The 134518-nt window shown below is 53.3% G+C and overlaps 11 protein-coding genes across 13 annotated transcripts; 8 read left to right on the top strand and 3 right to left on the bottom strand.

Moving 5' to 3' along the window:
* Window positions 1-15073: 15073 nt before the first annotated feature.
* Window positions 15074-20365, bottom strand: MLF2 (myeloid leukemia factor 2). 2 transcript variants are annotated; one of them, XM_052640050.1, is made up of 9 exons: window positions 20248-20365; window positions 19035-19112; window positions 18656-18782; window positions 18374-18409; window positions 17716-17769; window positions 17265-17393; window positions 16997-17156; window positions 16087-16308; window positions 15074-15582 (listed from the first exon to the last, which is right to left on the bottom strand). In XM_052640050.1, the coding sequence occupies exons 2-8, from the start codon at window positions 19082-19084 to the stop codon at window positions 16121-16123; spliced, it is 744 nt and encodes a 247-aa protein (XP_052496010.1). In that variant the 5' UTR covers window positions 19085-19112; window positions 20248-20365; the 3' UTR covers window positions 15074-15582; window positions 16087-16120. The 2 variants fall into 2 exon arrangements, with proteins under 2 accessions (XP_052496010.1, XP_052496009.1); XM_052640049.1 differs by lacking the exon at window positions 20248-20365 and adding an exon at window positions 19703-19900.
* On the top strand, window positions 19908-37503 carry PTMS (parathymosin). Its single transcript, XM_052640631.1, has 6 exons — window positions 19908-20102; window positions 32555-33127; window positions 36259-36330; window positions 36510-36588; window positions 36714-36775; window positions 36951-37503. Exons 1-6 carry the CDS (start codon window positions 19908-19910, stop codon window positions 36999-37001), a joined length of 1032 nt encoding a protein of 343 aa, XP_052496591.1. The 3' UTR covers window positions 37002-37503.
* A 1753-nt stretch (window positions 37504-39256) lies between these two features.
* On the top strand, window positions 39257-45475 carry LAG3 (lymphocyte activating 3). The gene is made up of 8 exons (XM_052641113.1): window positions 39257-39413; window positions 39716-39863; window positions 40215-40474; window positions 41117-41380; window positions 41791-42066; window positions 44344-44586; window positions 44881-45008; window positions 45293-45475. Exons 1-8 carry the CDS (start codon window positions 39353-39355, stop codon window positions 45473-45475), a joined length of 1563 nt encoding a protein of 520 aa, XP_052497073.1. The 5' UTR covers window positions 39257-39352.
* A 17639-nt stretch (window positions 45476-63114) lies between these two features.
* Window positions 63115-78349, top strand: CD4 (CD4 molecule). Its single transcript, XM_052641107.1, has 9 exons — window positions 63115-63163; window positions 63287-63451; window positions 72899-73057; window positions 73704-73937; window positions 74907-75245; window positions 76441-76641; window positions 77348-77469; window positions 77808-77875; window positions 78166-78349. The coding sequence occupies exons 1-9, from the start codon at window positions 63115-63117 to the stop codon at window positions 78194-78196; spliced, it is 1368 nt and encodes a 455-aa protein (XP_052497067.1). The 3' UTR covers window positions 78197-78349.
* A 4653-nt stretch (window positions 78350-83002) lies between these two features.
* GPR162 (G protein-coupled receptor 162) lies at window positions 83003-86602 on the top strand. Its single transcript, XM_052640295.1, has 4 exons — window positions 83003-83869; window positions 84824-85013; window positions 85597-85754; window positions 86051-86602. The coding sequence occupies exons 1-4, from the start codon at window positions 83003-83005 to the stop codon at window positions 86600-86602; spliced, it is 1767 nt and encodes a 588-aa protein (XP_052496255.1).
* A 1233-nt stretch (window positions 86603-87835) lies between these two features.
* Window positions 87836-101248, top strand: P3H3 (prolyl 3-hydroxylase 3). Its single transcript, XM_052640294.1, has 15 exons — window positions 87836-88309; window positions 89141-89293; window positions 89649-89850; window positions 89947-90078; window positions 90543-90679; window positions 92448-92537; window positions 93736-93788; window positions 93938-94005; window positions 94100-94224; window positions 98389-98490; window positions 98764-98914; window positions 99092-99209; window positions 99288-99363; window positions 100440-100580; window positions 100724-101248. The coding sequence occupies exons 1-15, from the start codon at window positions 87836-87838 to the stop codon at window positions 100874-100876; spliced, it is 2175 nt and encodes a 724-aa protein (XP_052496254.1). The 3' UTR covers window positions 100877-101248.
* A 1409-nt stretch (window positions 101249-102657) lies between these two features.
* Window positions 102658-108225, top strand: GNB3 (G protein subunit beta 3). The gene is made up of 9 exons (XM_052640429.1): window positions 102658-102714; window positions 102976-103014; window positions 104804-104910; window positions 105008-105071; window positions 105185-105347; window positions 105429-105495; window positions 105586-105787; window positions 107125-107341; window positions 108119-108225. Exons 1-9 carry the CDS (start codon window positions 102658-102660, stop codon window positions 108223-108225), a joined length of 1023 nt encoding a protein of 340 aa, XP_052496389.1.
* A 2427-nt stretch (window positions 108226-110652) lies between these two features.
* Window positions 110653-112654, bottom strand: CDCA3 (cell division cycle associated 3). The gene is made up of 5 exons (XM_052640431.1): window positions 112535-112654; window positions 111879-112005; window positions 111386-111679; window positions 110934-111037; window positions 110653-110805 (listed from the first exon to the last, which is right to left on the bottom strand). The coding sequence occupies exons 1-5, from the start codon at window positions 112652-112654 to the stop codon at window positions 110653-110655; spliced, it is 798 nt and encodes a 265-aa protein (XP_052496391.1).
* A 1149-nt stretch (window positions 112655-113803) lies between these two features.
* On the top strand, window positions 113804-126858 carry USP5 (ubiquitin specific peptidase 5). 2 transcript variants are annotated; one of them, XM_052641425.1, is made up of 20 exons: window positions 113804-113988; window positions 116709-116834; window positions 117091-117157; window positions 117388-117521; window positions 117669-117814; window positions 118085-118269; window positions 118735-118829; window positions 119604-119797; window positions 120514-120585; window positions 120851-120938; window positions 121071-121196; window positions 122053-122206; window positions 122518-122692; window positions 123315-123403; window positions 124180-124302; window positions 124878-125021; window positions 125112-125257; window positions 125471-125624; window positions 125878-125962; window positions 126585-126858. In XM_052641425.1, the coding sequence occupies exons 1-20, from the start codon at window positions 113878-113880 to the stop codon at window positions 126676-126678; spliced, it is 2508 nt and encodes an 835-aa protein (XP_052497385.1). In that variant the 5' UTR covers window positions 113804-113877; the 3' UTR covers window positions 126679-126858. The 2 variants fall into 2 exon arrangements, with proteins under 2 accessions (XP_052497385.1, XP_052497384.1); XM_052641424.1 differs by having other exon boundaries at window positions 113805-113988; window positions 124180-124371; window positions 126585-126856.
* Window positions 126859-128195: 1337 nt separating this feature from the next.
* On the top strand, window positions 128196-131635 carry TPI1 (triosephosphate isomerase 1). Its single transcript, XM_052639824.1, has 7 exons — window positions 128196-128421; window positions 129550-129673; window positions 129789-129873; window positions 129953-130085; window positions 130358-130443; window positions 130828-130915; window positions 131047-131635. The coding sequence occupies exons 1-7, from the start codon at window positions 128196-128198 to the stop codon at window positions 131163-131165; spliced, it is 861 nt and encodes a 286-aa protein (XP_052495784.1). The 3' UTR covers window positions 131166-131635.
* Window positions 131636-131819: 184 nt separating this feature from the next.
* Window positions 131820-134078, bottom strand: SPSB2 (splA/ryanodine receptor domain and SOCS box containing 2). The gene is made up of 3 exons (XM_052640700.1): window positions 133996-134078; window positions 133083-133830; window positions 131820-132134 (listed from the first exon to the last, which is right to left on the bottom strand). Exons 2-3 carry the CDS (start codon window positions 133744-133746, stop codon window positions 132007-132009), a joined length of 792 nt encoding a protein of 263 aa, XP_052496660.1. The 5' UTR covers window positions 133747-133830; window positions 133996-134078; the 3' UTR covers window positions 131820-132006.
* Between the last annotated feature and the right edge of the window lie 440 nt (window positions 134079-134518).

Here is a 134518-nt window from a genome sequence, read left to right as displayed (position 1 = left end):
GCCCTGTCGTCGCAGTTGACACTCTTGGCCTCTCATTTTAGCTTTGTCTAGACTAGCTTCTTGTTCAGTTGCTAAATTGACTCTGTGACCCCATACCCTGTAGCACACCAAGGTCCCCTGTCCTTCACTATCTCCCAGAGTTTACTCAAACTCATATCCACTGAGTCAATGATGCCATCCAACCATTTCATCCTCTGTATTCCCCCCTTCTCCTGTCCTCAATCTTTCCCGACATTAGGGTAAACTTTTCCAGTGAGTTGGCTCTTCGCATCAGGTAGCCAAAGTATTGGAGCCTATTGAGACTTTCGCATCTTGATTCAAGTCTTTACCTTTGAAATAAATCCCTTTGTCCTCCCACACAGTCCATTTCTGTAGAAGTCGCTAACTCCTGGTGTTTCGAGCTTGTGTCCCCTCCCTCTGCCCATACCCCACTTTTTCCGTGAACTTTAATATCTCGTTTTCCTGTAAGCTGCCTCCAGCTCTGACTCCATAACTGCCCTGATCCCTGCAGTTCCAACCTTCAGTGAGTGGCTCCAGGGTCTGATGTGGGTGGTCTTGGCCTGCCAGGTCCTATACCCAGAGGGAGAAGGGGCCATTCACAGCCTCAGGGACATGCAAATGCAGTTTGTCTTTGACTTACAAAGACGGAGCACTTGCCTCCCAAGGCTTGGATATGGGGAGTGAATTATTGTGGACTGTTTTGACCATGGAATTGGTTCAGAACTTATGGATTCCCACGTGGCGGTAGTGGTAAAGAGCCTGCCTGCCAATGCAGGAGATGCAAGAGATGCAGGTTCAATCCCTGGGTTAGGAAGATCCCCTGGAGGTGGAAATGGCAACCCACTCCAGTATTCTTACCTGGAAAATCCTACGGACAGAGGAACCTGGTGGGATACAATCCATAGGATCACAGAGTCGAACAGGACTGAAGTGACTTAGCACATTAGAGATTCCATGTATAACAAAGCCTAGGGTTCCAGGAAAATTCTCCCAGCTGAAGATTCTCATCACTTGTACATTCTCACATGATACTCCCAACTCGATGGCAACTCTAGCTAGAGGAGCTTAGGGCTGGGCCACTGTGATAGGAGGAGAAAGAGAACTTCATGCGAATTCCGAGTTCACACACATGAAACAGGTAACTTTTAGAAGGTTAAGCCAAGGTCTCTGGACATAAAAAGTGCGTTTGGACGGGGGTGCACCTTTCTACACAGAAAGCAAAGACAGTGTCTCCAGTCATTATTTGATATGCGTGCGTGCATGCGTGCTCAGTCGTGTCCAACTCTTTCTGACCCCGTGGACTGTAGCCCACCAGCCTCCTCTGTCCATGGAATTCTCCAGGCAAAAATACTGGAGTGGGTTGCCATTTCCTTCTCCAAGGGATCTTCCTGACCCAGGTCTTGAAGATTCCTCTTCTCAAACCCATATCTCTTGCATCTCCTGCATTGGCAAGCAGATGCTTTACCACTGGCACCACCTGGGAAGCCCGTATTTGATGAGATCCTACTAAAGAGAAGTGAGAAATTCTCTGCTTAGGTGTATCTTCCAACATGAGTGGAGAGACAGTAGTTTAGAGGGGCATGTCTAGGCAGTGAGTGAGTTCTCTGTTGCTGTGTAACAAATTACCCTGAAACCTAGTGGCTTAAAACAACACATAGTTATTATCTCGGTTTCTTCCGCCCGGAAATCTGCACAATTCAGCACTACAGTTTTCTGCTGAGTTTTCAGGGTCGCTTCCAAGGCTACCGCAGGGTGTGAGTGAGGGTGTCTCAGCTCAGGGTTCCAGTGGGTGGGACTTACTTCCAGGCATAGCCAGTGATTGTCAGCAGGATTCCCTACCTCTGGGTTGTCAGGCTGAGGTCCTCACTCCTTGGCTGACTATAGGTCAGAGGCTGCCCCCTTTGTCAGAGGGAGAGCCAGAGACCACCCAGCAAGGTGAAAGCCCAGTCTTCTGTAACCTAATTGGGGAGGAAACATCCCGTCATTTGCCAGTCACCAGGTCCAGCCTAGTGATCGTTAGAAGGCAAGGATCTTTAGAAGGTGTGTCAGAGGTGTCCTACCACAAGCAGTTTTTTTTGGTCCATCAGCATCAGAATCATCAGGGCAGCTTTTGAAAATGCATATTGCTGGACCCCACTCGCACCCCGGTTCCTACTGAATTCGGATCTCTGTGGTTGGACTGGAAAATGGGACTTCACTGCCCCTTGACTCAGCTCGGAGCTGTGATGGCCCATTTATGTAAGCAGACTTGCCCAGATTAGTGCCACCTTGGATCAGCCGAACAGGCTTTGACCATTGGGCCTTGGAGGACGGATGGGGAGGCCAGGGGCACCATCTGGGAGAGAAAAATGAGCAAATGTGAAACTCTTGAGTACAGAACCTGTCTGCTCTCTGAGATTCTTAACTATATGCTTACATAATTAAGTTCGTGGTAAGTACTAAGAAGTATAGGGTGACACGAAAGCCCTTACCAGAGAATCTACTTCTCATCTCGGGTCAGGGAAGCCTCCTGCGAGGATGTGACCTTTAAATTGAAACTAGATACCCAAGTAGCAGCTAACCTGATAAAGAAAGGGGAGGATGAGCATTCTGAGTGGGAGGAATCGTGGGAAGAAGGCCTAGAGCTGGAAAGTTTTCTTCCTGTGACCTGCTTTGGCTCCCTAAAGTGAAATGTATTGTTTGGGGGACAGGACAGGGAATACAGTTCTATGCTTCTACTAATTGTTCATGTATCCAATCAATTAATAAATATATCTTGACTGAAAAATCTGAAATAATACAAATCATAATGCATATATTATACTTCTGGGCATTGGGATTTTGGGTGACTTTCATCTTTTTGCCCATCTCTATTTTCCAATCTTTCTATGATAATTGCTAATGAAAAATATTATTTATTATTAAGTACTGTTAGTAATATTTATTAAGCAGTTACTGTGATCAAGCACTCTTAGTGCTTTATGGACATAAACTCATCTAATACAACAACCTTCTGAGGTTAATATCACTACCATCCGCTTCTAAAGATGACGAACGTGGTACAGAGAAGTCGTCTTAACCTGCCTAGGGTCACACAGATTGTAAGCGGAGTAGACTCACCCCACCCTCTCTGACAGTCCTGGACAGAATGCACAGAGCAGTTATTTGAGATCTGTGGTGAAGAGTAGACAAAGCAGGGAAGTCCCTGGTGGTCCAGTGGTTGGGACCCATGCGCTTTCCCTGCTAAGGACCTGGGGTTCGATCCCTGGGAACTGGGATCCTGCAAGCCACACAGTACAACCAGAAAAACCCAAAATGCAAACAAGCAAACAAGAAGTAAATGGTAGTTGGGAGAAAGACACCAGAATTCAAAGTTCCACTAAAGCAGTGGTGAGTTTTCCTTTCCCCCCACTCCTCCAGTATCACCCGGAATGAACTCAAAGGCAGCCCAAACCTAGAAGTGCACATCTGGTGTGAGCTGAAAGGCTCCCCTTGGAGCCCTCTGCTGCAGGTCTTAAGAAAGGGGCTCTGACAGTGGGGGGAAGTCCCCTCTTTCTTTTGCCTCTCCCCTCCAGCCCCACTGGACACCAGGGTGGCGGTAGCCGGTGACGGCAACGGTAGTTGGGCAGACACTGCAAACTCTGGGAAGGAGAGCCCTTCTCTCTGACCACTGGAGCTGTGGGCACAAAACTGTGGAGCAAATCTGCGCTTCTTTTTCCTTTCTCTCTTCTATTGCTTGACCCAGACACATAGTAAGAAATGTCCCACAGAGGGACTTCCCTGGTGGTCCAGCAGCTAAGACCCCCCAATACAGAAGGGTACAAGTTTGATCCTTGGACAGGGAACTAGATCCTATATGCTGCAACTAAACATCCAAGCACCACGACTAAGACATGGCTCAGCTAAATGTTAAAAAAAAAAAAAAAAGGGGGAGGAGGGGGTAAAAAAAGAAAAAATGTCCAGCAGAGCAGAGAAACTAAAACTCTGACTTTTGGGCCAGAGGATTGGAAAGAGAAGCTCCAGAGAACCAGAAAGTACTAGGAGATCACAGAAAGAGAAGTCCAGAGAGCAGCCCAGATAGCTCTGTGCAAACTCCTGGGCTCACCTCTGAGTTGGGCAAGGATAAATCTGAGCCTCAACAGCTTACCTGAAGCCTTGTGAGCTGAGCTATAGGATGGGCCACTGTCCAGGTCTGACTGGCCACTGGGTGGCACACATGTAGGACTGATCCAAATAGCACTGCAAACAAAATTAAATTGACATTGGAACCACAGTGCAAAAAAAGGCAGGTTGCTGCCTGACTCTAACCTGGTTGATCACTTGCTGAAATAGAGGATATTCTCTTTAGTATTTTCATAAGACTCAGAGTCTTGAAACTGTATTCAAACTTTCAGGGTATGATCTGAAATTACTCAGCATACAAAGAGCTCTCTAGGAAAAGCCAGAGATGACAGAGTTTTTGGAAGGCAGACTCCAAAACAGTATAACTGTACTGGAAGAAGAAAGGGAGAATGCTCTTGAAACAAATGAAAATATATTAATTAGAAGTTTCAGCAAAGAAGTAAAAAGTACAAAGAAGAAGTAAATGGAGATTTTAGAACCAAAAAATAGGAATAACCAAAATAAAATCTTTGCTGGATAGGTTTTAAATAGCAGAATGAAGATGACAGACAAAAGCATGAGTTTGAAGGTAGATCAGTATAAATTATGCAGTTTGGGAGAATTCATTAGTGGTCCAGTGGTTAAGACTTGAGCTTTCACTGCCAGGGCCTGGGTTCAGTCCCTGATCAGGGAACAAAGATCCCACAAGCCGAGCGGCACAGCCAAAAAAAAAAAATTATGAAATCTAAACAACAGATACAAAAAGATAAAAACAACAAAAAAATGACCAGAGCCTCAGGGCCTGTCGAACAATATTAAAAGGCCTAACATTTGTGTCAACAGATTCTCAGAAGGTGAGGCAAAAAATACAGAACAGAAAAATTATTAGAATGGAAAATAATTAAAAAAATAAAATGTGTATATGTATAACTGAATCACCTTGCTGTGCACCTGAAACATTGTAAGTCAACTATAGTTCAATAAAATATATATATTAAGGAAAAAAAGAAATCGTAGCTAAAAATGTCCCAAATTTGGCAAAAGATAAACATCAGTTCAGTTCAGTTCAGTTGCTCAGTCGTGTCTGACTTCTTTGTGACCCCATGGACTACAGCCAGGCCTCACTGTCCACAACCAATCTGCGGAGTTTACTCAAACTCATGTCCATCGAGTCGGTGATGCCATCCAATCATCTCATCCTCTGTTGTCCCCTTCCCTTCCCGCCTTCCTCTTTCCCGGTGTCAGGGTCTTTGCAGAGGAGTCAGATTTTTGCATCAGGTGGCTAAAGATTGGAGTTTCAGCTTCAGCATCAGTCCTTCCAATGAATATTCAGGACTGATTTCCTTTAGGATTCATTGGTTGGACGTTCTTGCTGTCCAAGGGACTCTCAAGAGTCTTCTCCAACACCACAGTTCATAAGTATCAATTCTTCGGTGCTCAGCTTTCTTTATAGTCCAACTCTCACATCGATACATGACTACTGGAAAAACCATAGTTTTGACTAGACGGACCTTTGTTGGCAAAGTAATGTCTCTGCTTTTTAATATGCTGTCTACGTTGGTCATAACTTTTCTTTAAAGGAGTAAGCGTCTTTTAATTTCTTGGCTGCAGTCACCATCTGCAGTGATTTTGGAGCCCCCCAAAATAAAGTCTGTCACTGTTTCCATTGTTTCCCCAACTATTTGCCATGAAGTGATGGGACCAGATGCCATGATCTTAGGTTTTTGAATGTTGAGCTTTAAGCCAACTTTTTCACTCTCCTCTTTCATTTTCATCAAGAAGCTCTTTTTTTCTTCTTTGCTTTCTGCCATAAGGGTGGTGTCATCTGCATATCTGAGGTTATTGTTATTTCTCCCAGTAATCTTGATTCCAGCTTGTGCTTCCTCCAGCCCAGCATTTCTCATGATGTACTCTGCATATAAGTTAAATAAGCAGGGTGACAATATACAGCCTCGACATACTCCTTTCCCTATTTGGAACCAGTCTGTTGTTCCATGTCCAGTTCTAACTGTTGCTCCCTGACCTGCATACAGATTTCTCAAGAGCCAGGTCAGGTGATCTGGTATTCCCATCTCTTTCAGAATTTTCCACAGTTTACTGTGATCCACACAGTCAAAAAAGGCTTTGATGTAGTCAATAAAGCAGAAGTAGATGTTTTTCTGGAACTCTCTTGCTTTTTTGATGATCCAGTGGATGTTGGCAGTTTGATCTCTGGTTCCTCTGCCTTTTCTAAAACCAGCTTGAACACCAGGAAGTTCACAGTTCACATACTGTCGAAGCCTGGCTTGGAGAATTTTGAGCATTACTTTACTAGCATGTGAGATAAGTGCAATTGTGCGGTAATTTGAGCATTCTTTGGCATTGCCTTTCTTTGGGATTGGAATGAAAACTGACCCTTCCCAGTCCTGTGGCCACTGCCAAGTTTTCCAAATTTGCTGGCATATTGAGTTCAGCACTTTCACAGCATCATATTATAAGATTTGAAATAGCTCTACTGGAACTCTATCACCTCCACTAGCTTTGTTCGTAGTGATGCTTCCTAAGGCCCACTTGATTTCGCATTCCAGGATGTCTGGCTCTAGGTGAGTGATCACACCATCGTGATTATCTGGGTCGTGAAAATCTTTTTTGTCCAGTTCTTCTGTGTATTCTTGCCACCTCTTCTTAATATCTTCTACTTTTGTTAGGTTCATACCATTTCCGTCCTTTATTGTGCTCATCTTTGCATGAAATGTTCCCTTGGTATCTCTAATTTTCTTGAAGAGATCTCTAGTCTTTCCCATTCTGCTGTTTTCCTCTATTTCTTTGCACTGATCACTGAGGAAGGCTTTCTTATCTTTCCTTGCTATTCTTTGGAACTCTGCATTCAAATGTGTATATCTTTCCTTTTCTCCTTTGCCTTTAGCTTCTCTTCTTTTCACAGCTATTTGTATGGCCTCTTCAGACAACCACTTTGCCTTTTTGCATTTCTTTTTCTTGGGGATGGTCTTGATCCCTGTCTTCTGTACAATGTCATGAAACTCTGTCCATAGTTCTTCAGGCACTCTGTCTATGAGATTAATCCTTTGAATCTATTTGTCACTTCCATTGTATAATCATAAGGGATTTCATTTAGGTCATACCTGAATGGTCTAGTGGTTTTCCTTACTTTCTTCAAAGATAAACATACAGACTCAAGAAACTTGGTGAGAGCGAACAGCATACACTCAAAGAAATCCATAACCAGACTCATCATAATCAAATTGCTGAAAATTAAAAACAGAAAAACACTCTGAGGCCATTCAGAGAAAGACAATGCATTTCATATACAAAAACATATATCAAAAACAATGACTCAGATTACAGAAGATTTCTCATGAGCAGCTACAGAAGCCAGAATAAAGTGGAACAATGCTTAAAATGCTGAAAGGACACTGTCAACTCAGAATTCTGTACCCAGTGAAAATATCACTCAGGAATGAATGTGGAATAAAGACATTCTTGGTTGGAGGAAAAGTATGAGAGCTTGTTACCATCAGATCTACTGTAAAAGAAATGCTAAAGGGTGGTCTTGCGACAGAGGAGAAATAACAGAAGAGACTTAAGATGTCAAGCATAAAGGAAGAGGTGCTTCCCTAGTGATCCGGTGGTTAAGAATTTATGCTTCCACTGCCTGGGGTCAATCCCTGTTCAGGGAACTAGGTCCCATATGCCGCAACTAAGGCCCAGTGCAGCTAACTAAATGAACAAATATTAAAAGAAAAAAAAAAGTAAAAGGATGGGAATAGAAGTACCATGCAAATACTAATCAAAAGAAAGATGAAGTGGCTGTAGTAATATCAGACAAATTAACTTTAGAGCAAAGAAAATTACCAGGGATGAAGAACAATGATAAAAAGTTGTTTTCCAAGAAGACAATTCAAAATGTCTCTGTGTCTAACTACAGAGCTTCAAAATACATGAAGCAGAAACTGATATATATCAAGAAGAAAATGGACAAGTCTACAGTTACAGCAAAAAAAAAAAGTCAAAACTGCTCTCCCAGTAATCAATGGAACAAGTAAATAAAATCAGTGAATAATATAGCTGTATATGGCAACCCACTCCAGTACTCTTGCCTGGGAAATCCCATGGAAGGAGCCTGGTAGGCTACAGTCCATGGGGTCGCGAAGACTCAGACACGACTGAGCAACTTCACTTCATAGAACTGAATGATGCCATCAAACACCAGGAACTAATTAAAATTTCTAGAACACTCCCACAAGATAGTATAATACACTTTTTTTTCTCCAAGTGCACACAGAACATTTACCAAGATAGATTATATCCTGAGTCATAAAATTAACAAATTTAAAAGGTCATACAAAGTGTATGTTCTGAGCATAATATAATTAAAACTAGAAATCAGTAACAGAAAGATAAAAAGGAAGTTGCCAAACACTTGGAAATTAAACAACACACTTCTAAACCCAGAGTCCAAAGGTAGTCTCAAAAGAAATTAGGAAATATTGTGAACTTAACAAAAAGGAAAATATAAAATATTAAAAATATATATAATCACTAAAGTAGTGATTATAGGAAAAATTAGAGTATCAAATGCTTGCGTTAGAAAGGTCTAAAGTCAACAATCTGTACTTCTCTACCTTGAGAAGGTACATAAAGATGAGCGAAGGCAAGTAGGAGGAAAACCCAAGAGCAGAAAATAATGAATATGAAAACCAAAAAAAAAAAAAAAAAATCAATGAAACAAACATTGATTCTTTGAAATGATCAATAAAATTGGTAAACCTCTAGCCATACTGAACAAAAAGAAAAGAAAGTACAGATAACCAATATCAGAATAAAAGGAGATATCACTGCACACCCCACAAAGATTAAAGGTTAGTAAGGGAACTCTACAAATAATTCTACACACAAATCCAACAGCTTTGATGAATCAGACCAACTCTGAAAGTCACAAGTTACCAAAACACAACCAAGAAGAGAGATGTAAATACAAATGTACAACCGGAAGACTTTCAGAAAATAGCAGAAGAAAATCTTAGTCAGATACCAAGAGTTTGGCAAAGTGTTCCTGGATATGACACCAAAATCATGATTCATAAAAGAAAAAAAAAAAAAGTGAGAAGCTGGACTTCATCAAAATTTAGAATTTTGCTTTGAAAAAGACAACACCAAAAAGAGGAAAAAACAAATTACAGAATGGGAGCAAGTACTTGTAAATCCCTATGTAACAAAAGACTTCTAACTAGAATACATAAGGAAAGCTTGAAACTCAATAGTAAGAAAATAACCCAATTTTGGAAAAAGATCTGAAAGCCTTAGACCCTTCATCAAAGAGGTTATAATGATGACAAACAAGCACATGAAAGGATGTTCAACACCATTAATCACCAGGGAAATACAAATTAAAACCATGGTGAGATGTTTATAAATGTTTCACTGTGCATAAAAGAATACCCACACACCTAATAGAATGGGTAAAACAAAATAGAAACTGACAATACCAACTACTGGCAAGGATACAAAGCAACTGGAACTCTTCTTACATGGCTGGTGGGATTGCAAAATGGTCCAGCCACTCTGGGAAACAGTTTGGCATTTTCTCACAAAGTTAAATATGCACTTGCCTGTGACCTAGAAATCCCATGCCATTTCACTCCTAAAGAAACTAAAACATGTTCACACACGTGTACATGGTTTTTTATGGCAGTTCTATTCATAATTGCCAAAAACTGGAAACAACTGGAATGTTCTTTGACAGATGAATGAATGAACAAACTATAAACACACAGTGAAACAGTACTTGGCAGTAGGAACGAGTGAACTATTAATACACAGAACAACATGAGTGCATCTAAAAGGCTTTATGCTGAGGATAAGAGTCACTCTCTAAAGGTTACATGGCATAGCAACACCTTTATTGCTGGTTTGGTTCCGGAGTGAGTCAGATGATTTTTTTGGTTTCCCAGTGCACATAAAAATTATGTTTTCACCATACTATAGTCTATTATATGTGCACTGGCATTATGTCTAAAAATTAATTAATTTAAAAATGCTTTATTTTAAAATGCTTCATACCTTTATTTAGAAATGCTTCATCCTGAATTTAAAATGCTTCATCGCTAAAAAATCATCAGGGCCTTCAGCAAGTCATAACATCAAAGGTCACTGATCAAGGCCTTCCCAGGCGGTCCAGTGGTTAAAACTTCACCTCCCAATGCAGGGGATGGTGAGTTTGACCCCTGGTCGGGAGCTAAGATCCCACATGACTCTTGGCCAAAAAACCAAAACATAAAGAAAAAACAGTATTGTAACAAGTTCAATAAAGACTTAAAAAAGCTCACTGGCCACAGTTCACCTTTGCAAATATAATGATAATGAAAAAGTTTGAATGTCACCAGAATTACCTTCTCCAGTGGCTCAGCAGTAAAGAATCCATTTGCAGTGCAGGAGCCAGAGGGGACATGTGCTCCATCCCTGGGTCGGGAAGATCCCTTGGAGGAGGGCATGCTCCACTCCAGTATTCTTGCCTAGAGAATCCCATGGACAGAGACACCTGGCAGGCTACAGTCCATAGTATCGCAAAGAGCTGGGCCCACTGAAGCGACTTAGCATGGCATAGAGACATGAAGTGAGCAAAATCTGTTGGAAAAAATGGTACCAATGGCCTTGCTCAGTGATGGGCTTCCACAAATGTTCAATTTGTTAAAAAAAAAAAAAAAAACACAAAGAAAACAGAATCTACGAAGTAAATAAAGCAAAGCACAATAAAACAACGTATGCCTGTGTATCATTTCATTATATGACATTCTGGAAATGGTACATTTGTACCAATGATAAAACACATCAGTGGTTGCCAAGGGTTAGGACTGGGGGAAGGGGGTGGCCACAAAGGAGTAGCAAAAGAGGGTTTGGGGTGACAGAACTTTCTTTAGAAATATCTATGTATGTATTTATTTGACTGGGCCGCGTCTTAGTTGCAGCCTTCAGGATCTTTGAACTCTTACTTGCGGCCTGTGGGATCTAGTTCTCTGACCAGGGATTGAACCCAGGCCCCCTGCAAATGGAAGCTTGGAGTCTTAACCACTGGACCACCAGGGAATAATTCCCTGTGAGGGAATTATTTTGATCCTGATAGTGGTGGTGCTTCCATAAGTCTGCACGTGTTCAAACTCATAGAACCCATGCACAGAAATTTTATTGTATGTTAAAAAACATTGAAAAAAAAGCACAAATAAACCAGACATACTGGGCCACTGGCATCCATCATTTTAAACACTATGCTTTGACTTGGGTAAATGTTATAAATTTGAAATTAAAAAAAAAAATCAAGAAATGTTCTATTTAAAGGACCACCGTGGGGAATCATGCCACACAGCACGTTAGTATGGTTTATGTCTGTCTGGACTTTGAGTCCTGGCTCTTGAGTTCTGCTAGGTAGCTGTATGGGGTTCAACAAGTCACCTGTTACTTAAGCAGTGAAACAGGAGCAGGGGTTTTGAGGGCATCTGTAATTGTTGCTAGGCTGCACTGGAATCCTCTTCAACCTTGAGATTCTGCTTTAGTGAGTCTGGGGTGGTGGTTCTGATCAGCTGCCACTTTGGGGAACATCCAGAGAAGGTGATCTCTAAGGTCTTCAACTCCACAGCTGTTACTTATATCATATACTGGCTTTGCTTGGAATTAAGGTCTATCTGTGCCACCTTCCCTGTGGATTGGGAATTGCCCCCACTCCAAATCTAGGCTAAGTTCAGCAGCGGTTTTCTTAGACTCTAGATTTGTTTTCTTTGTTCTTTCTTTTTTAAAGATAAGAATTTTAAAATAATTTTATAGGGCTTCCCAGATGGCGTTAGTGTAAAGAAACTGCCTGCCAATGCAGGAGATGAAAGAGAAGGAGGTTCGATTCCTGGGTTGGGAAGATGCCCTGAAGGAGGGCATGGCAACCCACCCCAGTATTCTTGCCTTGAGAATCCAATGGGCGGAGGAGCCTGGTAGGCTACAGTCCATGGGGTTGCAAAGAGTCAGACACAACTGAAATGACTTAGCACACATTTATTTATTTTTGGCTGTGTTGGGTCTTAGTCGTTGTGAGGGCCTTTTTTCTCTAGATGGGGTGGTCAGGGGCTACTCTCCAGTGGCAATGTGGAGGCTTCTCATCCCAGTGGCTTCTCTTGTTGTGGAATAAGTGCTCTAGGACGCTTGGGCTTCAGTAGTTGCAGTTTCCAGGCTCTAGAGTGCAGGCTCAGAAGTTGTGGTGCACGGGCTTATTTGATCCACAGCATGTGGGATCTTCCAGAACTAGGGATCGAACGTGTGTCCTGCATTGTCAGGTGGGTTCTCTACCACTGAGCCACCAGGGAAGCCCTAGCTCTGTTTTCTTTCATCAAACCATTTCCCACATCAGTGTCACCTTGACCTTTCCCCCGGTATTTCTGCTCCTTCTTTCAGAGACTCAACCCCACTCCATGTCCCTTTCTCACACCTGTTTCTCTCCCATCCCCAGATGTCCTAGCCTCAGACCTTCAGACACTCGGTTGGTCTCCATCTGGAGAAAACTGACATCTTGGGGATAATTGTTCAGACCCTGCACACGATCTAGGTGGCAGGTAACAGAGCAGATGAGGAGAATGGGCTGGATGCTGGGAGAAACCGGTGATTTAGTGGTGTCTAACTCTTTGCGACCCCCTGGACTGTAGCCCACCAGGCTCCTCTGTCCATGGGATTCTCCAGGCAAGAATACTGGAGTGAGTTGCCATTTCCTTCTCCAAGGGAACTTCCTGACCCAGAGATTGAACCCAGGTCTCCTGTACTGCAGACAGATTCTGTACTGTCTGAGCCACCAGATGGTGGACCAAAGGTTCAGGACAGGAGCAGGGTCACAGGGACAAAATCAGGCGTCTGTCTCACGCACTGAGTCAAACGCATCCTCTGTACTCATGCACCCCACTCTCATAATTCTGAGCTATGAATCTGTGTCCCCACTGCCAACAGGGCCTGGAAAAAGGCCCATTTTACAAAGCAGGACACCAACTCTGAGAGGTAAATACTCTTCCCCTGGGCTTGCTCCTGCTGGTCTGTACTCCTAATTTCACCCCTTTCTCTAATTCATAGTCTCCCACCAAGTCTCAGACTCTCCCACCCTGTCATTTTCTCGGGTGGGGGAAATCGTCCAAGTGAGTCTGGCCACGTCCTCTGGACACCTGGCAGGTCGAGGCTGGGTCATGGAGATTGAGCCATTTCAAAGAGCTGACCCAGAAATGGAGCATCAGCATTCCTCCTGCGTGCTTTCCTGCTGCCTGACCCTCACCTGCCATGGCAGACAGGTAAGTGCCAGGAGGCTGGTTTTAGGGCATTTCATTCAACTTTGCTAGTGCCTAGTTGCCCACCATGTATCTTAGCTGAAGAATACCATCACGGGCCTTGCAAATATGAGCTGGGTTTGCAAGGTGGTCATCACCCAGGAGCTGGGAGCAGGGGTGAAAATTGATTTATTCATGTGCCTGAAGCCAGGACCCAAACGGCAATGCTTGTGAAACCCTGGATGACTCACCTGGATGGAAACCAGGGCAACCCTTGGCCTGCTCCAGCCCCCACTCAGAGCTGCGCCCAAGAGCGTGGGCACTGGAGCTGGAATCCAGGTTGAGAGGTTGGGCTTGAGCTGCAGCCTGAGATGTTGGAGTGAGAAGGGACACCCACAGCTGCAGTCCAGGGAAGGGAGGTCTTGCCCAAGGCAACATGACTGGGCTGGTGGCAGAGCTGAGCCGGGGAGCCTGGGGGCTCCTTCTACACTCCCATGCTTTTTCACCTGCTGCCTCCTCAGGAGATTGACGACAATTCCTCCACTCCCAGAGGAAGAAACTAGGGGCAATCTGGACAGGGCACAGGTTACACTGCAAGTTGAGGACTGGGGATGCTGTGAGCTCCAATTCAGCATCCCAGGTGGAGATGAATTCGCCCCTGTTTGACTTCTGGGATTTCTGGATTCTTTCCATCACTGGTTGGTTCCTTTGACCCTGGAAGTGCATGTCAGTGGCTGGGTGACTAAGACTTAGTACCTGATCTGAACAGGACGTCAGTGCTTTGTTGCTGACGAGCTCACCTTCGTCTGCCCGTTGTGTGTCTGGATAAATCCGTTTGAATCTGTTTGCCTGTCAAGGGCATGGGAAAATCTCCTTCCCAGAAAGGACCCGGTGCTGTTTTTACCTTTGACTTATCAACTGACAAGGGCAGCAATGTTTATAAAGCAGAAACCACCCTCAGACTCTCACAGGCACTCTCCATCACTGGTGAGTTCCCGGGAGGGACAGGGTGACCCATTTGCTGAGCCAGGTCAAGCAGGAGCGAATGTCTTAAGAAATTAGAGCTCCTCAAGCTGGTCCAGAGCTGCTCAGGTTCCAGGCTAATTTTGTTCCCTGGGCTCAAATTCTCAACAATTGGGGCTGGAGGTTTTGAAGAATGTTGCTGCCTCGAGTTCTTCCCGTTTGAAGACTGGAGCAGGGTCCTTCCTGCTCTGTACCCCAAGTGTTCCTGCCCATAGTCCAGGCAAGAAATGCCCAAGGGACAAGGGGTGGAAAACTTGTTAGACACCTACAGGTATGCTCTGCCACACCCTCAAAAGCGAGGAAGCCTGCAGGACAGTCGCCGTCAGTCTCACCCCTAACCCAGCCACATGCACTGCTGCTTCTCATGAAGCACTGACAACTCCACTGCAGGACCACTGCGGTGCTGGGCTTGAACGAGTTAAGAAGGCCACACACGGAGATAGAGGGAAGGTAAGGGGATTAGAGAAGGAAATGGCAACCCACTCCAGTCTTCTTGCCTGGAAAACAGTTCATGGGGTCGCAAAGAGTTGAACACGACTCAGCAACTAAACACAAGGTAACTAGGAGACAGGAGGGTTGAAACTGAACATGGAAGAGATCAACAAAGCCAGACACAGCACCATAAATCAACTATACTTCAATAAAATACATTAAAAGAAAAAAAATAATAAAGCCAGATGCCTACTTGGTCTTTTTTCCATTCTCCTTTATTTCATAAACACCTAGTTACAAGTTGCACAAATCAAAAAATAAAGGCAGAGAGGGTGTGGGGAAGACCTTTGTGATGTGAAGCGGGTTGGAAGGGAGAAAGGGCTGGGACAGGTCCTCTCCCTCCACACACAGCCCTGAACAAGAGCTGTGGCCCCTACAGTAGGGGATCCAAGGAGGAGGTGGGCAGAGAGCCAGGGTCGCTGGGGCCCCTAAACCCAGAGCTCACCCTCAAAGCCCCATCAATGCATGGCAGGAGTAGAACAAGGAAGGGAAGGAGATTCAGAGATGGAGTAGCAAAGTGAAAAATCAAGTCATCCTGGTAAAGAGATTAAAGAAGGAAAGGAAAAGGGGCAGTGAAAGGTTCTCCCTGAGACCCCCAGGGAGGGGCTGGGGCCAGCTTGCCTGTTAATTTAATATTAAATTGGGAGTGGGAGTTGAAGAGGAAAAGTTATCTCAGGGGATGACATCTCAGCCTCTCAGCTTGTACCTGGGATGGGAAACAGAAACACACAAATTAAAAGGAAGACAAGATACAGAAGCCAGGAGTTCTGTCTTTCTCTACCAATTAGAACTTCTACTTGGGGGCTTCCCTGGTGGTCCAGTGGCTAGGACTCTGTGTTCCCAGTGCAGGGGGGCCTGGGTGTCATCCCTGGTTGAGGAACTAGATCCCACAGGCCACAACCTAAGACCTGCTGCAGCCAAAATAAATAAACATTAAGGGACTTCCCTGGTGGTCCAGTGGGTAAGACTCTGCGCTCCCAATGCAGGGGACCTGGGTTTGATCTCTGGTCAGGGAATTAGATCCCACATGCTACAACTAAAACTTGGTAACAGCCAAAATTTAAAAATTAAAAAAAAACAACAACAACCTCTTCTACCATCCAAGGTGGTGGTTGCTGGGTACCTAGGCTGCTTCTGCCTCAAGGCTGAGTGACGCTCACATAGTACACGCCTCACCCTCTCCTGTCCCTGTCCGCCCCATGGTACTTACAAGAGATACAAGAGAGGCCGAGGGCCCAGGGCCCTCACCAGTCGTAGCGGCGCGACTGTCGGGATGGGGAGTCCTCGGGTCCCTGTATAGCCAGGCGGGGAGGCCCCTCAGCCCTTCGTCCTCCACCCCCGGAAGCCTCGTGCCTCCGAAATTCCAGAGGGCGCTGCTGCCGGAATCGGGAAGTCTCCCTCCGCCACTCGTCATCAAACGCCGCGGCCTCACCTGAAGAGGACACGGAGACCACACAGGGCACCTAAGTACCACCCCACTTGCCAGGCAGACCCGTGCCCGATGCAGGCTTGAGCCACAGGCTCTGAGACCAAAACCCAAGGCTGAAAGGCCTTGGGGAAGGGAGGCGGGGGGAAGGGAGAGGGGAAGTTGGATTCATCATGGTTCAGGAATGGATACTTAGTTAAGGAGCATAATCCCATACACACCGTTTTTAATAAATGTTGGCTGATTTGAAAGAAATAAAAATGAGAAAGGAAGACACTGAAGGAATAGGGTAGATTACTATCAATATCTGACTTAGGTGACAAGAGTTTGCCCTCCCCTGTGAGGCCATCTCCTGCACTGACTCAGCCCTAAGCTGACAAAGAGGCCCCGAGTAAGTGAAGAACATGGAGCTCATCCACAATGTTGCCCAAGACACACGTACAGAGCCAGGGAGCATGCGTGAGGGCTCAGTCCTGACTCTTTGCGACCCCGTGGACTACAGCCCACCAGGCTCCTCTGTCCATGGGATTTTCCAGGCAAGAATACTGGAGTGGGTTGCCATTTCCTTCTCCAGGGGATCTTCCTGACCTAGGAATCGAAGAAGGGAGAAAAAGCTGCCATTTCTCAGCTCACAAGATGGGGGCTAGGAGCTGGTGGCAGGAAGCCGGCAGGCTGGAGCCGGAAGGGCGCTTACTCTCGTCCAGGTTGATATAGTCCTGCCGCTCCTCCTGGTCCCCCGTGCGGTGGTTTCGGGAGCGCTGGAGGATGTGAGCCCGGTCCCGGATGTGATGCCCAATGGACATCTGCTCCAGCCCGCTGTCGGAGTCACGCACGGTCCGCCGGGTCTCCCGGATCTGGGGGAGGCGGAGCGCCACATGCTCAGTGGATCCTTCCAAACCTGACTATGCCAGCCAGGCCACCCGACCGTGCCTCCCTGGGATAGAAGGAGCCCTCCAACTCACCCCGCCTGGGGCCGAGCGCATCTCGGACGTCTCTTGGTAGACCTTGGGGGCCCCGTCGCCGGTGTTGGAGTAGGAGATGACAGTGGAGGAGGAGAAGGTCTGGCAATTGCCTCCGGCTGTCATGTGCTCCTGGGGAGGGAAGGGAACTGCACGGCTGAGTGGGCAGGGCCTGGCTTCTGGAGCAGGGATCCCTCCCTGCAGCCCCGGAGCAAACGTGAGGACTCACCATCACCCCCTCAATCCCTCTGAGTCCAACAATAAGCCAGGCAGATCTGGAGAGGCCGAGCCTTAACTGCCCATTTCATGAGATGCCTGCCGCTGCTTCCCACTCAGGACCCCTGCGCTCTCCGGGTCTGGCCCTCTTATCTAGCCTGCAGGCCTCTGTGAGCACAGCCTTCCCCACTCCCACCTCCAGGGACTCGCCAGGGGAGGCGGGACACAAGACCCTCACCATGTTGCCGATCATGTCATTCATCATCCCGAACATGTCCATGAAGCCGCCTGACTGGAGCAGAAAGGAAACCGAGTCAGGTGGTCGAATTCAGGCTCCCACAGGCCACCTGGCTACATGGTCCCTCTCTCCCCTTCTTTCACATCTGGCAGCGGCTCTTCCTCATTCCTCTTGAGCAGGAGCAGAACAAGTGTGCCTCTCTGCGCTTCTCTTCCCACCCACCCCGCCCTCCTCCTCAGGCTCTGCGGCTACTAGGATCCCATCTTTTTCTTGCCTGCCTGACCTATTTCCTCCTACTTTTAGGAAGCAAGTCTGTGTTACTGGAGTCTAACCTATAAAGCGGTTGTTTCTGAAGCTGTAGAAAAATCTCCTACACATCTCTAGTTGGCCCTCCAACAGCACCTCCCTCCTCAAAAGAAGACATCTTGCTAGGCAATTATATCTCCCTAATGGGGATGACTCCTAGAAGCACAGGAGTCAGTAAGTTAGCGTCATCAGCTCACAGGACTCAGCACACAGCAGGCCCGGAGATCTGTGAGCACATGACGACTCTAGAGTTACCCATTAGCCTATATTTCAGAGAGGCAAATTTGGAACTAATATCTAAGGGTTACAGAGCAAGTTTGAAATGGAAGGATGCAGGGAGATGAAGACTTACCATTCCCAGCATTCCAAAAGGGGAGACAGCCCCAGCCTACGGGAACATGTCAGGAATAGAAATTAGAGGCCACATGCGACCTCACCCTCCCAAACCAAGCCCATGGCCTCCCTTGCTTTTTTCCATCCTTCTCTCAAAGGAGCATCACAAAGCCTGTCTTCCACACCCTTTTCCCCACTCCTAGAAGGTACGCCACTTGCTAAGTCAGCCAGCATGCAAGAAAAATGAAGCACTGCATTAACCACCCTCCCACCAGTCTCAGGTCTGTGGCAGCACCATTACCTGCATCCTGCGGCTGGCAGGCCGGGTCCCTGGCAGATTGCCATCTGTGATGCTGAGGAAGGGGCTATATCCAAACCCCCCTGACAACATCCGGTTCATGTGCTGACGGTGAATGGCAAAGGGGTCCCTGTGCAGGGAGAGTACAGAGCAGGTGGCAGAAGGGGCAGCGGTCAGCACCTCCCTGCTCCCCCAAGCCCCAAAGAAAAGAGCCATAGGGAACCAGTGGCACAGACATCCCCTCCAAGTCTAAGCTGGAGCTTAGAGTGGCCACCCAGGTGTGATCTGAGCCTGCAACAGGAGCCCAGGTGTCTGTCTCAACTACTCAGAGACTAAGTGGACCGATGTGTGCTCTGGAGCAAGAGGGGGAGGGGATACTCACATCAGGAACATGGGGTCCTCGGGCTCCACGTCCCTCATGAAGCGGAACATCCTGATTTCAGCTCCAGGGAGCTCCACACTGTGAAGATGTGGAGGCTCAAAGGTTGGAAGCGGCCAGGCTTTTTGCACACCCGCTCAGGGCAGGGACTCTCAGAGCGTGGTCCCTTCCAAACACTGTAACTGGCCCCCAAACTCCAGGGAGACCCTTCTCCAGGTGTTCAACATCAGCCTCTAGGGAGAGCCGAGCTCTTCAACCCTCTCTCCGAAGGGGGACCGTGGAAAATTTTCCCGAGCCTGTTTTCTGCCTCCCCCACTCAGAGCCATCCTCTTCCCAAAGCCACCGCCAAAGGCACACTCCCCCAACCCTCGACGCCACCTTTCCGGATGCGAATCTCAAGTGCCACCCCCCACCCCCGCCCCATAAATGACCCCAACCACTCCGCTCCCTCCTCACATCCCGGCCGCCGCCAGACCTCCCCCGGGTGGGCCTCACCGTCCCCGCCGCGCCTGGAGCCTTGCCCCCTCACCCCGAACCCTGCTTTCCTGCCGGGTGAGCAGGAGAGGCAGGCTTGACCCGCTCCCCTCCCTGCATCCCAGGCTCCCGAGGACCCTGCAGCCCGGCGGGCCGCTCCCGCCCCGAACCGGCTGCCCGCTCCGCTCGAGCCTCACCGGTCCCCGGTCCGGGCTCAGCGGCCCATCCGGCCGGTCTCGCCTCTCGTGCGCGGCAGGATCGGGGCTAGCGGCCCGGGACGCGGGACTGGTCCGGGCGTGAGCTCCTCGGCCTCCCGCACCGCCTCCTCTCACAGCTGCCACCTCCGTGCACCCCCCGCCCGTCGGCCCACGGAGCCCGAACCCCAGCCAGGCCCGGACGGAAATGACGTCACGATGGGACAGCCCACCCCAGGCCGGGCCTGCGGAGCTCCGCCCACCGGCGGGCGTGGGGCGCCCGCGGGGCCAGCTCTCAGGCCTAGCTGCTGGGGGCCTCGCGGTCCTCTGGGACTTGGGGAGTGGAGGCCTCGTTAGTAACCTGGACTTGGGTTCTGTGGCGCCGAGGAGGCTCCCTGTCAGGGTGCGGGGGAAGGAGCAGCGGAGTCCATCGCCGGGAGGGGAAGAGGGGGGAAGAGGACGGGGGCAGATTCCCCCGGACAGGGCAGGCTCTCAGTGGGTGACGAGGTGGGGCGGATCCCTGGGGAGAGCTTTCAGCAGATATCTACCGGGGAAGCGTTCATCCCGAGATGGAAGACGGACGGCAATTCTGCGGGGGAGGCGCTGGGGCCAGTCCCCTCGGGAGGAGGCGCGTTCCAGGCCGGGGCGGCGTCCTCGGAGTGACGTAGCGGGAGGAGGTGACAGTGCTGCCCAGGTCTTCCTCTGGCTTTGAGAACTCGGGCTGGGGCACGGAGGATCCAGGCTGGGGGTCTGGTCGCCAGATGGCGCCCTTCGGCCGGGCTGGAACTGCAGCCCCTGGGGAACTGGCGTTGGCGGGGCTCTAGAGACCCGCCCCCCGACCACCTCGCCGCCCCCAGTTACCCTGCTGTGAGGAGTCAGACTAGGGAGAGAGTTCTGAAATCTTTTCATTGAATGCCAACCTCCCCTTTCCTTTCTCTGAGTATCCTCAGGAGCTCCCAGTCCGCACTGTTTTTCTTGCCTCTAGTCAGGCAGGTTGGTAGGTAGGTCGAGGGAGAAGAGCGCTCCCCGTTCACCAAACTCACCGAGGGGCAGAGTTGCGAACAGGCCCGGGAGACCTGACTCGAAGGCCAAAGGCTGACACTTTGACATACTAAATGTGTTGCATAAAATCCTGCCCAACTGGAGAGACGGGCCCTCCCCCTGGGTGTTCAGGGATTTGGGCTGTCCGGGCTGGACTTTAGACCGGACTCAACCAGACGCCAGCTCGCCTGGTTCTTTACACTGGCCGCTAGCCACGTTCGTGCTCGGTGGGCCTGACAGCCAGAGAGACTTGTTCCCATCTCCAGCACTTCCCTGGAGAGGAAGAGGGGTTGCTCCCTGGTGACTCAGGAAGAAGTGGAACGAGTGGGGCTTCTCAGGTTTCTTTGGACTTGATTATTATTAAAGAGAGAAGAAAAAACGAAGACAATAGTGGCAACAGAGGGGAAGAGAGACAGAGAAATTAGAAGCTGGCAGACTGGCAAATCCAAAGATAGAATAAAAGAAAATGTGTTTTCCATTGATATTTCTGGGGAATAGACTTAGTAAAAGCTTTCGTCTTCCCAATGCTCTGTCTCTGAACAGCCCACCATGCCAGTGCCCCTTTCTTCTTGCCTACAAACAGAAGCAGTGTGACAAGTGGTTAAGAGTTGTCCTGGTGAGAGTTCTGCAGCCCAAACTTAGTAAAGTGTGGGCCTCACCTTCAGCATCTCTGTCCCGGTTCCATCATGTCCAGCCTGCCCAGAGCTGGATAGGAGATGCAGCTAGTCTTCTAGCCTTCTCCTTTGGTCTTCTTCGGTTACTTGGTGTTCTGTGTTGTTTAGTCGCCAAGTCGTGTCCAACTCTTTGCAGTCCCATAGATTGTAGCCCACCAGGCTCCTCCGTCCATGGGATTTTTCAGGCAAGAATACTGGAGTGGGTTGCCAGTTCCTCCTCCAGGGGATCTTCCTGACCCAGGGATTGAGTCTGTGCCTCCAATGTCTCAAGTACTGCAGACAGATTCTTTTCCACCGAGCCATTGGGGAAGGTGCCTAGTAGAGCTCTTTTTCTTCTTCCTTCCAAGACTTAAGAATCTGATATTGGGGACTTCACTAGCCATCCAATGGTTAAGACTCTGCTTTCACTGCAGTGGCCATGGGTTCCATCCCTGGTCAGGGAACTAAGGATCCAGAATGCCACAGGGCACAGCAAAAAAAAAAACACAAAAACACCCTAATATCAGTCATTTTTACTTTTGCATGATTTTTAATCAATCACCTCCCCTACGAATGACAGCTTAGCATCCATCTATGACACAAAGCTCTAAACCTAGGCTTTCTCTCAGGTTAAAAAGAGAGCTTTGAAGAGGTGGGGATGAAGGAGGAGACGCAAGAGTTCATTCTCAGCATGCCCAGCAATGGACTGTATAGGCAGCCATCCACTCCAGGAATTGAAGGAATGTAATTTTACAAGCAACCTTTCTGTCCAGACAGAGTTTGCATCTGTTTTCCTTCTCTGTCACCTTCCTATTCCTTCCCTTCCCTCCCCCACTCACTGCCTTCTCTTCCTTTCTTCCTTCTTTCCCTCCTTCCCTTCATCCCTCCTTCCTTCCTTTCTTAAATATGTCTCTGTCCTGTAAACTCTGATGAACAGAAATTCCTCAGTCATCAGAGTTTCCTGTAGATGATAAAATGTAGGAGGGAGGGTGGGCCCAGTCCTGGGTGAGGCTGAACTCAAAGGGGATAAGCATTGTTGGGAGGAAGAGAAACAGTTTCTCCTCACTGCTTTATGTGATGAAGCCAAAGTCCGGATGTCCTTGAGAGGGGAAAGAAAGTGTTAGTTGCTCAGTCATGTCAGACTCGTTGTGACCCCAGGGGCTGCAGCCCACCAGGCTCCTCTCTCTGTGGGACTCTCCAGGCACTAATACTGGAATGGGTTGCCATCTCCTTCTCCAGGGGATCTTCCCAACCCGAACCCAGGTCTCCTGCAGATGGAATCTTTACCATTTGAGTCGCTAGGGAAACTCAGAGGGGAGATCTAGGTCAGAAAAGTGCCCTTGTCAGATGTGAGGTCTGGCATCTGGAACAATCCCAGGGCAGCTGGCTTCTGGAGCAGAGTGAGGATGGGGTGATGGTGGACTTACGGGACACTGGATTCCAACTTGAGCTAACATGAGTGTATGTGTGTATGTGTGTTGGAAAAGTGAAAGTGAAGTCTCTCAGTCATGTCCGACTCTTTGCGACCCCATGGACTGTAGCCTATCAGGCTCCTCCGTCCATGAAATTTTCCAGGCAAGAGTGCTGGAGTGGATTGCCATTTTGGGGGAGGGAGATAAATCCTGACATTGAGCATTAAGTTGCCCCAGGAAGAGAGAGTGAGTTGTATAGTGGACACCAGATCAGAATGAGATTGAAAAATGGCTCAGGAACAGTTTTTTAAGTCCATCTTTTCAGTTTGTTTTATATCCATGTCCACTTAACAAATATTTATTGAATACCTACTGTGTAAGGCTTCCCAGGTGGCGATAGTGGTAAAGAACCCGCGTCCCAGTGCAGGCAACATAAGAGATGTGGGTTCGATCCCTGGGTTGGCAAGATTCCTTGGAGGAGAGCATAGCAACTCACTTCAGTATTCTTGCCTGGAGAATCCCAAGGACAGAGGAGCCTGGCGGGATACAGTCCATGGGGTCACAAAAAGTCAGACACAACTGAACAACTAACACTTTCATTTTTTACTTTCCAGTGGTTAGAATTCAGTGCTTTCGCTACTGTGGTCCCAGGTTCAATCCCTGGTCAGAGAACTAAGGTTCCCTACAAACCATGAGGCATAGCCAAAAATAAATAAAAATAAACAAAATTTTTAAGTGACTCCAGGTTTTTGTTTTTGTTTTGATCTGGGCAATCTGAATGAGAAATAAATGACCATTCTGTATCAGGACAGGCTTGAGAACATATGGAAATTACATCTGGCTGAAATTGTGATCCTGACCAAGTGGTTACATAGGGTAACTGAGTGACAGTCTTCTCTTAACTATTGTTTTTTTAATCTATGTATTTTATTTTACGGCCACGGCATGTGGCATCTTAGCTCCCTGACGAGGAATCAAACCTACGACCCCTTGCTTTGGAATTGCAGAGTCTTAACCACTGGACCACTAGGGAAGTCCCACAGTCTTCTCTTTAGAATTGAGCCACCTGAAGTGGAGGAGGGTGACAGGAATACGGGAATCCTGAGGCTAGTTCGGCTATCAGATATGAGATGTTGGATCACCTTGGGTAGATATGCTAATATTAACGGTCGGCATGAGCACTGGAGATTTAAGTCTTAAGAACTTCCTGTTGTCCCTTGATCATTTCAAGGAGCCATCCCTAAGGAGGCCATATATCTCATGATTAACATGGGCTTTAAGGATTGAAGCTTGTGCTCTCTGTGTGGTGAAAAGTGAAAGTGAAAGTCACTCAGTTGTGTCCGACTCTTTAAGACCCATGGATAGTCCATGGGATTCTCCAGGCCAGAATACTGGAGTTGGTAGCCTTTCCCTTCTCCAGGGGATCTTCCCTACCCAGGGATCAAAACCCAGGGTGTCCCACATTGCAGGCGGATTCTTTACCCACTGAGCCACAAGGGAAGCCTGTGTGGTAGTTCATGTCAATAAACATTTATGGAGCTCCTACTATGTGCCAGGCACAGTGCAAGGTGCTAGGGATGAAGGACAAATAAGACATAGTCTCTGCTCAGCAGGGTTCACAGCCCCAGTGAGGTGGCCAACATGGAGTCAATGATAATCCAGGGATGAAAGCTGCCATAGAAAGATAAAGATGTATATTCAAAGGGGAAAGGTGGTTCAGAAAAGGGAGAGGATGGCTTGGGAACTGGGGCAGGGCAGCCAGGAGAGCATTCTAATTTTTTGGGGGGGGGCCGCCCCATGTTCATGTGGGACCTTAGTTCCAAGACCACGGATCAAAACTGCACCCACTACATTGGAAGCATGGGGCCTTAACCACTGGTCTGCCAGGAAGTCCCCAGGAGACCATTTTAGGCTGAAGTTAAGATCAAAGCAAAGACGCTGGGACTCCTCTGGCTGTCCAGTGGTTAAGACTTCACGGTTCAATGCAGGGGGCGTGGGTTCCACCCCTGGTTGGGGAACTAAGACCCCATATGCTGTGCAGTATGGCCAAAACATTTTAAAAAATTTTAAAAAAGCAAAGGCACAGAGGTAGGCTCCACTGGGGAGGAGCTATGAAGAGTTTTTTTTTTTTTTTTTTAAATGTCAAAGCAAAACTTTTGAGGGAACCTTGGTGAGAGCCAAGGCTACAGAGGTTAAAAGGGACCAGATCTTGAAGAGCCATACTTACTTTTGGACTTTATCATTGGCCTGGGGAAGCTATCAGGAGGTTTTATGGAGGGAGATGGAAACAGTCTATTTGTATTTTGGGTAGAAAGGCAGTTTATACATTTCAGCAAACATTTCTCAGCTACATTATGCCATATACCGAGGTAGGTGTGAAGATCCAAAAATTCTTAAATCATGGTTGAAAACCCAAATGAATTAAGCTTAAAGTCAAGTGAGTGCTGTTGACCTCTGGAGGAGGGGCAAGACTGGGCTTGGAGAGAAGAGAAGCTCAAGGAATCTTTAGAAAGTGAAAATTGAGGGATCTAGGGAGGGAAAGAAGAGGCCATATCTCAGATGACTCCTTGGCATGAATGAATGGGTGGAGAACAGGACCTTTAACTGAAATAGAAAAACAGAGGAACTGCAGTTGGAAGGTGTGGGGTTGAGGCACTGTGGAGGATCCAGCGAGAGAAGACAGAAGAGAATTGGAGTCATGATTTGTGCTCAGGAGTGAAGCAGGCACTGGAGGTGTGAGTTTGAGAGTCATCAGGGTTTTTGTTGTTTTCAATGGATTTTTATTTAATTTTTGGCTGTACGCTTCGGCATGTGGGATCTTAGTGTCCCGAACAGGAATGACCAGGGATCAAACCTGCACCCTCTAGATTGGAAGGGGGAATCTTAACTGCTGGACTGCCAGGGAAGTCCTTGAGAGTCATCAGGGCTGGAGGTCTGTGTTGGCAGTGGGACTTAAGCCATTGGAGATGCATGATGGAGTCGCTTAGGGAGACTGAGAACAGGACTCCCAAGACCCAAGCTCTGGGGTTTCCCAGGTGCACACTAGTGGTAAAAAACTGCCTGCCAATGCAGAGACCTGAGACATGGTTTCAATACCAGGGTTGGGAAGATCCCCTGGAAGAGGGCATGGCAGCCTCCTCCAGTGTTCTTGCCTGAAGAATCCTATAGACAGAGGAGCCTGGTGGGCTACAGTCCATAGTAGCATCACACAGAGTCGGACACAAATGAAACCACTCAGCATGTGTGCATGACCAGATCATCTCCTAATTTCTCAGTTACTTAGGCTCTTTGAGGAAAAGTATGTTTATTCCCCTGAGACCTGAGCCATCTGGAAGGGATCAGTTGACCCAGCAATCGCCTCCTCCAGGTTGTGAAGTCCTCTCTTGGCCTTTTACCTGCTGGGCAAAATAAGCCTCTAGCTGTCACTCCTGGTCCCTGTCCCCTAGCCTTTTCTTTTTTTTTCATGATAATTTAGTTTACTTCTGAATATTTTAAATATAATGGAAACAAATATAACAGTTTTGTTTCAAAACTTGAGGTATCAACCATTAAAAGATGGGGATTTTGTAAAAAAAAAAAAAGTGGTTTATTGAATACTTACATTGTTTACACCTTTAATATTAATTCCACTTAGTTTTAGAGGATGGAAGTGCACAAAACAAGGAGCTGTTGGAAACATCTTCAAAGTGGGAACCACAGCAGATGGAACTGTGGTGCTAGACATCCACCCCCAGTGGTGGTGGTGGTAGTTTAGTCGCTCAGTTGTGTCTGACTCCTGCGACCCCATGGGCTGTAGCCCCCCAGGCTCCTCTGTCCGTGGCATTGCCCAGGCAAGAATATTGAAGTGGGGGTTGTCATTCCCTTCTCCATCCCCTAGCCTTTTCAATTTCACTTTCCTCTCCTCTGGGTCAGCTACATAGTCTATTTCATCTGTGAAAATGTGGAAATTCTGAGCAAACATGCATCTATGGTAAAGTACATGACAAGAGTGGCCCACGTGACCCTCTGACACGGCAGCCAGAGTTGCTCTTGACTTTTCTACCTACTGAACACTGGGATGGAGATGGAAAAAGAGGCAGAAAATGAAAAGGAGGTTTAGGACCAAGGCCCGAAGTGGTGCTGCACCATATGGTAGCCACGAGGCACAGGTAGTATTTAAATTTAATTAAAATTGGGAATTCCCTGGCAGTCCAGTGGTTAAGACTCAGCAATGTCACTGCTGTGGCCTGGGTTCAACCCCTAGTCAGGGAACTAAAATCCCACAAGTCAATTAGCAAAGCTGGAAAAAAAAAAAAAAAAAAAGAATGAGGCAGACTTATTTTAAATACATAATACATTTAATTAAAGTAAAAAAAATGCAGTTCTTCAGTTGCACTAGCCACATTTCAAGTCTTCAGTAACCACACATGGCTCATGGCCACTGTATTGGAAACTATAGATATAGAACAGTCCCATCACCATAGAAAATTTTACTGGACAGAGTCAGAAAGCATTTATAAATACTACCTTCTTCTGGACTTTTTTGAAGGCCTGTGAAGGCTTTTGGAAAAGAAAAGGGGAAAATTGGATGAAGGCAGTCAAAAGGTATAAGCTTCCAGTTATAAGGTAAATATGAGGATGTAACATACAACATGATAAATATAATTAGCAGTGTTGTATGTTATACATGTAAGAGTTCTCATCACAATGAAAAAAAACTTTTTAAATTCATTTTGTATCTGGATTTGATGATGGATATTCACTATTCACTAAACTTGGCCCTTCCCAGGTGGTAAAGAACCTGCTTGCCAAAGCAGGAGACATGTGAGACACGAGTTCAATCCCTGGGTCGGGAAGATCCTCTGGAGGAGGGCATGGCAACCACTCCAGTATTCCTGCCTGGAGAATCCCATGGACAGAGGAATCTGGCGGGCCACAGTCCATAGGATTGCAAAAGAGTCGGACAGAACTGAATCAACTTAGCACACACGTATGCATGTTCACTAAAATTATCGTGGGTATCATTTCACGATACATGTAAAGTCAAATCATTATGCTGTACACTGTAAACAAACAGTGCCAGATGTCAATTATATCTCAGTAAAACTGAAAGAAGAAAAAGAAAGAGAAGCACACATAAAGGGGAGAAACTGAAAGGAGGGCAGCGGAGAATTGGGCAACAGTGAACTCTAATTGTAAAAGTGAAGGAGGTCATGAAGGATGCACAGAGAATAAGAAAAGCCAATCAAAGAATCTAGAGGAGAGCTATGATGATAAAGCCCATGATTTTTTAAAAGTTTTTAAAAGACTTTATTCATTTTTGGCTGTGCTGGGTCTCTGTTGCTGCACAAGGGCTTTCTCCAGTTGCAGTGCTCAGGCTTCTCTTGTTGCAGAGAATGGGCTCTTAGGCGCGTGAGTTCAGTATTTGTGGCACATGGGCTTAGCGGCCCCAAGGCATGTGGAATCTCCCCGACCAGGGATCAAACCCGTACCCTGCATGGACAGGCAGATTCTTAACCACTGGACCACCAGGAAGTCCAAAACCAATGATTTTTGCTAGAAAGAAAGCTCATGAGGAAGTAGGAAAGCCATAGAAATTTTTATTGTGATGCTGATATCGTAAAAGACAGACTGACCACCAGGACACCGGTAGTTGCTGAGAAGACCCCAAGTCAGAGAGAGGCCAGCCCATACCCTGATGCATGCCCTGTGCTTCCACAGCTGCTCAAGGAAGGAAAGCTGAGAGTGCTCTGAGGCAGAACTGAAGATGTGGTGTCAGGGTTGTACAACTCAAGGATGTATTGAACATCCTTGTGCCAGGCACCCTTCTCAGGAGAAGGAGACATCAGTAAGGGTTGGGGAGTGCGGAAGGCAGTTTGGAGTTGGGAACAAGAGGTCTAGAATCCAGAGAGATCAGGGAGGTATCCCAGAAAAGGAGCACCCCTGGACATGGGATGAGGTGCTGTCCGGTGTAAGACAGTGCTGGATACCTGTCCCTTTTCAGGTTTGTACTTTGAATGACCTCTCCCATCTCTTCCTGGAGGGCACGGAGGGACCAGATCTTTTCCATTCAGCTTTGTCTCCACCACATAGCACAGGGGCTCATCACCAAGAGGAAGCAAGCAAGAGCAAAAGTAAACGTCACTCAGTCGTGTCCGACTCTTTGCGACCCCATGGACCATACAGTCCAAGGAATTCTCCACACCAGAATACTGGAGTGGGTAGCCATTTCCTTCCCCAGGGGATCTTTCCAACCCAGGGATCGAACCCAGGTCTCCCACACTGACAACTTGACGGGGCATGTTCCTGACAAACGTGGCTTCGTGTTGTCATGAAGAGGATTTCTTGGGACTTCCCTACCGGTCCAGCAGTTAAGAATTTGCCTTCCAATGCAGATTTGATCCCTAGTGGGGGAACTAAGATCTGACATGCTGCAACTACTGAGCCCAGAGAGCTCAACAAAGATCCAGCATAGCACAGAAAAAAAAGGAAGAATAAGGAAAGATGATTTCTTTAGGAACACTCCTGTGGGTAACATCCTCAAAGCAAACTTGACCAAAGTTAGGCTGGTTGAAATCTCTTTAGCAGTCTGTCTCCTCTTGACTCTGACTCTCCACTGTCTTGAGTTTTGAAATTAAAAAGTTTTTTTTTTTTTAAGCAAAGGAAAAATGAAGACTAGCAAATGAGTTCATCGGGAGTGAGTGAGATGAAGAGCATAGTGAGGAGTGGAGGGGTCCAGCTTTCAGGTTTTTGTCCTCCCACCCTTGAATAATAGCTAACCGGCACCCCACTCCAGTACTCTTGCCTGGAAAATCCCATGGATAGAGGAGCCTGGTAGGCTGTAGTCCATGGAGTTGCTACGAGTTGGACACGACTGAGCAACGATTTCCCTTTCACTTTTCACTTTCATGCATTGGAGAAGGAAATGGCAACCCACTCCAGTGTTCTTGCCTGGAGAATCCCAGGGACGGGGGAGCCTGGTGGGCTTCTGTCTATGGGGTCACACAGAGTCGGACACGACTGAAGTGACTTAGCAGGCCTTTCTTAGCACTTGAACTAACAGATAAATAGGCAAGCTAGGAAAAAAACAAAACACCAGGAAGTTGGAGAGGGGGAAGAATTCGCTTAAGAATGAGATGGAAATAGTTGGAGTTGAACATCTTCCACACAGTGGTGAGGGAACTGCTAGGATGTCGGAAGGCAGAGTTTCCAGGGGCCTCAGGCCTCCCCTTTTCTCACCTGGCCTCCCTTTTCCCACCTTCAGAAAATGTGTAAGAAGCAGAATTTCCCCCCATTCAACTAATGGAAAATTCTCTGTTGAGCTGTGGAGTAAAAACTCTAGAACAGGCAAGGCCTCAGAGATGGTGCTCTAGAAAGGAGCAAACAGACAGGTTGGCATCATTTAACTCTCAGCCCCAGAGGCCCAGAGACCAACCCCAAGGAATAGAAGGTGCGCTTTCAGCACCCTACTCATTCCAAATTCATCCTAAGTGTCCTGTCTAGCTTTTTCTTTCGTGAAGCCAAAGCTTCGGGAGACTGATCTGCTGTCCAACCAGAGAGCGAGGGCTAAGGGGTGTTTCTCCCAAGCAGGAAAGGACTTAGATCCAGGCCTTCTGCTTTCTAGATCTTTTTCCTTTGGTCCCTGCGGACCCTAGTGTCCAAACTCTTAAATTCTCAAGGCTCTCCCTTGGGCCTTGGGGCAGGATTCCCATTCTCTGCCTCTCCATCTCCCTGGAATTTTCCACTGCAGCTGCCTCCGCTCCCAGACACCCCTCCCTGGGCAAAATTCCCGGCTCCCTCCGCCTCCCCTTCCTAATCACACCTCGATCCCACCCCCCGGGCCTTAGGCCCAGCCCACAGTCCAACCCACAGCCCACACTAACCCCGGTGGTCCCAGTTAGAGAAATGGGAGGCCAGACCCTTATAGAAGGGTGAGAGGGAGGGACCCAGGCTCCTTCCGGGGCAGGGAGAAAGGGCAGTGGAGGGGCTGGCCCCCTGTGGGGCTGGAGTGGGGGGAGTGGCCCTCCTCAAATCCCCATATAAGGCAGGGCAAGCAGTGAGGCTCCTGGATTGGCTGATTCAAATGAGCATTCCACCTGGCAACAGGGTTTCTATTGGCTCTCAGGAAAAATAGGAGGAAGGTGGATGGAGGTTGTTGGTGGCGGTGATTGGAGGGGGGGAGGGGATTGGAGGTGACCGGAGTGGGGGGCGGTTACCAGGGCAACAGGGTAAGAGCCCAGCAGGGTGTCCGAGACAGCAGGCGGGGCTGCGAGGTGGAGAAGGGGGGAAGAGGAAAGGAGGGTGGGAGGGAGAGGAAAGAGACTGACGGGGAGGGAGCCAGACAGGGAGACTGGGGCGGGGCGGGGGGGGGAGGAGGAAAGGAGGGGGGAGAGGGAGGTAAATGAAGCCAGAGAGAACAGAGATGGAGAGGGTCAGAGATCGCTAAAGACATCAGCGAGTGTGTCAGAGAAATAGAGAGCGAGAGATGGAAAGGTCTGAGCAAGATGGACAGAGTTCGGCAAGGAAAAACCTGGGTGGGGCTCCAAGATTTTTGAGGAGTCAGAGACTGAGAAACTGACAGAAGAGTCAGAAAGAGAAATTGGGAGGTGTGGACACCAAAGGACCAAAAGAGGGAGTATTAATGGACTCAAAGACTAAATGGTGCCGATGAGTCGGTTATGTCTTTTTTTATTAAGAAAATGAAAATGATGACTGAGGGACAAATACAGGAGTGCACATACACCAAAGATATCTTGGTTCAAACCCCAGCCTTCCATTCCATCCATCTTCCTCACGACCTTTGCTACACATCCCAGCTGCTGTCCCCTCCTGAAACTCCAAGCTTCTCAAAATGACCCAGGGACTGAGACTGAGGGCAAGGAGCTGAGGGTGCGTGGAACAGTTGTGGCCTGGAAACCCCTGCAGAGGAGGCAGTTATGAATATAATCCAGAAGGGCTGGGGAAGATGGCAGCAGAAGAAAGAGACACCAAGAGAGGGAAACTGTGGGAAATAAGGACGTGAAGAGGAGGAAGATGAGCTAAAGATGCAAGGCCGGTGACAGACTCAGATAAGACAAGAACAGTGTTGTCTGGAGAGGGAAGGCAAACAGAGATGGGAGGTAGAAGAGGGCAACTGAGGAGTGAAGAGGCGACAGAAGATGAGAGATGTGAGACAGAAATGGATGAGAAGGGATGAGGAGAGATGGAAGGACCAGGCAGAGAAAAGTGAGGTGGGATGGGCAAATAAGAAAGGTCGAAGATGAAAAAAGGGAGAGGAGATTGGAAGGCCTCTGACTTCCCTCAGATCCTAGACAAGAGCAGGAATGGAGGAACCCAGCCGGGGTCACAAATGTCAGCCTCAGGCAGGACGGAGGGTGGGCTGCCTTTTCTGCTCTCCCACCCCCTCTCAAGGCCACCCAGAGAACGAAGATGCCGGAGGAGAGGGGAAATCCAGCGAGAAGTGGAAGTAGCTCCCGCCCTCTTCCTCCTCTTTCAGCTTTTGGTTTCTCAAATACCTGCCCGGCCTTTCCATCTGCTTTCCCCCCACCCCATCCTTTAGCAAAATCTCAGGGGCTTTTTTTTTTGGAGGGGGTGTCGGCAGGATCCAGGCCATCCCTCTAGTCCGCCCCCAAAAGCCAGACTCGACGTTCGCAAGCAGTGGGTAGGGATTCGGGGAGGTCCCTCCCCGCAGGAACCCCACCCCTTCCCACCTCCGCGCCCCACTCCATTCTCCGCGACCACAGTCTCTCCATTTCCCCCTCCTAGTCTAGTGCTCTCTCCCGCCTCGCGCGCGCTCCCTCCCCTCGCTTTCATCCTCCTATCCCCACCTCTCCAACCTCCGCTTTCATCCCCCTCCCCTCTCCTCTCCTCCCAGCTCCCGCCTGCCCCACCCCTGGGAAGCCCCTCCCGTCGGGCAGCGCCGCTTTATAAGCGGGTTCCCTGCCCGGGGGCGGCCGCGGCTGGTCGGCGGCAGCTCTGCGGGTGCGGGGGCGGCGAGCCGAGGACCGAGCTACCACGGCCTGAGCGCGCCGGCCACCGCCCGCACCACCCTTCCGCCCGCCCTCCGGACGGCCGCAGCCCTGCGGGTCTCCGCTCCAGACCCACCCCCGCCCCACCCCGCGCGCCTCTGCCGCCTCTTCCTGAGCCCCAGCTTGCCGAGCGGCCGCCGCTGCCGCTGTCGCCGCCGCCGCCGCCACCGCGCCAGGTTCCGGCCGCGGCCAGCCTCTGCCGTCCAGGGCCCTTCTGTCCAGGCCCCGGGACCCCGACTCCCCGCCAGCCCCGGCCCCGGCCCCGGCACCATGTCGGAGAAGAGCGTGGAGGCAGCGGCCGAGTTAAGCGCCAAGGTACGGGCGGGGTCGGCTGCGGCCCGGCACCCGCGCGCCCCCGGGGCTCCGCGCAGTCGTGCGCCCCTGGCCGCCCCCGACGGCCTCACACTGCTGCCCGGACGCGGGGTCCCCGCGGACCCCACTCCACCCTCCCCCCGCGCCCCAGCCTGGCGCTGCCTGCCCCGCTCCGCGCGGCTCGCGCCAGCGCCCTCTAGCTTGCCGAGCGCCGCGCTCCCGGCTCCCGGCCCGGCCGCTCCGGCCCCGCTCGGTCCCCACCCCTCTCCGGCCCCGGCTCGCGGGCTTCCACTCCGGCCCATGCCCGTCGGAGCTCTGCGCGTCTCTTCTACCCTGTCCCCTTCCCCGCGTCCCTCTCCGGTTCCCCGTCCCCCGTCTCCCCTTCCAGTCTGACCTCACCTTCTCTGCTAAGCGGTTTGAGAGCCTCTGGTGTAAACAGGGCTCTCCCGGGAGGCTGCTCCTCGAGGCCCCTCCCCTCGAGGCCCGACCGTCTCTCGCTCTTCTGCTCAGACAGCTACTGCCTCTATTTTCTCCTTCCATCTGTACCCATTCCTTCCTCCACTGGCCTTCAGCTTTCCTAGTCCCCATAACCGTCCTCCAGCATCTCCCCCCACACTTAAAGAATCTTGAATTCCTAAATATCTGAAGAGGGCCGGCACTAGCCTTCGAAAAAGCTGGGGCTGCTTAGCACTGCATGGCATGGCATCGCGCCGCCCCTGCTCTCATCAGCTCCCTTCCCCGGCCTCATCCCTTCGCCCTTTCCTCTCTTCCAGCCTTCCTCTAATTTCCCTAGGGAACCCGCTCAGTGTCGCTTGGGGAAATTAATTCGGCCAGGGTTTGGGGGCTGGGAGCCCGACCTTGGGCGGGGGTGGCTGCTGAGGAGGTCACAGGTCTCCCGGAGGCCAGGGAAGTGAAAGGGGGAACCAATGGGATTAGAGGCAGTGGGAGAGAGGGGATCCGTGTGAGAGCTGACAAGGTGTGCCTAGCGGCCCTCCGGTGGCATGTGACTTCACTGAGTAGGTGTCTTTGTGTGTCTGAAATCCAGCGAGTGTGTGGGACTGCCCGTGTCAGTTACATGTGTGCATGCAGAGACGTAGCTGTTCCGGGGCCCTGTTGCCGCTTTGTGAGTGGCGAGTGGCTCCACTGTGCCCTTGTGCTGCCTCGAGAGTGTGTGCCAGAATGCCCAAACACCGGGCCATGTGTCTCCGGATCGCGTGGGCGCCCCTCTGTGCCGTGAGTGTGAATCAGTGTCAGCCTGTGTCAGTGTGTGTGCCTGTGCTGAGTAAATGAGGCCAGAGAGTTGCTTAGCACAAGACCTAGGTCACATACCCCCCTGGAAAAGGGATCATAAAAGGACAGTGACCAGAAGGACAGGACGGGGCCAGACAGGGCAGGAGAGGGCCCGGCCCCTTGGACTTTGGCCTCTGGTAGACTCCCTCCCTCCCTCCCTGGCACTCACTTACTCTCCCCCACTGCATCAGCCCCATGAGAAACTTGGGCCAGGGCCATGCAGATCTGGTGCTGGGACCCCCAAAGAGAAGCCAAGGCTCCCCAGGCCAAGGCTGTAGGGGGAAGCCCACCAGGTAGGAGAAATGCCATAGTGACCATCTGGCAGAGAAATGAGGACAGCAAAGTGGCACGGGGAAACGAAGTTGGAGTGAGAGGAGCTAGTGTTTTGTGTGCCCCATTAAGGGAGAAGGGAATTGAGCGTCCTGCCGGGCCAACCACCCCCACACCAAACCTCCCTTACCCCCAACCCTGCTCCAGAAAGGACACACCCTCCTAGGGTGATCCACTCACCCAGAAAACTTCCATCCCCATGGAATCGGATATAGAGTTGCACACCAACACCAGATCCCATCTGATCATCCAGAGCACCACAGTGCCTGCCAAGGGGTGGGGTGGAGAGAGGACTGGAATGTCAATGGGAAGAACCGATGTGGTGTCCCCAGAGACTAGGACTCTCGTGAGCACCTCTCTCAGCCACATCACATCAAGACAAGACGTCAAAGGTGTGCCTGCTGGGGTCTTGAGGAGGAGAGAGGGACCAGTGTGTAGAGGGAGGGGACTCCAGGCAGGTACCTTATTCTCACCAGCTTTCCCATCCCACCCACACAGACCTTATGTCTCTTCCTGTACCATATCCTGTCCCATAGACTTCCCCTTCCATGGTTCCCTTACTCTGCTCCCCCTACATCCCCCAGAAATGGTCACTCCTGCCCTTCTACACACCAGCGCATATACCACACCAGGGTACACACTGTGCCCATGCACACGCTCCAGGTGGTCGGGAGGAGGAAGCCCCCTTGGCCAGGAGTGGGCAGAGGTGAGAGAGGGCACTGGGAGTTGTCCCCTGGGGGCTCTCCCTATTCCTGTAGTGTTGGGCCAGGTAGGAGCCTGAAGATGAGGGAGGCACACAGATGGAGAGAAACAAAGCCTTTCGAAGCTGAGGGGGAAGCAAGAAGGGATGCCCAGGAGAGAGTCCTCCGGAAAAGGCCCCAGAGGTAGACAAAAGGCAGAGCCGGGCCTGCAGTGGGAGGGGGCAGGCGAAGGAGGGACCTCAAGAGGGGGTGGGGCGTCAGGGCTGCGAGCAGATGGAGGGGGATTTGCTTTGCTGAGCTGAACTCTTCAGCCGGTGAGGCTGGGCAGAGCTTGGTGGGGGTGGAAAGCGATTACCTTGACTGCCTTTCCCCTGGCTTCATCACTCTTCCTCCTCCCTTGGGGAAGCGGTCTGGTCTCAGCCCCTTCGCGGCAGCGGCGAGCCTGGGACCTCTGCTGGGCCTCTGAGCCGCCCTGGCCACCCTTTCCATTTTCCACCCCTCTAAGCTTACTGGGGCTTCCCTGGTGGCTCGATGGTAAATAATCTGCCTGCAATGTGGGAGACCTGGGTTCAATCCCTGGGTCGGGAAGCTCCCTGGGAGAAGGGAATAGCAACCCAACTCCAGTATTCTTGCCTGGAGTATCCCATGGACAGAGGAGCCTGGCGGGCAACAGTCCATGGGGTCGCAAAGAGTCCGATTGGACTGAGCAACTTGACACACAAGCTCACTGCAGAGGGAGAAGCGCAGCTGGAGGGAATTAAGGGCAGCAGATCATGTGTGGTCAGAGGAAGGTGACCTCTTTCTCTCTTGTAGGACCTGAAGGAGAAGAAAGAGAAGGTGGAGGAGAAGGCAGGCCGGAAAGAGCGAAAGAAAGAGGTGGTGGAGGTGCGCAAGGGTCACCTGCCCACTGGGCCCCCAGCCACGTTCCCCCGGGGCCCGCCTTTCCGTGACCCCGCCCACCAAGTCGCCCCGCCCCGGGGGCCCGCCCAGGCCCCTTGCCATTGGCGGGGACGATGGGTGGAGGCACTGGCTAACCTGCCGCCTCCCTCTCCCGGTCCCCGCAGGAGGAGGAGAACGGCGCCGAGGAGGAGGAAGAAGAAACTGCCGAGGACGGCGAGGAGGAGGATGAAGGGGACGAGGAAGGTGGGGAGGGGCGGGGAACCGTCAGGGCGGGTTTGAAGAACTAAAAGCAGGGCTGAGGGCCACCACAGGGGGTCTCTGCTGGAGCTTCCAGCCCTTCCCCCAATGACCCATTTCTGGCTCCTCAGATGAGGAAGAAGAAGAAGATGAGGACGAAGGGCCCGCGCTGAAGAGAGCTGCTGAAGAGGAGGTTTGGGCTGGGTTGCGGGCTTGAGGGGCTGTCAGGGATGCAGCAGGGCCGGGAGCCCTTGGATTTGGACCGAGATGACGGTGGTGCAGGGGTGCAGGGCGGGGTGGGCTGGAGCAGGACAGGGGGCGGTCCCTCTCCTGGTTGACAGCTACCCCAGCTCTTTCCCTCTCCACAGGATGAAGCGGATCCCAAGCGGCAGAAGACAGAAAATGGGGCGTCGGCATGAGCCCCCTGCCAGTGGGCTGGGGGTGGTGGGAGGCCCCTCGGGGCCTGGAGGTGGGGGTGGGGAGCGCCGCGTGCAACCACTCTTCACCTGGCTCCCTGCTCTGGGCCCCGCGCCAGAGTTGCCGCCCTCTCTTCCCCCCAGCCTTCTCATGCCGCACCTACTTCCTCACTGCCATCTTCCACCTCCTTACCTGCTCCATCTGAGCTCCCCAGCTGGTCCCCAGTCACCGCCTCCCTCTCGTTCCTCTCTTCCCGCCCTTCCCACAGCCAGCCTCTCCCTCCTTCAATAGCCTCTCCTTCCTAACCTCTGCATCCCAGCCTCACGTCATCCTGCCCTGCCCATCCCTACCCTGCCTGATCCCTGGGTCTCCTCCCTCAGATCCCTTTCAGACAGCGCCAGGACGGGGTGGGGCCAGGGTTGGGGCCGCGCCCCGCAGCTGCCCCCCTCCCCTCCCCCTTTTTTGTATAATTTAATAAAGAAACGGTCGCGCTTCTGTTTTTAACCTGTCTCCTGCTTTCCCGGGACAGAGCGAGGAGGGTGGCCCAGGGCACATTCTGTCTGGACCCTTCCCCTCTGAAAAAGCAGCAGTACCTTCCTACCACCCCACCCTCCACCCCCTTGAGAAGATAACTGCTACACTCCGGGGTGGACAGGGGGCGCTGTGGCTCTGAGAGCCGACTGGTGTCCTGGTTTTGAGTTCCTGGTGATGCTCCTCCCAGCCATACACACCCCCTGTGCTGCGAGCCCACACCAGGCTAGACACTGCTGAGCCCAGTGGAAAGCTACCAAGCCCTACTGTGCTGAGCCAGGCACAGAAGTACCCTCAGAAACAGGAAGTCCCGCCCCTGAAGTGGGAGAGGGCAGGCGGCCTAAATCTTGGCCTCCTTGGACACAGTGAGAGTTGGCTGGCACTGAGGAAGTCAGCTACCTCCTGGTCAAGCTGGGAAAACTCCAGGGCTCTTGTGGTCCCAGGCCTGCTTGAGTTTTGGCTCCTTAGCCTGGGCGGGGTAGGGAGCATGAGTTCCCCTCTGGCCTTCTCAGGCTTCCTTTCCTAGTTCTGCTTCAGTTTTTCCTGAGTTTGAGCTGCAGGATTTCTGCATTTTTTCCGTATCACCCTCTCAGTTCAGAAGCTCTGGACTGGGAGAGCCTGCTGATTACACAGAGGTCTAATCACAGGAGTGTGTGATTCATTGATGCCATTCACCCAAAAGAGGAGAAAACTGGGAACTTCATTGGCAGTCCAGTGGTTAAGACTATAGGCTTCCACTGCTGGGGGTGAGGGTTTGATCCCTTGTCAGGGAACTAAGATCCTGCATGCAGCATGGCCAAAAAATAAAGATGAGAAGACACATATAAGTCATCTGGCATCAGGCCTACACACACACAACTTTTGTCTTCACATTCCCTGACCTTGGCAAATTGTTTAATCTCTGATCCTGCCTCAGTTTATGCATCTGTACAATGGGGGGTAAGATTAGATTTCATGAGTTACTGTACAAAGTGCCCTGCATTGCAATGCCCAGTATATAATGAAAACAATACAGTGTAGCTATTCTATCCCCTGTGCTTAGGTGTGCCCTTCAGACCTAACATCTTTTAGAGTTCAATAAAGCTTCTAGGGGTCATTTGATGGGTGGGGAGGCAGGTGGACAGGGTAATGAAGTTCTGGGACATTAAGGGATGAGCACCAAGGGAAGGGCTTGCCAAGAAAGTATGAACCTGGGGCCTGGGGAGGCAATTCAGAAATGAGCAAATGGGTACTTCGAGGCAGAGGCAGAAGTTCCCCCGGGAAAGAGAACAGTCAAGGGTGGGGGAGGGGGAGGGGGCGGTGGGGACACCCAGGACTGAGGAAATAAACAAGGGGAGCGCCACCACAAGGGTGGAGGGTAACGCTGCTGGGAATCAGCCCCCTCAGACTTTCCACTGCGAAGCGAAACTGTGAGCCCTGGGGTGTTGGGGGGGGCAATGGGGAGGGGAAGTGGGGAAGGTGGAGGGAAGGCAGGACAGGGGCCAGGGCCCTGGGAGCAGTAGAACAGCCTCAGCTCAAGACAGCCACTGGGCCTCCCCCTGCCCGCACCCTGCTCTTCCCTGGGGGCCCCAACCCCTCCCCTGACCCCGGCCTCAGGCTGCCTGATCTGGCTAGCTCTCCTCTAGACTCCAGCTTCTGGTCACTGGTTCCTCCCTCTCTCTCCAAGCCTCCATCCCTCTTTTTTCTAGATTCTCTTCCTCTGGCTCCTTCCTTGCAGAACCTCTCTTTCAAACTTGAGTCTTTCCCCACTTTCAATTTTTGTCTTTCCCCACTTTCTGACCTCTTCCCTTTGGAGGGCTGTGTGGTCCAGGCCTCGGGGGAGATGCTGTGGGAGGCTCGGTTCCAGGTCTGGCTGTTTCTGCAACTCCTATGGGCAGCTGCAGGTAAGATGGGGACGACTCTCTGGGAGGGTTGACCTCCAGATCCATAGCAGAGATTCAGCAGGGAGCTCCCGGTGACCACACAGATGCCAAGGTCCTTAGATTGGGTGGATTCTCCTATGCCTTCCTCGGGGTCATTTTCAGCCCCTAAAGCCTCTCTTCATCTCTCCCTTGGCAGGGAAGGGGCAGAAACCCAAGGTCTCCCTTCTCCCCAGTTTCTCCCTCGGGAAACACTGAGGCTCCTTCTCTGCTTTGAAGTCTCTCGGCTCATGGCCCCTCCCCTTGGCCTCTCTTTTCCTCCCCAGTGGAGGCTCCAGAGCCGGGGGCAGAGGTCCCAGTGGTGTGGGCCCAGGAGGGGGCTCCTGCCCAGCTCCCCTGCAGCCCCACAATCCCCCTCCAGGATCTCAGCCTTCCGCGGACAAGACAAGTCACTTGGCAGCATGTACCAGAGAGGTATGCACCCCAAACTGCGATGACAGGGACCCCCAGATTCAGCGGTAATGGCATCTAGATTTAGGCTCTAAAGCCCAAGCCAGCCCTCTGTAAATACAGAGGTGCCCCCCCATTCCTGCCCCTCCCCCCATCCTCTGCAGACTGCTACTCTCACACCTGCATCCCCAGGCACGGCTACCTCTCCGGTAGTGGATGGTGCTGGCCCAATCGGAACGAGGGGACAGGACGGTTAGCAGTTCAGAAATCTTCCCTTTGGGTGGGCTCCTTCATCCTCAAGGTGTGGTTGGACTGCCTCTTCCCCGGGGCTTCTTCCCCTCGGATTTCTCAGTCCCATGTTTCTGTCCCGTCCAGTGGCTCCGCGGCGCCCACCCCCCGGGGTCCCGGGCCCCGCCGCTACACAGTGCTGAGGCTGGCCCCCGGAGGCCTGCGCATTGGCAAGCTGCCCCTGCAGCCCCGCGTGCAGCTGGAAGAAATGGGCCTCCAGCGCGGGGACTTCTCGCTGTGGCTGCGCCCGGCCCGACGCGCCGACGCCGGCGAGTACCACGCCGCCGTGCGCTTCGGGAACCGCGCCCTTGCCTGCCGCCTCCGTCTGCGCGTGGGCCAGGCGGCGGGTAGGTGGGGGCGGGACGCGGGGAGCGAGGCTGGGAGGAGGGCGCCCGGTATCCCGCCACCCAGGAGGCAGGAAGGGCAGGGCAGAGGCTGCTTGTGCTTCTAAGGATGCGCCCCAGGCCCTGCCGGAGAGCTTCCAGCCCAGGGGCGGAAGGGGGTGGTGAGCCTGCCTGCAGGATGGGAGGTGCCCCCAGACAAGCACGTGTGTTGAGGGGAGGGCTCGGTGGAGAGATCGTATCACCCCTTGAGCTCTCCTTCCCCCACCCACAGCTGGAGTGCCAGGGTGGAGGAGGGGAGGCACCCCTTGGAGGGGAGACTGAGCGGCTGGAGTGACTCAATTTAGATACCTGTAACTCCGAGAATGGGCTTAGGGAGATCCTCAAGCAAGACCTGGAGAAGCGGAGGGTAGCCCAAGCCAAGTGAACTGGAGGCAGGGGGCGGGAGAAATAGGCACCGGACTCCTGGGCTTGTATTTGAAGCACCTCCAGGGGCCAGGCTCTGGGCTGGATAGGTGGTCTGGAGGAGGGTTGGGAGGGAGAAGACAAGGAGGTCTACAACCAGGTACCTGTTTCCGGGAGCTTCCAGCATAGCTGACCTGACGTGTTGGGCAAGCAAGCTGATCAACCTTCTCTGTCTTTGTCCAGTGACCGCCAGCCCCCCAGGGCCTCTGTGGACCTCCAGCTGGGTCGTCTTGAACTGCTCCTTCAGCCGCCCTGACCTCCCAGCCTCTGTGCACTGGTTCCGGGGCCCAGGCAGAGTCCCTGTTCAGGAGTCCCCACATCACCACTTAGTTGGAAACTTCCTCTTCCTGCCCCAAGTCAGCTCCTTGGACTCTGGGACCTGGGGCTGCAGTCTCACCTACAGAGATGGCTTCAATGTCTCCACCACGTACAACCTGAATGTTCTGGGTAACTCCTCCAGTCTGCCTTCACACTTGACCACAACCCCTTCCTGCCCCCTGACACCTTCTGCTGACTTCTGAGCCCCCAGATCAAGTCTCCGGCAGCAGATGACACCTGTGATTACTCTGGGCCTCGCTGTCCCACCCGTTTCTTTTTCCTTTATGGCCTTTCCTCAGCTTCTCCCCTTCGAGCTTTTCCCTCGGCCGTCCAGCCTCCCTTGCCAGCCTTTGGTCTTCTGCTTGCCGGCCCGCATTTGGGCATTCTTGGCATCCTTTGTTCATCCACCTTGTTCTGCTCCTTAACACCCTTCAAACTGGACCACTTCCTTCGTGTTTCTGCCTGCCTCCCCTGCAGACCTAGTGCTCCAGCCCCTCTGTACTCCTCAGCTTTAACTCGGGGTTCCCTTTTCTCCACAGGCCTGGAGCCCCAAGCCCCTCTGACAGTGTACGCTGGAGCTGGTTCCAAGGTGGAGCTGCCCTGCCGCCTGCCTCCCGGTGTGGGGATCCAGTCTTCTCTCACTGCCATGTGGACCCCGCCCGGGGGAGGCCCTGATCTCCTGGTGGCTGGAGACCGGGGCAACTTTACCCTTCGGCTGGAGGCTGTGGGTCAGGCCCAGGCCGGGACCTACACCTGCCGCGTCCACCTGCACGGGCGGCAGCTCAGTGCTGCTGTCACTTTGGCAGTCATCACAGGTTAGCAGGTGGGACAAGACAGGAAGGGCAGGTTGGTTGGGCAAAGACTGGGCCAATCCACCTCATGATGCCAGCCCCCTGGGCACAATTGTGCAGGCTGCCCCCTTGGCCTCTTCTTTTCTCACCCCCGTATAATGAACAGAAACTGAAAATCTCCCCTGAGTCACTGGATGAATGTTCCACCCTTCTGTAAGGGACTCCCCAGCTCTGAATTGGGGGGAGGGTCAGAGAAGTTAGAAGGAGAGGTCACAAAAGTTCGAATGTTTCCAAAGAAGTGGAATATTTATTTTCAGAATTCTTGCCCATTTTGGAGCCAGGGATTGAATTAAAGTTGCAGGAGGCAGTCTGGACTGGGGGGAGTTGATAAATCAGTCCCTTAGTCAGCAAATAGGGCTTCCCTGATAACTCAGTTGGTAAAGAATCCACCTGCAATGCAGGAGACCCAGTTCGATTCCTGGGTCCGGAATATCCACCGGAGAAAGGATAGGCTACCAATTCCAGTATTCTTGGGCTTCCCTGTGGCTCAGGTGGTAAAGAATCTGCCTGTAATGCAAGAGACCTGGGTTTGATCCCTGGGTTGGAAAGATCCCCTGGAGAAGGGAAAAGCTACCCATTTCAGTATTCCAGCCTGGAGAATTCCATGGACTGTATAGTCCATGGGGTTGCAAAAAGTCAGACATGGCTATGACTTTCACAGTCAGCAAATATTTACTGAACGAGGGCGTTTCAAGACAGTGTAAAAGAAACATAGGAGAAAACACCAGACTCAGAAAGTATGTGTTGATTGATCGGTAACTATCACAGCTTGTCCGAGTCTGCAGTGCTCATCTATAGCCACTAAATAGTAGTGCCACATAGGTAGTAAAGAAGCCACCTGCCACTGCAGGAGACATAAGAGACGCTGGTTTGATCCCTGGGTGGGGAAGATCCCTTGGAGGAGGACATAGCAGCCCATTCCAGTATTCTTGCCTGGAGAATCCCATGGACAGAGGAGCTTGGTGGACTATGGTCCATAGGGTTGCAAAGAGTCAGACATGACTGAAGCAACTTAGCATGTATGTGTGCACATAGTAGGTGCTTAATAATGTATATTGGTTGAATGAATAAATGAATCTACTAATAAATAACCCATATCTCGAAGACCAGGGCTGAATTTCCACTTGTTTCCCATGTGTCTCTACCTAGATATGGTACCCACACTCAGCCTCACTCTGAACCCCATCTTTTCCTCATACCCAGTCCTCTTGCTAAGTCACTTCTGCACCAGTAACTCCAATCATGTTTTACTCATCCTGAAACCTGGCCTCCTTCCTCCTAATCAGTTGCCACAGTCTGCCAGTTCTTTCTGTCCAAGGTCATCTTTTTTACTATTATGAATTTTAAAAATATCTACTCACGTCATTGTGGGGTGTGGGGTCTTCATTGTAGCATGCCAGCTTCTCTCTAGTTGTAGCATCAGAGCTTAGTAGTTGTGATGCAAAGGCTTAGTTGCCATGTGGAATCTTAGTTCCCTGACCAGGGATTGAAACTGTGTCCCCTGCATTGGAAGGATGATTCTTAACCACCGGACCACCAGGGAGAAATATTGTTGTCTGTGTTTTACAGAGAAGGAACTTTCTCAAAGTCACATAGCTGGGAAGAGCCAGGTTGGGGCTAAACTCGGGTATCTATGCCATCAAGTCTTCAGGGGCCTGTACACCACGGTCAGCTCAAGGTCCTCCATCAGTTGTCTCCTCCCACCCCCTTCCCTCACCTCATGGCTTCCAGGTGCTCTGTCTCTAGACCTAGGGATCGAACCCGGGTCTCCTGCATTGCAGGTGGATTCTTTCCCATCTGAGCCATCAGTTGGTCTGCTTTCTAGACATTCAGAAATGGAAATAGGGTTCATTTAGGGGACACAGATGTAAGCCATAGCATGGAGGCAGAAAAAGTGCAAAGTCTTCTGGGGACCAACTCACGTGACTGATATTGGGGGTTCTGAGTCTTTGAATAAAAGTCATGAAAAAGAATCTGAAAAGATATCTGTTTATGTGATCCCTCCGGGCCAGTTTGAGTTTGAACATTCCCCCTGAGGCAGTAGGGAGCCTGGAAAGTTTGGGGGTAGCAGAGTGACCTGACCAGAGCTTTGTCTTGAGGAGATTAATTTGGCCTTGACCCCGATCTCCTCCCCTCAAGTTCACCCAGTCAGAGCCCAGGTGAATCAAGACTTGGGTGGAGTCTATGCTTTCAAGGAATGGGGTCAGGTCCCCCAAAGATCTCTTCCCTCTATTTTTTCAGTCACTCCCAAGCCCTACGGATCATCCGGCAGCCTGAGAAAACCCTTCTGTGAGGTGACTCCGGCATCCGGACAAGAGCGCTTTGTGTGGAGCCCCCTGGACAAGCAGTCTCAGAGGAGTTCCCCAGGACCCTGGCTGCTGACACCGGATGCTAGACCCCTCTCTCAGCCCTGGCAGTGCCGTCTGTACCAGGGGCAGAGACTTCTCGGGACTGCGGTGTACCTCACCGAGCTGTCTCATCCAGGTCTGAGACCCACAGCGCCACAACCCCAGCTCCAGACCAGCCCCCTCCATCCCACTTCCAGACCGAACCCCACCCCGACTCTTCCCTTTCCAACCAGGGAGCTGACTACGAGCTCTTCTCAAGGCCTGACCCACTTCCACCACGAATTAGCTGAGTGACCCTGGGCGAGTCCCTTAAACTCTCTGGGTTTCATTGTCTGTAAAATATGGAAGTGTGGCTAGACGTCCCTCCAGCCGAGACCCCGTGTGTGGTGTGTGTGTGTGTCTCTGTTCAAATCCTGTTCTCTCTCCGTAGGTGCCCAGCGCTCCGGGAGAGCCCTGGGGGCAGCGAGAACAGCTCACCTCCCTCTCCTCATCCTTGGTCTCCTCTTCCTGTTTCTGTTGGTGACTGGAGCCTTTAGCTTTCACCTTTGGAGAAGACGGGTGAGCTGGGAACCTCCCTCCCCAGTCCTCAGCATGCTGTCTGGCACCGCTTTCTGAGGAAGACGAGCAAAGCGGACCCTGAACTTGCTTCAGAGTCCCTCTTCATGAGCCTCTGCTCTCCAGGGATGCCTTGGGCCCGAGGGACCCAAGGAAGGCTCACGGGGCGGGGTGGGGTAGGGGGTGCTGAGAGGCCTGGGACCAGATGGGCAGGGTGGGGGCTGGGAAGAATAGGTCCTTCCCTTTCCCCTCTTCCTCCTCCTACCCTCCATGTCTTCTTCCCGCAGTGGCGACCCAGAAGATTCTCTGCCTTAGAGAATGGGACTCACCCCTCTCAGGCTTCGAGCAAGACAGGGGAGCTGGAGCCAGAGCTGGAGCCAGAGCTGGAGCCAGAACCAGATCCGGAGGTAGAACCGGAACCGGAACCTGAGCCGGAGTCTCAGCCACAGCTGCAGCCGGAGCAACCCTGACCTGCAGCAGGCAGCCACCCTTGTCTCCGCAGCTCAATCCAAATAAATTCCCCGTCAGCAGCAAGCCTGAGTCTGGCCCCTTCTTGCTTAGGGGATGTTCTGTCTTTGCCCAACCTCTGGGGCTCCCTTCTCACACCGGCCTTCTGACCTACTTTCCCCATCCAGGCTCACCTCTTCCCCTTTTCTGTTCCTGGTTTCTTGGAGAGTCTCTCTTCCTGGTCTCTCTCTGTCTTGCTCTTTCTCTCTCCTGAGTAGTCCTTTTCCTGAACGTCCGAGAAGCCCTCACTCCTCTAGCCCGTTCCTCCGTCCTTCTGCTCACATTGTGCTGGCTGCCCTGGTTTCCTTTATTTTTGCTGTTTTGGACCCCCTATGTGCGCCTGACCCCGAGCACTGTCCTTGGCCCTCTGGCTGCAACACACACACACACACTCTTGGAGCAGCCCTGCCAGTCGAGTCCTCTCCGAGAAGGGGTCTCTCAACCTTTCTGAGTGACAGCCTCCACCCCACCCCCATGTTCCGCAGCTAGGGGCGACCTGTCTGTTCCCAGGCATGAGAACACACTGCCACCCAGCGGTCACTGTGTGTCACACACCACCGGAGGTCACAGAGCCGGGGCAGATTAGCGGTGCAGGGACCCGGGACCATGGGGCTCAGCAGCTGGTGGGCTGGCTCTGTCTCTGTGGCTGCACTGTCCATGGTCTGCACATGAGCATGACCCGGTAGTGGTCTCCTGCCTTGGACACCCTCAGGACACATCACTGGGGCCCCAGGGGAGTCCTGGGAACAAGTCCCCAAGTGGGGAAGAAAAGCAGACACTGGCTGCCGCTAAAGCTTCAGAGGTCAGGAGACCCGGTTTCTGATCCCGGATGAGCTGATGTGACCAGAGCTAGTCTCTGAGTCTCAGTTTCTTCACCTGTTATATGGGATAATGACGCACCCAAAGGGGTTGTTGCAAACATCAGATGATAAAAGGGCCAAGCATCCATTTGTGAAGGAGGAGACCAGCAAGCCTGCCTGTCCCCCTCCCTCTGTCTTTCTGTTTGTCTAAGAGAGGAATGTTCCTCTGTGTCTTGAGGGACAGTGCTTTAGCAGAGCACACGCACACACACACGCACACACACACAGCGGGACTCAGCCGAACCGTACCCAGAGGGACCCAACCCTCCGCCTACAGTGTGTGGGCACCCAGCCTGGACTCAGGCTGAAGGGTCTGTCACTCTGGCTGAAGGGGAAACACAGGTCAAGTGGGCAGGAGTGGTTGTGCAGCAGCGCACGGACGTGGGTTGCTGCAAAGGGACAGCCTGCTGCTGTCCCCTACCCCCACCTCCTGCCACTTCCCGACCTGGTGTGCCCTGCTCAGCGACACAGACGCAAACCACGCAGCTGAAGACCTGCCCTGTGGAGGCACAATGGTCAGAGACTTTGGGACAGAACCGGGAGAGGGGCCCCTTCATGGCTGCAGAGCCCTGGTGGGGAGGGGCATCGGTTTGAGGGCACCTGAGGTCCCCAACCTTAGGATGGTGGTGACCCTTGTCTTGTCACAGGCAGAAGTGCACAAAAGAGGCTCTGGGCTGGCCAGGGATGGTGTCACTGTAAGGAGAGGCCTGAAGTCTCTTTGAGCATCCTGTCAAACACCATCCCCACCCCTTGCTGGGGGGCTGCCAGGAGACCCAAGACCCGCTCTCTGGGCAGGTTTTAAAGGAGCAGGGGTTTCCTGGAAAGTTCTGTGGGTGGCATTTTCCTCTCTGTGGGGTGACACCCTCTTGCCCTTTGGGCTTCTGAGAGGAGTCACTGAGGATTCATGAGCTCCGTGCAGGGACTTCCCCGATTTCCTGCACAAAGGGGACAGGGAGGGGACAGAGGCCACCTGCTCCTCCACCCACTGAGGAAGAGAAGAGCAGAGGGAGGAAGGAAGAGCAGGCAGGGGGTGGGGCCAGGGAACAGCAGCTCTCCTTTGATTAATTCTCCCCTCCCACTGTCTCTGTGGGGTCTCTCCTAGGGGGTCTCACATTCCTCTTCCTGCCCCTCTGGCCTCCAGCCCCACTCCCCAACCAGCAAGATAAGCTTGGACCCTTTTTGTGTCCTGTTAGGGCCTTCCAGGGAGCCAGGTAAATCCACCCTGTATTGGCAAGTTTATCTTCAAACCGATGTTGCAGGCTGGAGGGAGGGGAAGGGGCCACCAGGAGGCAGGGAGCCCATGGGGGCTGTGAGGGGAATCAGCTTAGGTCCTTGTTTAAAAGGAAGGGAGAGGAATTCCCTGGTGACCTAGTGGTTAGGATTCCAGGGTTTCACTGACGGGGCCGGGGTTCAAGCCCTGGTCTGGGAACTGAGATCCCACAAGCTGCGTGACACAGCCAAAAAAAAAGAAGGAAGGGAGTATATTGGTTGTCTACTGCAGTGTCACAAGGGTTTCAGAGGTAACGAATCCGCCTGCAATGCAGGAGCTGCAGGAGATGCAGTTTCCATTCCTAGGTCGGGAAGATCCCCTGGAGGAGGGCATGGCAACCCACTCCAGTACTCTTGCCTGGAGAATCCCATGGACAGAGGAGCCCAGCGGGATACAGTCCATAGCATTGCAAAGAGTCGGACACGACTGAAGCAACTTAGCATGCACACCCTAGAGTCCGTGCTCTGCGAAAAGAGAAGCTACCGCTGTGAGAAGCCTGTGCACTGTGGCTAGAGAGTAGCCCTGGCTCTCCGAAACTAGAGAAAAGCCACGCAGCAATGAAGACCCAGCACAGCCATAAATAAATTAAAAAAGAATTTTTTTTAATGGTCTACATAAAAAAAAAAATCTTAAAAACAAAAAGGAGGCAGGAATTGTAGGGGCTTTCTTGCACCCTGCCATCCTGGTGAGGAACAGTGCCTGAAGGAGAAATAGGCCAAGACGGGGAAGAGGCCTCTATGACTTCCCCATCCCCAGTCCTGCAGGGACCTGCCGGGCCCCCTCCAGGTCTGCCATCCAGAGTTCTGGAGGCCAAACGAGATCCAGGGCTTGGCCAAGTCAAGTGTGTCAGCCGAGAGGCCACCCGGTGCTCCTTCAGGTCTGCCAGAGTGTCCCCCACCCTGACCTGGTCTGCTCATCTCCTTCGGACAGGACAGTTCCAGAAAGTTCTCTGCCCCATCTATCTTACCAACCAGAGGTATTGGGGTTCAGACGCACACAAAGGAGGTGATTTAGGTTTCCCTGGGAGGCCCCACCCCATGACAGGGCTCAGCCTTTGAAGGGAGGGAGGTTGGGGTGGGGGCTGGGCTTTGCCTGCTCCACTCTGCGGCTGACAGTTTCTTCAGGGCCTGCAGCTGCCAGCTGGCTGGGCCCGGGCTGGGCTCAGAAATGTGCCTGCTCACACTGCCTGTGGGGCGGGAGGCCTGGGAGCCACCCTCCCAGAGTTGCATAAAGTCAGGAGGAATGTGGCCAGGGCGGAGGTGGCTCAGCCTCGCCAGACTCTGCCTCCCTACGAACAGCTTCCGTGGTGACCCCTCCCCACCTCCCTCCAGCTTCCAGCCCCCAGCCCTGCCCCACCGCCTTGCAGAGGCTGTGAGTGCAGCTGCAGAGTAACTGGTGGGGAGGTCACCGCAGGACCGCACCTGGGACTTCCGACCTCTGGGCTCTGAGAGCCGCCCTATCCCAGCACTATGTCAGCAGCCTGGCCTCCATGTCTTGTTCCCCCACCCTGACTTGGCCTTCCCTACCACCTGGAGGGAGACAAAACACACGCAGTAAAAATAGCTTCGTATCAGGAACTCTATCAGGAGATTTCTGGAAATCCCCAAGCTCCATTCCTACAGTCATGTGAGGGGGCAGAGAGCTTAACTGTGGCTGCTGCTTCTGTAGAGTGAGGATAGTCACATTTGCTGAAAAGGTCCGGCGTGTGCTAACAAAGGTGAAAGAGCTGTGAAAGCGGAAGATCTCTCTCCAGGTGTGAGGGATCCTGGTGAGGCTGCCTCAGAAGCCCCAGATGACCTGATGGCCTCACACCCCCTCCACTCCCTTGGCCTTGTCCTGGTCTTTTTTCTTTCTTTCTTTTTTAATATTTATTTGTTTATTTATTTGGCTGCACTGGGTCTTTTGTTGTGACACTTGGGATCTTCAATCATCATTGTGGCATCCAGAATCTTTAGTTTAGCATACGGGGTCTAGTTCCCTGACCAGGGATCGAACCTGAGCGCCCTGCACTGGGAGCAAGGAGTCTTAGCCACTGGACCACCTTTTTTTTTTCATTTGAAGTATTGTTGATTTATAATATTATATTCATCTCAACAACATTGTGATGCAATATTTTTATAGATTATACTTCATTTAAAGTTATTACAACCTATTGTATAGCTCAGGGCACCCCACTCAGTACCCTGTGATGACCTAAATAGGACGGAAATTCAAAAAAGAGGGAATATATGTATATGTATGGGTTTGATCCCTAATCAGGAAGATCCTCCAGAGAAGAGCATGGCAATCCACTCCAGCATTCTTTCCTGGAGAATCCCATGGCCAGAGGAGCCTGGTGGGCTACAATCCATGGGGTCGCATAGAGTCACACAGAGTCGGACACAACTAAAGTGACTTAGCATGCGTGCACGCATGTATTGGTATAGCTGATTCACTTTGCTGTACAGTAGAAACAACAACATTGTAAAGCAACTATATTCCAATAAAAAATAATTTAAAAAATAGTTATTACAAAATGTTGGCTATATTTCCCTGTGCTATATGATATGTTCTTGTTCCTTATTTATTTTATACATAGTAGTTTGTGTCTTTTAACCCCACATCCGTATCTTGGAGGCCTCCCTCATTCTGCACTTTCTTACTGCAGAGGAGAGCTAGTAGGGTGAGGCGGGACCATCCAGGGAGGCAAGTTCAAATCCATCAGCTGTGATTACTAGCTTTGTGACTGCTAGTTCCCTGGTGGCTCAGCAGTAAAGAATCTACCTGCAGTGCAGGAGACACTGGAGACCTGGGTTTGATACTTGAATCAGGAAGATCCCTTGGAGGAGGAACTGGCAACCCATTCCAATATTCTTGCCAGGAAAATCCTAAGGACAGAGGAGCCTGGCAGGCTACAGTCCATGGGGTCGCAAAGAGTTGGACATGACTGAGTGACTGGGCATGAGCAAGTCTCTTAAAATTTCCAAGCCTCAGTTTCCTTATCTGTGTTGTCTGGAAAATGACACTTATGCCCTATCACTGATAGAACAGTTGAATAAAATACACAACTATGGAAATGTTCTAAATGTATTGAACATTTAGAACAAACTTGCTGTCTCTTCCCCTTTTCCTGTTTGAAAACCCCAAGGACCAGTGCCTCAAGAGCCAGGTTCTTTGGGCATCGCTTCCTGGGAATGCATCTTCATAGGCAGTCCCGGGCCACAGACCAAGAGCTGGGTGGCATCACACAATCTGTCCAGTCCATCGGTTGCAACCTGGTGGGCCTTGAGCTCCATCCAGCCCTTAGAAGGCTTTGGGTGATTTATTCAGTGTTAGAACAAAACATAAAATTAGTTGCCAACATCAAAATGAGGAGATATTACATAAATGTCTGGTTTTCCACCTTCCCTTGAAATTTTGGCAGAGGCTGGAGACTCTGGGATCACATTTCGGCACAACCTCCACCGTCAGCTCAGCTGGAGCTGTGCGGTTAGTGGCTGCCCTCATTAGCTGAGGCAGGGCCTCCGTTTACCTCGGTCCTCACCCCTCTCTGCTGTTACTACCAGCCTGCTTTTCTCAGCTATAATACCAGCAGGCTCCTACAGACCTTTAAGTCTGTGACCCTTATTTCAGCCCCTCCGCATTCCTTTAGAAAGTATTTAACAGCCCGTGGCTTGGGGAAGGGGAAGCCGAGAGTTAGATTTAAGGGGGACAGAGTTTCAGGAGGGGGAGATAAAAAAATTTTGGAGATGGATGCCACTGATGGTTGTATAACAGCATGAAGGTACTTAATGCCCACAGAAGTGAACACGTAAAAATGTTTAAAATGGTAAACTTAATGGGATGTGTATTTACCCTCATAAATTTAATATTGATCAATATCAATAAAATTTAATACCTAAGAAAGTATTCAAGGGGTGGTCCAGTGGTTAGGACTCCATGCAGGGGATATGGATTTTATTCCTGGTCGGGGAACTAAGATTCCACATAATGTGTGGAGTGGCAAAAAAAATTTTATATATTTATATATATATATATATATATTTGACAAGAATTAACAGTCTACCAGGCCCAAGACACTCTGCTGGGTGCTAAGACAGACAAGGTCCTTCTGCACCCCCTGAACTGAACTGAAATGAGGTGAAGTGGAAGTCGCTCAGTCGTTTGTCTGACTCTTTGCAGCCCCATGGACTGTAGCCCACCAGGCTCCTCTGTCCATGGAATTCTACAGGCAAGAATCCTGGAGTGGGTTGCCATATCCTTCTCCAGGGGATCTTCCCCACCCAGGGATCAAACCTGGGTCTCCTGCATGGCAGGCGTCTTGACTGTCTGAGCCATCAGGGAGGAAGCCAGTGCAACAGATACTAAACAAGAATTTCATAATTATTTCACTTGGACAGTTGCTTCCATGGGAGAAGCTATATATACAGTGTTCTAGGAGATCTTACCATAAGGGAACCTTCATCCAACTGGGGCGCCTTGGCATCCTTCTCAGACTATGAGGACGGGTCACGTGGAGGATAAGGGTGTGGAGCAAGATACAAACAGCTTATTCTGCTGCTGGGGTCTATTTGCTGCTTGCTCCCCACCCCTACCCCTCACCTCTGGATCACCCACCTCCAGGCTTCTTTCAGAGGAGAAATTAATTTCAGTCTCATTTCGGCCTCGGTTGTATTGAATTTTCTTTCACTTTTACCAGGGCCCAGATGGTTACTGGGATATGCTTTCTGGAAGCCTTTCTCAACCCCCCAGTTGAAATAAAGCTTCCTGGGACTTCTCTGGCGGTCCAGTGGTTAGGAATCTGCCTTCCAATGCAGAAGTTCTGGGGAACTAGGACCCCACATACTGTAGGGCAACTCCTGAGCCTGCAGGCTCTGGAGCCCCCGTGCCGAAAGAGCTCGCACACTGCATCTAAGACTCGACACAGTCGAATAAATATTTTTTAAAAAAAGAAAGAAAGGTTCCCTATGATAAGCTGCCCTAGCACGCTGTGTGTCTCCCTTTGTAGCCCTTCTCCAGTTGTGATGGAATTATTAACTACGTAGGGTCCATGCCACAGGCTTGAGAGTAATCGTGTTTGGTTTATGTAGCATCACATTCCTGGGTTCCTTGGGCTTCCCCTGTGGCTCAGTGGTGAAGAATCTGCCTGCAATGCAGGAGAGGGAGGAGACGTAGAAGACCGAGTTTGATCCCTGGGTGGAAAAGATCCCCTGGAGGAGGGCATGGCAACCCACTCCAGTATTCTTGCCTGGAGAATCCCATGGACAGAGGACTTGGTGGGCTGCAGTCCAAGGGGTCACAAAGAGTTTGACAGGACTGAAGCGACTAAGCACAACAGCATGCCCTGGGTTCCAGCAGATGCCTTGGGCTGGTAAACATGGCATGCTTGTTGAATACACAAATGAATGGAGAGAATTGGGCCGGGTCAGGGGTCACAATCTTGAATGCTTACTGGAGCCTGCGAAGCCACATAAATGAGAAAAGCAGGCAGGTGGTGTGCAAGATGGATGTTTGCATTCTTGCCCAAAGGAGGACACCCGCACTCCCTTGAGGGACGCACCCTAGAGCTTGCACCTAACCCCTGCACTTACAAACTTATATCCATTAACCAAAACGGAGTCATTCAGGGACTTCCCTGGTGGTCCAGTGGCTAAGACTCCTTGCTCTCAATGTAGGGGACCCAGATTCAATGCTTGGTCAGGGAACTAGATCCCACATGAAGCAACTAAGAGTTCGCAGGCCTCAACTGAAGACCCTGAGTGTTGCAACAAAGACCAGCCAAGGCAAAAAAAAAAAAAAAAAGCCTTGAGTCATTTAGCCATATCCAGCTGCAAAGGAGGCTGGGAAATATAACTTAAATGTAACATAAATCTGGGCAACTGTGAGCTCAGCTAAAAATTGAGGCTTCTATTATCAGGAAGAAGGAGAAAATAGGTTTAGGGGACAACTAAAGGTCTGTGCAGAGAGATAACTAAGACCTAAAGAGTGGAAACAAAATTTCCAGATTAGTGGGGTTCTCACTGTGTGATCCATGAGGGACCCTGAGACCCTTTCAGGGAGTCTGCCAGATCAAGCCATTTTCATAAAAATAATAGGACATTATTTGTCCTTGTCACTACGTTAACATTGCAGAGATGTTGCAAAAACAATCTAGGTTAGACTGCTGCCTTAGCACAAACCAAGGTGGTGATGCCAAACCATGCTAAGGTCATTGTACTTTCCACTGTCAGGCACTTGTAGCAAAAAAAAAAGAAAAACAACTAATGCCAGTTTCGATTTAGAGTGTTCTTGATGAAGCAGTATATATACTAATGTTATTAACTCTCAATTTTTGGGTATACTGTGTTATGAAAAGAGAGGTAGCAGAAAGCGCTTTAGCTGCAACAAACCACAATGGTTGTCTCAACAGAAACACTTGTATTCGTTGTTGGAGTTGAAAACTGAGCTAGCCACTTTTGTTGTCAGTAGGCGAATGCCAGGATGACAGGCGCATACTGGAATGATCGCTCAGGCTGTTGAGCAGATGACGGTCTGCAGGAAGGCAGGAGAGAGACACCAGGAGACCAGGGGGAGGCAGGAGCTATTGATCAAGTGAAGGATGAAGATGGCACCTTGGACTCGAATGGTGGCGGTGGGGCAGAGTGACTCTGACAGGCTTCAGAGCTGCTTAGAAGGTGATATCCCAGGGAATTGGGAAACAAATACTCGGGAGGTGCTGGCTGAGGAACGAGTCAGAGATTACACACAGCGACTTCCCTGGGGGCCCAGGGGTGAAGAATCTGCCTTGCAATGCAGGGGACATGGGTTCAATCCCTAGTTCGGGAATTTAGATTCCACATGTTGCCTGGAGAAGACCCTTGAGAGTCCCTTGGACAGCAAGGAGATCAAACCAGTCAATCTAAAGGAAATCCACCTGAATAGTCATTGGAAGGACTGATGTTGAAGCTGAAGATCCAATCCTTTGGCCACCTGATGCAAAGAACTGACTCACTGAAAGAGACCCTGAGGCTGGGAAAGATCGAACACAAAAGGAGAAGAGGGCAGCAGAGGATAAGATGGTTGGATGGATCACTAACTCAATGGACACGAGTCTGAGCAAACTCCGGAGATAGTTAAGGACCAGGGAGCCTAGTGTACTTAATCCATGGGGTCACAGAGTTGGACATGACTTAGCGACTGAACACCAATGTCATGTGTATGGTAAAAAAGAAAAACAAGAACAACAACACAAAAACTCAACCAAACAAATGAAAAAATAAAATTAAAAAAAAAAAGAGAGTGGGGGTGGGGGGGCTTTCCTGCTGGTCCAGTGGTTAAGAATCCGCCTTGCCTTGCAGGGGCAGCGGGTTTAATCCCTGGTTGGGGAACTAGGATCCCACAGGCCATGAGGAAACTAGGCCCTCATGCTACAACTACTGAGCCCAAGGACCATAATGAAAGATCCTGCATACCCCAACTAAGACCTGACACAGTCAAATAAATAAATATTTAAAAAGAGATTACACCCAATTCCTTGGGTTTGAGCAGCTGAGTGGATGGTGGGCCCCTCACTGAGTGGCGAAGTTGAACAAGGAGTAGGTTTGGCGGGTAGTAACATGGAGGTGATGGGTTTGGTTTGGGAAGCTATTTGTTGGGTTTGAGTTTGCTATGTCTGCTGAACATCCAAACGGAGAGACCCCCATCTGGTGCTCATGAGAGATCTAAAGCAGAGAGAAACATTTGCGGACTGGCCGGAAATGAAGACTCACAGAAAGAAGCCCAGTCTATGGTCACTCTGACTGTCTCAGTGGCCCCTTCTTAGCCCCGGCCCTTTCTGCCATGCGGGCCCAACTATGATGCCTTTGGTGAGGGGGCCCTGGAAGCACCTGCTGAACAGATATCCTCTGGCCCTGGAGTTCGATGCTGTGTGTGGCTGACCACAGCAGTTATTTCAGATCCTCTATCTGCCTCCCACTTAAATTGTTTCCCCGAAGCCCTGGCCAGACTGTAATATCACTGGCCCATCAGTGTTTTTCTTGCTAGCCACCCAAAGCACATTGACGCTTTTTCTTGCCATCCACCGAGAAGTGGGACCACATTCTGGGCTCTGGCTGGGTTCTGCTGAATTTTTTCCCTTGACTTTGCCATTTTCCTTCTGACGTCTTCCCCAAAAGGCAGGGGGTGGGGACCCCAGCCCTAGGTGGTGACGTTGGGGGCTGGCCCAGGCCTGGGGAGTGGAGGAGACTCGCTACCAGGCTTCCTGTCTCTCCCTCTAAGCGTATCTCTGTCTGCAGAAGTAACAGGCGCCCTCCCCAGTGGGCTTCTGCTCCCAACCCTCACAGAGACACACCTGCGCTAGAAGCAGAAAGGAAGAGAGACCCAGGCTGGGAGGTAAGAGGCACAGACCAGGCTTCGTTCCTTTCTGAGGGTCAGGGAGGCGAGGGGAGTGAGGCAGGAGATGTGTTGGCGTCACAGGTCTTGCCCAGAGCTCTGGCCACCTTCTCTGGCATTTCCCGAGCCACACTCTCCCCCTGGAAATGTGAGCTTGCAGAAGCCGAGAGACTCTGCCATGCTTCTCTTCACAGCCCCGCTGCACACAGTTCAGTTCCCGGGGCGGAAGGGTGTTGACTCGGATTTGGAGGTCAGAGAAGAAATGGGCGTTTGAGGGCCCTGGGCTGAAAAAGGCCACTGGTCATGGGGAGTAGAGGAGATAAAGACAAGGAGAGGGGAAAAGAGGGGAAAAAAAGAGGAAAGAAGAAATGGGAGGGACATAGAAAGAACCCACAAATATTACAGAGGGAGGAGGCCCAGGAAAAAGAAAGGAAAAGAGAAAACAATATAAAAGCAAGAGAAAAAGGAGTAGAACCTGGTCTAGAGACATTTCTCTCCTCAAATTAATTTTCCCAATGACTCACTCACCAAAAACTCACACCAGAAATCATATTTGCAGCATTTCATAAGCCATATGACTGGTGTAGCCTCCTTCGACTCTCAGTTGATGTTTCTACACTTTTATTTGCCTTTCGTGCCTTTTTAGTATTTTTGAACAGTATATCTAAAGACACTTCTACTTTAGCTTTAAAATGATTAATGAGATGATTGAAAGCTAAAATTCTGAGAAAGGGGTGAAACCGAGCTCCTGGGTATGACATGTGGTAAAAGGGAGAGAGACGTATTTTTAGGCCACTATGTCATTAGAAAAATTGGTTCTAAGAAATCAGTGTTAGGTGTCTCAGCTGCTCTAGAAAAGGAGGCTGGTGGGGGGGTTAGAGAAGGACCTTCAGACCCTCCCTGAGCTTGGTGGGGTGTGTGTGGGGGACACACAGGAGGTGATGCCTCTCAAGCAGAATGCTCCGAAGGACCCCAGCCTCCCACCTCCACGTCCTCAGTCCTCTCCTCTCTCCTGAGGCCTCCTTGGCCTCCAGCCCTGTCCCCCAGGGTGTCCACTGTCCTCTCATTCTGGCCGGATTCTGTGTGTGTGTGTGGATGGGGGCCTCCTCTCTATTGTCAGATCCCTCAGAATAAAAGGCCCCATTGTCACTCACTCAAAAACATTGCACTCTAGGTGGGACAGCTCTTCCTGAATGTCCTGCCGTTTCGGGGTGGGCTTTTTGGGGTGCAGGGCTAAGGGTAGAGCCTGATGCCGGGGAGGTCCGCGCACTGCGTATTTGACAATTTCTTGCTCTGTGTAGAGTCTGGGCTGGAACAAAATGGCCGCCCTCCTCACCTCAGAAGAAGGGGTTCCCAGAGGACCGTGGGATGTCTCCCTCCTTCAGTGTGGGGGCCCTCAGGCAGAAGCCCACCTGAGATAAGACTCCCTCCCATCAACCAGTTCTGGGCAGAAGCTCCATAGCCCTTGGACCCTGATCCTAGCCCTGGCATGGCATCAAGGAGTTGGGTAGACAAGGGCCTGGCCGCTTTAGAGCTTCAGTGAGTCTTGGTTGAGTGAAATGCCTTTGATGAGGGTGGGTGTGTGGAGGGGCCAGGCAAGGGACTGGGGTTTGTGGGCTCCTTGGCTGAGGTCGGCTCTGCACCTCTCCGGGGATCGTGGAAGGAGAGGGGGCGCTCCGTTCCCCCCGTATGTGGGCGGCGGAGGCAAAGGAGAGGATGGTGGAGGTTTGCAGCCACCGAACCACAAGGGTCCCTTCGAGGGACCATGTCTCTAGGAAGTTACATTCGCACAAAGCTGGAGCTCAGCAGACGGGGTGCGTGCAATAGGGGGCACATCCGCGGCGGGCTGGAGGGGGCTGATGGGGGCCGTGCGGAGGAGATAAAAGTGCCTGCGGGACCACAGACTGTCACTGCGGTGGGGCTGTGCCCTCTTCCCCCCAGCCCGGAGCCTCGCTTCTCAGCCCTGCCCGGGGTAGGGGGCGGCTGGGCCCCAAGGGCAAGCAGCGCGTTGCCTTCTGGGCTTCTCCTTGCCTCTCTTTCGGTGTCCTGCTCCAGGCCTGCGTCTTGTGTCTCAGAGTCTCCTTCTTTCCCTCTGCCTGCCCTACCTCGTTTGCTACGCCGGATCTTGTGTGTGAGGCATTGTGTGTGATTGTGGATTGTGTGAATGTAGCTGCTGCTTTAATGAGCTAATCTGGGTCCCTCCCTGCCTTTCTCTTTCCCTCCCATCCTCCCATCATCCTCCCTTGGGACTTCTGTGTGTTCCTCCGAGGAATCTGTCCTTTTTCTTTGTCCACCCCACAGCCATCTCCCTGGCATCTATCCTGGGCCCCAGGCTGTAATCTGCAGGCTCCCTTCACACAGAAGCTCGTGGAGACTGCGACCCTCCACCCGAAGGCCAGGATGCTGGTTTCCAGGCCAGGAGGGACTGGAGCTTAGTGGCTGCTGGAGAGAGAAGGGATTCTGAGGGAGAAGAAGCAAGGGGCCCCGCAGGCAAGCCAGGAGAGCTAGAACTGCCTCCTAACAGAGGAGGAGAGACAGACACAGGGAGCTGAAGGTAGAGGTGAGGGGAAGCACAGATGCGAGCAGAGAAACGGAGAGAGAGAGAAGCCAAGGCCTCGGGGACCAGTGGGCCCTCCCGCCGGCCTCAGGAGCCTGCGGTGTACACTGTACAGGATGCTACTGTACCGGGGCAGAGTGCTTCTGGGGAGGCTGAGGATGTGGGGATCAAAGGCCATCTCTCTGGGGCGGCAGCGGAAGCCCCAGGCATCAAAGCCAACAGCATCTGGAAACCCAGAACCTCCTCCACCAACCAAGCTGAGCCCTGGGGTGGTGGGTTGGGGCAACACAGGAAACTAGGAGTGGGAAGTGGGCCTTGCACTGAGGCCAGGATCACGGAGTGGGGAGGAAAAGTTGACCACACCTGGGGAGGGACAGGAATGTCCCTAGTCTTGCTCAGGCGTCTAAGCTGACTCTGAACCTCAGGGAAGGGCATCTCACATGGAGACTCCCTCACTCTCTGCTCACCCAGGACACGGTGAGTCTAGGATGGGCGGACAGTGGGACCTACTTTCAGATGTAAGAGTGCTCCGCTCTACTCTCTCACCCCAGCCTCCTGATGTGTGGTCCCAGGCCAACTAGTAAACAACTTCACCCGTGACCTAGCCTCCTTCTTCCTTTCCTGGAAACCTCCTCCTTTTTTTTTTTTTTTAAAGATTTATTTATTTTTTGGCTGTGGTGGGTCTTTGTTGCCACATGCAGGCTTTCTCTAGCTGCGGTGCGTGGGTTTCCTACTGTGGTGGCTTCTCTTGTTGCAGAGCTTGGGCTCTAGACATAGGCTCAGAAGTTGTTGGGCACAGGCTTAGTTGCTCCGCGACACATGGACTCTTTCCGGACCAGGGACCAAACCATGTCCTTTGCATTGCAAGGCAGATTTTTAACCACTGGACCACCGAGGAAGCCCCCAAAATGTCCTTCTTGACAACTTATCTTCCTATTTCCCTTGTTTTAAAAAAAAATTCGACCAAGTTCCTACCAGGCATTAGCCCCTGAGTAGTTCCTCTTTCAGGCAGATGAAGCAACATCAGATTGGCCCTTTCCTCTTCAGGACTCTGCCCGCTGCTTTGGCATCTGGTGCCTCAACACTTCTTGAAGAGGAGGCTTCCCCTGCCCGAACCTCACTAGGAGGGTCAAGCCCTTAGCACACATTCAAGTGCTGCCTCCTCATCATGGGTCAGTGGCCAATAGGAAACGGAGTCCATCGCAGATGGTTCAAGACCACCTGCAGAAAGAGGTGTTGAGGCACCAGATGCCAAAGCAGCGGGCAGAGTCCTGAAGGGAAAAGGGCCAACCGGGTGTTTCTGGAACCCAGTGAGGGCTTGAATTGCTCTTAGGGGGCCACCTGGAAGGAGCTATGGTCATCATGGGAAGGAAAGGACAAGGGAGGGAATACAGCTGATGCCAGAAAATATGCCCTGAGCCAGGAGAGAACAAGGATAAAACACCCCAACCTCTCTCCCCGGCCCTCTCATCTCTTGTGGGTGCTTCCCATTGGCCAACCCCAACCAGGAGCTGAAGGGCGAAGGAGCCTGGGTGACACAGTGTATAAGGTGTGCAGTGGGCAGCCTCCTTGTGGAGAGCAGGGCAGAGAGCATGGAGAATGCCTGGGGGTCTGGGGTGTGCGCTTCCCTGCTGGTCAAGTGATTAACAATCTGTGCTTCCAATACAGGGGGTGCAGGTTTGATCCCTGATCGGGAACTAAGGTCCTACATGCTTCGTGGTGTGGTCAAAAAATTTTAAAAATGAAAGAAGGTGGAGGAAGTGGGAGGGAGGTTCAAGAGGGAGGGGACATATGTATACCTATGGCTGATTCATGTTGATGTATGGCAGAAACCAACACAACATTGTAAAGCTATTTATCCTCCAATTAAAAATAAATTAATTTTAAAAGAAAAGAAAATACTTGAGAGGACCTGCACAAGAGTCAGCTGTGTGGATGGGGATGACTTGGCTTCATTCAGGCCAGGTTTGGGTGTGTACAGACACTTTTTAGTAACAGAATTACCATGTTAAGTCCAGAAAAAAGTAATCAGTAATTTCCCCTCTCTGTTCAAATAAATTTGGTTTAAGTTAACCAAACACATCCCGAGTCCCTTCTCTGTACTCCAGATGGGGCCAGCAGTGGCCTTGCTGGCTGGACCATCACGTCTAGCCTAGAGATCAAGTTGGTGGAGGAGAGTTGTTATTCAGTTGCCCAGTTGTGTCCAACTCTTTGCAACCCCTTGGACTGCAGCACGCCAGGTTTCCCTGTCCCTCACCATCTCCTGGAGTTTGCCCAAGTTCATGTCCATTGGATTGGTGATACCATCCAGCCATCTCATCCTCTGACGTCCTCTTCTCCTCCTGCCCTTAATCTTTCCCAGCATCAGGGTCTTTTCCAATGAGTTGGCTGTTTGCATCAGGTGGCCAAAGTATTGGAGCTTCAGCTTCAACATCAGTCCTTCCAGTGAATATTCAGGGTTGATCTCCCTTAAGATTGACTGTTGGTGGAGGAAAGGCAGGAACTGAAACTACAGTAGAAGGTGGGATGTGCCCATAAGGGGGTCAGAGTGGGAGTTCAGAGCAGACAGCTCCCTGAAAGGTGGTCCCCAGCAGAGAGAAAGATCAGGCTGGGCTGGGGCTGGGGGGAGAAAAGTAGGTCTGGATACACAAGCTGCGTGCCAGGTGTGTGCTGACAGCCCCCAAGGCTGTCACTGCTCTGAGGCCTGCCCTCAATCTGGGGCCAAATTCAAAGATGCTTAAAAATAAAATTGAAGTACAGTTGATTTACAATGTTGTGTTAGTTCCTGGCGTACAGCAAAGTGATTCAGTTATATATCCTATACCCTTTTTCATATTCTTTTACATTATGATTTCTTACAGGATATTGAATATAGTTCCCTGTGCTATACAGCAGGACCTTGTTGTTTATCCATCCTGTGTGTACTAGTTTGCCTCTGCTAGTCTCCCAGACTTCTAGTCCAACCCTCCACCACCCCCTCAAAGACACTTGAGCCTGGTGCCGCCTGCCTGCGAGGCACTGTCTGGTGGCCTTCCTTTTGGCTCTACTTCCTCCGTGTCATCTGGTCCCCTTACCATCTGACTGAGCTTCCTAAAGCTCTCAAAGACCTTGTCACATCTGCTCCAAAATGAGCAGCGGCTCCCAGCGCCCTGCAGAGCCAAGCCCTAACTCTCTGGCCTGCCCAGCAAGTTTCGAGATCAGGCTCCACTCCCCAAGACTTCGCTCCACAGCCACATGCCCCCCCATTGCCCCCGACTCTGCAGACTGTGGTGGGGTGCCCTCCCCTTTCCTTTCCAGCTGTCTCGGGGTTGTCAGACTTGAGTGTGCAGCAGTCCCCCAGAGGGCTGTGAGCACAGGCGGCCTCACCCAACCCCAGCTCCCGATCCTGGAGGTCTAGGGTGGGCCCCAGAGTTTGCCTGCCTCACAAGTTCTCAGGTGATCACACATGGGGAATCACTGCTCCAGCCCAGTGGCACCCATTCCTCCAGGTCCACGCAGAGCCCTTCTGCGACCCCCTCCCCCACGGCCCTGTCTGTCTTCCAAGCCCACAGAAACTCCGGAGTATTGCCTTTTTGCTTGTCCCACTCAGAGGCCTTCTAGGGAATCACCCTCTGCCCTTTCCCTGACTGCATCCCTCATACTGAATCAGACCCCAGGTCCTGGGGGTTTTCTTTCAGAGCTCCTCCCTTAAGTCTGTCTCTCTGAGTTCAGGCCTCATCTTTTCCCACCAGGATTCTTGCAATCCTGCCTCCCATGCTTGACCTCCTCCAGGTCCTCTTCTGCTCAGCAGCTGGAGGGATCCATCCTGTAAGTCTACTCCTGTCCTTCTGTAAGTAAAGCTCCCTCGAGCGCCCAGGGTCACGGCATTCCGGGACCTTCATGACCTGGCCTGACTCCCTAGTCTCAGTTCCTACTAATTTGCCACCTTCTCTGAGAATTCTTTTCTTCTTTTTTAAAAACTTTACTTCATACCAAAAGCTGTTCACTCATTTTATTTTGTAATTCACTGATTGATTAATTAATTTTTGTCTGTGCTGGGTCTTCGTTGCTGGGCACAGACTTTCTCTAGTTGCAACGAGTGGGGGCTACTCTCTAGCTCCGGTGTGAGGGCCTCTCATTCTGGTGGCTTCTCTTGTTGTGGAGCGCAGGCTGTAGGACATATGGGCTTCAGTAGCCATAGCATGTGGGCTCAGTGGTTGCAGCTCCCAGGCTCAATGACTGTGGCACAAGGGCTTAGTTGCTCCCTGGCATGTGGAATCTTCCTAGACCAAGGATTGAACCCATGTCCCTTGCCTTGGCAGGCGGATTTTTAACCATTGGACCATGAGGGAAGTCTTTTGAGAATCCTTTTCTGATTCCCCCTGGCAAAGAACCCACCCCTGGCCCAGGCACAGCATGCGTGGCATGTAACCCATGGGTGTCTTCTTCAGAGGCCTGCACGTCTAGGTTTCCGCCTGGCTGTCTGGGTCATGAAGGGGACCCAGCCAGATGAACGCCTGCTAACTGCTGACTGGTGTCTCCCCCAGGCCGAAGGCTCAGGTCCTTGCCTGCCTCAGCAAAGCCACAATGGGCCCGGGGACCTCTCTTAGGCACCTGTTCTTGGTGCTGCAACTGGGTGAGTGCTCAGACTTGGGGCCTGGGTGCAGGTGGCTTGGGAGGAGGGGCTGGTTGGGGAATGCCAGGTAGGGGATGGGGCAACCACAGCCTCAAGGCCTGACTCCCCTGTTTTTCCACCTAGTGATGCTCCCGGCTGGCACTCAGGGAAAAGCAGTGGTGCTGGGTAAGGCAGGAGGCCAGGCAGAGCTGCCCTGCCAGGCTTCCCAGAAGAAGAACATGGTCTTCAGCTGGAAAGATTCTTCCCAGTCCAAGATTCTGGGGAGTCATAACTCCTTCTTGCACAAAGGTAGGTGGGCCCTGCTCCCTGTTTAGAGAAGAGAGCCCTGGGGAATGAACACCCCGGTGGCAGGGCCCAGCTCCTAGTAAACTCTGGGGTTCTGGAGGGTTCTGCCATCAGCCAGAGTCTCAGGGACTCCCCAAGTCCGGAACCACCCTTTGCCAGCTACTGGCAGGCTGGGGAATGGCTTCTGGTGGTCTACTATAATTTCATTATTTTAATATTGATGACCTTATTCTAATGGATAGTAGAAAAATAGCTATCATATGAAACCCATGATTTCATGAATATTGTTGTTACAGACCAATGATGATACTTTGTTTACTTCCATTAAGAGCAACAGAATGTTTCCCCCTAGCTTTTTTAAAAATAATGTATTTATTTTTGAATGTCCTGGGCCTTCATTGCCGCTTGGGCTTTTCTCTAGTTGTGGCGAGCGGGGGGCTACTCTCTAGTTCATGCGTGTGGGCTTCTCATCTCAGAGGCTTCTTTTGCTGCGGAGTGCAGTCTCTAGGCAAGGGCTTCGTGTGTGGCATGTGGGCTCCTGAGCTCAGGCTCAGCAGTTGTGGCACACGGGCTTAGCTGCTTCTCAGCATGTGGGATCTTTCCCCACCAGGAATTGAGCCCATGTCCCTTGCACTGGCAGGCAGATTCTTATCCACTGCGCCGTCAGGGAAGTCTTTTTCTAGCTTTCAAAGCGGAAAGAATTAAGATTTCAAAACTTCTTAGGAACATTATTTTGCAACCTTATTTTTTCACGTAAATTTTACCCTCATGCTCCTGTTTAAGTAACTCTTCTTTCTTCTGGGTATGGCTTCTAATATTCAATACATTATTGAATGGGAGAAAGTCATAGAGTCAAAAGTAGAAAAATGCCACCTGTGTGAAATGTATTTATTCTTTATAAGTTTATTTGATTTATTATTGTTTGCATTTCACTGCTTATTTTTTTTAACATTTTCTCTTAATTCAAATGTATATAGAAGTCGAATAAATATATAATGAACCCCTGTGTATCTCTCTCAGGTTTAACAATGATCAATTCATGACCAATGTTGGTTCATATAACTGAATCACTTTGCTGTACACCTGAAACATTGTAAATCAACTATATTTTGATTTAAAAACACATCTATTATATCATCATCAATGCTTTAAAATTAATTCTTTTATAAAAAAAAATATCCAGTGTTCAAATTTTCCCAAATGCCTCATAATATTATTTTTCCATCTGGTCTATTTGAATCAGAATTCAAATAAAAATTCATGGATGGTATTTTCTTTATATGACCTTTGAATCTCTTTGAATTTATACGTTTACTCTCCTTTTTCTGCCCCCTATTGCAACTGATATTTGAAGAAACCAGGCAATTGCCCTATAAGTTTTACATTGTGGTAGCATTCAACATGTTCCTCTGTCCCTTAAATCTCCTAGAAATGGTGATTAGATCTAGAGACATGATCAAGTTTATGTTCATTTTTTCTCTCAGGGACTTATTTAATAACTGTACTCCATATTACAAGGCATTATAGCCCCATCTTTTTTTAAAGTTGAACTATAGCCTCAGTTGCGGTGTTGTGTTAGTTGCTGGTGTATAGCAAAGCGATTCAGTCATATATATACACTGTTCCTCCCCCTTTGGCAACCGTAAGTCTGTTTTCTTTGTGAATCTGTCTCTCTGTTGTAAATAGGTTTACTTGTATCGCATTTTAGATTCCACATATGTGTGATATATGACCGTTGTCTCTCTCTGACTTACTTTACTTAGTATGACAATCTCTTCGTCCACCCATGTTGCTGCAAATAACATTATTTCATTCTTTCTTATGGTTGAGTAATATTCCATTATATATACCTTCTCTATCCATTCCTCTGTTGATGGACATTTAGGTTGCTTCCATGTGTTGGCCATTGCAAATAGTGCTGCTATGGACACTGAGGTGCACACGTTTGATCTTTTGACAAGATCATTTTATAGATGGTGTTTTATATTACCAATTTCATCACATTAGGAGGCATGCAATATTTATTGCTTCTTTTGGACTATTAATACAAAATAATCAGCGGCTCAAGTTTAGGTTATTTATTTGTGCTTCCTAGGTGGCGCTAGTGGTAAAGAATCCACCTGCTAATGCAGGAGACTTGCAGGAGACTTGGGTTCGATCCTTGGGTTGGGAAGACCCCCTGAAGTAAGACAGGCCAACCCACTCCAGTATTCTTGCCTAGAGAATCCCATGAACAGAGGAGCCTTGCGGGTTACAGTCTATAGGGTTACGAAGGATTGGACACAACTGAGCAACTAAGTCATTAAGAGATATTAATAAATTGAAATATTAAGAAGCATTGGCAAGAATACACAGAAGAACTATACAAAAAAGATCTTAATGACCCAGGTAACCGCGGTAGTGTAACCACTCACCTAGAGCCAGACATCCTGGATTGTGAAGTTAAGTGTGCCTTAGGAAGCATCACTATGAACAAAGCTAGTGAAGGTGTTGGAATTCCAGCTGAGCTATTTCAAATCCTAAAAGATGATGCTGTGAAAGTGCTGCACTCAATATGCCAACAAATTTGGAAAACTCAGCAGTGGCCACAGGATTGGAAAAAGTCAGTTTTTATTCCAATCCCAAAGGAAGGCAATGCCAAAGAATGTTCAAACTACAGCATAATTGCATTCATCTCACACACCAGCAAAGTAATTCTCATAATTCTGCAAGTCAGGCTTCAACAGTACATGAACCATGAACTTCCAGATGTTCAAGCTGGATTTAGAAAAGGCAGAGGAACCAGAGATCAAATTGCCAACATCTGTTGGATCATCGAAAATCAAGAAAGTTCCAGAAAAACATCTACTATAGTGTAGTCAATAAAATCAACTTTATTGACTACACTAAAGCCTTTGACTGTGTGGATCACAACAAACTGGAAAATTCTTAAAGAGATAGGAGTATCAGACCACTTTACCTGCCTCCTGAGAAATCTGCATGCAGGTCTAGAAGCAACAATTAGAACTGGACATGGACTGGCTCCAAATTGGGAAAGGAATACACCAAGGCTGTATATTGTCACTCTGTTTATTTAACTTATATGCAGAGTACATCATGTGAAATGCCAGGCTGGATGAAGCACAAGCTGGAATCAAGACTGCCAGGGGAAATATCAATAACCTCAGATATGCAGATGACACCACCTTAAGAAAGTGAAGAAGAACTAAAGAACCTCTTGAGGAAAGTGGAAGAGGAGAGTGAAAAAGTTGGCTTAAACTCAACATTCAAAAAACTAAGATCATGGCATCTGGTCCCAATACTTCATGGCAAATAGAAGAGGAAAAATGGAAACAGTGACAAACTTCATTTTCTTGGGCTCCAAAATCATTGCAGATGGTGACTGCAGCCAGGAAGTTAAAAGACGCTCCTTGGAAGAAAAGCTTTGACCAACCTACACAGCATAATAAAAAGCAGAGACGTTACTTTGCTGACAAAGGTCCGTCTAATCAGAGCTATGGTTTTTCCAGCATTCATGTATGGATGTGAGAGTTGGACTGTAAAGAAAGCTGAGCACAAAAGAATTGATGGCTTTGAACTGTGGTGTTGGAGAATACTCCTGAGAGTCCCTTGGACTGCAAGGAGATCAAATCAGTCAATCCTAAGAGAAATCAGTCCTAAATATTCATTGGAAGGACTGATGTTGAAACTGAAACTCCAATACTTTGGCCACCTGATGCGAAGAGCTGACTCATTGGTAAAGATCCTGATTCTGGGAAAGATTGAAGGCAGGAGGAGATGGGGATGACAGAGGATGGGATGGTTGGATGGCATCACTGACTTGATGGACATGAGTTTGAGTAACCTCTGGAAGTTGGTGATGGACAGGGAAGCCTGCTGTGCTGCAGTCTATGGGGTAGCAAAGATTCAGACACAACTGAGCGAATGAACTGAACTGAGCTGAGCTGGATGACACACAGTGACGATAAATCTCCCTCTTACTCCTGATCCCCTGTTACTTGGTTCCCTTCCCCAGAGGCAACTGTTTTAATCAGTTTCTATGTTTCCTTCAGGAGACAAACTAGGGTTTAGACTAAGCAGAGTTCTTAGACTAGATACCAATGCACAGTCCATAAAAGGAAAAATGGATATATTGATCTTTTTTTATTTTTATGTTTTGGCGTACTCCACTCGTCTTGCTGGGTCTTAGTTCTCCAACCAGGGATCGAACCAGTGCCCCCTGAGGTGGAAGTGCCAAGTCCTAACCACTGGACTTGCAGGGAATTCCTGACACGTTGGTCTTGACCAAAATAAAAAACACTTTGCTCTGCAAAACACTCTATTGAGAAGAGGAAAATTGTCTTAATTTATAAAATATGAGAAAATATATTCAAACTACATATCCAACAGAGACTAGTATCTAGATTATGAACACAACTCTCAAAATTCAATACCAAAAACACCCCAAACAATCCAATTAGAAAATAAGCAAAAGACATGAAGAGATATTTCACCAAAGAGGACAAAGAGATGGCAAACAAACACATGAAAATGTGTTCATCGTCATTAGTCATCAGGGAAATGCCAATTAAAATCACAATGAGATATCACCACACACATATCAGAACGGCCTAAATTTAAACAAACAAAAAAGAGGTAACATCCAGTGCTGGTGAGGATGCAGACACTGGTTACTCTTACATTGCTGGTGGGAGTATAAAATGGTACAGCTGCTCTAGAGAACAGTTCAGCAATTTTTAAAAAATTTACTTACTTATTTTTGACTGTGCTGGGTCTTCATTCCTCCTCAGGCTTTTCTTTAGTTTCAGGGAGTGAGGGCTACTCTCTAGCTGCAGTGCCTAAGCTTCTCATGGTGGTGGCCTCTCCTGTTGGGTAGCAAGGGCTCTAGGACCTGGGGACTTCAGTAGTTGCGGTTCCTGGTCTCTAGAGCACAGGCTCAGTAGTGGTGGCACACGAGCTTTGTTGCTCCATGGAATGCGGGATCTTCCTGGACCAGGGATCAGACGTGTGTCTCTTGCATTGGCAGGCAGATTCTTTACCACTGAGCTACCAGGGAAGCCCTGGAAATTTCTTTAGAAAGCTTAACCTCCAACAACCTAGCAATTGTACTCCTAGACATTTACTCCTTAGAGAAAGAAAGACTTATGATCACACAGAAATCTGTGTAAAATTGTTGACAGCAGCTTTATTAGTAGTAGCCAACAACTAGAAATAACCTAGATGTCCTTTAATGGGTGAATGGTTGTATGCATGCTATGGATTATTTTTCAGCAGTAAAAAGAAAGAATTATAGTTTTGGACCACAACCTAGATGACTCTCCAGAGGATTATGCTGTATGGGGAAAAAAAAAAAAAAAAGCCAATCCCACAAAGTAACATACTATATAATTTTATTTATATAACATTCTCAGAATGACAAATTATAGAACTGGAGAACATAGTGATTGCCAGGAGTCAGGGCGAAGGGGTCTGGGAGGGAAGAGGATTTGGCTAGAAAAGGATAACATCTTTATAGTGCTAGAAATGTTCTGCATCTTGAATTGTGTCAATGCCAATATTCTGGCAGCGATACTGTGCTATATAGTTTTGCAAGCTGTTACCTTTGGGGTGAGCTGGGTCAAGGGTATTCCAGATATTTCTGCACTATTTCTTATGGTTGCATGATTTTCTCAGAAGAAAACGTTTAAAGAATCATCAGAGTAAAATGATTAGCTTTCATAATGTCAAAACAAAACAAACAGAATGAAGAAGCTACACACACACACACACACACACACACACACACACACACACACACTTAGAAGGACGTCAAGCACATTTTGTTAAGTGGAAAGTAAGCCATGTATGTATCAATAATAGAGTCCCATTTTAATTTAAAAATTCAATGTGGGGGCTTCCCTGATGGTCCAGTGGCTAAGACTCAGTGTTCCCAATGCAAGGGGGCCTGGGTTTGATCTCTGGTCAGGGAACTAGATCCCCCATGTGGCAACTAAGACCCAGTGTAGCCAAATTAATATTAAATAAAAATAGGTACAAAAAAAAAAGGAAAATTCAATGTGTGTAAATATGTATCCACACAAACCGAAAAAAAAAGCATGAAGAAATCCACACTAAGTTGTTTGCAGTAGTATTGAGGGTGGGCAAGGAAGGAGAGAAATGTTGAGTCTGTGAGCCTGTATAATTTTTGTAGTTCAAATAACTAACTGAAAAAGTAAAGATGATCTTAACACAACTTTAAAAAAGTATATTCTGAATGTTTTCCATTTCATTGAAAATTATTTATAAATGTCATTTGTAGTGCTTACCTAATAATCATCAAGTTAGTATGCTTTAATATGCAGCCATTATCTTTTCATCTAATCTTGCACCTTATTAAGAACACTGTAATTATTTTTTTTGTACCTACATTTTGGCTTGAATTTTAAACTTATTAAGGATAAAGTTCTAGAAATGAAAGTAAGGATATGAGCTTTAAAAAAAAAAAAAAAAGCTGGTGTATACAGCCAGACTGCTTCCAGAAAGGTTCTATCCATTTACAGTAAGTCTAGATAATCATACCACTGTGTGTGTCTCTCACTGGAGCCCTTGCTGGCACTGAATACCAATATTTAAAACCTTCTCTCTTTTATTTTTTGCTAATTTTGAGAGTTGAAAAACATATCGTCGTTTTAATTTGCATTTCTATGATCGCCTGTGAGCTTGAAACACTGTGCTCCTTTCTAAAAATTCTCACCTCTTTTGTGTCGATGTTTTTGTTCTGTTCTTCAGATCTGAACTTCTTCCAGAATGGCTTGCCTTCCCAACTTCCTGATCTCTGACAACAGCAGGATCCCTCTCCTGACTGCTCCCAATTTCTGAACCAGAGTTGATTTTTGCCCCCTACTTCAATCCCTGATTTCCCCTCAGTCCCTGCCTAGGGCCATTCCTTCCTGTGGAAGTGTTCTTCCGTTTCACCTTCTTTGTTCTCATGGGAACGTCTCATTAGCCAAGGCCACCTACCCCTCCCCTGGGTTACAGCGGGAGCTTCCTGGCAATTCCCTTTGCTGCTGGTCTGTCCTACTTTGCTTCTCTTCCTCCTACTGCCGCGCTGATTCCCAATACAATGCCAGTCACACCCTATTCCACTAGGCTAAGCCTGGAAGAGCCTCTGCCAGACGTTCATTCCCTCAGTATGGGTCCCCGCAGTTCCTCAGCCGGACACCTCACACCCAGGTATTGTCCTCACTGCTTTGAGGTGGCTGCCTGTATGACTGTCCTGGAACTTTACCCCCTTCCTAGACATTCTTGCTGCAACACTTTCCTCTAGCTTACTTCTTTTTTTTTTCTTTTAAAGAAAAATATTTATTTTTTTGGCTGTAACAGGTCTTAGTTGCAGCATGCAGGATCTTTAGTCTTTGTCTGGCCTGTGGGATCTTGAGTTGAGGCAGGCAGAATCTTACTTTAGTTGAGGCAGGATCTTTAGCTGAGGCATGTGAACTCTTAGTTGTGTCCTGTGGGACCTATTCCCCGACTAGGGATTTAACCCAGGCCCCCAGCACTAGCAGTGTGGAGTCTTAGCCACCAGATCACCAGGGAAGTCCCCTGCCTACCCTTCTTTTAAGGCTTTGTTCTGTACTGGTCTCCTCCAAGAACTGATCCCAGACTCTCTCAGAGTCTTAGAACTTTCACAAAGTAGAATCGCTTTTACAAAGTATAGAACAGTCTGGACAAGGGGGTCTTGATTAGACCCAGAAGAGCTTTTAACAGGGAAGCAAGGAGGACAAGTTATTTTAGTGAAAGGGTGTTAGATTTCATTTGTAACCAGTTGAGTTTTGGGGTGATGGCAGAAAATCCAGATGAAGTCATTCCTTGGGCCATTGGAAACGTGGGCCCAGGAGGAAGGCGAGAGGTTGGGGCTGGGAGTTGTCTGCTGAGCGGACAGGGAGTGGAAGTTTTTTTAAAAATATTCATTTTTATTTATTTGAATGTGCCAGGTCTTAGCTGTGGCATGTTGGATCTAGTTCCCTGACCAGGGATTGAACTTCCTGCGTTGGGAGCTCAGAGTCTTAGCCACTGGACCACCAGGGAAGTTCCTCAACAGACTGAATTTTAATTCTGGCTCCACCACTTACTGGAGTCAAAATTCAATCGGTAGAAAAAGGCATAAACTGAAAAGCTCTCCCACACCTGTCTCATGGGGTTCACGTCCTCTCCCCAGGGACAACAAAGGTGACCATTTCCTTGTGTTCACCTCTACAAATATTTGTTCGTTTATAAGACAGGTAGATAGACAGATAGAAATATAGGTAGATAGATGATAAATAACTTTCCCCCTCCTTTTCAAACAGTGGTAGCTTTGAAAATATCTTGCTTTATTCAGTTAACAGTGTTTCTTAGATATTATTCCATCTCAGAATATAAACAGCCTCCTCATTCTTCTCTTATAGCATTCCACTGAAAGGGTGAAGTCTAACTTATTTAACCTCTTCTTTCATGGTGGACATTTCGTTCTGTATGTGCATTCGTAATTCTGGGAGTATTATAAATTACCTTCCAGGGGAATGCATAAATTGAGAGATTGGGATTGACATATGCACACTACTATATATAAAACAGATACCTAAGAAGGACCTACTGCATAGCACAGGGAACTCTACTCAATACCCTGTAATGACCTGTATGGAAAAAGAATTTTTAAAAAGAGTGGCTATATGTATACGTATAGCTGAATCACTTTGCTGTACAGCAGAAATTAACATAGCATTTTTAAATCAACTATACTTCAATAAAAACTTAAAAAATAAGAACAAAACAAATTACTTTCCAAAGAAATTGCACTGGTTTATGTTCCTGCCAATAATGGGTAAGCACGAGTTTGGACAACTACTTAATTTCTCTGAACCTCTGTTTCCTTATCTGCAAGATAAGCAAAACGGTACCTATTTCTCAGACTTGTGACAATTACCTGAGATGATGTGTGTAAAGTGTTGGCCTGTAGGAGCTGGTGGAGCTTCCCAGGTAGCTCAGTGGTAAAGAATCCACCTGCCAATGCAGGAGACTCAGGAGACATGGGTTAGATCCCTGGGTAGGAAAGATCTCCTGGAGGAGGGAATGGCAACCCACTCCAGTATTCTTGCCTGGAGAATCCCATGGACAGAGGAGCCTGGTGAGTTACAGTCCATGGAGTCACAAAGAGTCAAACATGACTGAAGTGACTTAGCGTGCGCACATGTAGAGGCTGGTGCTCTCTAAGGGAGGTTACGATTTTATTGGGGGTTAGGGAGATGCTGTCCTGGCCAGGTAAAGGAATGTGTTTGGACCTCCTCACCAGTCTGGGGTTCTCAGATAGGACCAGGGCAGATTCTATCGGAGATCAGCAACTCAGATCAGAAGAGTTGTGGGCACCACCCTTGCCAGGGATGCACTGGCTCCAGGGTACCCCAACCTCCTCCATACGGGATCTGCTCCCAGGTAACACTGAACTGAGCCATCGAGTGGAATCCAAAAGAAACCTGTGGGACCAAGGATCCTTTCCTCTGATCATCAAGAACCTCCAAGTAACTGACTCGGGGACTTATACCTGTGAAGTGGATAGCAAGAAGCTCGAGGTGGAACTGCAGGTGTTCGGACGTGAGTGGGGCAGCCTGGGACCTCAGCCAATTTCCCTTCCTCCTTGACTCGCATCCCTGCACCCAAACCAGGGCCTGAGCTGCTGGCATTTCAACAGTCTGAAGACAGATCAGACAGGCCGCTGTGTCTTCTCAGTGCCTCCTCAGGCCTTGGGTCAGGCAAGCAGAGACAGAGACCTGGGGGTGAGCGGGAGGTGCAGGGGTGGCAAGGCAGGAGACAGAGGGAGGAGAGAGAGAGACAAGGAAGAGAGCAGAGCGGGAGGGGAGAGGAAACCTTGCCTTGGGCTGGAGGTGGACAGAAGGGAGATGTTGGAACAAGGGTAACTGCAGATTCTCAGATGGCTCAGTGGTAGAGAATCTGCCTATCAATGCAGGAGACGCAGGTTTGATCCCTGGATCGGGAAGATCCCCTGGAGAAGGAAATGGCAACCCACTCCAGTGTTCTTGCCTGGGAAATCCCATGGACAGAGAAGCTTGGCGGGCTACAGTCCATGGGGTCCCGAAGAGTCAGACACAACTTAGCGACTGAAAGAACAAACGGACCACAGAGCAATACCCGAGGCTTCCTGGCTTCTTCTCTTCTTCTTGGGGAGATGGTGTGTGTGTGTGTGTGTGTTTGTGACACAGTTCGCCTGCTCCCCTCACAGTGACTGCCAGCTCGGACACCCGCGTGCTGCTGGGACAGAGCCTGACCTTGACTTTGGAGAGTCCCTCTGGGAGCAACCCTTCTGTGCAGTGGAAGGGTCCAGGGAATAATAGGAAGGGAGAACTCAAGAGCCTGTCACTGGCCCAGGTGGGGCTGCAGGACAGTGGTACCTGGACGTGCACTATCTCCCAGAGCCAGCAGACACTGGACATCAAAATACCCATCGTGGTGCTGGGTAAGAGGGGCTCCCCCCTCCCCCGCAGGCACCCCCTGCCTGCCAGACCTTCCTCTGCCCTCACTGCTCTGCTCCGGGGGTCTGGTTTGGGGGGAAGGGGAGGCTGAAGCCAGGATCCCCTGGAGCAGAAGTCTGCCCTAAGGGACACACTGGCCTTCTCTTCTTCACAAGCCATCCTTGAGGGAGTGGACATAGAAGAAAGAAGGGATGGGGGTGTAAGGATGTCAGGGACCCAAGAGGAAGCCCCAAAGGAGGGCTGTCAAGGGCATCTGTCTTCTTGGTTGCCTCAGCTTCCCCCTCCCACCAAGTTACAAGTCCACTAACTCAGAGATGCTCACAGCAACAAGCCAGCCCTGATGAAACTCCATGTTGCAGGTTTAGAGTCCTGAGTAGGCACTGGGAAGGAAAAAAAAAAAAGCCCAGAGGGCAGGTGCTCCCCCAGACCCTGTGACACACAGGAGGGTAGCATGGTGATCAAGTTCATGGACTCTGTCTGAAATCCTGGCTCTGACTTGACTGTGTGGCCCTGGGCAGGTCACTGGAACTCTCTGTGCCTTGGTTTCTGCATCTGCAAAATGGGAATGATCTAACCTACCTTGTCGTGTCATGAGGACAAGTAACGTATGAAGTGCCCTTAGAACAGCACCTGGCACGTAGTCAGCCAGTGTCTGCGCTTACCTTGAGAAGGGTGATGAATGTTGTACCCATGTGGTACAGGCCAGATGCCCTCTGTGCTCAGGGATCCTGAGGAAGGAGAGGACCCCTGTGGCTGGGCTGTTCTAGGAGGGCTTCTCCGGGGAGGGGGTGCTGCTGTGGCACCTCCCTGGGGTGCAGAGCAGAGAGAGGAGAGGAGATATAGAATGGAATTGAAGGGCTTGAGTGGCAGCCCAAGTGTTTGGACTCACCTGGCCCCCTTTCCTGCGCCTGCCTCGCCCTGTATGGACCCAGGTTCTCTCCCTCCCCCTCCAGCCTTCCAGAAGGCCCCCGAAACAGTCTATGTGAAGGAGGGGGAGCAGGCGGAGTTTTCCTTCCCACTCACCTTCGAGGATGAAAATCTGAGTGGGGAGCTGACTTGGCAGCAGGCGAACAAGGATTCTTCTTCCCAATCCTGGGTCACCTTCACCCTGAGGAACAGAGAGGTGAAGGTGAACAAGACTCACAAGGATCTCAAGCTCCTTGTGGGGGAGAGGCTACCGCTGCGTCTCACTCTGCTGCGGACTTTGCCTCAGTACGCGGGTTCTGGAACCCTGACCCTGGATCTCACCAAGGGGAAGTTGCATCAGAAAGTGAACCTCGTGGTGATGAGAGGTGAGGAGCTAGGCTGAGACAGCGAGGGTGGGGTCAAGGGCCAAGGGACCTGGCTCAGGGCTCCTCTAAGTCACGACAGACCCTTCAAGAGAGTGCCTAGGCCCTGGAGGTCTGATGGAGCCCATCAAGGGCCCTCTGGTTTGGGGAATTTTTTTTAAAAAATGTGGCTCTGCTGGGTTCGTTGTGGCACACAGGGTTTCTCTAATTGAGGCACAAGGACTTCTCTTGAGGAGCATGCGCTCTAGAGCATTGCAGGTTTGTCGTTGCAGCTCGAAGGGTTTAGTTGCGCTGCCGCATGTGGCATCTTAGTTCCCTGACCAGGGATCCAACCTGAGTCCCCTGCACTGGGAGGCAGACTCTGAAGTCCCTGGGGGGAAGTCCCTGGGGGTATGTCCCTGGGGGTTGGTTTTGAGCTGAGGTTGGAATCCTCTGTCCCTCCCTGACATCCAAGAGCAGGCCTAGGGTGAGCTCCACTAGAATTCCCTAGGGCCTCACTGAGAACCAGGCTCTAGTTCTGCCTGGGCTGGGACCCTCTCAGATCCCGACTAAGCCCCTCCCCTCTGTGGGTCATTTCTGTCCTAAGGAGGATAACAATATCACAGTGATGGTGACAATGTCAGGTGTCATATTGAGTGCTTCCCCTCCTTATCTCCTTAACTACCATAACAACATCACAAATAATAATGGCTTAGATTGAGTGTTTCATACATGCCAGGCCCCATTCAAGAGCTCTACGCTTATCTTTCCATTTAACAATTGTGTGGGGCTCTCTCTGGTGGCCCAGGTGGTAAAGAATCTGCGTGCAATGCAGGAGACCTGGGTTCGATCTTGGGTGGGGAAGATCCCCTGGAGAAGGGAATGGCAACCCACTCCAGTATTCTTGCCTGGAGAATCCCATGGACAGAGGAGCCTAGTGGGCTACAGTCCATGGGGTCACAAAAAGTCAGTCACCACTGAATGACTAACACTTCAGGTTGGTAAGTAGCTTGTTCAGGGACTCATAGATCCTAAGCAGCTGGGCTAGGTTTCAAATCTAAGACTGTTGGACCTCAGAAGCTGTGCTTCCTCCATCATAACTGTATGAGAATGTGCTCTGAGAGGCTAGCAGAGTGGTGCTGATGTAAAGCATCATCGTCATCATCGTCGAATTCCTGGAGGTCCAGGGTCCCAGTCTCAGGCTTTTGTCCCTCTGCAGTGACTAAGTCCCCAAATAGTCTGACCTGTGAGGTGCTGGGGCCCAGCCCCCCAAGGCTGACCCTGAACTTGAAGCTGGGGAACCAGAGTATGAAGAGCTCAAATCAGCCAAAGTTGGTGACAGAGCCGGAACCCAAGGCTGGGATGTGGCAGTGTCTGCTGAGTGACCAGGGCAAAGTCCTGCTGGAATCCAAGATCGAGGGTGAGTCAGGGTCCATGTTCCATGGCCTAACCCCGAGCCCCTGCCTCCTCAGCTGGGGGAGCCTCCCAGGGCTGGTGGAGACCACCCAGCCTCCCAGGTGCTCTGAGATGGGTAGGGTAGTAGGTGAGGTGCCTAGGACACAGGGATGATGAGGTGAAGTGGGGCGTGGCCCTGGGCTCTTGTAGTCCTATAAGTTCCCACTTCCCTAAGGTCTACCACCCAGGAGCCGGGCTCACCTGACCAAGAGCTCCCCTTCCTGGCTCCTCTTCAGACCCAGACATACATGCACACCCAAACATACAGACATTTATGTGCATAGCAAGGGTGGGGACTGTTGGTCTAGCTCCCCAGAAAGCAGTGGTATCTAACCTTAAAACCCCTTCCCCAAGGGAGCTTTAGGGTAGAATGGATATATGTATATCTATAGCTGAGTTCCTTGCTCTTCACCTGAAACTGTCACAACAATGTCTTTTTTAAATGTTATTTTTAAACACTAAAAAATAAAGTGTTAAAAAAAAAATCCTTCCCCAGCCTTTCCCTTCCAGTCCTGGTGGCCCCTAAGGGGGCCATGTATCCTGCCTGGCTCTCTCATCGAAAGGACCAGACCTAAGTGCGGCTGGGCAGTGAGGCCCCCTCTCCTGGGCCCCCTGGTGTACCCTTGCCCTGACAGAGGGCAGGGAGCTGAGCACGCCTCTCTGTCTTGCAGTCTTGCCGTCAGAGTTCATCCAGGCCTGGCCGAAGCTCCTGCCCATGGTGTTGGGGGGAATCGCAGGCCTAGCGCTTTTCACTGGCTCCTGCATCTTCTGTGTTAAATGCTGGCACCGCAGGGTGAGTGAGCCCTCCCTGACGTCCTCGCGCCCCCACGGGGCACTCAAGACCCTGAGGCCTGTCCGGCCACGAAGGTGTCCTGTGTCTATGACCTGCTTCTCCTCTGGCTCCCTCTGCCCACCACTCCCTCCCTCACTGCCGGCTGGGCCCCATCCCAGATCCCATGAGGAGGGAGAGAAGGGAAGGCACAGAGTCAATTCTGGGACAGATGGCCTCCTCAGCCACAGCCCTGGCCTCTCCCCTCCCACCTTTCCCCTCCCCCCGTGCCTCCCCTCCAAGGGACAGCTCCCTTTCAGAGGCCCAGGGCCCTCACAACTCGCCTCCTTCTCCCTGGACAGCGCCAGGCAGAACGGATGTCTCAAATCAAGAGGCTCCTCAGTGAGAAGAAGACCTGCCAGTGCCCCCAGTAAGGAACTGGGAGAGGGAGCGGAGAGGGAGGGGTGGGTGGAGGAGCGGGAGGGGAGGAGACACAGGCTAGAGGGAGGCGGTGCAGAGGAGAGAAGCGGGTGGGGATGGCCCAGGAGGCAGGAAGCAGGCCGGGGGATGGAGGATCAGGTGAGGGGCAGGGGGCCCAGGGTGGGGCTGGAAGCCGGCCCTGCGCTGGAAGAGAAAAGCAGGCTCTGGGAACCACAGAGGGCCTGGAAAGCAAAGGGCTGGGAGGCACAGACTTGTTCCTCTTATTCTTCATCCCTCCAGCCGGCTCCAGAAGACCTACAGTCTCACCTGAGGCAATGACCAGGAGGAGTTTCTCACCTGCAACCTCCCCACCAGGCTCTGCCACCCCCCAACCCTACCTCCGCTGCATCTCCTATTGGGCCCCTGGGCCTGGGGACCAGATGAATGTAGCTGGGGCCTGTGGCCACCTCCCGCCCTTCTGGTCGAGGGGGTCTGGGGTCTGCTCTTCCAGATGCTCTCCTCCTCTTCCCCATTTTCTTTCTACTTCAGCCCTAACCCTTCTCTGATGACTTCTCTCTTGACTCTCTCCCTCACCACTGGCTCGGATCCCGGGCAGCACGAGGGACCAGCCCAGCCTGGCCTGGAGGGTGAGGATGGGTGTCGAAGCTCAAGACTCTCATTGTTCGGGGAGAGGACCGTGGGGCCAGAAAGGGCAGGGACTAGCCCAGGATCACACAGCTAGTCAAGGACAGATTCAGATCCAAAGGTTCCTCCTGACTGCCAGCCAGCAGCATTTCATTCTGCCTGCATCTCACTCTGCCTTGGCAGAACCACAGACTCACATCCTGACCTGGGCACAAACAGGCACCCTGGGCACACTTGTGCACAGACATGATTCCTTATCACCTCAGCAGCACGGCTCTGTTTACAAATCAGTTCCTTTGTTTGTCTATAGGCTTCCCTGGTGGCTCAGACGCTAGAGAATCTGCTTGCCAGCGCAGGAGACTGCAGTTTGATCCCTGGGTTGGGAAGATCCCCGGAGAAGAAAATGGCAACCCACTCCAGTATTCTTGCCTGGAGAATCCCACAGACAGAGGAGCCTGGCGGGCTACTATCCATGGGGTTGCAAAGAGTCGGACACAACTGACTAATAATGTCTATTTCAGCCTCACGAAAATCCTGCAAGGCTGGGTAGTGACAGGATGGAGACTAGCATCTCCAGTTTATAGACCAGAAACAGAAGGCAGAGAGGGGCAAGACTGCTTAGCTTCATACAGCTAGTATGTGGACTAGCCCAGGTCTCTTGACTGCTAGTTCCACTGCTATCTTTTGAATAGAGGGACAGATCCCATGCAGGTCTCTGCAGCTGGCTGGTCACAGATGTCCCTTGTCCCTCCATGGGAGCCTTTCCTGGCAGGGAGTTTGCCTCAGAGAATTCAGGATCAGGCAGGAGGGCCTCCCTGCCTAGAATCCCTCCTTGGTCCCCTGCTGGCTGCAGAATCCTGTTACCAGGGAACAAAACCTGTAGTTCTCCTAATCAGGGCACAGGCCCTGTGGGAGAGAGTGTCCAGTGACCGCAACTCACCATCTCAGAACCTTCTGGAAAGTGAATTTTGCCCAGGGGGAGTGGTGGGGAGCTGGCTGGAAACTGAACCCTCTGAGGGCAACTCCTGTGAAGGGTGATACCCCTGGGCCTCAGTCGCCCCACCCTGCACCCCCTTCTTCCTTCTTCCAAATGACTCAGGATACAGAAAATCTCAGGGTTACAAGTTTTCTTCTTCTTCCTCTTCTTGATCCATTTCTCTCAGGATCCCCAGCCTTCTCTGCCCCACTCTCCTCCCTTCCCTTTCTCATCACCTCCCGCAATCCCTACCCTTTTCCCTTATTTTCTTTCCAATTTGCCTCTTTCAGGAAGAACACCCAGCTGTCGCCAGGGGTCCCCATGGCTTGCTTGTATTCCTGACCTGTCCCCACCCCTGCCTCCCTGAGCTGAGAGAAAAAATACAAGAGACTTAACTTTAAGGAAGATGCTCTTCATTTGTGTGTGTGTGTGTGTGTGTGTGTGTGAGAGAGAGAGAGAGAGAGAGAGGGGTTGGGGAGACACTGTGTGCCAAGTCTCTTCAGTCGTGTCCGACTCTTTGCGACCCCATGGACTGTAGCCCACCAGGCTCCTCTGTCCATGGGATTCTCCAGGCAAGAATACTGGAGTGGGCTGCCGTGCCCTCCTCCAGGGGATCTTCCCGACCCAAGGATGGAGAGGGAGGCGGAGTGGACTCTTTCCTGGGGATCCGGAATCTTCTGATCTGTGGGGTCAGACCCGGAGGACAGGTTGCCAGGTTTGCCCCCAAGAAGCAGATCAAGTTTCCCTGGGGAGGGAAAAATCCTCTGGAGGTGGTTAGCCGCCTCCCTACCCCGAAGGGCCCTGAGTGTGCGCGTGTATGTGTTCTACTGAAGGGGAGAGACTGCAGGGACCATGTGTGCGTGTGCCACGTGAGAAACTGCGATGTGTGCGTGAGAACTGTGTGTGTCCCCCACACAAGTGTGAGTTTGTGTTCCAGGAGGGGGCAGCAGTGGACTGGGGAGAGGTGCATCCTTCTAGCCCCCTGTCTCACCCACCCCATGTACCCCACAAGCAGCCCCAGCGTGGCCACAGCCCCTCACTCCTGCAGCCTCCAGCACACGCCCGCGTGAGCCTTCATCCTGGGAGCAGCCCTTACAAATACACCAGGGGACACACGCTTCTTCCTCCCCTAGCCATACCAGCGGCCTCTTGGAGCCTGAGTTCGCGGGGAAAACCGGGTGGGGTGGGGGCAGGACTCGAGCCAGGTCACCAATGAAGCCAGTTCCCTCCCGGCACCTGCCTAGCCCCTCCCCCGCCAGGTCCCCACCGTCTGGTCCCCCGGCCTGCGCTCGCCCCGGTCCCCCGGGGCTGGCCTCCATCCCGACTCGGGGCTGCGGGCAGTGGTGGGACCCCGAGACAGAGGGACAGGCGGGCATCTAGGGGGCCGAGCCGAGAGGCTGGGACGGGGGGGCGGAGGGAGGCCCCGGGGGGAGGAGGGAGGAGGGCTGAGGGCGGCGAGCTGGAGCCGGCAGGCGGCGGGAGCCCGGGCGAGCCGCGTCGCTCGGGTGTGCGGTCTCCATGGCAGTGCTGGGCGCAGCCCGAGGTAAGGCGACCCCGGCCCGCTACCCCGTGGGCCTCTCCCCCCTCTCCCCGCAGCCTCCCCGCCCCCCACCGCCCACCGGCTCCTTTCCCCTCCGGCCGGCCCCTCCTCCCCGGCCACCTGCTGTTTCTGCCCTGGAGACCGCGGTGGGTGGCAGGCAGGAGGGAGGAGCCGTCTGACCTTACCCCTTCACCCCGAAGGGCGAGGGACCCCTGTCCGCCCCGGAGTCCCTCCGCACGCCCTCCCACTTTCCTCTGATCTCTCTCCGTCCTTCACCTCCTCTCTCTGTCCTTCACATCCTTCCTGCCTGGCTCCCTCTCTGAGTCCCCGCTGTTTCTTCCCGAGCCCACCCTGTGGTCCTGGGTGGGGGTGGGTGGGAAGGGGTCCAAGGCTGTAGCGGAGGGTTGGGGGGGCTCTCCTGACCAATTCCCTCTATCTTCCTCTGGCTGGCCATTGCCATGGCAACTAGGGTGTACTGGGCTCCCGGGAAAGACAAAGGTGGGGGATGGACGAAGGACCTCTGGGGGAGGGGGCAAGAGTCTAAGGGTCTACAGGAAACAGACCTTCCACTGCTGCACCTATTTTTATTCCTTTACGCCAAAGCTGCTATGCCCATCTTTCCTGCCTCCACTCTTTCCAGGGTTTCCTCTTAGTCTTCTCGCCGGGGCTCAGTAAGCTCAGAGTCAACATATCCAGAACACCTTCCTTCCCACTAGAGTGAGACGGCTCGGGGAAGAGGAGGAATGAGTGGGGGTCCACGGGTTGCGGGGAGTCCGAACCTTATTGAACACCGGGCTTTTCTTCTCAGCCTCCCTCCCCCCTGCTCCCTCCCTCCACCCACTCCCGCCTCTCCAGGGGTCTCTCGTTTTCTTCTATTTTCAGATACTATCACTTTGCCCCCTCTTTTTCTCTCTTCTGCTTAAACTCTCCTCCTTCCCCCTGGTTCCCCCCTTTCCATTTCTGGATGCTTCTGATGTCAGCGGTTTCCCTGTCTTTGGGTTCCCTAACCACCCCCCTCAGTCCCTGCCTCCTTTCTCCCGTCTTCCCAGATTCCTGGTGAGTGGGAGGGTGATTGTGCAGGCTTGGGGAGATGGGGCTGAGCATCAGGACCCCTGGATCCAGGAGTCTGGAAAGCGGGGGAGGGGCCATACACCCTATCCCAGTTTCCCGTGAGCCCTCGGGAAGAAACAAGTCGTGCCTCGGCCGACGTGGCTCTGGGGAGAGACTCGGGGATGTGAAGATAGCGGTTGAGTAGTATTGAGCAGAGGACAGAAAGAGGGACCTGGGAGGGAGGAAAAATGGCTGACGATGGATGGGAGATGGGAAGTCAGAATACCTTCTTTCCTGGAGGTCTGGAAGGCAGGGCTCTTATCCGTGTGGGGTGTTGGAGCTCTTATCTGAGTGGGGGTTTAGGGCAGGAGAGTGTTCTGAACGCCCTGTGACCCAGAGTAACCAGTCGTTTCTATAATTTCAAGAGAAGGGGGGATTCAGAGCCACTTGGAGACCAGCCCAGGCTCTGCCCCTTCCACACCTCATCTCTCCCTTGCAGTGAGTCCAGGAGGCTGAGCACCACCCCCAGGATCCTTGGGGGCGTACAGAAGACCCGGAGCGGTCAAGAACCAGAGAAAGAAGGGAGTTGGAAGTCCTGGCATGAGGACTGAGTCTCCCCAGCCAGTTTCCTAGTGGGGGAGCTATCGGCTTGTCTCCCCGTTACAAGGATACTTCTGGAAGAGCCCCACCCAACATGAAGGCTGAGGACCACCTCTACTGACCCTCAGTCTCCTCCCCCGCCATCCCCGCGGGACCTCAGCTGGGTCAGTCACGCAATGCTGAGCAAGAGGGGTGGCCTAGGGGGGGCCCACCTCACTCCGGGGCAAGGACTGTGGGCGTCATGGGGGTGCGTGTGAGCGGGGCTCCTGGGTGAGACCCAGCCCCCACCCCCAGGAGTTCAAGGGGGGTGGGGGGACCGAGGAAGGATGGCTCGGGGTGGGGCGGGGGCAGAGGAGGCCTCCCTCCGCTCGAACGCGCTGTCCTGGCTGGCCTGCGGGCTGCTGGCGCTGCTGGCCAACGCCTGGATCATCCTTAGCATCTCAGCCAAGCAGCAGAAGCACAAGCCACTGGAGCTGCTGCTCTGCTTCCTGGCGGGCACGCACATCCTCATGGCGGCCGTGCCCCTCACCACTTTCGCTGTGGTGCAGCTGCGGCGCCAGGCCTCCTCCGACTATGACTGGAATGAGAGCATCTGCAAGGTCTTTGTGTCCACCTACTACACGCTGGCCCTGGCCACCTGCTTTACTGTGGCCTCCCTCTCCTACCACCGCATGTGGATGGTGCGTTGGCCAGTCAACTACCGCCTCAGCAACGCCAAGAAGCAGGCACTGCACGCCGTCATGGGCATCTGGATGGTCAGCTTCATCCTCTCCACCCTGCCCTCCATCGGCTGGCACAACAATGGCGAGCGCTACTACGCCCGCGGCTGCCAGTTCATTGTCTCCAAGATCGGCCTGGGCTTTGGCGTCTGCTTCAGCCTCCTGCTGCTTGGGGGCATTGTCATGGGGCTGGTCTGTGTGGCCATCACCTTCTACCAGACGCTGTGGGCCCGGCCCCGGAGGGCTCGGCAGGCCCGGAGAGCGGGGGGTGGGGGTGGGGCCAGGGGGGGTGGGCCAGGGGGCTTGGGTACCCGTCCGGCCTTCGAGGTGCCAGCCATCGTGGTGGAGGATGCCCGGGGGAAGCGGCGGTCCTCGCTGGACGGCTCTGAGTCGGCCAAGACATCTCTGCAGGTTACCAACTTGGTCAGCGCCATCGTCTTTCTCTATGACTCCCTCACAGGGGTGCCCATCTTGGTGAGACTGGGGCTCCCCCAAACCCACTCTCTCCGATATCCAGACCCCAGCATGATCATCTGACCTCTGACTCCATCAGCCACACAAGCAGCTCCATCATCCATCTTCTCATCTACTCAGCCCCGCTGTGAGCCCTGTCTCCTTGTCCATCTCATCTCCTAGTTCCCACTATCCCCAGCTCAGTAGCGTGTTCTCCAGTGACAAGTACTCAACTCCATCACCTGTGCGCTGTCCATCACCCTGTCCTCTGGCTTCATCGTCTGTCCTGCAGTGCCACTATTCAGCCCTCCACAACTATCAACCCAGCTGTTAGGCTCCTTGCTCCACCCCCGAGTTCCCTCTGCATGCAACACGGTCCTGAGCACTCCTGGTGGCAACCCCATAGAGCTCACCCCACCCAACCCTCAGCTTTCTGCACCCCTGGGTGTGTGTGCTCAGTTGCTCAGTTGTGTCTGACTCTTTGTGACCCCATGGACTGCAGCCCGCCAGGCTTCTCTGTCCATGGGGTTCTCCAGGCAAAAATACTGGAGTGGGTTGCCATGCCCTCCTCCAGGGGATCTTCCCCACCCAGGGGTCGAAGTCATGTCTTTTACATCTCCTGCATTGGCAGGCGGGTTCTTTACCTCTAGTACCACCTGGGAAGCCCTGTGCATCCCCCATCTAGTCCTTATTCCCGAATTTCAACTTGTCTTCAAGTTTCCTATACACGTCTGCTCCTCCTGTCTAGACCCCTGGGCTTTCTCTCTAGAATACTCTCCGGATCTTCCTCCCACTCGGTTCATCCATCTTCACTCCAACTTTGCTCTGTGCTCATCCTATGTGATCTGGGCCATCCCTTCCTGACTTCCTACCTCTCCCCTCCCCCAGATGCACTAGGACGTGGGGTCTGGGGTCGAGGAGGAGCCACCTCGGCTCTGGGCCCTGACCTGGCGCCCTTCCGCCTCCTCCTGCCAGGTGGTGAGCTTCTTCTCCCTGAAGTCGGACTCGGCTCCCCCCTGGATGGTGCTCGCTGTGCTGTGGTGCTCCATGGCACAGACGCTGCTGCTGCCGTCCTTCATCTGGTCCTGCGAGCGCTACCGCGCCGACGTGCGCACGGTGTGGGAGCAGTGCGTGGCTATCATGTCCGAGGAGGACGGCGAGGACGGTCAGAGGAGGGGCTGGGCTTTCGCTTTGCCTAGGCTTCGGCTCCCTTTCCTGCCCTTTTCTACCAGCTCATCTCGGGGGTGGGGACAGGCTGCTCTGGAGTGCCCCCTGCTGGACAGAACCTGCGGTTTCCCCTGGATGGACTGAGTCCCTCTCCCCAAGCATCTCCCCATGTCCACCCACTGATTCCTTCACTCTACTCCCCCTGGAAGCCCACACTACCCAGCCCTGCCTCTGCCAGGCAAAGAGACTGAGAAACAGTCCAGAGTCCTAACACAGCCATAAAGGAAGGCTGTGGAACCAAGAAGAAGCTAAGCCTCCCTCCCGAGACTTCCCAACTACAGGGAGAGCGCCTGGGGGTGGGTGGGTAACTATTTCAAGTAAGTGTGTCTGTGTGTATGAATCACTAGAGATTCAGCACTGAACGCAACAGACACTAGCCACTCTTGCTTCTTCTTGGAGCTCACAGACTAATGGAAACAGGAGGATTCTCTGGGGAGCTTCTCAGGGAGTGGGAGGTCTTAAAGGGGGTGGGGAGGTGGGCATTCCCTGCCTCGAACCACTCTGCCCCTTTTCTCTTCTAGATGGGGGCTGTGATGACTTCGCGGATGGCCGAGTGTGCAAAGTTCGCTTTGATGCCAATGGGGCCACAGGGCCAGGGGGCAGGGACCCCACCCAAGTAAAGTTGCTACCTGGACGGCACATGCTCTTTCCACCTCTCGAGAGGGTCCACTACTTACAGGTACGGGAGCCAGCAGCACACGTCCCGTTCTGGGCATCCCCTCACTGCTTTTTTCCAGTCTGTTATCCCTCATACCCCTCCCTCATCCCCTAGCCCTGGCCTGCAGGGCATGCACGAGGAGGTGGAAGGAAGGCCTGGTTAGGGCGATTCCCCATCAGTCAGACCACTCTGAACCAGGCTGCCCCTCAGAGGATGTTTTGCAAAAGTTTAGGGAGCAGAGCCACCTTGCAGGGTCCCCACTTTGGTCTCCCTTTTGTCCCTGCAGCACCTCAGGGTCTATTTGCTCCCCTCCCCAGGTCCCTCTGTCTCGCCGTCTGTCCCATGATGAGACCAACATCTTCTCTACTCCTCGGGCACCAGGCTCCTTCCTGCACAAGTGGTCCTCCTCTGATGACATCCGGGTCCTCCCAGCCCAGAGCCGGGCCCTTGGGGGGCCCCCTGAACACTTGGGACCAAGGCAGAGGCTGGAGGACGAGGAGGATGAGGAGGAGGCTGGAGGCGGGGGGCTGGCCACCCTCCGCCAGTTCCTGGAGGGTGGGGTTCTGGGCTCAGGTGGGGGACCCCCACGGGGTCCAGGCTTCTTCCGAGAGGAGATCACCACCTTCATTGACGAGACACCTCTGCCTTCTCCAGCTGCCTCGCCGGGGCCCTCTCCTCGCCGGCCCAGGCCTCTGGGGGTCTCACCCCGCCGACTCTCCCTGGGGTCCCCTGATACCCGAGCCATTGGACTTCCTTTGGGGCTCAGTGCAGGGCGACGCTGCTCCCTGACAGGAGGCGAAGGGAGCACAAAAGCTTGGGGAGGATCCTGGGGCCCAGGGAACCCCATCTTCCCCCAGCTGACTCTGTGAGCCCAAGCGGGCCTGCTGGACTCAGAGAAGGGGGCCTGGGTGGGGAACACCTCGTTCCATTCCTGAGCCTCCGGACTCTGGGGAGATGGGCAGGAACCGGGGCCCCGGAACCCCGGCTGGCTCCCATCCCAGTCACCAGACACCTGCCTCACCTGCCATCCTCCCTAGCAAGTATTAAAGTCGAAGTGTTACCATGGAAACCTGTGTGTCCAGTGTGCGGTGGTGGCAGAGGGGATGGTCAGAGGCTTTGGTGGGTGGAGTGGCTCATAAAGGACAAAATAGAGCAGGGGCAGTGGATGGAGCAGCAGTGTACGGAGGCCCAGAAATACACCCGGAGAGAGACAAGTAAGCAGACAATCGCAGAGATGGGCTTCTGGGAGCATCTTGGGCTGGGGTGGAGGGGCATGGGGATACACTTGAGTTTGCTGGTGTCAGGTGTGAAGAATCTTTGTTGAGATCTGTGAAGGTGGTTTTAGAGGTTGTCTCTCTTTTCCATGGGCTTTCCTTGTGGCTCAGAACATAAAGAATCTGCCTGCAATGCAGGAGACTCGAGTTTGATCCCTGGGTCAGGAAGATCCCCTGGAGAAGGGAATGGCAACCCACTCCAGTATTCTAGCCTGGAGAATCCCATGGACAGAGGAGCCTGGCGGCCACATTGCATGCCTGAGCTCTCCTCCTTTCCCCAAATGTGTATGCGCCCACTTTCTGGGCAGGAAAACGTTTGAGCAGACTTGGTGTCAGGCCTGGAGTTTACCCTCCGCCCTGCAGCATTCTAAAGCTCTTTTTCTTCTACAAGTGCGGGTGGGTGTGCGGGAGGCTTCCACTCTCCTTTTCCTGGGCCCAGAGTGGAGGGGAGTCCAGTCCATCATAGCGATTCCCGCACGATGGGCCCCCCGAGGTTGGAGTCAGGGGTCCTAAGAGGCTCCTCAGGCCTGCTCCAGGGCCGGCTTCTGCCCTCTTCTCTCCACCGTCTGTTTCTCGCTGGACGCCACCCAGCTTGTCCTAAAGCCCACGTTCTCCACGTTCTGCCGCCGCCGCGGGCGTCCTCAGACTCCAGTCTCTCTCTCACCCCGGCCTCTCCGAGCTGGGGCTCGGGCGCATCAGCTCCCGGCGGCGCTCCTCCCTCCTCTCCATCCCTCCTTCCTTTCCCCTCCCTCTTCCTTCCCCCTTTTCCTCCCTCTCGCTCTCGGCTCCCTCAGTTCCCTCCTGCAGCCAGCCGGCGGCTCTGGCGCGATGCTCCGGCTCCTCCGGTGGCTGCTGCTCCTGTTGCTCCTGCCTCCCCCGGGATCCCCCGAGCCCCCCGGCCTGGCCCCGCCGTCCCCGGGGGCGCCTCCCCAGGCCCCCGACTTGCTCTACGCGGACGGGCTGCGCGCCTACGCGGCGGGGGCCTGGGCGCCCGCGGTGGCGCTGCTGCGGGAAGCGTTGCGGAGCCGGGCGGCGGTGGGCCGCGCGCGGCTGGACTGCGGAGCGCACTGCGCGGCCGAGCCGGGGGTCTCGCTCCCCGCCGCCCCGGGGCCCGACTCCGGGCCGGGGGCCTGGGAGCCGCTGCTCCTCCGCGCGGCGCTGCGGCGCGCCGAGTGCCTGACCCAGTGCTGGGCGCGGAGGCTGGGCCCCGGGGGCGCGGCGCGGCTCCGCGTGGGGAGCGCGATCCGGGACGCCTTCCGCCGGCGGGAGCCCTACAACTACCTGCAGAGGGCCTACTACCAGGTGCGGGGCCCGGGGGTCCTGCTGCAGCTCCCGGGAAGGGGCGGCGAGCAAACGCCGGGACTCGGGTGGGGCTGTGTAGACCACAAAGGCTGGGACCTTTGGAGTAGGTCCTGGCAAACCGCGACCAGTACCTACAGAGTGGGGCACGGCCTCGGGAGGGTGGCAGCAAAGTTAGAAGGGGGTGGAAGCCGATCGAAGATGGAGGGCAGGGGCCTGGAGTTCTAGGAAGTCTTACTGAGACCTACGTGGAGTGATAGCGCCTCTTCCCAGGAATGAAGTGGGGCGGGGACAGGGGCGGGAGACGCAGCTGGAGAGAGGGAACTGGGGGGCGGGTAGGGGGTGAGCGTGAGCCTCCGCTTGGGGCAGGAGGGAGCTTCGGGAAAGAAAGAGGTGGGCAGGGCTGAGGGCTCCGGTGTCCGGTCGTGGGACCCTGCCCAGCTACTGGTGCGGTAGCTGTTGCCTACTAACGCCTACGTGGCCGGGGAAGGGGGGCGCCGGTCACACACACCTCAGCTCAGGGTCCTAGAGACCTGCGGTTTTTGGTGGCGGCTAGGGTCACCCCTACATCCCCACCTCGCGCGGCCATCACTTCCGCCTTGTCTCTCCAGTGAGGTCCCTTTGCCCACACCCCACCCACTCCAGTCTTTGAGACCCCCTTTCCGTGGCTACCAGACTCCTGAGAGTCCCCACTTACTGGGGGTCTGGAGGTTGGGTGGTGGGCAGCTTTCACCTACCCAGTCTTCCAGAAGGCTAGGGTGGGGATGCTGGGGAGGGGCAGACTCTGACACCCCTGCCCTGGGGGCTGACTCCCCCATCCCTCCCGCGCCTCAGCTGAAGAAGCTGGACTTGGCAGCAGCCGCTGCGCACACCTTCTTTGTGGCAAACCCAGCACACCTGCAGATGCGGGAGGACATGGCTAAGTACAGACGGATGTCAGGGGTTCGGCCACAGAGCTTCCGGGACCTGGAGACGCCCCCATATTGGGTGAGACCCTCAGCTTGACCCCAGCCCACCCCCCAGCCTTTGACCGATGGGCTACACAGGCCTCGCCCGGCTGCGCACTGTCTACTGGGCATCAGGAAATCCCGGTATGTCCTCTGTGACCCTGACGGGAGGGCCCGTCTCTGGGACCTGGTTGTCCTCCTGAGACTCGCAGTCTCACGTGCTAACACTCGGATTCTCAGGCTTGCCCTGTATTCCCCAAGGTGACCTGGGACCTGGAGTCCAGGCCCCAGTGAGGCCAACGCCCCTCCCCTTCTTTCTGTCTCCCGATCTATCTTGGCACCCTCCAGCCCCACCCCCAGGATGTCGGGTGACTGACCTTTCCCCTCCCCAACAGGCAGCCTTTGACACCGGCCTGGAGCATCTTGGGCGCCAGGAGGCAGGCCTGGCACTGCCCTGGCTGGAGGAGGCCCTGCAGGAGAGCCTGGCTCAGGTGGAGAGCTGCCGGGCTGGCTGTGAGGGCCCCGAGGAACAGGAGAGGGAGGCAGAGGAGGAGGAGGGGATCGGGAGCCAGGGCGGTCTGTATGAAGCCATCGCAGGTAAGGGGCTGGAGTGCGGGGGGTGGGGATCACGGTGCCGTGGGGTGGGGGGAGGCATATCAGTAGCTGAGTGAGTCCCCCTTGTGTCCCCCACAGGGCACTGGACCCGTGTCCTGCAATGCCGGCAGCGCTGCGTGGGGGACGTGGCTACGCGTCCTGGTCGCAGCCTCCCTGTTCCCGACTTCTTTCCCACCCAGCTGAGGCGGCTGCACGAGGCGCATGCTCAGGGTCAGTGAGGGGGAAGGGTGAGCCCCGGGTGGGTGGGCTGGGGCTGAACCCGGAGAGTGAAGGTCTGTCTCTGATGGTACCCAGAGCTCCACCTCTCCATCCTTCCATCTATCTCTGCATCTGAGTAGGTCGAGGCTCCCTGGGGACCATCACCTCAGAGGACTCTGGCTCTCCATTGTGGGACGCTCGGGAGCTGGGTCACAGGGCTCTTTCTGTCCTCGCTGCTTCTCACTTTCCTTTCTTCTCTCCTCTCTTCCTCCCCTCTGAACTCTGCCCGCACAGCCCAGGTATGTTCCAGGAAGCTTTGGAAAGAAGCAATGGATGAGGCTGTCTGCTGGGTGGGATGGTCACTGGGAGACCACCTTCTCCGGCTCTGCCTCTGTCCCCCGGCTTTTGGCCCTGCCCAGGATGACTGGGGTGCTTGGTCTCTGGGCCGCACCCCCAAGCTGTTGCTCTGTCCCCAGTGGGGAATCTGTCCCAGGCTATGGAGAATGTTCTGAGCTTCCTGCTCTTCTACCCGGAGGATGAGGCTGCCAAGACGGCTCTGGACCAGTACCAGGCCCAGCTGGGGGAGCCGAGACCTGGCCTCGGGCCCAGAGAGGTACCCCCTACTCACTGACCCTGTGGATGTGTGCTAAGTTGCTCAGTCGTGTCCGACTCTTTGGGACCCCATGGACCGTAGGCTCACCAGGCTCCTCTGTCCATGGGATTTCCAGGGCAAGAACACTGGAGTAGGTGGCCATTCCCTTCTCCAGCTCACCCTGTGAGGTTGTCCTAAATCAGACAAATACAGTGGAGAAGTCACCTGGACCCGCCCCCCATTCTGGCCAAAGGTGACCCCAAGTTCAGCATCTGGCTTTGCGTCCACTCCCTGCTCCCCACTTCAGGCTGTCTTTCTGTTTTTTCTAACTTATTTCGGCTGCACTGGGTCTTCATGTGGCCCACAGGCTCATCTCCTTGGCACGTGGGTTTTCTCTAGTTGGTGCACGCCTTCTCTTGTTACAGTGTGTGGGCTTAGTTGCCCTGCGGCTTGAGGGATCTTAGTTCCCTGACCAGGGATTGAACCCATGTCCTCTGCATTGGAAGGTGGTTTCTTTTTTTAGCAGAAACATTACTGTACTGACAATGGTTCACATAGTCAAAGTGAAGGGAAAGTGAGTCACTTAGTCGTGTCCCACTCTTTGCGAACCCACTGACTGTACAGTCCATGGAATTCTCCAGGCCAGAATACTGGAGTGATAGCCTTTCCCTTCTCCAGGGGATCTTCCCAATCCAGTGATCGAAACTAGGTCTCCTGCATTGCAGGCGGATTCTTTACCAACTGAGCTATCAGGGAAGCCCTCCCATATAGTCAAAGCTATGGTTTTTCCAGTAGTCATGTATGGTTTTGAGAGTTGGACCATGAACAAGGCTGAACACCGAAGAATTGATGCTTTCGAACTGTGGTGCTGGAGAAGACTTCTAAGAGTCCCTTGGACTGCAAGGAGATCCAACCAGTCAATCCTAAAAGAAGTTAGTCCTGGATATTCATTGGAAGGACTGATGCTGAAGCTGAAGCTCCAATACCTTGGCCACCTGATTTGAAGAACTGACTCACTGGAAAAGACCCTGATGCTGGGAAAGATTGAAGGCAGGAGGAGAAGGGGACGATAGAGGATGAGATGGTTGGATGGCATCACTGACTCAATGGACATGAGTCTGAGCAAGCTCTGGGAGTTGGTGACGGACAAGGAAGCCTGGCGTGCTGCAGTCCACGGGATCACAAAGAGTTGGCCATGACTGAGCAACTGAACTGAACTGGGTTGTTTATTTGTTTATTTATTTATTTTGGCTGTGCTGATTGCTGCATGGGCTTTGGATGGAACCTGTGTCTCCTCATTGGCAGGCAGATTTTCTTTGCTGTTAAGATTTTTTTTAATGTGGACCATTTTTTTTAAGCCTTTATTGAATTTGTTACAGTCTTGTATCTATTTTATGTTTTTTTTGCATTTTGGCTGCAAGGCATGTGAGATCTTAGTTTCCCAACTAGGAACTGAATCCTTACTCCTTGTGTCAGAAGGCAAAATCTTAACTGCTGGACCACCAGGGAAGTCCCCTGGCTCTACTTCTGAGTCCAGGCCAGCCTTCTTCCTTTAAACTCACCCCTGCTTGCCCCAACCTAAACTCACCCCTGCTTGCCCCAACCTGTGCACAAGTGGGCACGTGTGTACACACACACACACACACACCCCAGTCTGAGCTCGGAGACCCTGACTGCTGAGGGAGGAGGGTTGACAGAGGGGCAGGACCAGGCTTAGGGAGCCTGTGGGCAGCCCTCCTCTTTTCCAGCCTTAACTCCCCCTCCTGCTGTCGGCTCCTACTGTCCCCAGGACATCCAGCGCTTCGTCCTTCGATCCCTGGGGGAGAAGAGACAGCTGTACTATGCTGTGGAGCACCTGGGGGCCAGCTTCAAGGATCCCGTGAGTGACCCCGCTTCTCCCCCTGGCCGCCCCCAGGAGGGGGCCAGCAGCAGTGCCCTACGGGGTGTGCCACGTCCCTCCTCAACAGCACGTCTCATTTCTCCACAACCCTGTGAGGCTTGGAGAGGACTCTGTGCCCCAGGGTCACAAGACACAGGCAGGTGCCTGTGGTCACAGGCAGCTTTGGGATCACGCAGGCCTAGGTGTTGGTCTCTCTGCCGCAGACAAGCTCTGGACCTTTGCTGGCTCGGCCTCAGCTTCCCTGTAAAATGGAAACACCATACTTATAGCTCTGTTGAAGTCATGTCACTTGCTACAAAGTACAGGAAAGTCTGATGCTTGTTTTCATACTCTTCTTTCTGTGGTAGTTTTGAGGGGAAACTAAAAGGCAGAGGTTATTCTCGTCAGTGCTCCAGCGTCAGGCAGGCTCCCCCAGCCTTCTCGGCTATCTTGCTGTTTGAAGCCAGTATTTCCTAACTGGGAGAAAAGGGGCTGTCCCTACTCTGCCCAGTAGGTGTCGCTAGCATCCCTGTGTCGTGGCCGTCAGAGATGTTTGCAGACATTGCCCTGTCCCCTAACGGACAAGTCTGTTGGGCACCGTCGCTTAAATCCCAACCCTGTCTTTAGGGGCTGTGTGACCTTGGGCATGTTACTTTATGTTTTTGTGTCTCAGAGCCCTCAGCTGCAAAATGGGCGCATTAATACGACCTGTTTGATAAGACTATTGTAAACTTTAAATGATAAACTCCACATCTGTATAGAAAACTCTTCCCTGGTGGCTCAGATGGTAAAGCATTTGCCTGCAACGCAGGAGACTCGGGTTCCATCTCTGGGTGGGGAGGATCCCCTGGAGAAGGGAGTGGCAACCCACTCCAGTATTCTTGCCTGGAGAATCCCATGGACAGAGGAATCTGGCGGGCTACAGTCCATGGGGTCGCAAAGTCGGACACGACTGAGCGACTAACACACATATAAAGCTCTTTAAAAAGCACCTGGCGAACAGTGCTTTGTAAGTTGTTGTTATTATGATTGCGGTGTTTGGCCCAGTGCCCAGGGCTCCTGACAATGAGTCCAGGGCGTCCCCATTTCCACTTTCCCCTCTGGAAGCAGGAGGACTTTAGTATGGTAGCCCATGGTCTACCGTCAAGGACTCAGAGGTGGACTTGGCAGGTGATGGTTCTTTTCCTGACCATCCCAGGACCTATGGACCCCAGCTGCCTTCATCCCTGAGGCCCTTAGAGAAAAGCTCAGGTAGGAGGTGCCTTGCGGTGGGAGGGGCGTGGCCTGGGTGGGAGGGGCGTGGCCTGCGTGGAGGGTAAGGGGAGGAGTCCTGGGAGGCGGGGTTTGAGAGATGGGTCTGGACTGGCCTGTGTTCATTGAGCATGTTTCTCACCCCTGAGAGAGGATCAGGAGAAGAGGCCGTGGGATGATGAGCCTCCACAACCGAAGCCCCTGACTCACTGGAAGGGTGAGTTCCTGGGACAGCAGGAGGCAGGAGCCTGGAAGGGGCTGGGTCTGCCCTCGGGGGACCATCAACCCGCTGCCCTGTCCCTCCCCCGCAGATGTCCTCCTCATGGAGGGAGTAACCCTGACCCAAGATGCGAGGCAGCTGAATGGGTCGGAGCGAGCCGTGCTGGACGGGCTGCTCACCCCAGCCGAGTGTGGGGTGCTGCTGCAGCTGGCCAAGGTGAGAGGACCTGTAAGGAAGTGGCACAGTGCTACTGGGGGACCCTCAGGCACAGCTGCCTGCCCCCTTGCTCTTGGCCTGTCCCCCCCCCTCGCCACCCTCCCCACTCCCCTGCCCTCTCAGACCCTCCAGTGGGGACTGCTGATGTTCTCTCCTTCCTGTGGACAAGTTCCTTTTCCTCTCAACTTAACTGACATGGGGCTTCCCCAGTGACAGCTCAGCGGGTAAAGAATCCATCTGCAATGCAGGAGACACAGGAGGTGCAGGGTCAATCCCTGGAAAAATCCCCTGGAGGAGGAAGTGGCACCCCACTCCAGTATTCTTGTGTGCAGAATCCCATGGACAGAGGAGCCCGGTGGATTACAGTCCAAAGCGTGGCAAAGAGTTGGACATGACTGAGCGACTAAGCTGACATGGCATAGCTGGCATGGGCTGGACATTTTACAGAAGTTTGCTAGAAACTGATGGGAAGAACAAAACAAAAAACGTAAATGCATCAAAAAGGGTGGGTGTGCAGGTGAAGATGCCTTGGTTGGCTGAGAGCTTAGTTATTGGCTCTGCAGACACACAGGCTGCTTCTCCATCATCACGTCTCTCAGGCTGAATGATCTGTATTCACCAGGTTGAGTCTGCCAATATATGAAACTTCAGTCTCACTCTGGGTTTGTTCTTCTCTGAGTCTCTGGTAATACTGGAAATACCCAGGTTCCAGGGAGAAGCAGATAAACACAGACTGTGCATTTGGGAACTCAGTATACAGAGAAGGCATTAGGCATGGAGACATAATCACAGCAGGTGGTGAGTTTGATAAAAGATGTACTCATCCAATTGGAAGCACCAAGATGAAAATTACAGAAGAATTCCTGGAAGGGGTGGCATTTGAGCTTCATCTTAAGCATGAGTTAACCAGACAGCATGAGTTGCCAACATCCATTGGATCATAGAAAAAGCAAGAGAATTCCAGAAAAACATCTACTTCTGCTTCATTGACTATGCTAAAGCCTTTGACCGTGGAGAAACAACAGCACACTGTGGAAAATAAAGAGATGAGAATGCCAGATCACCTTACTTGCCTTCTGAGAAACCTGTATGCAGGTCAAGAAGCAAAATTTAGAATCAGACATGGAATAATGGACTGGTTCAAAATTGGGAAAGGAGTACATCAAGGGTGTATATTGTCACCCCGCTTATTTAACTTCTATGCAGAGTACATCATGTGAAATGGCAGGATGGATGAAGCACAAGCCAGAATCAAGATTGTTGGGAGAAATATCAATAACCTCAGATATGCCAATGACACAACCCTTATGGCAAAAAGCAAAGAGTAACTAAAGAGCCTCTTATGGGGACTTCCCTGGTGGTCCAATGGCTAAGACTCTGTGCTCCCGGTACAGGGGGCCGGGTTCTATCCCTGCTGCAAATAAGAGTTCACATGCTGCAATGAAAGATCCTGAGTGTTGCAACTAAGACCCGGCTCAGTAAAATAAATAAGTAAATAAAATATTAAAAAAAATAAAGAGCCTCTTATGAAGATGAAAGAGTAGAGTGAAAAAGCTGGCTTAAAACTCAGCATTCAGAAAATGAAGATCATGGCATCTGGTCCCATCACTTCATGGCAAATAGATGGGGAAACAATGGAAACAATGGCAGACTATTTTCTTGGGCTCCAAAATCACTGCAGATGGTAACTGCACCCATGAAATTAAAAGACGCTCCTTGGAAGAAAAGCTATGACAAACCTAGGCGGCATATTAAAAAGCTGAGACATTACTTTGCCAGCAAAGGTCGGTCTAGTCAAAACTATGGTTTTTCCAGTAGTCATGTATGGATGTGAGAGTTGGACCATAAAGAAGGCTGAGTGAGGCTTGATCGCGCCTCTGCATATGCCAAGCCTCCTTCCTGGGGGATATGTCAGGGGCCAGCATGAGGAACTCCGCCCATGGCAACTGAGAACTGAAGTATTGATACTTTTGAACTGTGGTGCTGGATAAGACTCCTGAGAGTCCCTTGGACTGCAAGGTGAAAGAGTAGAGTGAAAGTGTAGAATTGATCCAACCAGAAAATCCTAAAAGAAGTTAGTCCTGGATATTCATTGGAAGGACTGATGCTGAAGCTAAAGCTCCAATACTTTGGCCACTTGATTCTAAGAACTGACTCACTGGAAAAGACCCTGATGCTGGGAAAGATTGAAGGCAGGAGGAGAAGGGGATGACAGAGGACAAGATGGTCAGATGGCATCACTGACTCAATGGACATGAGTTTGAGCAAACTCTGGGAGATAGTGAAGGACAGGGAAGCCTGGCGTGCTGCAGTCCATGGGGTAGCAAAGAGTCAGACTGGACTGAACGACTAAACAACAGCAACAACAACCAGATAAAGAAGGGAGGAAAATCAGGCTGCGGGGAGGAAAAATGAGGGGGCGGGGTTTGGGAACTGGAGTGGAGCACGGGAGTTCAGAGCATGGGCGTGCCCAGCAGGAATTACCTGTGTGGCCTTGGGCTATGCATTTCAACATCTGTGAGCCTCGTTTCCTCCTCTACAAAACAGGGCTAAACACGGTGGTTTTGTTGTAGGGCTGTTTATGAGGATTAAATGAGTCAGTACATGGTAAAGCTCTTGGAAGAATGTGCTAATACTCAGTATGAGCTGTTGCTATTATCAGGCTGTGTATTATCCAGGGGCAGGAATGGGGAGGAGGCGCGGGTTGAGAGATGGGTGAGGACCTCTGTACCCTGCCAAGGAGTTTGGACTCTCTTTGTAGATGGTGGACAGTTTACAGAAGGATTTAAGGAGGAGTGGATTTTTGTCTTCTGCAGAACTCCAAAGTGCAGGGTCTGGAGTCTTCGTCCTATAGGACCGGGAGCGCCCTCTAGTGGCAGCACAGAGAATGCAACGGGACAGGGAAGTAAGGAGGAGCTTAGGGGTGACAGCCCTAGGATAGGTCTCATTTCAAGGCAATGAAGACGAGGACAGATGAGAAATATTTAGAAACTCAAAGAAAGAGAAGTTAACTAAATCTATGTGTGTGTGTGGGGGGGTGCTCAGTCTTATCCAACCTTTTGGTACCCCATGGAGCCACCAGGCTCCTTTGTCCATGGGGTTGTCCAGGCAAGAATACTGGAGTGGGTTGCCATTTCCTCCTCCAGGGGATCTTCCTGACCCAGGAACTGAACCTACATCTCTTACGTCCCCTGCATTGGCAGGCAGGTTCTTTACCACTAGGGCCTCAGAGGAAATCTATGTGAGTGATGAAGAATGAACTCAAGGGTAACTCCCCGGTATCAGCTATCCCCTAGCCTCTGCCAGGGCGCTTGCAAGGTTGTAACTCTGCTTTAATTTTCCATGTAATACATCACTGTCTGAATTGACCTGGTTTGTTTTTCTCAGAATATAAAGCCTGTAGTAGCAGGGACTTTTCGTGTTCACAGTTGAGTCCCCAGTGCCCAGAACAGTGCCTGGCACATGGTGCTCAATGCCTACTGAATGATGGATGAATGAATGAGAGCTTGAGTGACTAGGTGGCCTCTCAGAGATGAGGCTTATGTACGGGGTAACTAGATAGTGGTGCTTTGAGCTTCAAAAAGTAGACTGAATAGAAAAAAGAAAGAAAAAGCAGATTGAAGAGGTGTCAGTAAAGGGTGATGAGAGTTGTGGAGGCAGCTGGGGGATTTGGAGTCAGCATCAAGGGTTCCCACATTCTCCAAGAGTGTGTCAGGTGAGAAGGGATGGGAGAGAGATGTGTCGGCTGGTGCCACATCCCCACCTCAGGTCTGCGGGGACCCGGCCCAACTGTTGAACCTCCTGCCAGGGTCTTGCTCCAGAGAGACTCCTCTGTTCTCAGCCCGTCAGAACGAGTGATCGAGCGCTTCCTGCCCCTTTCCCTGCTGTCCTGATCTCATGGAGCCTCTTCCCCACTGTAGGAAGCCCTCCAGAGTCCTATGCACAGTCCCCTCGGCCAGTGGGGTTCCAGATATTTACCAGGAGTGACCACACAGACGTGGAGTTGGTCATTCTATGGAAAGGGCAGCAGCTCAGAGAACTGCAGGAGCTTCCAGCCTCTTCCAGGGACTGGCTGGTTGGAGGGAAGGCCGTGTAGCCCTGTGAGGGGGGTGGTAGCCCGGATCTGGGCAGGGTGACCCCATAGCCAACTCCCTCTGTGCTTAGGATGCAGCTGAGGCTGGAGCCAGGTCTGGCTATCGGGGTCGCCGTTCCCCACACACCCCCCACGAACGCTTTGAGGGGCTCACGGTGCTCAAGGCCGCGCAGGTGAGGAGACACAGAGCTGGAGAAGAGGGCTGGTCTCTCTGCTTGTGGAGGGCTCTCCTGGGACTCAGGAGTTCTCAGCCCAGGACTGATGGAGGGGGTTCCCCACTGAGGGACCCAGGTTGTTGCCACAGAGATAATGAAAGGAGCGGTCTGGGCTGGGTTGATGGGCAGCTGCAAGCCCCAAACCATGGGTGGATGGCAGTGGAGGTGGGGTAGAGGCTGGGACCAGCCTTACCATACCTCCCCTTCCCCACCCTTTATTCTCTGCCGCAGCTGGCCCGGGCTGGGGCGGTGGGCAGTCAGGGTGCCCAGCTGCTCCTGGAGGTGAGCGAGCGGGTGCGGAGCCTAACCCAGGCCTACTTCTCCCCTGACCGGCCCCTGCACCTCTCCTTCACCCACCTGGTGTGCCGGAGCGCCATAGAAGGTAACCTCCAGGCCCCCCCCCCATCGCAGGGCCCTGCACACCCTCAGCACCCCCGCTATGTGGGTTTCCATCTTCACTGCAGGAGGACTGACTCCCCTGCCCAGCGGGGGCTTGGCTGTGACCCTGGATCTATAGGGTGGGTGTGGGTGGGCGCCCACCAGGCCCTTGGCTTCCCAGGGGAGCAGGCCCAGCGCATGGACCTGAGCCACCCGGTGCACGCCGACAACTGTGTCCTGGATCCCGACACTGGGGAATGCTGGCGGGAGCCCCCAGCCTACACCTACCGAGACTACAGGTCGGTGGCCCTCCAGGGGCTGGGCGGGGCGCCTGGCTGGGGTCTCACTGCCTGCCTCCTGTCTTCCTCTTTCCCCAGTGGACTCCTCTACCTCAACGATGACTTCCAGGGTGGGGACCTGTTCTTCACAGAGCCCAACGCCCTCACGGTCACGGTAACTGGGGGACCAGGGGGCAGGGAGGGGAGCAGGGAGCCCAGCCATAGGCTGGGGATTCAAAGCAGAGGGTGCCCAGAGGCAAATGCAGGGAGATGGCTGGGGCCGCCTTTGTTGCTGTTGTTTAATCGCCAAGTCGTGTCCGACTCTTTGTGACCCCGTGGACTGCAGCAGGCCAGGCTTCCCTGTCCTTCACTATCTCCCAGAGTTTGCTTAAACTTCTGTTTATTGAGTCAACCCTCTCCTTTCCGGCTTCTGCAGCATCTCCCCACTCTTGTCTGTTCAGGGGCTCTCCTAGCTCCTCCCAGGAGACCTCCAAGGGGCCCCTCCAGGCCCTGCCTTCAGTGATCACCTCACTTCCTATAGGAGGGAAGGTGAGGTACTTCCCTGGTTGGTCCTGTGGCTGAGACTCTGTGCCCCAAAGACTCGAAGGCCCAGGTTCGATCCCTGGTTGGGGAACTAGATTCTGCATGCTGCAACTGAAAAATCTTGTGTGTTGTAACTAAAACCCGGTACAGCCAAATAAATAAATAATAAATAACTAAATAAATAATAAAAAACTCAAAAATAAATACAGGTTGGGCGCTGAAGCACAGTACTCTAAGCCTCTACTCCAGGTAGAAGCTCAGGTCTAGGACCAGCAGAAGGACCGGAGCTGTGATTTTTTATTGTGCATTGCTCTGCCTTATCCATTTAGCTCCTTCTTTGCTCACCACCACCAGCTCCCTGTCATCCAATCCCTCTCTGGGGTGGAAAATGTCCCCAGGACCCTGATGCCCAGAACCCAGAGTCTGGTTGGGCAGAGGGTGGGCAGAAGAAGCAGGGCACAGGGGCGGACACAGTCCCTTCTCCTTTTGGCTCCAACTCCTCCAGCCTCCAGTCTGGCATTCGGTGCTCCCAGTGGAGGCCTGGTTGCCACTTGCCCCGAGGTAGTCCCTGAACTAAGGAGGGGATGTGGTGGGCAAGAGAGCTCCTGCTGTCTGAGCCCCTACCCCGTCCTGCTCCAGGGAGTCAGGGTCAAGGTCTCTGAAGACCTCTCCCTGGAGCTGAATCTACCATCCACCCCCCCAACCCAGGCACAGGTTCGGCCTCGCTGCGGCCGCCTCGTGGCCTTCAGCTCGGGCGTGGAGAATCCCCACGGCGTATGGGCCGTGACACGGGGGCGGCGCTGTGCCCTGGCACTGTGGCACACCTGGGCCCCTGAGCACAGGGAGCAGGTGAGCAGGCGGTGGGGCTTGGCTGTGTGAGGGGTGGGCACGCTGGCGGGCAAGGGGTGGGGCTGAGATGACCCAGGGAGAGTCCCAGGGCAGGGCGGATGCTGGTGAGGGGGAAATCAGCCTAGACCCTCCTCACTCCCCAGGAGTGGACGGAAGCCAAAGACCTGCTGCGGGGGCCAGAGAAGGATGAAGAAGACGTGGCCAGCAGGGACCCCGGCCCAGAACCCCCCAGCCGCAGGCTTCCACGGCTCCAGGACAAGGCTGGGAAGCCGCCTCGCATTCGAGAGGAGTTGTGAGGGGACCGGCCTAGCTTCTCGGGGATATGGCCTCTTGACTTGTGGAGGGTCTGCCTTTATGCCAGGGACCCCTGGGAAGCCCCTGTGTGACTGCTGCAGTACAGTGAGGCCTCCATCCCTGTACCCTGCCATCTTGGGGATCACCAGGGCCATGCAACCCTGGACTCGGAGGACCCTGTACAGACTTAGCCTGGGGACTGGCCTGGGCCCAGCCAGGATGGACCTCCAGGCCTAGGACAGACAGAAGACGGGCAAGGCCGAAGTGGAAAGAACTGGCAGGGGGCAGGGCCAGAGTGGGTACTGTAAGTGAGGAAGATGAGAGAGAGGGTCGCCCCCCCCACCCCCCGCCCTCCCCAGCCTGTCAATAAAGATCCTGACCATCCCTCTGCTGGGGCCAGTCAAGTGTATCGTGGTTTCCATGGTGGCTGGAGGTGGGAGAAGCTGTGGCTGGCCCGGGAGGAGACAGGTATCCTGGGCCTCCCAGAGATGGGCCCCTCCAGTCCGTGATTTGTCAGGGAAATCTCAACCACCTGCCTTCCTCATGCAAATGAACCCTGACCCCTGACAGCTGCTCCCTGGGCCTCTTACTCTAAGCCAGCGTCTTCCCTCTCTGAGCTTGGCCGAGACTTAGGGCAGCCTGATCCCTCTGCTTCTTGGCTTCACGGCCCCAGCAGAGTCCCGCGAGTCGTGAGGGCCCGACACCAGATGCGAGCCGCGGATGGGCTTGCTCTCCACTGCCATCCTCTGCACCCCAAGCTGGGCCAGGCCCGTCCGTCCTCTTTGGGTCTCCTGGACCTCCTCCCAACCCCCCAGGATCAGCCCCCGGGGGCAGCTGGTTGGGGTTTGTCCTGAAGAAGGATTATCCAGATCAGTGCCTTCTAATCTCAGCTCCTGCCTGTGCCTCCCCATGGCCACCACAGCCCGCTCCCCCACCACCCTGAGCTCGGGAGCACAACTCGGGGTGTTGACAATGGGCCATCTCTCCTGCTCGCTCTGGCTCCTGGGCTAGTTGCTAGGTAGGCCCTGATGGTGAAGATCATCACCACGGGATGGGGGGCCAGACCTGTGGGGGCACCCTGGAGCATGATCGGGCTGCTCCTTTGCACCCTCCCAGACCCAACCCTTAATCCTCACAGCTTTGCTCTAATCCCTTGGGGCCTGATGCTCTGCTCTCTGCCTGGAGAGGGACTGGCCAGGGACGCACCCCACCCTCCTCCCTCCAGGGCTTGTTGTGGGGTGCGGGGGGGAGGGGCGCCCTGCCCCGCTGTAGCCCCACACTCCTGCTCCCACCCTCCCTGGGCTGGGCCTAGGCCCCTCTACAAGCTGCACACCTCCCTCCCCGTCCCCTGGCCCCCCCACCCCCCCCCCACCCCCCTCCAGCTGATTTCATTTGCCTGACAGTCGTCATTGGCCCTACCCTTCCCTGTGTGCACCCCCCCGCACCCCCCCCAAACGGGGCCAGGCCAGGCCAGCTCCTCTGGCAGCAGAGCCGGGGCAGGTGACGGGCGGGTGTCGCGGCTGAGGGAGCCAGGAGGCGCCTGGGGACCAGAGCTGGAAGCTTAAAGTCAGAGCCCAAGTAAGAGGGGCTGGCCTGGCTTTGCCCTCTGGGTCTGGGGGCTGCGGGGGGCGCGGGGGAGGCCCGGGACTCCAGATGGCAGGGGAGGCAGTGCAGACCACCAGTGTGGACACGAGGAACACAAACGTGGTCTGGTGGGGGTCCCCCTACACACACCCCGTGTCCCCGGCAGGAGACCAAGGAGCCACCCCTCAAGCCGTCCGCCATGGGGGAGATGGAACAGTTGCGGCAGGAAGCGGAGCAGCTCAAGAAGCAGATCGCAGTAACCCCAGAACCCTCCATCCCACCAGGGGACATGGGGAAGCCAGGAACGGAGCGTGGCCCCCGGGGGAAGGGCTGGCTTCACCCTGATTGACATCTCAGAGACCCCTGACCTGGAAGTGCCCAGAGACTTCCTGAACTTGGAGCTCAGATTTGAGATGTGCCCCCCGCCCCTCAAAACCCTAGAGCCCCAAACCCACCCACCTAGACACCCGTGCACACACCCCGCCCGTACCCACGCCCATGTCTGCTTTCCCCCCAGGATGCCAGGAAAGCCTGTGCTGACACTACCCTGGCAGAGGTGAGCCCCCACCACCCTTGACAGGGCCAGAGGGGAGGGGTGGAGGGGAGGGGATGGTGTGGGAGCCCCCTGACCAGCCACAGCCTGGCGCCCAGGCTCCAGTACAGTGTGTCCTTGGAATGAGGAACGACATGAATTAATTCATTCAACATTTTGTGAGGTCTGCTATGGGCCAGGCACTGAGCCGGAGCCTAGGGAGGCAGATGCTGTCCTCATCCACAAAACAAGAGCGCCAACCCCTCCTGGCTGGCGGGCCAGGATGGAGAGGACTAGGGCTGTTAAACCAGAAGCCCTGGGAGACTAGCCGTTGCTGTTTAGTCGCTCAGTCTTGTCTGACTCTTTTGCGACCCCGTGGACTGTAGCCCGCCAGGCTCCTCTGTCCATGGGACTCTCCAGGCAAGAGTACTGGAGTGGGTTGCCATTTCCTTCTCCAGGGGTCTTCCCAATCCAGGGATTGAACCTGCATCTCCTGTGTGTGCAGGTGGATTCTTTACCACTGAGTCACCTGGAAAGCCCAGACAAGACTCTTAATTACGAGCTGACTGATAGTGCACTTTTTCAGTCCTGGATGCATTTTTTTTTCCCCACATTTTGACATCCTGGAAATTGAGATGCATCCAACAATGATCCTTACAGTTATAATCGGTAGCACTTTTTCTTTCTTAGTGATACATAAAAGAATGGTGCTTCTTGGAGCTGGTGCCATCTTAGATTGAATTAAATGTTAATAATAAGAGTAAACATTTACTGAACATGAGCCAGGCACTGGGCTAAGTTGCTTAAATACATAATTTCATTTAATTTTCCTGACAACTCCTTAAGTCTGGTGCTAAAAACTTCCTTCATTTTTGCAGATGGAAAAGGGGGCTTAGAGAGGTTAAGTAATTTGCCTGAGATAACAAAGCAAATAAATGGCAGGTCAGGTCTTTTGACTCTGGAGCCCCAGTCTAATGTCTAGAAGGCCAAAGGAGCCTCAGGGGCATAGGACCCCAAGTTTCAGGAGGGTGCAGTTCAGTGCCATGGTGCTGCTCTGGATACCCACTTAGCGCTGGCTGAGCAGCAGCTGTGGGTGAGGGCAGGCTCCTAGCGGCTGGGTTCAACCAAACGTATGCATATCATCCCAAGTCCATGTGTGGTGGACTCACATTGGCAGCTTGAATCGGTCAAGGTGGGGGTGTTTACATGATGGAACCCCCCTTCCCCCTCACCTCCACCCAGGAGAGGTGGTGGTTAAACCCTTAGCTACACACCCTGGCCTTGCCCATGTCTGTCTCTACACCCGTCTAAGCCGCTCCTGGGCAGGGTTGTCTTCTCAGCCCTCAGTCAGGCTAGAGGCCCGACTTCGAGCTGGGCATGGAACAGAAGCTCACACACAATCCTGGCTCAGATGCTGACACATAGGCATGCACCCTGCTCACCCTGATTTCTTTATTCTTATCTGTGCTGTGTGGTGTGTAGGATCCTAGTTCCCCAACCAGGGATTGAACCCATGTGCCTGCATTTGGAGCACAGAGTCCTAACCACGCACAGGGAGGTCTGCTCCCCTTGACTTCTGATACCCCCTTTCAGAGCTTTTCTGGTGGCTCAGATGGTAAAGAATCCACCTGCAATGCAGGAGACGTGGATTCTGTTCCTGTGTGGGGAAGATCCCCTGGAGAAGGGAATGGCAACCCACTTCGGTATTCTTGCCTGGAGAATTCCATGGACAGGGGAGTGTGGCGGGCTACAGTCCATGGGGTCGCAAACAGTTGGACACAACCGAGCAACTGAGCTAACTAACTTCCTGCAGCTGGTGTCTGGCCTCGAAGTCGTGGGACGTGTGCAGATGCGGACACGGCGGACCTTAAGGGGACACCTGGCCAAGATCTACGCCATGCACTGGGCCACCGACTCTAAGTGAGGCTTAAGAGGCCTGGGCTGGGGGGCAGGGGGGATAGGGGGAGACAGGCAGGAAAGGAGGGTTGGGAGCCACGTGTGTCTCTCCTCTGCCCAGGCTGTTGGTAAGCGCCTCGCAAGATGGGAAGCTGATCGTGTGGGACACATACACCACCAACAAGGTATCAGCCCGGCCCACGGCCCCGCTGTCACCCGCCTTCCTGGGGCATCCCATGCCCTTCCTGTGCCCCGACCTGGGAGCTCAGCCCAGGCCCCTGCCATCCCACCCCTGCAGGTCCACGCCATCCCGCTGCGCTCCTCCTGGGTCATGACCTGTGCCTACGCCCCGTCAGGGAACTTCGTGGCCTGCGGGGGGCTGGACAACATGTGTTCCATCTACAGCCTCAAATCCCGGGAGGGCAACGTCAAGGTCAGCCGGGAGCTGTCGGCTCACACGGGTGAGTGAGAGGCCGAGGGTACCTGCGGGTTGTGCCCAGCAGCCAGGGCCCTGTCCTAACCGCCTCCACCCCCCGACCCAGGTTATCTCTCCTGCTGCCGTTTCCTGGACGACAACAACATCGTGACCAGCTCCGGGGACACCACGTGGTGAGGCCCGGGCGCCCGTGGGTGCGATGGCTGGGGCGGCGCCTCTGTGCTGGCCTCGCTGGGTGACAGCGTGTCCCCCCGGCCCTGCAGCGCCCTGTGGGACATCGAGACTGGGCAGCAGAAGACTGTGTTTGTGGGGCACACAGGGGACTGCATGAGCCTGGCCGTGTCCCCTGACTTCAGACTCTTCATCTCGGGGGCCTGCGACGCCAGCGCCAAGCTCTGGGACGTGCGGGAGGGGACCTGCCGGCAGACTTTCACGGGCCACGAGTCGGACATCAACGCCATCTGCGTAAGCCCCCCTTGCTTCAGTGTCCTCTGGGGACCACCTCCCCACCCCACCCCCACTCAGCCTTCATCCCATCCCACAGCCCCCCGCCCCTTTCCTTCTGACTTTTCACTTTGAAATAATTTCACCCACAGAAAAGTTGCTAGAATAACAGCAACAGTTCCCATCTGCCCTTCACCTGTGGTCACTGTCCCCTTTCTGCCGCATATGCGTTTTGGTTCCCTCTCTGTAGAGGGAGGGAGGGAGGGATGGACAGACACACACACGCCCATCTAGGTGTAGCTATAGATACTCTTGGTTATTAATTTTTTCCCTGGGTTCTTTGACAATACATTGTGGACCTCACGCCCCTCTAGCCCTTGAATACATCAGTGTGTTGGAGAAGGAAATGGCAACCCACTCCAGTATTCTTGCCTGGAGAATCTCATGAACAGAGGAACCTGATGGTTTTTGGTCCCTTGGGTTGCGAAGTGTTGGACACTACTGAAGTGACTTAGCACATACGTACTTCAGTATATACTTCCTAAAATCAAGGCCATTCTCTTCCATCGTCATAGTCTAATTCTTTTTTTTTTTAACATTTATAAATTTCTATTATTATGTTGTGATTTTTATTTTTGTTTTATTGCTGCATAACTTGCAGGATCTTAGTTCCCCCATGCCCCCTGCAGTGGAAGAACAGAGTCCTAACGCCCAGACCACTAGGGAATTCCTGGCAGTCTAATTCTTAAAATCAGGAAGTTTAAATTGATGCAATACTATAGTCTACATCTGTATTCCAATTTCACCAGTTATCTCCAAAATAGCCATGTTTTCTCTGTCCGCGAACACGCATCGCATTTCCTTGCCTTGTCTTTTCAGTTTCTTTTAAACTGGAAACCCTTTTTGCCCTTTTCCTGTCTTTGGTGACATTGACACTTTGGACAAGTACCGGCCAGTTTTCTGTAGACTTTCCCTCCATTGGGTTGTGAGACGTTTCCTGCGGATGAGATTCAGGATATGCGTGTGTACTGGGCCCTGTGCTGACACGCTGATCCAGGGCCTGGAGATGCTGGCGTCTGGGACAGCCTCCACCCTTCTGACCGTGTGACCGTGGGCACGCTGCCCACCCACCCTCAGCCCCGTGCTGTCCCCTGCCATGTGGCAGCACTGTGGAGACAGGGAAGGTGTAGGGAGCCTGGCTGCGGCTGGCAGGCCACAGAAGGGATGGAGCGGGAGCCAGAGAAGCTGAGGGAACTGGCCTGGAGCAGGGAGAGGGCAGGAGAGGTTGAGTGCTGCCCAGGTCTGAGTCCTGACCCTCACCGTCCCCACCCCCCGACCCTGGCCACCTGTATCTGCAGTTCTTCCCCAATGGAGAGGCCATCTGCACGGGCTCAGACGATGCCTCCTGCCGCCTGTTTGACTTGCGGGCCGACCAGGAGCTGACCACCTACGCCCACGAGAGCATCATCTGCGGCATCACGTCCGTGGCCTTCTCGCTCAGTGGCCGCCTGCTCTTTGCGGGCTACGACGACTTCAACTGCAACGTGTGGGACTCCATGAAGTGCGAGCGCGTGGGTAAGAGCCTGCCCGCCATGGCCACCTGGGCTCCGCTGTGGGTACCCTCTCACTGCTGCTCCCTCATTACTGGCTGACTCTGAGCTCTGTCCCTAGAGCCAGTCCCCTTGGTTCCCAGTCCAGAACCATCTCCTCTCAAAGCGAAGTTGCTCTAAGCGGCCCCTCGCCACGGCCCACTGCTGCAGCTGCCCCCCGCCAGAGGAGCTCCTTCCTGTCACCCCCAGACCTGTGGACCTGGACTGTCCAGTCAGGGCTGGGTTTCAGGGGCCTCCATGGAAGGGAAGGGCCACCGTGGGGGTTTTGCAGTGACAGGAGACCAGGGGATGGGATGTGACTTGAGGGCCCTGACCCCAACCCGGGTGCTTCTCTGGGACTGGCCTGGTCTGAAGTTGAATCAGATATTGTGGCTTCCTCTCTTGGGAGAGGCTGCGTGCCCAGGGAAGAGAACACTGGCCAGAGTCAGGATCCAGACCTTAATTCCACTGCTTACTGTCCGAGTGCCCTTGGCCGAGTCACTTGTCTCGGGGCCTCATTTGGAAGCCCTCCTTCCCCGTTTTCCGGGTCAAGGTGCCCTTGCTTTTCTCTCAGCAGCTGACACAATGTCCAACCCTCCCGTCCCTCACCCACCCCAGATCCTGGAGGGGAGATTGGCTTCGAGGGAAACCCCACCCCTTAGGACTAATCCGCTTTCCTCATTTAGTCGGATGCCCCGCCCCCTAACCTCTAACCCTGGCTCGCTAACACCTGCCAGGCTGACTCCTCTCCCTTTTTCTTAAGGTATCCTCTCTGGTCACGATAACAGGGTCAGCTGCCTGGGGGTCACAGCTGATGGGATGGCTGTGGCCACTGGTTCCTGGGACAGCTTCCTCAAAATCTGGAACTGAGGAGGCTGGAGGAGGGGATGTAAAAGGCCACGAAGACACTCACTCAGCTGCCCCTCTCCTGCACAGTTTAAGGTTTCTTTGAGCTTTTCTCTTCTACACCCCAGCTTTCCCCCTTTGAGGGCATTGGGGAGTATGGGGAGCGTGCCTTTGGGAGGCAGCATCAGGGACTCATTAGGGGTGGGGGAACTGCCCCATCTCCTCCCAGGCCTCCCCTCTCCCTTTGTGAGTAAGGACAATGGACCCCCACCCATCCCTAACCCTAACCTTGGCAGGCCTAGCAGGCTCTGTGTCTGAGGCCACAGGCCCTAGGATTCCTCCCCCAGAGCTACCACCTTTGTCTAGACCTGGTTGGCACAGGGTGCTCGGCCCCGTGACTGTGGCTCTGACACAACTAGGGTCCTGGCCCCTTCCCCTTCATGCTTTCTCCTTTGTCTACCTTCTTGCCTCTCCTCAAGCACCTGCAATAAAGAGTAGCACCTTGTATGTGTGTGATATTTGTTTCCCATCCTCTCCTCTTCTGGAAAGACACAGGTCCCACTTAAGTAAAGAAGTATTACAAGTGTGGTGATAGAGGTTGAGTACCAGGTAGCTGCAGGCAGAAGGGAGAGTGGAGGTAGAAACTCAAGCCTCAGGACCAAGGCCTGAGATGGGTCAGGAGCAGAAGGTGGCTGAGGGGGGCTGGGATCTGCACGACAGCTCAACACTGCCTGCCTTTGGTGCGTACAAGTGTGTTTGCACGGAAAGGTTATGTTGAGAAGGAATCAGATTACAAAAGGCCTATAGAAAGCTATAGGCAATGGGGAACAACTGAAGAGTTTTGAGCAGAGTGGTAATAATCAGTGATGCTTCTTGGGAACATCGCCCTCATAGCAATGTAGGTGGATGAAATGGAAGAAGGGGGAGCCTGGAGGGAATGGAGGTAAACAAGGTACAAGGCAGGTGGCAAGAAATGCAGGAGTGGCAGGACAGAGTGGAGAGGGAAGGGACGGGAAAGAGACTAAAGATACGGAATCACCAGGAGGAAGTGAACCAGGGCAATGATATGGGATATTCAGAGGGGAAGACTTGAGATGGTGGCCAAGGTTAGGGTTTGGCAGCCAGGGGGAGAGCGCTGTCATTCACAGGGTGAGGGGAGGCAGAGGAACCTTAGGGGAAGAGGACACATTCAACTTCAGACAAGTTGACTCTGAAGTGCCTCTGGGGCAGCTGGATGAAGGTGAGGGTTAGGTACAGAGACCTGGGTGTTACCAGAAATCGGGTGAAGGACAGTTGAAGCCCCAGAAGTGGGGGGAAGGGGTGGTGGTGGGATGAATTGGGAGATTGGGATTGACACATATACACTACTGTGTATCGCATCAAACCAGTCAATCCTAAAGGAAATCAACCCTGAATATTCGTTGAAAGGACTGATGCTGAAGTTGAAGCTCCAATACTTTGGCCACCTGATGTGAAGAGCTGACTTACTTTCCCTGGTGCTGGGAAAGATTGAAGGTAGGAGGAAAAGGGAATGACAGAGGATGAGATGGCAGAATGGCATCACCGACTCAACGGACATGAGTCTGAGCAAACTCCAGGAGACAGTAAAGGACAGGGAAGCCTGGAGCGCTGCGGTCCATGGGATCGCCAAGAGTCAGACTTGAGTCAGCAACTGAACAACAGCAATGCATAAAATAGATAGCTAATGAGAGCCTCCTGAATAGCACAGGGAACTCCACTCAGTGCTCTGTGGTGACCTAAACTGTAAGAAAATCCAAGGAAGAGGGGATATATGTATATGTATGGCTGATTCATTTTGTTTAAATCACTTGCTTTAATATACAGAAATACGTCAGACACAAAGAAAACCAACGAAGCTCTGAGTCCCAGGGTCGGCAGTTTAGGGGGAGTTAAGAGAACGAACCTTTCCAGTCTCCCAGGGCAAGAAGGGGTGGGAGGACCCAGAACATGGCCAGGCCCTGTGATTCAGTTTGTCAGCAGAAACTGACACGGCAGTGTAAAGCAACTATACTCCAATTAAAAAAAAAAAAAGGCCCCAGAAGTAAACATCCAGGGACAGAAAGAGGAAAGGGCCAAGGACAGCACCCTGGGGAACACTGGGATTTAGGGGAGGTGTGTAGATGAGGCTTGGAGGTGCCAGCATGGGGACAGTTAGGCCAGGGAATGCAAGCCCCCTCCAGGCTTTCTTCAGACAGGAGACCCAGTGCATGGTTTAGGTATAACACTTAAAAATATAACTTAAAATCACTTGCTTTAATATACAGAAATATGTCAGACACAAAGAAAACCAACGAAGCTCTGAGTCCCAGGGTTGGCAGTTTAGGGGGAGTTAAGAGAACGAACCTTTCCAGTCTCCCAGGGCAAGAAGGGGTGGCAGGACCCAGAACACGGCCAGGCCCTTGGGGGGCCTGGTGCTGGAGCCACGCAGGTCTAGTTCTCCACCAAAGGGAAGTGCTGATTTTCCTTGTCGTGACCCTGGCCTTGCTCCCATGCTCGTCCTCCAGTTTTCAGAAGTTGTCCAGTTCCCAGAACAGCCCCTTCCTTTAGCTCCCTAAAGTTTTCACTCAGGGAAGGCTGCTTACCCTGCAAAAGGGATTGGGCAAGGTGAGGGAGGGCAGGAGGCTGTTCGGGGAGAGAAGACCAGGTGGGGAAAAGGCCCCCATCATTACTCTGGCTTTCCTGGTAACAGCTTTCACCCGCTCGCCCTTTACCTGTCGTGGGGTCAGAGCCCCGGGGGAGTTGTCATCCTGCAGGATGGTGAGAGGAGACCTCCCTGGCACCTTGCTGTTTGCTTTCCGCCTGCTGCGCTTAGAACCTGTGCAGGAGACACAAGACACGGGTTTGATCTCTGGGTCAGGACGATCCCTTGGAGGAGGTCATGGCAACCCACTCCAGTATCTTGCCTGGAGAATCCCATGGACAGAGGAGCCTAGCAGGCTACAGTCCACAGGGTCAAAAAGAGTCAGACATGACATAAGTGAATTAACACACACACACATACATGCACAGGCACACACACTTAGAACCTCAAGTGAGTAAGGAATTAAAACAAGCAGCCAAAGTTAGGGGCTTTCAGGTTATTCCTCCTCTGTCCATCTGCGGACGTTATCCCAGAGTGTTCTCCCAATTGTTCTTCCCCATCCTGTGCCCTTAGATTCTGTACCTGAAGATCGAGGAGTCTCGGGGTCTCGCAAGGGCTTGTCTGAGCCCTGGCTGGACACAGGCGTTTCTGAGGCATGTCCTGTTTTCTCCTTGGCAAACACCTGCTCAGCAGGGAGCTCAGTCTGGCTCCCAGGAGGCACCTGATCTTCAAGGGAAAACTGGGTGCCCAGAGGCAAGTCCGGTCGAGGAGATGAAGGTGTCTCTAGGGGCAGGATAGCTTCAGGGGGAAGGCTTAATTTGGGGTCTTCGGTCTCAAATACATCACTCAGTTGTTTCACCAGTGGACTTGGGGGCTCTGGGGAGGGGAGAAGTGACATGAGATAGTGACCATCTGTCACAAATCATTCAGCAAGGAGGAAGGGATACATGGGCCTTAGAATTCGCGCCCTGGTCAGTGAGGGATTGGGAGAAGTCATTGGGAGACAGCAAAGTGTTGAGAAAAGAAAGACGTGGGTTCAAAGCAGGAGGATGACAGCATTGGGCCCAACACTTACCTCCGCTCGTCTTCATAGGTGTCCGTGCAATGCCAAGGGTAGGGGAGCGGGGATCTGAGTCCTGGACCAGCTTAGGTCCCTCCACCTGCTCCCCTGCTGGCAGGCTTGGCTGTGGGGAGCTCTCTACCTGTCAGGACCAAAGGCTAGAATGAGTCTGGGCCCTCAACTCTCCCTTCCCAGGTTTGTAGCCTTAGATCCATACTGCAGACGGGAATTGCAAAGGCCCTCAGATATTCAGCCTACTTCACCGGGATTGAGAGTATGGAAAATAAGGACTCAAAGGCGAGGGGTACTGGAGGAAGGGAGAGTTCTCTTAGATTAGGACTCTCTTGCTGCTGCTGCTGCTGCTGCTGCTGAGTCGCTTCAGTCGTGTCCGACTCTCTGCGACCCCATAGACGGCAGCTCACCAGGCTCCCCTGTCCCTGGGATTCTCTAGGCAAGAACACTGGAGTGGGTTGCCATTTCCTTCTCCAATGCATGAAAGTGAAAAGTGAAAGTGAAGTCGCTCAGTCGTGTCCAACTCAGCGACCCCATGGACTGCAGCCCACAGGCTCCTCCATCCATGGGATTCTCCAGACAAGAGTACTGGAGTGGGACTCTCAGCGACTCCGAAACTGAGACAGATTCGCTGCCTCCTCCTTGCCACCCCTGTGTACCTGGATGGGAGTGCGCAGGATGCCGGCGCTGGGTGAACGGGGGTCCGCCACTCGAGCCAGAAGCTTGTTGTGCGGCGGAGGCCGCGCTGGAGTGACTGGGACGCTCTTAGCTGAGCCCATCGTAACCAGCAGAAATAGGATGGGGCAGGGCCCGGCCCGGGAGAGGAGGGGATGCCTGCGAGAAATGACTCAGGTCTCAGCCCTTAGGGTGACCATGTTCGACCTTTGATTCCAGACCACCCGATCTCCCCCGCGTTCCCCGCTGAGAAACGGCCTGGCCGCCGGGCCAGAGGTATCTGCGGGGATGATGACTAATACAGTAGACAAGGCAACTCCTTCAGGGCCTGCTGGGCCCTCTAAATTATTCACTAATTTATTCAAATCCCTTACCGGGCCCCAATTCCACCTCTGGGTTCAAAGCGGCTCAATCCTCAACTCCCGACGCTAAGCTGAGTTTCAAACTTCCCGCCACGCCCCTGCCCCGACCCTATTGGCTGAATCAATGCCGGCTCCTATAGGCCGTCTCTGTCAGTCCCGCCTCCAATGAAGGAAGCCAATGGGCTGCCTGAACGTCTATCATGGGTCCGTGGGGCCAATAGGCAGCGGCTTGACTCTCCGGGCTGACGCCTCCTTGCCAAGGGGAGTTTTGTTCCGTACCGGGCTGCCGGTTGTGAGATTTTGCGGGATGCTAATCTTCGCGTAAGAGACCTTCGGTTTCAAAATGAAGTGATTTTATTTAAAAATAGAATCATGAGTTAATACGCTATTATTATTTTCATATCCCGCTGGAGACGGAGTTACGAACATTTTTTTTTAAAGGCCAGAAGGATAGTAATCCTCATTGGTCGACGTAGTTAGCAATCACTCAACACTAGCCCTCTCGAACCCCGCCTCATTGGATAGCCCCTTTTCAAATACCTAGACTACAGCTGCCCCTTTAATTTTCCCACTGGACAGGTCTCCCAGGAAAGTTTCTGGGGTTGACTGGTTTAAACAACCATCAGCTCCTGCTCTTCAATAGAAGATACGCGAATGCACTGTAGGGTCCCAGAGTCTCGGCAGCAAAACTCTTGGGCCCACCTCGCTGTTCTACGTGCGCTTTGCCCTGGAGGAGTGGGATTGGCTCTTTCGACCATCGATTGCATTAGACGCGCTTTTCATTGGCGATGGTCCAGAGGCGGGCAGAGGGCGGAGCACTAGCGGGCAGGCTCGGTCCAACTGCCATTCTCGCGCGTCTTCCCTTCGGCGCATGCACCTAACGAGTGGTGCTCATTGGACGGAAGGGTGGGGGGGGACTAGAAGCGGTGAGAACCGCTGTGTGTGGAGGAGCTGGTGCCGGTGTCATGGCGGAGCTGAGTGAAGAGGCGCTGCTGTCAGTATTACCGACGATCCGGGTCCCCAAGGCTGGAGACCGGGTCCACAAAGACGAGTGCGCCTTCTCCTTCGACACGCCGGTAAGCCCATTCCCCACGGCCGCAGCGAGCACGACTTCCATCTCCCTGGTCATTCTGCCGGGGCCTGCAAGGCTTGGGCCACCGCCTCCCTGCGGTGCACCATGGGACTTGTAGTCTTCCACGATACTCCTGCCGTTGCTTTGAATTCGCGCGAGCTGTCGTCTGACTACCACTCCCGAAAGCCATCGCGCCCGCCCCATCCGCTCCTCGTCTCGTGGAGTACTCTGGGGATTGTAGTCGCTCACTCCCCTCACTGACGTTCTAAGCTAGAGGCTCCACCTAGTTGCCGGACTACATCTCCCACGTGGACCCCTGCGAAAGCCTGGGAGTTGGCCTTGCCTGTCGCGCATGGCTCTCCGGGTTTTGTAGTCTCGTGTAGGAGGGATGGGGCGACCCCCCCACCCACCGCTGTTCGGAGCCCGGGTTGGGGGTAGTAGGGTGGGGACTGCAGTTACCAGGCGCCTAGTAGCCTGGAAGTGGCCTTGAAGAAGGCTGTTTCTGAGACAGACTGAGTTATAGAGCCTCCACCCATGGTTAATATGGTCAGGGGGCGGGGAGGTGGGTCATTGGGTGGGGGGTGGGTGGGGGGAAGAGGAGAGGAAAGCTCTAGTCGTTTCTCCTTGGAGGTGAATCATGGCCGCAGCCCCTTTCTTTCTCCCGTCCATCAGAGAGAGCAGAGGGAAACCTTTGGAAAGTATTCCCAGAGAGACGGTTTCTTTCGTGGGGGACACTAAGGCTTCTTTCCCATCCCACTCCCACTCCTGACTAGTTAGACAAAGCCACCACCCACACCGTGCTTCACGTTTGGCAGGCTCCACCCGGTACCTCCCTTCCTGCAGTTCTGCCTTCCTGTGACACCGTCAGGCAGACACAAGCCTCCAGCCAGGCCAGAGCCTGAACTGAGGGCAGCAGCCTGGCTGGGATCCGCCCCCCTCACCACCCCTCCCTCAAGCCGCTGTGGGCCCTGCCCAGGGTGTTCAGCCAGACCAGCTCATGGCTGGGAAAACTGCAAGTCAGAGTGGAAAGGCTTCATTAACGCATCGCCAGTGCTGAGTATAGCAGGGTGATCTAAGGCCCATTTCAGGGTCATCACTGTGATTTGTGGGTTGCTTGGTTTGCTAGGCTTTGATCTGGGCCTCAGACAACCATGCTGCTTCTCTGAAGTCTGGCTCTGGCAGAATGTAAAGAGGACAGCTGCTCGGAGCAGAACTCTGGGGTTCCCAGTCCTTGGTGGAATCAGCATCTTTTATTGGCAACAGAGGAGTTTAATCACTGCAGAGCTCCCAGAGGCCTCCCAGTTTATCAAGTGCATAGATGGTGAAGTGCTGTCTTTCTCAGGAAGAAAAGGTTTTTTTTTTCCTTAATTATCAACAGATGGTAGAAGTCTTCCTTTCTATACTCCTGTCTCTCTCCTTAGTAATGGTTTGAATAATCCAAAAGGGGGTTTGATCTCATTACACTTTTCTTCTCTCTTCCCTGTCAAGAGGTCTCCATTGGTTGACTTTGCTAACCAACTTCCGGCATATTTGATTATCTTTAAATTGGGTTCATGGTAGAAAGAGTTTATGTGACTTCCCTGATGAGAAACGCTCTATTCATAAATTTTGTAACCCGCACAGTTCTCAGGAGTGGTACAGAGCGATCTATGGGATGGAGAACTGCCCTATTTTTAATTCCCAGCAGAGAATTTTTCAAGGCCACTGAGGCTTTAATTCCAGAAAGAAGATGCCTTGTTGTTGCTTGGATCTGAGAGAAGACTGTTGTCTCCAGTTTTCTTCTCCCGCTTCTCCAGCGCCCTCTTCACAAGGGCACTAGTAGACTCGCTCAGGTTGGGGAAAGCCCATGTCCCCTCCTCTGTTGTGATTTACAGTGGACACTTGTCTTTTCCTTGGTTTCTTCCTGGGCTATGTATTTTAGCTGTCTCAGAAAGTGTTGCTAGATTGTTCCAGAAGGGAAATGGCTTTGAAGTTGGAGGTTGATGGGACTTCTTGGAGATTTGGTTATTGGGGGCGGGAGGGGGGACAAGGTGGAGGAGGCATCCAGGTGGTGGCTGGAGAAGGCTGGGCTTCATGTCCTTGCCAGATGGGGTCCTGGTTCAGCTGTGAGCCCCAAGCAGCACATGGGTCCCTTGGAGCCAGGCTTTAACAGGAAAAAGGAGATGAAACCAATGTGGGCCAGGGTTTGGTCACCTGGTTAGAGCGAGGTAAAGGAAAGGTCTGATCTTGCTGGCAAGCCCAGGGGTTAGATGTCATGTTCGGATGCTAGTATGTCTTCTCCTCCAGTCTGGAAGGTTTGCTGAATCTTGGTGCTCAGGTGGGGTTGGTCATGGTGTTCCTGGTTTAGGTTCAGTGTCTGACATGGAGTTCTTCCCAGGTCTGTAGTAGTTGATCCCGACTCACTCTGGATCTCAATCCAGGAAGGAGATCAGGGGAGTTCTTTGCATTGACTGGAGGGCTTCAAAGAAGAAAGAGGAGTGGTGACTGACAGGCATTGCTCAGCCCCGGTGTCCTTGTTGGCCGTTGCCAAAGTCACAGGAGGATGGAGAAACTCTTAGCCACGTACCAGGTCCTGAAAGGCTAATAGGTGACTTGCCAGAGGCCACACAGTGCTTGAGGACAGACCTTGTTTCCGGAAGCCACCCATTTCTAACTCCAGGTCTTGCCTTCCCCTGGCCAAGCTTCATCCCGCCTGTGTTTCTGCCCCTGCCTCTTGTCCTGCAGGAGTCTGAGGGTGGCCTCTACATCTGCATGAACACATTCCTGGGCTTTGGAAAACAATATGTGGAGAGGCATTTTAACAAGACTGGCCAGCGCGTCTACCTCCACCTCCGGCGGACTCGGCGCCCGGTAGGCAAGACCTGCTGCGCTCAGGCTCATCCTGCTGGGCCACCAGGTTGAATCTGTCTGTCCTGTCCTGACCTCCCAGGGGCCTCATTTCCGCCCCCCACCTGCTTTTGCTGGGGCCATTAAAACTCAGCAGGTGTGATTTTTTTTTTAGCTCCTTTCTCTTCTGAGATTAAGCCACTCCATCCCCATCCATCCATTGTCCGTTTGTCCCTTCCCTGGTGCTGGGGCTGATTGTGCCCTTCCTGCCTCACTGTAGAAAGAGGAAGATGCGACCGCAGGCACTGGAGACCCTCCCCGCAAGAAACCCACCCGACTAGCCATCGGTGAGCGTCACTGACATCCTGTTCTCTTCCCTGAGCTGGTCTTCCCTGCTCTCAGAGGTGCTAGGAAAGCCCCCAAAGGAGGGGCCTGGTCAGTGGCCCTGGGACCCTGGAGGGGGCAAGGTGAAGCACTGTATCAGAGGAGGGGGGTCCACCTGCAGTGGTCATCCTACTCGCACTCCCTTCCCCATTACCCCACCCCCCCCACCCCAGCTCCTTTCTTGTCTCACCAGGTGTCGAAGGCGGGTTTGACCTCAACGAGGAGAAGTTTGAATACGATGAGGATGTAAAGATCGTCATTCTGCCGGATTACCTGGAGATAGCCCGGGATGGGCTGGGGGGACTGCCCGACATTGTCAGAGATCGGGTATAAACACCTTCCCGCCCTACCGAAGATTCTGGGGCAGGCGGGGTCAGAGCAGCAGTGTGGTGGGCAAGTTCCAGGAAAGGTGAAGACCAAGGGGCGGGTGGGGCTGGGAACTGGGTCCTGCCTCTGACCCTCTACTTCCCCCAGGTGACCAGTGCGGTGGAGGCCCTCCTGTCGGCTGACTCGGCCTCCCGCAAGCAGGAGGTGCAGGCCTGGGATGGCGAAGTGCGGCAGGTGTCTAAGCATGCCTTCAACCTCAAGCAGCTGGACAACCCTGCTCGGATCCCTCCCTGGTAAGGCCTGCCCCGCGCCCCCCTCCACTTTGGGGTGTGACCCGCAGAGCAGGAGTGAGTGGTCACCCTCCTGGGAGTTGAGGGAGAGAGGCTCAGGAACAGAATAAGGAGGAAGATTCATGGGGAGCTGGACTCGGGGAGGGGATGTCCCAAGGAGAGGAGATGAGAGAGGCTTCGGACCAGCGGGGAAGCTGCAGAGCCCCGTCTGTCCGCCTACCGCTCCCATAAACTGCTGACCTGTACTCGGCTCGTTTTCTTCCCCGGGGTCAGTGGCTGGAAGTGCTCCAAGTGCGACATGCGGGAGAACCTGTGGCTCAACCTCACGGACGGCTCCATCCTGTGTGGCCGGCGCTACTTCGACGGCAGCGGGGGCAACAACCACGCGGTGGAGCACTTCCGGGAGACGGGCTACCCGCTGGCTGTCAAGCTGGGCACCATCACCCCTGATGGAGCTGGTACACCCCGCCCCCTCCACGTGGACATCACTGGGTCTGAACCACTACTCATTTCACATGACACGAACAAGACATGAGTCCAGTCTCCTGATAAACAATGAAAATATTGCAGATGAAACAGAACTTTCAGATAGCCCCCCAAAACCCCAGTCCCCTTCCTAGTGGTGACTGTCATTCTCTTGTAAGTAAGACAGTAAGTCTTCTTCAAATTCACTTCACTCTCGAACCTCCTCCTGCTGGGTGGAGACACAACCAGTTCCAGCCCTCGCCCCGTTGACTGCATCTTCTCTGACAGCCAATCCAAGAACGGCTCGAGGCCTCACTGATGCTTGAGGGAGCCAAGAGCGTTGCCCTCTGGGCTCGTCCCGCTGTCCCACCAAGCCTGTCGGGGCAGGGGGTGAGCCCGGTGGTCGGGTGGGGCCTGAACTGCCCTCCCCCTGACTCTGCTCCTGCCTCCCACACTAGACGTGTACTCGTATGACGAGGATGACATGGTCCTGGATCCCAACCTGGCCGAGCACCTGTCCCACTTCGGTATTGACATGCTGAAGATGCAGAAGGTGAGACCGCCCTCCACTCAGGTTCTCTCGTCCCTGCCCGTCAGGCCCTCCCTCCTTGCCCGAGGCGGAGGCTGAGGCGGCAAGGTGGAGGGAGATGCCATGGTGACCCCAGTTCCCAGGATTCGTGGGCTGCCTGTGAAAAGCCTTGTAGAATCATTTGATCGTCAGCAACTGTTACTGAGCGCCTACTGTGTTCTGGTCCCTCTGAATGAGGCAGAGGTGGTCCTTGGCTTGTCGGCTTCTACCAGATGAGACGCAGGCGTCAGTTGTGTGGTTGTGCAGGTCAGGGAGTGACCACAGACTGTGCGCAGAGTGTCCAGCCGGGACCAAGGAAGCGATGCTGGGGTGGGGATCTGAGTGAGACGGGGTGGCTTCAGGGTGGAGGAACCCTTCAGCTAGGGGATGTCATGTTCGTTTCATCTCCTCTTGTGGGTGGAGGCCTGCTGCTTGATGGGCCCCTGGACGGTTGCCTGTGGCCTTCCGGAACTTGCACTGGAGGATGCCCAATGGGCCTCCCATGTCCAGGTCCATAATTCAGCACGTTCCAGGCTCTCTCCAGCTGGCTCTCATCCTAGACTATGTTTTAGAACATAAAAGACACGGGTCTGGGGCTTTCCTGGTGGTCCAGTGGCTAAAAGCCCGTGCTTCCAGTGCAGAGGGCCTGGGTTCAATCCCTGGTCAGGAAAGTAGCTTCCACATGCCTCAAGTAAGACCTGGCGCAGCCAAATTAAAACGAAAAAAAGACGCAGGTCTGAAGTGCCTCCTCCCATGCAGACGGACAAGACAATGACGGAGCTGGAGATAGACATGAACCAGCGTGTCGGCGAGTGGGAGCTGATCCAGGAGTCGGCGGTGCCGCTCAAGCCGCTGTCCGGGCCTGGCTACACCGGCATCCGCAACCTGGGCAACAGCTGCTACCTCAACTCGGTGGTCCAGGTGCTCTTCAGCATCCCGGACTTCCAGAGGAAGTGAGTCCTCCCTCCCCCTGCCGCCAGCCCCCGCCCCCAGGCCCTCTCTCCACAGCCAGCCCCCGGCTCTGTGCCCTGACCCCCAGCTCTCTCCCAGCGGCCAGCCCCCGGGTGCCCACCTCTGGTGCCCTCAGGACCTCTGTTCTAGCTCAGTCTTGGTTCTTGGTACATGCTGAGGAGCAGGTTGTAAAGCTGCTTATACATGAGACCACTGGTGGGGCCAGATGCTCAGTCCCAGGGCTCTTCCAGGCCTCCTGATGTACTCAAGGGCCAACAGGTACTCTTTATTTTGGGCCAGTGACATCAGATGAGCACCTGATGGGGGAGAGGGGAGGGCTGGGACATGGAGACAGAAGAAAGGCAAGTTAGGGTTAGGGAAGTGAGCATCCTGTCTAAATATGAAGGCCTGAGACACACGTGAAAATTTAGAACATATCGACACGTTCTATTCAAAGAACATGAACTGTATTTATCCTTCTGAGTGTCTTCTACCATCCTGTAGCTCCGTCTTGGGGCAGAGGCTTGTGTACCCTGTATGCTCACCTGTTTGGGAAGGGGAGGGAAGGCGAATTGCTGGAAAGACGTGGACCCCAAGTGTCAAACACATGTCTCCCCACTTTGGAGGGACCTGTTCCCTGAACTGGTAGATGAATGCTCCCTTCCCTTTTCCTCTGGGCCTGGCCACAGCCCCTTCAGTGATCCTTCCCTTGGCTCAGGTACGTGGATAAGCTGGAAAAGATCTTCCAGAACGCCCCAACAGACCCCACCCAGGACTTCAGCACTCAGGTGTACGTAGCCGGGCCTGTGTGCCCTCTTTCTCTTCCATGACCCCCTGAAGTGAGCAACAGTGTAGCCTCTGGCCAGCTAGACACTTTCCAATTGCGATCTTGCAAGCATGCTGTCTGCCTTGAGTTGGGTTCCCATGGAATCTAAGGTGGTTCACATTTAAGAGAGTTGTCTAAGGGGGTTTGAGCAGGGGTCAAGTTGGGGAGGTAAGGGGTAGATTGGTGGTGTCAGACAGAAGCTAAATGGTTCTCTTGGGTGATGACACAGGGCCAAGCTGGGCCACGGCCTGCTCTCGGGGGAGTATTCCAAGCCAGCACCAGAGTCGGGTGATGGGGAGCAGGTAACGGAGCAGAAGGTGGGTCTGGACCTCCATCCCTCTCAGGCTCTGGAATGGTGGGGAAACTGAGATCCATCTGGGAGGCGCCTAAAGAAGGCCACTTGGTGGCCTCTCGGGCCCCGGCTGAATGGCTGCCCCAACTCTGCCTAGGAAGTCCAAGATGGCATTGCCCCTCGGATGTTCAAGGCCCTCATTGGCAAGGGTCACCCCGAGTTCTCCACCAACCGGCAGCAGGATGCCCAAGAGTTCTTCCTGCACCTTATCAACATGGTGGAGGTGAGGACAGGGAAGGTGGGGGTATTCATTCTCCTCCTGTCTACCTGCACTTCAGTTCACTACCTTCTTCCCGCTGCTCACCTGTTCCTCCTCCTCTGTCAGCCCCAGCCCAGCCCCACCCCAGTGACCCCGAGCACTGAGCCTTTCCTGAGAGTGGCGTTTGCACCTGAGGACACTTGTTATGCATACAGCCTGATGAAGGATGCTCCCAAAGAAAATGATAGGCGAGCGCTTAGTGCTTAGAAAGAAAGTACAGGGGACTTCCCTGGTGGTCCAGTGGTTGAGACTTCGCCTTCCAGCACAGGCGGGTGCAGTATCAATCCCTGGTCGGGAACCTAGGATCCTCCAGGCCAAGAAACCAGAAACAAGCAATACTGTAACAAATTCAATAAATACCTTTTTTCTTTTTTAATATTTATTGACTTGGCTGTGCTGGTCTTAGTTGCAGCACACGGGATCTTTGATCGTCCATTGTGGCACGTGAACTCTTATTTGTTTCCACAAGTGGTATCCAGTTCCCCAGCCAGAGATCGAACCTGGGTCCCCTGCATTGGGAATGCTGAGTCTTAGCCACTGGACCACCAGGGAAGTCCCCAATAAAGACTTTTTTTTAAAAAGGAGGTCCACATTAAAAAAAGAAAGTACAGGCACTTTCCCACGCAGTCCTGCAGTGCCAGGATGGGCCGGAACTGGCGGGTTGATGAGGGAAGGTTTCTGCTCTGCTCTCCCATCCCTGCACCTCTTTGTGCCCCTCTCCCTTCCACTCCCCTCTCTCCCTGACCCCCCAGTGACTCTTGTAGGCCCCCACCCCAGTGCTTGGCTGTCCAGACCTCCCCACCCTGCCTCTTCTCCATAGAGGAATTGCCGGAGCTCTGAAAATCCTAACGAAGTGTTCCGCTTCCTGGTGGAGGAAAAGATCAAGTGCCTGGCCACGGAGAAGGTGAAGTACACCCAGCGAGTGGACTACATTATGCAGCTGCCTGTGCCCATGGATGCGGCCATGAACAAAGGTGGGTGCTCTGCTACCCTCCCGGGGCCTGGGGTCTGAAGCCTGGCAGCGATGGGGCTTGGGTGCCTTTCAGGAGCAGAGCCTGCAGTATCCCTGCTTACCGACCAGGCCGGGGTGTGGGATTGACCTTGCGCACAGCTGGTCAGCTGAGCTGTGCTGAGAAAGAGGCCAGGTTACAGGCAGACGTGTGTCTGGTGGGTTTGGGGAGGCAGAGGAGCTGAGATAGCCGTGGACTCAGAGGCAGTAGGCCAGGGATGAGGGGGGATGTGGCTCGGCCCCTCTGAAGGGTCCACCCACTGCTTCTGTCACCAGAGGAGCTTCTGGAGTATGAGGAGAAAAAGCGGCAAGCTGAAGAGGAGAAGCTGCCTCTGCCTGAGCTGGTTCGGGCCCAGGTGCCCTTCAGCTCCTGCCTGGAGGCCTACGGCGCCCCCGAGCAGGTGGACGACTTCTGGAGCACAGCCCTGCAGGCCAAGTCAGTCGCTGTCAAGTAAGTCCTATGGGTCCCAGCCTCCGTCAGGGTCATCCCAAAGATGCTGTCAGCTTCTTTTGCATTCTGTCATCCCTTTGTGGTCAGAACTCAGGCTTCCATCGTTGAGGCAGGTAACCTGGGGCCTGAGGGGAACCGAGAGGGCCTGGCAGGAGTGGACTTGGATAACTGCTACATGGTACCTTGACCTGCCCCTGCCAGTCTTTTTCTCTCTTGGGGTGGATGGGGTCACTTTTCAGGAAGCCTCTGTCTGCTCACTTCCCCAGGGCTGGCAGAGCATGGGCACTTAGGAACAGTGGTGGACAGAACTGAGATTTCTAGCACATAGTCTTACTTTTTGCTCACCCATCACTGGCGTAAACTTGAGATCTGAGAAATTGCTTTGGTCTCCGAGATTTCAGCCACCTGCCCCTTTGCTGTTCCTGCCCCTAAGAACCCCCCATTCCCCTACTTCCTACCTTCTGCTGCTGTTCGTCTGCAGACACTCTGATGCCTGTCCAGGGCAGGAAAGGAATATGAAATTATCTTCAGGGTGGTTAGTTCTTCCACCTATGAGAGGCTGGACCCAGGTGGGGCTTTCAGGACAGCTTCTCTGGGTACCAGGCCATTCTCTCTTCTCTAGGACCACACGATTTGCCTCATTCCCTGACTACCTGGTCATCCAGATCAAGAAGTTCACCTTTGGCTTGGACTGGGTGCCCAAGAAACTGGGTATGGTTGCCGGGACGAGCAAGGGAGGTTACGCAGAAAATGCTAGAAAAAGAAGGGGCCTTGACATGTAAACTAGTGCTTCTTCAGCTTTCCTCTGAAAGGGGAAACATTATTAAGACTTTGATTAAAAAAATTTTTTTAACTACCTTTTTTAATTGAAGTATCATTGACTTACAACATGGTGTTAATTACTGCTGTAGAGCAAAGCTATTCAGTTATATTAAATACATATATATTCCTTTTTTAATTTTTTGTTATGATTTATTATAGGATATTGAGTACAGTGTGCTGTGCTATACAGTAGGACATTGTTGTTTAAGACCTCTTTGATTTTATAGTTATGACTTACACAAGCAAAAGCGGTTTTCATAGTTTTATACAGTTGGTAAGATGTTTTCATTTTGATAATCTTGAAACAGTTTGTTTTCACGGGTCTCACAGGCCCCTGATGACTTTGCCAACCCCAAAACTGGCTTCATTTCCTAGAGAAGTTGAGCCCCATGGAAGTACAGAATCGTTCTGTGGCACAGTCAGAGACCCCTCTCTGGCTCGTGGCTCATTAGTGGTAGATCTAAGACTGGAATCCTGTTCACTTGCCCACCCACCCCCCCACCCAGCCTGTGGTTATTTTTATCACACGGTGATGGGTCCTGCTCTGCGCATCATCTTATTACAGAGCAAGATGGGGGCAGGGGCCTGAGATTCCTAGAGTGCTCTTCCCAGGAGGGCCTCAGGGATCTGCCGAGGTGAACTTTGTCCTGCCGTACACTTTCTAGACGTGTCCATCGAGATGCCCGAGGAGCTAGACGTCTCCCAGCTGAGGGGCACAGGGCTGCAGCCTGGAGAGGAGGAGCTGCCCGACATTGCCCCACCCCTGGTCACTCCGGATGAGCCCAAAGGTAGCCTTGGTTTCTATGGCAACGAAGACGAAGACTCCTTCTGCTCCCCTCACTTCTCCTCTCCAACATGTTAGTGACTCTTCTTCCTGCCTGTCTCTTTCCCTTGCTGATGGGGGTCTTCTCTGCCTGCCACCCCTTGACCCTGACCTTTGTGCTCCTTCTGTCCTCCCTTTCAAATTGTCTCTGCCCTCTTGATGGACGTGAGGACTGAGAGAGCACCCCAGCCAACTGTTCTCTGTATGGGTGGAGCAGCGCTGGCTAATTGCCTCTGTGGGTGTAACCTCGTGGCCTAGAGGCGGGGGCGGGGGCTCATACTCTGGAAACAGCCTGTTGTGGGAGAAAGAACAGGGAAGGGGCTCCCTGGGGCGCCCCTGGCCTCGGTTCTGTAGACCTTGAGGATAGTGCTGGCCCCACATGAGGCTGTGTTGCCATTTTAGTTCTGGAATAAGGTGCCAGGCCATGGAGGAAAAAACGCATGGAACCTGTGGTTGGGAGAGAGCTGGGGAAGGCTCTGGGGGAGGGGCAGGGAGTGGCCCAAGGAGTCAGGCCCCTGTGCCCATGCTTCTCCCCTACAGCGCCCATGCTGGATGAGTCGGTCATCATCCAGCTAGTGGAGATGGGCTTTCCCATGGATGCCTGCCGCAAAGCTGTCTACTACACTGGCAACAGCGGGGCCGAGGCCGCCATGAACTGGGTCATGTCACACATGGACGACCCGGGTAGGCAGGGCTGGGGAGCTGGATCCGGGGAGTGGGGTGGTGGGCAGGGCCAGCATCTCCCCCAAACACTTGAACCCCTTCCATCCCCAGATTTTGCAAACCCTCTCATCCTGCCTGGCTCCAGCGGGCCCGGCTCCACGAGTGCAGCTGCTGACCCCCCACCAGAGGACTGTGTGACCACCATCGTCTCCATGGGCTTCTCCCGGGACCAGGCCCTGAAAGCCCTGCGGGCCACGGTATGGGCGCCCCCAGCTGAGGACGGGTCCGCTGGGAAGATGGGGGCGGGAGTGAGGTTCCAACCCTCAGGAGCAAGTGAGGACTCCCCCTGTGGTTTGGCCAGTCTGGGGCTCCACCCTTGAGTGGCTATGATGAAAGAGCAGAGGCCTTCGCTGGGGTTTCTCAACCCTGACCTTGCTTTTTAAAAAAGTAACACTTCCCTCCTCCCCAAGAACAACAGTTTGGAACGGGCTGTGGACTGGATCTTCAGTCACATTGATGACCTGGACGCAGAAGCTGCCATGGACATCTCGGAGGGCCGCTCGGCTGCTGACTCCATCTCCGAGTCCATACCAGTGGGACCTAAAGTCCGGGATGGTCCTGGAAGTGAGTGTCGCGGGGAGAATCTAGCCAGTCTGCTCCACTAGGTCTTCACTGCCAGGCGGCTCTGCTTCTCTCAGGAGGGTACAGAGTCAGAAGTTTCTTTCCATGGACGTGACTCCTGAAGCCGGAGTCCTGGGAGGCTGAGATAGACTTGGGCCCGGCTTGTCTGCCGTCCCTGAAATCCCACCCTGGTCATGAGCTGCTGGACACATCCCCCTCCCTCACTGTCTGCTCTGCCCTCTCTCCCCTTCCCTAGAGTATCAGCTCTTTGCCTTCATTAGTCACATGGGCACCTCGACCATGTGTGGTCACTACGTCTGCCATATCAAGAAGGAAGGCAGGTGAGGGGCCAGCACGTGCCTTCTGAATGGGGGAGGGAGTGGGGGGAATGGGTAGGGGCATCCTCGAAGACCCTAGAATATTCCTGGGGTGTGGGAGGGAACATAAGGGACTGCCTGGTGCAGGCCACAATTCACCAGAAATTTATGGAAAGCCTGAGGGGCAGAGATGGGCAAATTAGGGCTCCAGGGCTGAATTGGGCCACTCACTTTTATAAATAGTTTTAACGACCATGGCCACATTCATTTATGTATCATCTGTGGCTATTTTCATGCTGCTGCAGGCAAATTGCATAGCTGCATAGTTGCATAGACCAGGTGGCCTGCAAACCTGAAATATTTCCTGTCTGGCCTTGACAAAGCTTGCTGACCTCTACCTTAAAGGAATAGGTGGGGGTGGGCTGTAAAGACAGCACAGGGGTCCGAAGACACAGAGTAGAAACAACCCTGTGAGATGGGACACTCCCTTCAGATAGGAGGCAGCTGGGCTGAGTTTGGGGGCCCAGGCAGAGAAGGTTGCGAGCCTTTGCCCCTGAACCACCAGGGTCGAGTCCAGGGACCACATCAGAGAGACACACTAGAGGATGCCTGGGTCGTTCACCCTTTTCCCCACCCCCTTCCCCAGGTGGGTGATCTACAACGACCAGAAAGTGTGTGCCTCTGAGAAACCGCCCAAGGACCTAGGCTACATCTACTTCTACCAGAGAGTGGCCAGCTAAGAGCCTGCCCTGAGGGCGCCCCGGGGACAGACTGCCCAGCATGAGGAACGGGGCTGAGGGATGGACGCCTCCCTGCTCGGTACCCCTTTTCTTTTCGTCCCCAGCAGCAGGGAAGAAGCTAGAGGCCAGGAGAGAATGGCCAGGCAAAGCGTGGGGTGGGGGGGCTCCGGGGAGACCTTGGGAATGGAGTCGGAGGGGGCGGGTGGGGCCGGCCGCCTGTCTGTGAGGAGACTGTTGCTTCCCTGCCCTTGACCCCACAGCGCTCTGCTTCTCTGTGATCCCGCCTGCCCGGTGTGGAGCGGGCTTGTTCATGTGTGTGCGTGGGTGTGGGTGGGCGTGTGTGTGTGTGTGTGTGTGTGTGTGTGGCGTGGGTGTAGCTTTGTGCCGCCTCCTCCACCAAGGGGGCTTCTGTGCCTCCCCCTCCCCCTTTGTGTGCGCTCCCCGTGTGGCGGGGCCAGGAGGGATGTGAGGGAAATGGGGAGCCAGCCCCCCTCGCCCTCCCGCCTCAGTCTTTGCCCCACCCTGTCTCTCCCCGTCCTACTCTGGAAAATGCCAAAATACAGGATGTGAATAAAAGTACAGTGGCTCAAGCGTGTCCTGTTTGATATCTCGGGGGAGACTGTCTTTCCTGGGTTAGCAGGAGGGTCAGGTTTTGAGAACTGCGGGCTCTGCTCCTCCATGCCGCTCTGCGCCCCCTCCCTGCCCCCCTGGTAGGCAGTTCTATACTTTTTACTGCTCTTGGGAAATTGGGGGCTGAGTGAGGTGCTCACAGGGGCAGGAGGGGGAGCCTGAGGGGTGGGGGCTGTCAGATGCAGGGACATGGAGGAGGGCCACATGAGAGGGGGCCCAAGTGGTTTCTTCTCGAGTGTCCCCAGGTGCCCAGTGGGGAGCCCTGGGCACCAGGCCTTGCAGTCCCTTGTCTGGCCCTGGCCGCTGGAGCAAAAAAGTGAGGTACTCCTAGGGGCAGGGCAGACCTCTGAACTGCCTCTTCAGTAGCTGCGCGGTGTCCAGCCCACGTCGGTCGTCGCTCCGCCTGTGAACCCTGTTACTTGCCCAGTTAACTACCCTGGGCCGGCCCTGGGTACGTCAAAGGTGCCTGCTCAGCAGTCAGGGATGTGGCCGCTCCGACGGGGGCAGGGGGGGTTCATTTTCCCGGAGTTGGAAAGATGCCCCTCACGGCTCTGAGGCCAAGTCTTGGAGTGGAGTGGAGTGTCCAGGCCTTCAGCCAGCCAGAGAGCGCCCCTGGGGATCCTTCTAGCCCTCTGCGGGGTGGGGGGCTGCAGCCGTGAAGCGGGGGTTCTTCTGAGCGCGGGGCACACAGTTCGCGCCTTCTCCCCAAAGTCAGGCAATTCAAGCTGAAAGCGACCCAAGCGACCCCGCGACGGCGGTGGAACGTTGCTACAAGAAAGGGGGTAACGTCAGAACCTCGCAACGCGGGCGGCGGGCGGGATCCGGGGCAGGGCTGCGGCGGGCGGCGGGCGGGGCCGGGGGCAGGGCTCCCGCGGGCCGGGCCAGCCATGGACGAGGACGCAGAGGGGGCGGGTTTCTGCATCTCCGCGCTCTATATAAGCGGCCAGTGGAAGCGGGGGCGCGCTGCTCCTGACCTTCAGCGTGCCTGCTCCTCAGCCATGGCGCCCTCCAGGAAGTTCTTCGTTGGGGGGAACTGGAAGATGAACGGGAGGAAGAACAATCTGGGGGAACTCATCAACACTCTGAACGCGGCCAAGGTGCCGGCCGACACCGGTGAGCCCTGGCCGGGGAGGACTGGGGTGGGCGGTCGGGCGTGGTCGCCCTGTCCGGAACTCTCTTAGCCCGGGTCCGCGTGGCCCTGCGTGCAGGGCTGGGGTCCAGGACTGTCGGGATCTGGGCCTGAGCTCCGCGGCCGCTGAACCGGGGGTGTTTCGGCGGGGAAAGGCGGGGCCGCATCTCACGGTGCCCTCTGGCTGTGGGTGCTGGGGAGGAGGGTGGTCCCGGGGCCCAGACGGGGCCTGCACCGGCTGGGACTGAAAGGTGAGGCCAGCCCCTGCGGGCGATCGGGAGAGGCCAGCGGCTGCCCGGTGCGTGGGGGTGGAGGCTGCCTGACGGCTCCGGCTGCCCCCTGGGCGCGGGCTCCGTGCGCCGCCGCACGTAGCCCGCCGGAGACTCCTCCCCGCGCCTTGCCGGGTCGGCAGAGCTCCCCTACCGAGCCGCGTCAGCCTCCTGGGCTATCGCTCCGATCCAGCCCGCTCGGCGGCCTGTAGGACTCCGGCCTTCCGTGGAAAGGGGTAGAGCCATTTCGGAATGAGGCGCGCTTCTACCGTTTTCTCCAGCCTAAAAACGGGAAAGCTCAAGGCCTCTAGGAGCTGGTCGACTCGCTGCTACCCACGGCCTGCGTCCTTGTCCCCTCACCCACCTAAGTCACAGAACCTCGGGGCTGATCAAGAGGCATCCCCTTGTGGTTTATTCTTCCAAAGACCCTAGTAAAACCCCCAGGAGTTGGCTCCTTCTGCTTTTGCTGAAAATCCTGGCCTGGCCTAGGGGAGGTGGGGATGGGCTATTTTAGAAGGGAGGCGGGGTTGGCCCCCAGAGAATGCTGAGTCTAAGAGGTGCCCAGGCCCAGAATAGCCTGGGGAAATCAGAGCCACAGCTGCTAAAGAGCAGAGGGCAGGGCAAGGGCCATGGCCTCTCAGGGCTACCTGGGAGGCTCAAAGACTTGGGTACAGGCCCAGCCTGGGCTGCAAAGTGGACAGAGATGATCGTGCTGGGGTGAAAAAGGGCAAAAGCAGAACTAAGGAAGTGGTGAAGGCGAGGGGACTCTGGAGCACAGGATGGGGTCTGGTGAATGAAGATTTCCCTGTGATCTCATCCTGTCTGTCACCATCTCATCCTCAGAGGTAGTTTGCGCACCCCCCACCGCCTACATTGACTTCGCTCGGCAGAAGCTAGATCCCAAGATTGCCGTGGCTGCGCAGAACTGTTACAAAGTGGCCAATGGGGCCTTTACAGGGGAGATCAGGTAAGATGCTAGTGGCAGAGGGGTGGGAGGGGGACCCCCAGCCCTCACTGTCCTCATGGAGGGGACAGCGACAGGGTGGGCTCCTTGCTGAACCACGGCTTTTCTCTTCCTTTAGCCCTGGCATGATCAAAGATCTTGGAGCCACGTGGGTAGTCCTGGGGCACTCTGAGAGAAGGCATGTCTTTGGGGAGTCAGATGAGGTTAGTAATGGGGGAGGGGGGAGGAGATGAGGGCTGGCTTGTTCCTAGACGGGTGCTCACCAAGTCTGTTCCTCAACAGCTGATTGGGCAGAAAGTGGCCCATGCCCTGGCAGAGGGACTTGGAGTGATCGCCTGCATTGGGGAGAAGTTAGATGAGAGGGAAGCTGGCATCACTGAGAAGGTCGTTTTCGAGCAAACCAAGGTCATCGCAGGTATCTCTGGAGAAAGGGGCCTTTGAGCCCAGGGCTATGAGACGCAGAGGTGCGGTCGGATGCCCTGCAGCCTGAGCCTATCTGGTGCTGATGCAGGAAAGGGGAGGGTGGGAATGCTGTATCCTTCCTATTACTTCTACCCTGCCTCTAATGTCACTTTCCTATAATAGCCACCAGGGGGCAGTAGGCCACCAGCACTCTTATTCTCTGGGAAACAACTGGTTCTGTTCTTCCTTGTTTTCACCCTGCCACCTGTGATCTCTGTCCCACAGATAACGTGAAGGATTGGAGCAAGGTTGTCTTGGCCTATGAGCCTGTGTGGGCCATTGGTACTGGCAAGACGGCGACACCCCAACAGGTAACCAAGCCCAGGAGCCCTGTCCTCATCCTCCCCTGTCTTTATAGAACTGGATGGCCACAGAGACCACCTGGGCCAACCCATTTAAAAGACAGGAGAGGGACTTCCCTGGAGGTTAAGCCTCCGCTGCAGGGGGCACTGGTTTGACCCTAGTCAGGGAACTAAGATCTCGAATGCTACATGTCAATCCTGCATGCTACACGTGAAGACTAAATAAATAACAAAAGGAGAAAAGAGAGTTACTTGTCCCAGGATACTCATTCCAGGGCCTGGGTGGGATCGAAGCCCCAGGGTTCTTGCCTGCAAACCACATTGCCTGTCTCCACTGGAGCCCAGTGTTTTTTCCCCAGTGAATGAAGGTCTTAGTCTGGCTTCTTGTTCTAGGCCCAGGAAGTACACGAAAAGCTCCGGGGGTGGCTTAAGTCCAACGTCTCTGATGCAGTGGCTCAGAGCGCCCGCATCATTTATGGGGGTAAGTGGGTTTGGCTCCAGCCTGAGGTGGGGTGGGCTGAGAACCAGACCAAGCCCTCCTTCAACCTGAAGGCCGGCGTGGAGTACCCCCATCTCATCGTTGACCAGTCCTGCTCTTGTCTCCCTTCCCAGGTTCTGTGACGGGGGCAACCTGCAAGGAGCTGGCAAGCCAGCCTGATGTGGATGGCTTCCTTGTGGGCGGTGCTTCCCTCAAGCCTGAGTTCGTCGACATCATCAATGCCAAACAATAAGCCCTGTCCATCTCCGTTACCCTTCCTGCCGAGCCAGGGACTAGGTAGCTCAGAAGCCCAGTAACTGTACTGCCCCCCAACCTCCACACACGCTTTTCGTGGTGTCGCCTGACCCCTCTTGTGGCCGAATCCAATGCACCTCTTCCTTTACCGTTTACACCCTACCTTGTCGTGGTTGGGACCAGAACCATCCCGCCTCCACTTACTGTACCCGTTGGAACTAAACCTGTCACCAAGGTGGCTTCTTCTTGGCTGAGAGGTGGGAGGGTGGTTTGCTCGTGGGTCCCCTCAGTCCCCAGTGAAGACAGGAGAGAACCGGTCCTGTCCCATCTCCTGCCATGAGGCCAAGGGCTGAGAGAAAGCCCTGTCCTCAGCTGAGGCCAGGGCGCTGCTCCCTCCCGCGGTGCCAACGCCTGTGTGTGTTGTGTCTGAGCAGTCCCGCCTGTGGGGGATTAAACACCTGGCACTGAGCCCTGTGGTGTGTTGTTCTTCACTGAACTTGCCCCCATCATCTCTTTGCCTTTCTTGAGGCAGCCGGGGGACCCTTGTGCCCCAAAATACCACAGACCAGTTTCTACAGCAGCATATCTTATAATTTTTACTTGCAGAAATGTCTTGCGTACCAGGCTGCCACAGCCTTGACTAACAGCTCTGTCCCTTCCACCCTCTGGGTGGTAGCTCTGGAGCGGTGGCACTCAGACCTGAGGTGGGGGGGTTGGGGTGGGACCCAGCCTTGCCTGCCCGCAGCCTCCCTGGTGGTAGGTAGCCATTCTCCGCCAGCAGTGCCTCCTGCCCCCGAGGGGCGAGTCAAGGCATCAGGGCCACATGTGGTTCCCCCGGGTCACTGGTAGAGCAGGTAGCGCTTCAGGGCAGGGGGCAGGGGCAGGACGGAAACATGGCCTAGCCGTGTGTCCCCCAGGGCGTGGCGGACGCTCAGGCGGCTCAGGTGCAGAAGGGAGTGTGGTTCCGCTGGGGAAGAGAAGGAGGGGAGGTGAGTAGGGGTGCGACTCCAGCCAGAAGTCCTCAAAATACGGGGTCCTGCCTGGGTTCCCTGTTCTCCGGCTGCAAGTCCACTCCCACCATGGTTGAGCGGGAAAGGTGCCCTTAAGTTCTGCATCTGCTCTGGGGGAGGCATCCCAGATCTCACGCGTCCCCAGTCAGAGTTGGGGTGAAGCCCTAAGGCCCTCTAAGCAAGGGGCCAAGGCGGCTCTGACAGGGGGCTGGCCCAGGTTTTGAATCCAGAGAGGCCTTGGCACTGGGGCTGTGCAAAAGGCAGGCCCTCTTCACTCTACAATAGTTCCCATGGGCTAGGGGAGAGGCAGCCACCCTCCGCTGAAGACTCTGTAACTGTAGAAAGACCTGGCTCCCTGGTTCCACAAGGAGGCCCCTGCCCGCAGCCCCACCTCGAGGCCTGCCTCCTTCACTGCTCTCCTTCCACATACCCAGCCTCAATGGCTCCTTCCTGGGGTTTGGCTGAAGAAGGAAGTAGGTATATGTCACAGAGTCAGAGGCCACAGAGCCAGGTACACGCCCTGGGCGCCTGGCACCGCAGGTCCTCTTCCTCCTGGAGTTGGACTCCCAGCCCAGGGCAGATTTAACCCTTTGCACCTCTTGTTCCAGGGGCTGAGCTCTCCTGGGAAGCCCTAATCCCTGGGGTGTGTCCCTCCATTCTGAGGACTGACCACCTCCTAGCAAGTTGCTTTCCCATCTTTTACTTACTTTTACCTCTAGGACTGTTAGGAAGATGAACTTAGGTAACAGCTGTGAAGTCCCTTAGCCAATCCTGGCACTGAACTGGGTAGGAAACCAGTCAAGATGATGGCCCATTCCCTCTGTGGTTGTAAGGCGCTGAGCATCCATCCCAAACCACAGCCACCAGGGACCGAACACTAGCCCCACACCCGTCCCAGGCCTCACCTCTCCTTTCGCCCAGGTAGTTGATGCGGACCTGGCACTGGCCCCAGACCGCGCTTACTGCTGGATAGAGGGTCCTGCCCTTCAGTCCGCGGAAGGCCGGCCCCAGGTAGGTGCCCCCGACAGCGTAGCCCAGAGTTCCCTCCTCCATGTCCAGTACCACCAGCAGCCTCTCTGGCACCTCCAGCGGCTCACCCTGAGGTCCAGGTGGATACTGGGGGGCCCCAGTACCCTTGCTCTGATGGTACAGTTTCCCCCGCCCAATGTCCCAGCCCCACGACTCGCTGTTGCTGCCCAGCAGCGCCGCGTAGTGGTCAGCCTGCAGCGGGGCGCGGGCTGTGGCCACGCCCACCACGGCGTGGGTGCCCCTCTGTTCCCGGGGCCAGCTGATCTCCCAGGCGTGCAGGCCCCTCGAGTAGCCCCTCTTCCCCCGGGCCCCATCAGTGCTCTGGGCCACCGGCCGCCGCTCAAAGCACAAGCCCCCTTCCTTGACCTCGATGTTCTCCGAGCAGTCCTTGGGGTTCCAGCCGTGGCGCCTCTGGGCCCCCAGGTCAGGAGGGGGAGCAGACAGCAGCTCCTCCAAGCCCTCGGGACGAGACCGGTCAGGGTACAGGGCCTGTGGGGTGGAGGGACCGCTGCTGCCCCCTGCCAAGGCCGTCTGGCCCATGGAGGTGAGGAGCTGGACGATTCCCCGAGAGAGGTTTGCTGCGGCGTCTCTCTTCTGAAAGTTGAGCTCCGGGTCGGGATCGACCTAGAGAGGATTTGGGAGAGAAGAGGGTGTGAACCGAGGGATCCTGGAGGGGACTCGTCACTCAGGTTTGCACCTATCCTTGTCCCCAGGTTTGCTCACCGCTCCTCTCTCTCTCTTCGTTCCCCTCAAACCTCCTAGGCCCATCATTACCCTGCCCTCACCCACCTGTCCGGGCCTCTCGAGACTCGTGAGGTCGCCGCCTTTGGGCCTGCCAGGGACCGTCTCCTTCACCCGCTCCGTGCCCCTGTCACCGCCCCCGAACCTCGCCCGGCTTCGCGTGCCGGGAGGTCGCCGGCCCTCCGGAGGAGCCGAGCCGAAAGTTACCGAAGCGCGCAGGGGGCAGGACCCCGGCCGCTTCCGCCTCCGGCCCCGCCCCCAGGTCCCGCCCTGCCCGAAGCCCCGCCCACAAAGCCCTCCAGGGCGGTTAACCCTCTCGCTGCCGCGCCAGGTCGAGTCGCGCCCCAAGGCCACGACACCGGGGCGGCGGGGGGGCCCTAGAGGGTAGTTAACACTTGGCTGGGGCCGGGGCTTTCGGTGCCCCGTGGTGCGTAGAGGGCACTCACGGGCAGTTAACTTCTGGGTAGCGTGCAGACCGCCCCCGAGGCGATCTGCCCGGCGCTTAACCCAGTCTTGGCCACTAGGGAGTCCACCCCCGGCAGCCCAAGCTCAGAATTAACCCTTTCGTGGT

This window comes from Budorcas taxicolor, chromosome 5, assembly GCF_023091745.1.
Source record: "Budorcas taxicolor isolate Tak-1 chromosome 5, Takin1.1, whole genome shotgun sequence".
NCBI classification, from domain to species: domain Eukaryota; kingdom Metazoa; phylum Chordata; class Mammalia; order Artiodactyla; family Bovidae; genus Budorcas; species Budorcas taxicolor.
Note: the sequence above shows the minus strand (reverse complement) of the source record. Positions and strands in the feature narration are given on the sequence as shown.

Coding starts and splice junctions, on each gene's coding strand:
- PTMS (XM_052640631.1), top strand. CDS start 19,908: ATGACGTCACGATGGGACAGCCCACCCCAGGCCGGGCCTGCGGAGCTC. Junction 20,103..32,554: donor CGAGGAGGCTCCCTGTCAGG/GTGCGGGGGAAG, acceptor CTCCTAGTCTAG/TGCTCTCTCCCGCCTCGCGC. Junction 36,589..36,713: donor GGATGAAGGGGACGAGGAAG/GTGGGGAGGGGC, acceptor CTGGCTCCTCAG/ATGAGGAAGAAGAAGAAGAT.
- MLF2 (XM_052640050.1), bottom strand. CDS start 19,084: ATGTTCCGCTTCATGAGGGACGTGGAGCCCGAGGACCCCATGTTCCTG. Junction 18,410..18,655: donor CTGCCAGCCGCAGGATGCAG/GTAATGGTGCTG, acceptor ATGTTCCCGTAG/GCTGGGGCTGTCTCCCCTTT. Junction 17,394..17,715: donor ATGACATGATCGGCAACATG/GTGAGGGTCTTG, acceptor TTCCCTCCCCAG/GAGCACATGACAGCCGGAGG.
- LAG3 (XM_052641113.1), top strand. CDS start 39,353: ATGCTGTGGGAGGCTCGGTTCCAGGTCTGGCTGTTTCTGCAACTCCTA. Junction 44,587..44,880: donor CACCGAGCTGTCTCATCCAG/GTCTGAGACCCA, acceptor CTCTCTCCGTAG/GTGCCCAGCGCTCCGGGAGA. Junction 45,009..45,292: donor TTCACCTTTGGAGAAGACGG/GTGAGCTGGGAA, acceptor TTCTTCCCGCAG/TGGCGACCCAGAAGATTCTC.
- CDCA3 (XM_052640431.1), bottom strand. CDS start 112,654: ATGGGCTCAGCTAAGAGCGTCCCAGTCACTCCAGCGCGGCCTCCGCCG. Junction 112,006..112,534: donor TCCTGCGCACTCCCATCCAG/GTACACAGGGGT, acceptor TGGTCCTGACAG/GTAGAGAGCTCCCCACAGCC. Junction 110,806..110,933: donor GGGCTCTGACCCCACGACAG/GTAAAGGGCGAG, acceptor TCCCTTTTGCAG/GGTAAGCAGCCTTCCCTGAG.
- GPR162 (XM_052640295.1), top strand. CDS start 83,003: ATGGCTCGGGGTGGGGCGGGGGCAGAGGAGGCCTCCCTCCGCTCGAAC. Junction 83,870..84,823: donor TCACAGGGGTGCCCATCTTG/GTGAGACTGGGG, acceptor TCCTCCTGCCAG/GTGGTGAGCTTCTTCTCCCT. Junction 85,755..86,050: donor AGAGGGTCCACTACTTACAG/GTACGGGAGCCA, acceptor TCCCCTCCCCAG/GTCCCTCTGTCTCGCCGTCT.
- GNB3 (XM_052640429.1), top strand. CDS start 102,658: ATGGGGGAGATGGAACAGTTGCGGCAGGAAGCGGAGCAGCTCAAGAAG. Junction 102,715..102,975: donor AGCTCAAGAAGCAGATCGCA/GTAACCCCAGAA, acceptor CTTTCCCCCCAG/GATGCCAGGAAAGCCTGTGC. Junction 105,348..105,428: donor GGAGCTGTCGGCTCACACGG/GTGAGTGAGAGG, acceptor CCCCCGACCCAG/GTTATCTCTCCTGCTGCCGT.
- TPI1 (XM_052639824.1), top strand. CDS start 128,196: ATGGACGAGGACGCAGAGGGGGCGGGTTTCTGCATCTCCGCGCTCTAT. Junction 129,874..129,952: donor TCTTTGGGGAGTCAGATGAG/GTTAGTAATGGG, acceptor GTTCCTCAACAG/CTGATTGGGCAGAAAGTGGC. Junction 130,916..131,046: donor CGCCCGCATCATTTATGGGG/GTAAGTGGGTTT, acceptor CTCCCTTCCCAG/GTTCTGTGACGGGGGCAACC.
- SPSB2 (XM_052640700.1), bottom strand. CDS start 133,746: ATGGGCCAGACGGCCTTGGCAGGGGGCAGCAGCGGTCCCTCCACCCCA. Junction 132,135..133,082: donor CTACCTGGGCGAAAGGAGAG/GTGAGGCCTGGG, acceptor TCTCTTCCCCAG/CGGAACCACACTCCCTTCTG.
- USP5 (XM_052641424.1), top strand. CDS start 113,878: ATGGCGGAGCTGAGTGAAGAGGCGCTGCTGTCAGTATTACCGACGATC. Junction 117,158..117,387: donor ACCCACCCGACTAGCCATCG/GTGAGCGTCACT, acceptor TTGTCTCACCAG/GTGTCGAAGGCGGGTTTGAC. Junction 120,939..121,070: donor AGCAGGTAACGGAGCAGAAG/GTGGGTCTGGAC, acceptor AACTCTGCCTAG/GAAGTCCAAGATGGCATTGC.
- CD4 (XM_052641107.1), top strand. CDS start 63,115: ATGGGCCCGGGGACCTCTCTTAGGCACCTGTTCTTGGTGCTGCAACTG. Junction 63,164..63,286: donor GTTCTTGGTGCTGCAACTGG/GTGAGTGCTCAG, acceptor TTTTCCACCTAG/TGATGCTCCCGGCTGGCACT. Junction 75,246..76,440: donor GAACCTCGTGGTGATGAGAG/GTGAGGAGCTAG, acceptor GTCCCTCTGCAG/TGACTAAGTCCCCAAATAGT.
- P3H3 (XM_052640294.1), top strand. CDS start 87,836: ATGCTCCGGCTCCTCCGGTGGCTGCTGCTCCTGTTGCTCCTGCCTCCC. Junction 89,851..89,946: donor TCTGTATGAAGCCATCGCAG/GTAAGGGGCTGG, acceptor TGTCCCCCACAG/GGCACTGGACCCGTGTCCTG. Junction 94,006..94,099: donor GCCCCTGACTCACTGGAAGG/GTGAGTTCCTGG, acceptor CCTCCCCCGCAG/ATGTCCTCCTCATGGAGGGA.